This window comes from Myotis nattereri, assembly GCF_964212035.1.
Source record: "Myotis nattereri genome assembly, chromosome: 12".
Lineage (NCBI taxonomy): Eukaryota > Metazoa > Chordata > Mammalia > Chiroptera > Vespertilionidae > Myotis > Myotis nattereri.
Window position 1 is genome coordinate 41255454 of NC_138087.1, and position 144179 is coordinate 41399632.

The 144179-nt window shown below is 41.5% G+C and overlaps 1 protein-coding gene and 1 long non-coding RNA gene across 2 annotated transcripts; one reads left to right on the forward strand and one right to left on the reverse strand.

Moving 5' to 3' along the window:
• Positions 1 to 35891: 35891 nt before the first annotated feature.
• Positions 35892 to 107533, reverse strand: CEMIP2 (cell migration inducing hyaluronidase 2). Its single transcript, XM_081103885.1, has 25 exons — positions 107440 to 107533; positions 100415 to 100517; positions 90576 to 90918; positions 87591 to 87731; positions 86453 to 87014; positions 82127 to 82296; positions 78283 to 78471; positions 76644 to 76813; positions 75369 to 75581; positions 74833 to 75038; positions 74624 to 74693; positions 70640 to 70768; positions 68119 to 68207; positions 62462 to 62593; positions 61163 to 61198; positions 60299 to 60454; positions 57962 to 58139; positions 56237 to 56452; positions 52469 to 52677; positions 48653 to 48835; positions 46183 to 46402; positions 44549 to 44647; positions 41380 to 41534; positions 38290 to 38393; positions 35892 to 37955 (listed from the first exon to the last, which is right to left on the reverse strand). Exons 3-25 carry the CDS (start codon positions 90904 to 90906, stop codon positions 37759 to 37761), a joined length of 4155 nt encoding a protein of 1384 aa, XP_080960011.1. The 5' UTR covers positions 90907 to 90918; positions 100415 to 100517; positions 107440 to 107533; the 3' UTR covers positions 35892 to 37758.
• Positions 107534 to 107760: 227 nt separating this feature from the next.
• On the forward strand, positions 107761 to 109927 carry LOC308528307. The gene is made up of 3 exons (XR_013996687.1): positions 107761 to 107888; positions 108926 to 109022; positions 109813 to 109927. It is a non-coding gene; the product is annotated as an uncharacterized lncRNA (long non-coding RNA).
• The last annotated feature ends 34252 nt before the right edge of the window (positions 109928 to 144179 follow it).

The window sequence follows — 144179 nt, forward strand, 5'->3', positions numbered from 1 at the left end:
TCAAACTGAGCATTCGTGTATCTGGGAGTGGGGCCTGGGAATCCGGGTCTTAACAAGCTTGCCTAATTTTAAGAAGCACTATTCTACAATAATTTAATTTCAGATAATCTTTGGCAACTGTGGATTTAACAATTCTCTTGAAAAAGAGAAGGTTCATGACTTGGAGTTATCATTTCACTGAGCAAAATTGGAGCAGATTCCTGTGGAGGTCATTTACTGAAGAAGAATATATAACAGACTCTACAGCTCACAGAAATTGCTGCTCTCCACTCTTGATTACAGATATATTTTGAGGGAGGAATTACATGGCAAATTTGGAAAGCCACAGATACCTTTCTGGAGAATATCAAGGGTCAACATTTTTGCCCTTTTAACATTACCTTGAAATTATTCCTTTGCATGTTGGTCTCATATTAGCCATAAAGTCTAGATCCATCTCTTTCATTTAGGAATGGATGAGCACAGGCCCTGACACATACTGAGCATTTAAGCTATGTGGAGGTGGGCAAAGGGGGTGGGGAGGATGGCACATCTGTAATAGTGTCAACAATAAAAATAAAGTTCAAAAAATAAGACTAAACATTAGTCTTGGGTTTTTTTTTACAAGATAAAAAAAGATATTAACTGAAACAATGAATGAATGAATGAATGAATGAATGTCCATACAGAGGATTTCTTTCTGAAAGCTTACTGCCTATTTTAGATAGTACAGCCACCAAATTTAGCTGAGGTTTGGTCTCTGCAAATAGTTTCGGCTTATTCTGCTGTTTTTCAAAATGTGGTCCCTAGACAGACCAACTGCATTAGCATTATCTGGAATGTATATTCTGTACAGATTCCTAGACCCATCAAAATGTTGTATTTGAATCTCCAGTGTGTGATATCCAAAATTCCAGGTGATTTTTATGCAGACAAAGTTAGAGAACTTTGTGGTTTATGTGGTACCCCAATTTGCAGCACTCTAAAATTGGTCATTAACCATAGACTAGGGGGAGGGGAAATCCCCAACCAGGAAGCTCATTATTTAAATTCAGTGTAGGAGGAGTCTTGATGAGGTAGGAAAGAACGAAAAAAGCCCATGGAGAAATGTCATGCAAAGATCCAGAGAGTCCCATGAGCTGCACTGCATGTTTGGATTGAAGTCCATACCTGGGGCAATAGTTGCCTTGGGAAGCGGGGAAGAGTTTGAGTGTCTTTTGCTGAAGCCACCCCTTATGTAAGAAACCCACGGAGTATACTCCCAGGAATTCAAATCAACGAAAGGATAACAAAAAGAGAAAGCAGGGGGATTGTTTTTTTAAGAAAAGGAAAAGAGCCAAACATAGAGTAATATATTCTTCCCAAACTTCTCTCAAAAGAGAGATACAAAGGCCTAGCAGATACCAATTGACAGAGTCCCTGGAGATGGGTCCTGCTCCACAATTTGAGACAATACCTAAAATATGAATACCCTGAGGAAAAAAACACATTGGCTTAAATTCAAAATACAATATGGGAACATAGTGGCAAGACTGTGTACGGTAGTTTTTTAAATCTTTCTAAATCACCCCATAAAGACAGACAGAGCCAAACCAAAAGGCCACAGACAATAACTATAACATTAGAAAGTTATTCTCATGAACCTCAGAATAGCAGTAAGTGGGGACAAGTCACCAAGACCCATATAGCATCAGCATCTATACAGGAAGAAGCCAAGGAAAGTAAGGGGTCATCCAACAGATCTGAGAACAAGATAACTCCAAAATTGCCAACATATATTGACTGGCAAAAAAAAAAAAATGGGCAGCCTATTTGAGGACTGCAACTGAATTTGAAGGGTTATTTGCAAGTGATTACAATGGCATGGCACCAAGGTTTTAAAAGGCTGGATTAATCTGGGATTTACAAACTGTGGAAACTAATTTGCCCAAGTGCTCTCCCAGGACAAAGCTCCACACCGAGGAGAAACTGCTGGGAATAGAGCCTAAATGGAACAAGAGAAGGGGAAAAAGAGAAGGTCCAAAGAAAGCGGGGATGGAGAACAAAACCAGGAGATCTCTAAAACCATACTTTTGAACAAAAACAATAAAACAGAAAGACAAAATTCCACAGCAATGGAGCTAGAAAAATTTTTTAAAGCCACAGAAACCATTTTCTGAAACAAAAACGAAAAGAAAGACAAATCTATACAGCAATCTGATCCATCCATTTCTTTTTAAAGTTTAAAAAAATTAATCTCATGTAAAAATGGGTAACAAAAGAATCATAGTTGAATTCTATACAACAATTTTACAAGAAAATAGAAAGTTAGGCACAGGACAACATTTTTATAGATAATGAAAGCACTCCAGAAAAATGGCCAAAGAACAGATAAAAACTAATATTTTGCAAATGAACTAATGGAAATTTTTAAATGATAAATTATATGAAAGAACAACATAAATCAGAATTAGAAAAACTCAGAAGTGAGGTGAAAGGACTAAGGACAAAATAATAAATTTTTTTCAATTATTTCAAAATATGAAAATCCGAATCACATCACAAAAGAAGATATCCAAATGGCCAATAATACTGTGAACAAATGCCCAGTGTCACTAGTAATCAGAAATTCATATTTAAACCACAACAAGATATTAAACACCCATTAGAATGGCTAAAATTGAAAAGACTGATAACACCAAGTGCTTGCAAGGATGTGGAACTACCGCAATTCTTATACACTGCTGGTGGAAATATAAAATTGTACAGCTGTTTTAGAAACTGTCAGCTTTTAATACAGGTAAAAATACATCTGTGCTACTAGCCAACATTTTGGTTCCTAGATATTTCCCAAGACCAATAAATACATATGTCCTGACAAAGATTTATAAACAAATATTCATCACACCTATAATTCATAATAGCCAAAAGTCTAAAATCAACACGAATGTCCATCAACCAAAGAAAGAATAAAATGTGGTATTTACATAAACTACTGATATACAATATAATGGATATTATATTGGTATTTGAGATATAGTGGGTATTGTATCAGATACTTTTTTATGAATCTCAAAAAACATTATATTGACTGAAAGAAGTCAGACAGAAGAGTACATACTGTTATAATTCCATTGATTTGAAATTCAAGAACAGGCAAAAACAATCTATGGCAATAAAAGTCAGAATAATGACTACCTATTTTTAGAAGTGAGGGTTTTTACTGGAAAGAAGCATGAGGGAACTTTCTGGAATGATGGAAATGTTCGATATCTTGATCTGTTTGATAGTTACACAGATATATCCATATGTGAGCCAGGAGACCACAAGGCCACTTCCAAATTCAATGAGAAGGACACACAGAACTCAGCATATGGTCACCCTATAATTTATTACATTAAAAACCATGCAAAGTAAAATCAGCAAAGAGAAAAAGCTCATGGGGCAAAGTTTAGAGTCACCAGGAGCAAGCTTCCAAGAGACAAGTCCCAGTGAAGTCACATAAGACAATTCCTGCAGCAACAAATTGTGACATGTGTGAAGTGTTGTCTCCCAGAAATACCCATTAGAGACCCAGTGCCAGGAGTTTTATTGGCAGCAGTCACATAGGGAGCTTCTGCCCAGCATGTATGAAATTTCAGACTCTCAGAAGGAAAGCATATGTTTAGCATAAATCACAGTGTCTTCATAAACACATAATGAGCCATTCTTACCAGAAAAACAACACAAACCTTCCTGAAATTCAAGTTTCTAGATGCCAGCAAAGGGCCAACCTTACAAGTAGGTTTTTTAAAAGACAGTAATAAAGCCTGGTGTGTTAATTCTTCTCTGTAAAATATGTTAAAAAACAAAACAAAACAAAAAAACAATAACTTCGCCAAGTGTGCATTTAAGATTTTGCTGTTTAGCATGAATGGACCAAGAGAGCATTATGCTAAATGAAATAAGCCAGGCAGAGCAAGATAATAAGTACCATATGATTTCACTCATATGTGGAATCTAATGAACAAAATAAACTAACAAACAAAATTAAAACAGACTCATAGATACAGAGAAGAGACTGACAGCTGTCAGAGGGGAGGGGTTGGAGAGCTGGGTGTAAAAGGTGAATGAAATAAGCAAAAAACAAAAAATTAATAGACACAGAAAACAGCATGGTGATTACCAGAGGGGAAGCGGGGCTTGGGGCACAGGGGGCGGGGGGCGATGTGTGGGGATAAATGGTGATGGAAGGAGACTTGACTTGGGGTGGTGAACACACAATACCATATACATATGATCTGTTATAGAATTGTACCTGAAACCTATATAATTTTATTAACCAATGTCACTTCAATACATTCAATAAAGAAAACATAAAGCAAACAATAAATAAAAAATATTTTATTGCATGTAAATTATATATGCATTTTTGAAATTTAAAAATATAGATAATATGAGTGACAGGTCCACAGATTCTCTTCTGTGAGCAGGTTGTCCTGAGTCATCAAACAAGAAAACCATAATGAGTTTGGAGGCCTATAAACAGGGCAAAGTAAAGGGGCTCTACCTCCCCCAATTTGCTAAGGATCAACACTCTGAGGAGCCTATTGGAATATGACATAATATAAAGAACATGGACTTTGGCATTAGGCCAAACTGGCTTTAAAATCTGGCTCCATCATTTGCTAGCTGGGCGAGAACAGTCAAGAGGTTTCATTTATCTGAGCTTCAGTCTCTTCACCAGCAAGATGAGGATATACTATCTACAACTGAAAAGTTGTAAGGATTAAATGAAATAACATATGCAGTGGACACACAATAAATATCAAGTTCATTACTAAAGGAGCAAAAACTCTAGCAGAAAAGACAAATATACATATGAAAAATCATAAGACCGGGAGAGAACTTAGTAAGTGCCATGAGGCTTGTTCAAAGGTTGGACTTGTAGGAGGCCAGGCGGAGGGGTTCTTGGTGGCCTGGAACAGAATTTGATGAAAGAAGTAGCAGTTGAGGTGGTGATTGAATGTTTCATAGGATTTTGAGATTCAGAGATGAAGAGGGGGCGTATTTTAGGACCAGGGAAGGGTATATGCAAATTAGCAAGCTGGATTTGTGTTGGGCTTTTGCCAGCCCAAATTTCGCTGAGAGTACTAGCAGTTATTGACCTACATGATTTGCCATATCAGGCCTTTAAGGGCATCAAACATAAAGTCATGTGAATGGAGTGACACAGCGGACTCTTCCAGTCTGGATCGAAGGCAGATGCCATTTTTGCCTTTTGACATACAGCAATATGGAGCACGGCATGATCTCAACCAGCAACACTATTGAATCCACAGGGCAAAGTGGTGGCTTCTGGAGAAACGTCAAATACATGCACAGTCTTGCCTTTGTATGTTAGTCTGGTCAGACTCTGCCTCTTTTTCCCCCCATTTATTAAATAGATATTTATTGAGTGGGTAGTCTGTGCCAGGCATTGTGCTACACCCCGAGGATGAAATATATGAGCTCACAGACTCATCAGAAAGTCTACATGTAAATGCATGGATTACACAGAGAACAGTAGGGGCTTTAGGGCGGAGAACAACGAAGGACTTCCGCATCACACAGGTCAGGGTGCATCTGGTTTCTACTTTGACGTACGCTCACTACTGATTGTTAACCTGAAGGACGGATGTGATAAGCTAGCTACTTCCCCAAACCGGTCAAATGAAAGAACACTGGGCTCTCGGTAAGGTCGGAGTGCCCTCTACTGAAATAGGAAGCTGGAATTCGAAGACAAATTAGAAAGACAAGCACCATATGATTTCACTCATATGTGGAATCTAGTGAACAACATAAAATAACAAACAAAATAGAAGCAGGCTCATAGATATAAAACAGACAGAATAGCTGTCAGAGGGGAGAGGGCTTGCAGGGCTGGATGAAAAAGGTGAAGGGAGTCAGCAAAATAAATAAATAAATAAATAAACAAACAAACAAACAAATAAAACAACTCATAGACACAGACAGCAGTATGGTGATTACCAGAGGGAAAGAGGAGTGGGAGGAGGTAGCTGAGGGTAAAGGGGGAATAAATGGTGATGGAAGGAGACTTGATTTGGGATGGTGAACACACAATACAATATACAGATAATGTATTATAAAATTGTACACCTGAAACCTATATAATTTTATTAACCAATGCCACCCCAGTAAGTTTAATTAAAAAAAGAAGGAACTGTCAGAACCGGTTTGGCTCAGTGGATGGAGCGTCGGCCTGCGGACTGAAGGGTCCCAGGTTCGATTCCAGTCAAGGGCATGTACCTGGGTTACGGGCACATCCCCAGTAGGAGGTGTGCAGGAGGCAGCTGATCAATGTTTCTCTCTCATCAATGTTTCTAACTCTCTATCACTCTCCCTTCCTCTCTGTAAAAAATCAATAAAGTATATTTAAAAAAAAAAAAAACACAAGGAAGTAACAGCGATCAGACTATCAATCCCCAGAGGGAAAGTAGGGGAGGGCGGGGGTAAGGGGAAGAGATCAACCAAAGGACTTGTATGCATGCATATAAGCCAAACCAATGGACATGGACAACAGGGGGATGAGAACATGAGTGGGGGAGTAGGGGGTTGGCGGTTAATGGGGATGAGGACACATTTGTAATACCTTAACCAATAAAGAAATTTGTAAAAAAAGAAAAAAAGAAACAATGACTGACAGTGGCTCAAGTGATGTTACTCATCAAAATCAAAATCAAATCTGATGACACAGGAAACATAAAACATGTAAAGACATTACTCTGCTCCCATTAACCCTGATATCATGGTCTTGATTTCAGCAACAAATGGTCAGTCACATTAGTTTGATGTTGCTAATTTGGATTTTATTGGTTTTGTGGTTATGTTTGTATTAGAAGATGTGTTTGGGTATTATGGTTGGTTTATAGAGCTGTGACAGGACTTCATGCTTAATTTTAGGTTTATAACTATTTCAGTAACAATAAAATAAAAATAATTTAAGTAAAAAAAAAAAAAGAAGGAAGCAATTCTGTTTATCCAAATAAAAACACACTCTACATCCTTTTATTTGTAGACATTAATAAAGACTCTTCTTTTCCTAATAATACTCGATTTTTAGGAGGCTTGTTGAATTCTTATGTTCATTGGCAGGCAATAGGAGCACCAAAGAACATCAATCAAATAGATATGAACATCCTAATGGCAAAAGAGACTTAGGATAACAAGAATCTAAAAGCTTACCAGGTTGACTGGTGGGCCATCAAAATCCAAGGTGTATTATTAGCCTGGACCTTTTCATAGGATGACAATAACATTGGAGTCCCAACTTCTAACAATCTACCATGTATTTTTATTCTCCTCAACCCAACGTGGATAAAAAAAAAAATCTTTACATGGATAAAAAAGAAGTTCAGCCAAGAAAGATATAGAGGAGAGAGACCAGCTACTAACCCGGCAACAACGGCTCTCAAGCAGCGCGACTACGTGAACTCAGAGGAACTCTGCTTCTCCCCACAGAAAGCAGATCCAAGCAACAGCGGGCTCCTGATCTCCACACGCTCTGTCTGAGGAACAGCTGCTGTGGGTGAAGCCTCCCTCCACCAGCCAGAAGAGCCACAACAGCTGTGAACAGCACCCATCAGAAGACCCGCTAACAACAGAGGAGCAGCTGCTACCACAACCGCCCAAGGAGCAACCACAGCCCGAGGAGCCACTGCCACCTAGGGAGCAGCCACTGAACGACTCAATATCTATATACGTCAGTGAGATCAAACATGGGTAGACAAAGAAATCCCCAAAGGAAAGAAAAGGAGGACTCACCAGAAAAGCAGCTAAGTGATACAGAGGCATACAACATGACAGAAAAAGAATTCAGAATAAGGGTCCTAGAGTGCATACACCGGATGGAGGAAAAAATCGACAACTTATCCAAGAAGCAAGAAGAAACAGATGAAAAAATCGACAACTTAAGTAAGACCCAAGAAGAAATGAAGTGCGATATAGCTGCAATAAAGAACACCATTGAAAGTATCAATAGTAGACTAGGAGAAGCGGAAGACCGAATTAGTGAATTAGAAGACAGGGAAGCAAAACACACCCAAACTGTACTTCAGTTGGAGAAAAAAATTAAAAGACAGGAGGAGAGCCTAAGGGAGCTTTGGGACAACATGAAACGAAACAACATACGAATAATAGGGGTGCCAGAACAACAGAAAGAGGAACAAGGATTAGAAAACCTATTGGAAGAAATAATATCAGAAAACTTCCCTGAGGTGGGGAAGAAAAAAGTCACACAAGCCCAGAGAGTCCCAAACAAGGTGAACCCGAAAAGACCCACACCAAGACACATCATAATTACCATGGCAAATATTCAGGACAAAGAGAGAATCTTACAGGCTGCAAGAGAGAGACGGAAAGTTACATACAAGGGATCTCCCATTAGATTATCAAATGATTTCTCAACAGAAACACATCAGGCCAGAAAAGAATGGACGGAAATTTACAAAGTGATGCAAAGCAAAGGACTGAATCCAAGAATACTCTATCCAGCAAGGCTATCATTCAAAATTGAAGGGGAAATAAGAAGCTTCACAGACAAAAAAAGGCTAAGGGAGTTTATCTCCACCAAGCCAGCAATGCAAGAAATGCTAAAGGGACTGGTGTAAAAAGAAGAAATAAAAATCCCAGAAAGAAAACAGCCACACAAAAAAAAGAAATGGCTACAAACAAGTACCTTTCAATAATAACTTTAAATGTAAATGGGCTAAATGCTCCAACCAAAAGATATTGAGTGGCTGAATGGATAAAAAATCATGACCCATACATTTGCTGTCTACAAGAGACCCACCTCATTAGAAAGGACTCACACAGACTGAAAGTGAAGGGATGGAAAAATATCTTTCAGGCTAATGGAAAAGAAAAGAAAGCTGGGGTAGCAATACTTATATCGGACAAAATAGACCTCAAAGTGAAGGCCATAATAAGAGATACGGAAGGCCACTTCATAATACTAAAAGGATCAATACAACAAGAAGATATAACCCTGATAAACATATATGCACCCAGTGCAGGAGCACCCAAATACATAAAAAATCTTCTGGAAGATATCAAAGGAGAGATCGACAACAATACAATCATAGTAGGGGACTTTAATACACCACTGTCATCACTGGATAAGTCCTCTAGACAAACAATCAGCAAAGATACAGCAATACTAAATGACTCACTAGATCAGATGGACTTAATAGACATCTTCAGAACACTTCACCCCAGTGCCACGGAATATACATTCTACTCAAGTGCTCATGACACATATTCAAAAATAGACCATATATTGGGTCGCAAGCAAAGTATCCCCAAATTCAAGAAGATTGAAATCATAAAAAGCGTCTTCGCAGACCACGATGGCATAATATTAGAAATAAACTACAATAAAAACAACCCAAAATACTCAAACACCTGGAAGCTGAATAGCATGCTATTAAATATTGATTGGGTTACCAATGAAATCAAAGAAGAAATTCAAAACATCCTGGAAACTAATGACAATGAAAACACAACAATCCAAAACCTATGGGACACAATGAAAGCAGTCCTGAGAGGGAAGTTTATAGCTCTACAGGCCTATCTCAAAAAATAAGAAAAAATGGTAGTAAATCAGCTAACTCTACAACTCAAAGAATTAGAAAGAGAGCAACAAGAAAACCCCAGAGTGAGCAGAAGGAAGGAGATAATAAAGATTAGAGCAGAAATAAATAACATAGAGACCAAAAAAATAATACAGAAAATCAATGAAACCAAGAGCTGGTTCTTCGAAAGGATAAACAAGATTGACAAACCTCTAGCCAGACTCACCAAGAAGCAAAGAGAGAGGACCCAAATAAACAAAATCAGAAACGATAGAGGCGAAATAACAACAGACCCCACAGAAATACAAATGATTGTTAAAAAATACTATGGACAGCTCTACTCCAGCAAACTAGACAACCTGGAGGAAATGGACAAATTCCTAGAAAAATACAACATTCCAAAACTCAATCAGGAAGAATCTAAAAATCTCAACAGGCCAATAACTATGGAAGAAATTGAAGCAGTCATCAAAAAGCTTCCAGCAAACAAAAGCCCAGGACCAGACAGCTTCACAGGGGAGTTTTACCAAACATTCAAGGAAGAACTAAAACCTATCCTCCTCAGACTACTACAAAAAATTCAAGAGGAAGGAACACTTCCAAGCTCATTCTATGAAGCCAGCATCACCCTAATACCAAAACCAGGTAAAGACAACACAATGAAAGAGAATTACAGGCCAATATACCTCATGAACATAGATGCCAAAATCCTCAACAAAATCTCAGCAAATCGGATCCAGCAGTACATCAGAAAGATCATACACCATGACCAAGTAGGATTTATCCCAGGGATGCAAGGATGGTACAATATCCGCAAATCAATAAACGTGATACATCACATAAACAAATTGAAAGAAAAAAACCACATGGTCATATCAATTGATGCAGAAAAAGCATTTGACAAAATTCAACACCCATTTTTGATAAAAACTCTCAGCAAGGTGGGAGTAGAAGGATCATACCTCAACATAATAAAAGCCATATATGACAGGCCCACAGCCAACATCATACTCAGTGGACAAAAACTTACACCATTTCCCCTAAGAACAGGAACAAGACAGGGATACCCCCTATCACCACTCCTGTTCAACATAGTACTGGAAGTGTTAGCCATTGCAATTCGGCAAGAAGAAGAAATAAAAGGCATCCAAATTGGAAAAGAGGAAGTAAAACTGTCTTTATTTGCAGACGACATGATATTATACATACAAAACCCTAGAGACTCCATCAAAAAGCTACTAGACTTAATACATGAATTTGGCAATGTAGCAGGATACAAAATTAACCCGAAGAAATCTGAGGCATTTCTATACACCAATAGTGAACTTTCAGAAAGAGAGATTATAAAAACAATCCCGTTTACCATCGCACCAAAAAAACTAAGCTACCTAGGAATAATCTTAACTAAAGAGGTAAAAGACCTCTACTCAGAAAACTACAGGACGTTGAAAAAAGATATAGAGGAAGACATAAACAGATGGAAGAACATACCGTGTTCATGGATTGGTAGAATCAACATCATTAAAATGTCCATACTACCCAAAGCAATCTATAAATTCAACGCACTTCCCATTAAAATACCAATGGCATACTTCAGAGATCTAGAACGAACTCTCCAAAAATTCATCTGGAATAAAAAAAGACCCCGAATAGCTGCAGCAATCCTGAAAAAGAACAAAGTAGGTGGGATCTCAATACCAGATATCAAGTTGTATTACAAAGCCACTGTTCTCAAAACTGCCTGGTACTGGCACAAGAATAGGCATATAGATCAATGGAATAGAATACAGAGCCCAGAAATTGCCCCGAACCAATATGCTCAATTAATATTTGACAAAGGAGGCAAGAACATACAATGGAGCCAAGATAGTCTCTTCAATAAATGGTGTTGGGAAAATTGGACAGATATATGCAAGAAAATGAAACTAGACCACCAACTTACACCATACACAAAAATAAACTCAAGATGGATAAAGGACTTAAATGTACGACAGGAAACCATAAAAATTCTAGAAGAATCCAAAGGCAACAAAATCTCAGACATATGCCGAAGCAATTTCTTCACTAATACAGCTCCTAGGGCACTTGAAACTAAAGAGAAAATGAACAAATGGGACTACATCAAAATAAAAAGCTTCTGCACAGCAAAAGAAACCATCAACAAAACAACGAGAAAACCCACTGTGTGGGAAAACATATTTGCCAATGTCATATCTGATAAGGGCCTAATCTCCAAAATCTATAGGGAACTCATACAACTTAACAAAAGGAAGATAAACAATCCAATCAAAAAATGGGCAAAGGACCTAAATAGACACTTTTCAAAAGAGGACATTCAGAAAGCCAAGAGACATATGAAAACATGCTCAAAGTCACTAATCATCCGAGAGATGCAAATCAAAACAACAATGAGGTACCATCTCACACCTGTCAGAATGGCTATCATCAACAAATCAACAAACGACAAGTGCTGGAGAGGATGTGGAGAAAAAGGAACACTTGTGCACTGCTGGTGGGAATGCAGACTGGTGCAGCCACTATGGAAGACAGTATGGAGTTTCCTTAAAAAACTGAAAATGGAACTCCCATTTGACCCTGTGATCCCACTTCTAGGAATATATCCCAAGAAACCAGAAACACCAATCAGAAAAGATATATGCACCCCTATGTTCATAGCAGCACAATTCACCATAGCTAAGATCTGGAAACAGCCTAAGTGTCCATCAGTAGATGAATGGATTAGAAAACTGTGGTACATCTACACGATGGAATACTATGCTGCTCTAAAAAGGAAGGAACTCTTACCATTTGCAACAGCATGGATGGAACTGGAGAGCATTATGCTAAGTGAAATAAGCCAGTCAATGAAGGATACATACCACATGATCTCACTCATTCATGGATAATAGAGACCATTATAAACTTTTGAACAATAATAGATACAGAGGCAGAGCTGCCTCAAACAGATTGTCAAACTGCAGCGGGAAGGCCGGGGAGGGTTGGGGGGCAGGAGGTAGGGGGGTAAGAGATCAACTAAAGGACTTGTATGCATGCATATAAGCATAACCAATGGACATAAGACACTGGGGGATAGGGGAGGCTGGGGGACTGTCTAGGGCGGGGGGATAAAATGGACACATATGTAATACCCTTTGTAATACTTTAAGCAATAAAATAAAAAAGATATAGAGGAAACTTTACTTATTAAATTTAAAAAGCCAATCTGAGAAGGCTACATACTGTATGATTCCAACTGTATGTCATTTTTAAAAAGGTAAAAGCACAGAGACAGTAAAAGGCAAGTGGTCACCAGGGGTTGAATAGAACTCAGAGAATTTTTAGGCCAGTGAAGCTACTCTACATGATACTATAATGGTGGGTGCATGTCATTATACATTTTTCCAAGCCCATAGAACGTACACTGCCAGGATCTGACCCTAATGTACATTGTGGACATTGTGTGATAACAGTCTGTCAATGTAGGTGCATCGATTGTTAACAAATGTACCAGGGGGTGTTGATAGTCAGAGAGGAGGTTGCCTGGTGCGGGGACAGGGAATATATATGGGAACTCTGTACATTCTGCTCAATTTTGTAGTGAGCCTAATACTGGTCTCAAAAATAAAGTGTATTTAATAAGGGAAAAGTTAATTCAAACTAAATTTATCATAAGGGCAGGTCTCAGAAGACAAAAGCTCACTAAAAGGTCATTTGTCCTAACATCTACAAAGGCTATAGATAGGAAGAGAAGATGTGTGGGTGATGGGCCATGTGCTAGTGTGAGCTTCAAAGGAAGCCACCTTATTTCTTTCCTCTTTTCTAATCTCCCTACCAACCAGCAACCCTTAGAGACAGTGACCATCATTACACGTGGTTTAAATTCTGATTAGTAGAAATGGAAGCATTCACTCCAAAGTAGCAACAATTATAGTCTTAACTCTTATTTTTAATATACATCCTGAACTGTGGAACTCAAAGGACATTCATACTAAAGTATGACACCAAAAGGAGAAGTGACTTACTTAAGGACCCGCCTCCAATGTCCTGGGAGCACCTGGCCTGGGAGCGCCTGGCCCCGATGATTGGCAATGTGCTAAGGACATGATGTTTATCTCCACGAAATACAAGACAGAAGCAATTGTGTGGCTTGTAAAAGTGGAAGATCTACAATAAGTGACTCTTCAGCAAATGTGTTACCTTATAGCAGACATCAAGGCTGCTAAATGTCAATAACTTTCCTTTGGGTTGAATTATTTGATCTGAAGCTCTTCCACCCTAAATTAGCTTCCCAAAATGAATCCCCTCTTTTGAAACAGTGTGATAAAGAAGTCTTCAAAAACTGTCCCAGGAGGAACAATAGTCATTTACTTAACTGGCATTTAGAGTAACATAATTAATACTTTTAGAAAATTTTCTAGCCTCTTTAATTATGGAGTGAAGCTAAATATTTGATCACTCCTGCACAATTAACCTGCTAGTACACATGAAAGGTAAGGGGGAGGTCCCTCTGGACAGGTGCTGAATAACATCCCCAGCCACCACAAGTTGGGACATCTGGTAGAGATTTTTAGCAATGAACATCTGGGATTTAATTTGGTTCATGTAGTAGATACTCCTTTCATTTAAAAAAAAAAATCTATCTTCTTTATTCAAAGTAATTTGCAGTCTCTCATAATCTACTCTCACCCCTCACTCAGCCCCTTGGAAAAAAATCTTCACAATGCCTACTGTGAAGACCCTTGGAATTTCTTGGCTTTGCAAAATGCTAACTTAATGCCATTCAAGCAAGGTTATTTCCGTTTCTTCTTTCTCTGTTCAATCCATTGATGAGCTGGGGCTTTATAATTAAAGTAACCTCTCTGGGTACTTCAGCTTACTTAGTCAATGCTGTCATCTATCCCATGGCTTGTGGATTGAACAGTATGTGTGAGGGGTAGTATGAGGTCAGGAAGAAGAGGCAGAAGGAAGTTCACTTGTGTTCATTTTCCTGTGGAAATGGGTTTTTGTGACTGTTCTTTTCAGAGGTCAGTAGATTGCTTGTTCCCACTGCAAATAGCTGCTATCAATAACCACTCTTAGGCTCATTTGTGAGACCCAACCATCATTTCCTGGAGATAAAGATGGCTTAGATTTCAGCACAATGTAAAAAATAGTCCAAGACATTTCTTGAATGGAGAGTCAGCATATTTAAAGAAAACCCAACAGACAGACCTTAGATAAGATGGCTTTTGCTCTTATATATTTTGCCATCCTCAAATTCAGGTTCCACGGCCCTCCAGAGATCAAGAAGAAGCCATTAGATAATGTCAGCCCGCTTTTCAGGGTCAAGGGTGGCAGGTTGTCCCTCAAAATGTAAGGCTAGAAGCTGACATTTAGATCCTGAGCATCTTTCCCAATCCTTTCTAAACTTGGCCTATGGGCAGTTTCTTGTGCAATATAAGCCAAGAAGTACTTCTCAGAATGATTTCCTCTTCCATTAAATCAGATCTTAAAAGGAAACGTTGACTCCTACTCCTCCCTCAATTACTCATATTCAGCATTTCCTACCATCACTAACACCCATCTCATTAAATTAAGTGTCCTCAAACAGTTACGACTGTCACAAAAAAGTGTTCCTTTCTTTCATCTATTTCTCCACATAGCAACTTTTCCCTTTGGATCTAATATAGCCGATTCAGTCTTCTAAATACTTACTATTTTTCTAATAAGTAAAATGTGAATTTATTGCCTGTGAAAACCATGTTTGGTCCAGAAAACCACATCCCTGTTGTTGAGACCTTTTTTGAAATGGGAAAGTTACATGTGGGAAATATACAACAAGAAAACAGTTGAAGTGGGTTTCTCTGCGTCAGCACCAGATGATCTTTAGCTTTAAGATGAAATGAAACCTAAAGTTGGTTCAGCAAAGGAGAACTTGTGGTGACTTTGTGTGTGTCTATAAATTAGATTGGGGACATATGTTTTTTAAGGAAAAGAAGCTTGACACGGTTAAAACTTGTGACACAACAAAGGAAGGAAATTGATCTGAGTGTCTATCTGTCATGTGCCATTTGCTGTGATCGTCTCATCCAACCCTGATCTCTGGTGTCCCTGTTTATATTGGAGCCATTTCCTGCATGATAGTATGTTCCTGTTGGACGCGCCATGCCTGGGAAAAGGCAGTATCGTTTACCCCATCCGGCAGACACAGCTGTAGGACGTCATCAGAACCCGTTCTGTTTCCGTTGCTGGGTGTGGGCCATTCTGCAGGATTTGCATCTTTCTCTATTTACTTCCTGCTCAGTTAAGGGAAAACTATGGAAATGTCCAAAAGCTTGGTTTCAAGATGAATGGACAAAGTTCAGAAATGAAAGACAAGAAGGAAGTAGAAATATATTTCAAGGTCCAAGATCAGAATTTGAAACCTATAGAAGGTATCTGTTCCTGCTACTCAGAGTGTGATCCATGGACCGGTGGCCCTGGAACCACAGGGTTGCTTATGACAAATGTAAAACCTCAGACGCCACTCAGGACCTACTAAATCTGTATTTCAACAAGATACTCAGTGAATTTGTGTGCACTTTAGAGTTTGAGATATGTTGACTAGTTCAACCCTTCTATGTACAGATAAAGAAACTGATCCCAAGTAAGTAGCTGGTGCCAACCCACAAAGCTATGTACATCAAAGCCATATGAATGCTCCAGTCAGTCTACTTTCACTGTGTATGAAAGGAAGACCTACACCTCAAATGCCTCAGGAACACTTCTTCACGCTCGTCATCACTTTTCAACTCACAGGCCAAACCAGTTTCTTCTTACCCATCAGAGTGTCCTCACTTCTCACCCACCTTGGTTCCATGACAATTCTTCTGCAAATTCCTCAACCACCCATTTTCTCCACACCTGCATCCGAAGAGCTGACCAAAGCTGGAGAAAAATCACTCAACTGAATAAATTGCATCACTTTACATTTATAATCAGTAACCTCCACTGAGCCATTGACAGTGCCCATTAATCGTACTATTTTTCTTTAATAGAAACTTTTCCATTTTATACCTTTGCCAATTTCCTCAAACTTCCCACACCCATGCTCAACTAATGACTTGTCCCCAAATTCAGTGAGGTAATAAAAGTAATGAGTTATCAAACCCCTTTCCACTCCTGATTCTAAATAAACACACCCTTCTTCACCTACCTGTACCCATCTTCTCTCCCCTCCCCTTTTACAATAGATAAATCACCCCCTTCTAACAAAGGATAGTTCATAATGGGCTCAGTGAGACTCATTTACTCTCGTCTTCTCCAGAAAAGACCTTACTCTATAGCGCCATAGATCATCTTTCTTCTTTAAACATGCGACATACACACATCCTTGCACCTGAACCATTTAATCTGTATTCTAATATATTCTAGCACTTCCCTTCTTAAACAAGAAGCAAGCTAACAAAGTTTTAGATGAAACCCCGCTAGTCTGATCCCTATATCAAGTCTCTCCTTCACAGTTAGCTTCTTGGGAGAGTGTGTTCTCTACACATGCAGTCTTTACTTTTTCATCACCCATTTACTATTTTCCAGAATGACTTCATTAATGCATAATCTTTTTTCTAAATTTAGGTAATAGGAAAAGGATGAAAGAAAGCACAAAAAAATAAATACAAAATTACCAGAACTCCCACAACCCAAAAATAATCATCTCTTTTCTCTTTGCAACATTTCTTTTCTATTAATAGATACCAACAAGAGAATGGATAGGCAGGAGAGAAAAAATGTAAAATGGGATGATATTCTGTATGCTATCTTTTTAAAATAAGATTTAATTGTTCTTGAAGTTAACAGAAGAAACATTTAGAAAATGAAGTTAAAAGACTCCTTACTTTGAACAATTTCCTTCATATGCTTAGTTTTATGTTATATTATTATTTTAACTTTGTCAAGATATTTAATACTTAAATCCTGTTTTGTAATTTTAATCCTCCTAGTATTGAGCCCTAGTTCTCTATTTAAATCTATCTAATCCTGAACACCAATAATTTTTATTGTAGGTTTTATATGCCTGAGTATACTCAATAAATATATTTGGGGCATCTATGCACTGGGGAGATGAGAGTGAAAAACAGAAGTAAGATCCTTTCACTCAAGGAACTTACATCCTAATGGGGGAGAGAGAAAATATACCAAACAAAACAAGAACCTGTTCAAATTTTGTATAAGGGCTAGGTACATCAGGATACATAGTAAATAAATGGGGGAAAGGTTATTTTAGCCAAGAAAGATCTCTCTTTAGATGTGACATGCGCATTGAGTCCTGAATGATTCAAAAGAATCAATTAAGAAAAAGGTCTCAAAGGGAAAACATTCTACAAGGAGGGAACAAAAAATGCCCAAGACAAAAATAAGTGTGACTTGTCTGAGTACCAGAAAGAAGGCCAATGTAGCTAGAGCTTAGTAGGAGAGGCAAATTCGTGACTGAAGAGGTCGTCAGGAGTCTCCAGGTTGATGGAGACTCAGATACAGTGCCCCCTGCAAGTTCTGTGCAGGGAGGGCTCAACAAAGGAACAATGGCCTCTGCCAGCACTTTTGACTGAGAGAAAGCTGCTCCTCCAACCCTCATCCTGAAGCCAGACAATTCAGTTTCTCCCCCTAATGTCCCTGCTGCCTTTCCAGCTACTGCCCCAGCACTGGCGCTCAGAGGGAGGCAGCCCAAGTAAGTCCATGTGTGGGCCCTTGAAAAGGAGTGCCAGCAACTCCAGACGCCCTCTGCCTCACTCAGCCACAATCCCCACTGGTTTTTACAGCCAGAAGTTATGGGAACTTCTCTCAACCCTGGGCTGGGGGCCTGGTATGGGGATAGGCCTGCTCACTCCTCAAGGGGAAACTTTCATAGCTGAGATATTCATCCCAATTTTTATCCACACCAAAGGGGTGTGGGATCAACCCCTCTGTGTCTTCACCCCTTCTACCAGTCTCCATGTGACTTCCTCTTTATATCCTTGGTTATAAGACTTCTGTTCAGCTAGATTCCAGGCAGTTCTGAATGACGGTTGTTCTGTAGTTTGGTTTTAATTTTGATGTGATTGTGGGAGGATGCGAGTACCACATTGATCTATGCTGCCATCTTGACTGGAAGCCCAACGAATGTGTTTTGAAGTAAATCTGAGCTGGGTACAGAAGGCTTGAGGATAGAAGGCTTGATGATAATGCAAAGTGGTCAGATTAATGGACTGGGATCCCAGTGAAGTGGAAGAGTGATAGGGTGCGAACATGAGAGTGAGCCAGAGCACCAATGGTGGTGACACTCTTTGTTCTAAGTGCTTCCAACTCTTGCATTTTTTCCTCTTTGTTCACTATGATTATCTTCAGGGGTTTTTTTTCTGTGTAAATAATTTGATGTTCAGCTGTGTGTACTCTTTGTTGTTGCTGCTAATTTACGTAAAAGTTTTATAATGACGTTGTTTTGGTTCTTAATTTGTTCCCTTGGCCTTAAAGTTGCCTTATGCATTTCATGCTGTTGTTTACAATTCCATCCTTGCATTCTTATTTTTATGTTCCTGTTCTTAATAAGGAATTTCTGCTCATAATTATTTTATGACCCAAAGCATCCATGGAAATGTGGACTGAACTACTCATCTATGTTTTGCCCAGTATTTCCTTCTTTCTTCCCTCCTTCATTCTCAACTTTTCTGCCTTCCTTCCTTCTTCCCTCCCTCCCTTCCTTCCTTCCTTTCTCTTCTATCCTTAATCTATCTAGCACCACGCCTTTTCCCCCCCTTACACAAGCTTAAGGTGGACAAATCTAACAAAACTTCTTTTTGCTCTGATAAAATACAAGTCAGTGTTCACTGACACCCTTTGCAGCTCCTCTGAGACTGCAGCTCTGTAAACTGACTCTCAGCAGCTGGAGGGAGGGGAGCCCTGATGTGTCGGGCTTGCACATTACTGTGGTACACATACTTACACCACACCATTGCCAACTACTAAGATTTTAGAAACCAGCTTGAAAAGTCCTGAATATTTAACAATGGGCTCTTGTGAGCAATATCGAGATAGCAAAAGATAAGCCTTTCAGCCTATGACCATGCAGGTTTCTGCTCTGGAACCCACACTCCAGTCCTTATTTTTGGAGTGGCCTTGAAAAAATTATTTAACTTCTTGTAGTCTCCCTATTTTCATCTTTATAAGACACCTAATGCCATCTAACCGATGAAAATTTGTGAAGGTTAAATCAGATAATGATTAGTTGGTAAAATCTTCCTAATTCATGAAGAACACACACAGGGGGCGCCTATTGTGAGCTGAGCTCTGAACCAGAGACTTGGAGGGGCCTCCAAATACTGCAGCCAGGTTTCTGCCCTCGGTCTCTGTGTCACTCAGTTTTGAGGCTGCATTTCCTTCTCTTGAGGCCTCTTTCTCATACCCACACACATTCACTTTAAGCCGTCTGAATGTCCATGGTGACAACTCAGCCTCCTGCTGTCGTCCTGACTTCCTTGGGGACTTCTGACAAGTTATTCTGGCTCTCAGCCCTACCACTTCTTCATTTGGAAGAGGAAGCTTATAATCAGCACTCAAACCCACAGACCTCACAGGGAAACTGTGAGGGAGGTGGGATTAAGTAAAAATATTTACCTTCCTCCATAGCCTCTAGTCCTTAGATGTGACTTTGGGAAACTCTCTCCTTAAAGACTTGCAAATGGAGACATCTGCAAAAGGCAATAATGAGAACACAATGGAAATGTGTCTTGGCTGGGCTGGACCCTGCCTGTGCATTACCTGGAGAGCCAAGTTCTGCTTCCCGAGGAAAATCCCCCTTATGTGAAGGCAGGAAACACTAGGTTTGGAACCAGCTGGCGTAAGTCATACAGAGGCCTCGGTTATTGTGCACTCAGTAACCTGTGCACAGTAATCATGCCTACTTCATAGTGAGCGTGCATAGGTACTTCTTAATTACACATACTTCTTCACTGAGATCTCATGTGTAAAGTACTGAGTATAGTGCCTGGTACATAGACTATTCTCATAAATGTTAGCTAAAATTATTATTGAGTCTATCTGCTTATTAATTAAGAACATCTTTTTGGTCTTTGAGAAGTCTCACCTAAGACTTTCTTGAAACAGTGCCCTTAAGTCAAACTCACAAACAGTGACGTATTTCACTGTTTTGTGACTTCTTAATTTATTCAAAAGATCTTTTGTGATTCTCTATGCCAGTTTGCCTGATAGGAATGTTTTGTGGGTGTTTTTTCTTTACATGTCGGTTTGGATGGTTTTTAAAACCTTACTCAAGATTCATTTGTTCAACATGTATTTGCCTTTTGTGAGAAATTGTTTATCTTTTTCTATTCCCTTTCTTTCTTTATTTTTATGATGTGGGCTGAGAAGAAACCAGTGCCAGTGCGATGCCGTGGGGAGAGTTCTCAGGGCAGGCTAGATCCACTTGTTCACTCCGCACACATCTGCTGAACACATGATGTGGGCCGATGTGCCAGGCACTGTTCTAGGACCTGAGGTCCCAGGAAACAAAAACACAGCCCTGGCCTCAAGGACCTCAGAGAATAAATAGAAGATATAGACAGGTCAACTGAGAGTATTAGTTACAAAAGCACGGAATGACTAACAGCTTATTTCTTAAGTAAAAAACAATTCTCTATTACAAATATTTTACCAAATGTACTTTCTGAAAACAAACAGACATTGTCTCAAATTTGCAAATCAATAGTCTTTGGACAATAGCTATTAAACAAACTTTTGCATATTATAGGAAAGTTCTTTGTTCTTCTTAAGTAAATAGACTTGCATAGAGACAATTTTATGATAATAAAATCCAAACAAAGCATAGATTAATTTAAAAATTGTGGTTCCTGGAATGTAAATATTCTCCTATCTTCTGTGTTATCTTTCTAATCTAAACAAAGAATAATGGCTATCCCAGTGTTTTGGATTCTCAAAAGAACTTATGCCAATAACTTCACTGAAGTGTCTTATTTAACACGGAATCATGTGGTTTACAGTTTCAACTATACTTTTCACTGAGGTGGATTCAAAATTTAGTGTTAGTTATTTAGTGTTAATAATGTTGCGCATTATAGAATATTAAAGGATTTATAAGTAGAATCTAAATCCACATAGCATCAACGTATTTTTTTTCTTTGCAGTATTCCATTTTATGAAGATGCCACATATTTATCCACTCTCTAGTGAAAGAATTAGGTTTTTTCCAGTTTTTCATGATCACAAGCAATGCTGCAAGAACATACATGTACACACCTGCATTTACACATGCAAGAGTCTCTGTAGGTTCCTCATAAGCAGAACTGTCGGGTGGCAGAGAATGTGCCTCTTTTACATGACATAAGGATCAGCTCCTTGCCAGATATTGTCAAATTGTTGCCGAAGGAGTTATATCAGCGCATCCTCTCACCACCTGTGTGTGAGACATCTGTCTAGTTTCTCCACATCCTCACTCACAATTAGAATTGTCAGACTTTTAAGGTTTCACCAATCTGTTGGGTATGAATCCACGTCTCAATTTGCATTTCCCTGGTTACTGCTGAGACTAAACATTTTTCATATGCTTACTGGCCATGCCAGTTTCTCATTTTGTGAATTTGCCTAATTTTATCCTTTGCAAATTTTCTGAAGGTTTTGTCTGTTCTTTAAAGGTTGGTAAGGTTTTTAATATATTCTAGTTACAAATTTTTTTTAGTTTTATGTGTTGCAAAAACTATCTTTCAGTCTGTGGGGATTTAGTTCTACCGTCTTAATTTGTGTGTACCCTCCTCCTCCTCCTCCTCATTCTCTTGTTTTCTTCTTTCTTGCCTTCTATTGTACTAGTACTTATTATTATATACATTTCCTTTTTCCTCGGTGGTTTTAAAGCTATACATAGTGTCTATTATTTTAATGGTCACCCTAAATTTTTAACCTAGAAAGTTAGCTACAACATTTTTCCTTTTTTGAAAATATATTTTATTAATATCAGAGAAGAAGGGGGAGAGAAAGAAACATCAATGATAAGAGAGAATCATTGATCGGCTGCCTCCTGCATGCCCCCCATTGGGGATCAAGCCCGCAACCCGAGCATGTGCCCTTGACCGGAATTGAACCTGGGTCCCTTTAGTCTGTAGGCTGACGCTCTATCCACTGAGCAAACTGGCTAGGGCGACAACATTTTTCTTATACAGTCTGGAGCAGTGATTCTCAAAATATGGAACTGGGCCACCAGTAGCAGCAGCAGCAGCAGCAGCAGCCACTTGATAGTTTCCAGGTTCCACCACAGACCTAATGTCTACATGTGCATTTATTTCTATTTATCCTTTTCATTATTCTCTGCGCTCTGTAAAATGTGAGGATTTATGAATCTCTGTAACTCTGAACAGTCCTCAGTCACTCTCTTTGGATATTCATGTTCTCTTTCTATACTGCTTTATATTTACAGAAGCATATAGGGAGAAGGTAGAGAAGTTTGGGGGTAGAGTAGAGGGTGGCAAAAGTTCTCTGTAAAAAGCCAGATAGTAAACATTTGGGGTTTTGCAGGTCAAATGGGCTCTGTCCCAACTACTCACCTTTGCTGTGGTAGCCAAAAAAGAAACCATAGTCAACACTGGGTGTAGCTGTGTCCCAACAAAACGTTACTTAGGAAAAGAAGCCTGTGGGCTACAGGTTGCCAACCCCTGCTGTAGAGGCTAATGATTATGCTTTGCCACAAAACATTCTTTCTTTCAAAAAATACTAATTGAGTGCCTGCTAAGTGTGGGATGCATGAATAGGTAAATAAATGTTGGGGATGGCAGGGGGGGGCGGGGGGAGGAGAAGGGGGAGAAGACCATAGTGTTTAGGGAAGAGACACTCTACAAGGTTTTGGAATCTTCACAGTCTACATTTACAGAGTCTTTCACTTGACATTTTTTTTGAAATCGGTATCTTTACCATCACCTTTGCATAGCGGAGGCCACTGAGACTAGAACTTCCCTTGGTGGCCACGCAGAGACGGCAGCTAGGAATGGCAGACGCCTGGGCCCACGCTCAGTATGCATTTCTAAGTCACTATACTTCCCGTGTCAACTGGACATTGTCCCCAAATTACCGTGAGCCCTACAAATACTGAACCACAATAAAAAAAATAAAACAGGAAAAATTAATTAATTAGCTTTTGCTGAGGCAATGGAAATAAATCCAACCCTGGATTGGAAACAAATCCAATTGCATAACCACTTCTCTGAGTCGGAATAAAACAAAAGGCAAAGCCGGCCCATGTCAGAGGACGCATATGGCAACTTCAAGGAGCCTCTGTTTCCAGCCCCCGGACAAAGCTGCCCAGGCAGGTGCCCCTGTGCTCTCAAGAGCGGTTGTGACATGGTCTAGGATGGGAGAGACTCTTGAGTTGTTCAAACAAGCTGATTGCATCTTTTTCAACATCCAACTCTATAGGCTTCTCGCTGAACTCAAAACCTGGCCAGCAGCACGGAAAGTTCAAGGCCCCCTCTGTTTTGTTCAACGCTTTCTTTTGAAATCGCCACGGAAAAGCGTTATTTATCTCTGGCGAGCCAGCAAAACTTTCCAAACAAAAGATTCACAGCTTGGGATTTTTCCAGGTTCTGTTGATTCCTGTAAATCAAGTTAACCCCAGACACATTTGGGCTTTGTCCATATCACCCGCAGCCTGCACCTCCACGCCCATTTCCCATGGCCGTTGTTTACGGGGCAGCATTCAGCTGCGGCCCCAGTTACAGTATCCTTCCCGAGGAAAGGGCACCCCAAGAAGACTAACGCATTTAGCATCTGACTGCGGCAGAAGCAGGGAGGAGGAAGCAATTTCCACTGAAAGGGGAGACTGATGCCCACGATTACTTTCTGCAGCTCTGTCCCGCTACCCTTTCCAAGGGTAACCTTTTTTGAATAAGCACTAGGAGTTAGCCTGTTTCTGGCCAAAGACACCATTGAAATCCCCCTTTAATACAGTTCCTCATGTTGTGGTGACCCCCAATTTCATTGTTACAAATTGAACATAATTAAAGCATAGTGATTAATCACAAAAACAATATGTAATTATATATGTGTTTTCCGATGGTCTTAGGCGACCCCTGTGAAAGGGTCGCTTGACCCCCAAAGGGGTCGCAACCCACAGGTTGAGAACCACTGCCTTAGTACAATATACCACCAAGTTGCTGATGTGAAACAATTAGCATTGTGGCCAGGCACAGGGCTCCCATTTTTAAAAGTGCTTGTTCCTTGGAATTCCTTAGGCTTGGCCGCCCTGCTGACCACAGACCAGGCCACTGGAATGTTGCACAGCGCAAATGCTGCTCTCTGCCTAAGCCCCTTTTTTCTCTTTCTAGAATTCCAATGGAAATGTTCCTATGGAACAGATTCAAGAGTCAGGGTGAACAAAGAGCTTCCTTTGGAACAACTGTCTTCCACTCCCCCTACACTCAGCCACACCCGATGAAAGCCAGGTTCTCAGATTGCACGAGCAAACATGGGGCCTCATGAGGGCTTATAGGAGCTGGAAAGCGTGGGGGGCCATTCTTCAATGGGTTCAAAAGTCTGATCTACATACAAACAAATTCCTGGGATTCCCCATCAGCTGGCATCATTCAGTGCAACCAGTCCCCAAACAAAAGTCCTCCTACTTCATCTGCCAGCGGGGATTATCACCACGCACAAATGTCTGCAGATTTAACTCAGCCGAGAGCTTCAGAGAGTGTGAAACCCGGCATTTGTTCTTTCTGCAGAACAAACAACCCTTTCGACCCCATAAGGGACAAAAACAAAGCGAAGCAAAATCAAACCACAAGAGACAGGTGTGACTGGCCGAAGGCAGAATATAGAGACGGGAGGCCTGTGTGCTCTCGGGAATGTATGATAGCCGGTGAAGAACACCTGGCCCACATTTGGAACCACGCCTTCTGTTAACCTGAACAAGGAGGCCGTGAAACCGATGGGGCCCTCATTCTGTGGCGGCCTGCATAAGCAACCTAATAGCTAAGCTTATACCGCATGTGCCTCAAAGTTACAAAATCAAAGCACTAAAGTCAACCCATCCTAAGCAGCCACCGGGGCGTCAAGCTGTAGCCAATCCATGCTGTCCTGATTCAGGTTCTGCCTCCTCTCTATCGATCCCCGAGTGAACGTCTGCCCGTTTGGCGCTGTCTGGCTTGAATAGACTTTTGCTCAAATGAACTCTTAACATTTGTAATATGCCTCGGTTACCTTTTAGCAGCTCTGATGTCAGAAGAAGAAACTGATGGAGAGCCCCTCTCCCTCCCCTGAGGGTGTCCGGGAGCAACAAGCCAGGAGGCCACCGTCCATACCTGCTGAGCCGCTGCAGCTCGCTGCTTTCTCGCTGCCCCTGGTGGTGGTGGGCAAGTCCCTGCCCCGCCCTAGCTCCACAGTTTTTGCGTTATGAGCATTTCTTTCTCCAGGCTGGGTCTCAAACTGCCTAGAGTAGGACTGGGTCTAGGGACAGACCAAGCCGACTGAGACGCTGGGTCCATGGTGGAAGTGGGTCCAATTTAAATTGAACTGGCTCCACTGTGAGACCCCAGGTGAATAATATTACATAGGCAGGGCCAAAACCGGTTTGGCTCAGTGGATAGAGCGTCGGCCTGCGGACTGAGGGGTCCCAGGTTCGATTCCGGTCAAGGGCATGTACCTGGGTTGCGGGCACATCCCCAGTGGGAGATGTGCAGGAGGCGGCTGATCGATGTTTCTCTCCCATCGATGTTTCTAACTCTCTATCTCTCTCCCTTCCTCTCTGTAAAAAATCAATAAAATATATTTAAAAAAAATATATTACATAGGCAGGATAACCTTACCAAAGATCATCTTGAATTACAGTGGCCACAGTGGGGAACGTTTAAGCTAGGCAGCTTGTCCATTTACAAGGTGCTCTAGAAGAAAAAGGAGTCTCAGCCAAGCACTCGCCATCCAGGGGAGAGAGAAAATGACTTCTCCTCCAGTTTCTGGTGATGAGGAAGGCGTCTTCTGGGACTCCCACTTTCTCCAGAGCCTGCAGGCAGGGTCCTGGGAACACGAGAACAAGCCGGAGCTGTTTCCTCACTGTCTTTCTCAGTGGTACATACAACCTAATAGCACGTAAAATAGTGGTGAGCCTTGCAGTCAGTGGGATCTTAGAGCTGAGGAAATATCTCTTCTTCATCATGACTGAGGACCAAGTAAACCTTGAGAAGAGTCTGAGGTAATGTACTTCTGTTTATATGTCTTTAACGGAAATATCTCACCTACAGATTGAAATTTACATTCCTTAGGGTGGTATTCCAGACTTTCTATAGTAATCTCAATTTGATTTTCAGTGTCATTTCTCCCTCCTTCATTACCACCTATGCTCCTGCTACACTACGTTTGCCTGCTCCAAATCCCTGCCCTGCCAGGCTCTCACTGGCCTCAGGGAATGTGTTCACACTGTTCCCTTTACCTGGAGCAACCTTTGTCTTTTTTCATTTTCCAAGTGTTTTTCTCAAAGGTCCCCTCCTTTTTGAACCCATCTCCTTAAGTAAAATTAATCCCTCCATCTGTGACCTTATTTATTATTTATTTATTTATTTTTGTAGATCTCATTCCTTCACTGATTTAATTATTCAAGAAGCAAATCATGTGCCAGGCACAATGCTGCAGTAAAGAGCATAGCCCACGTCCTCGAATGCCTATGTGCACTGGGGGAGAAAGAAGTAACAGGCAATTTACAATACAGAAATACACCTGCCACTGTGGGAGCAGTATGAGGGGCTATGGGAGCCCCTGGCACAGTGGCAGTTTCCCAGAGGATATGACAGTTAAACTGGGGGAGGTGGGGGGAAGGCATGTATTCACCAAGAAAAGGAGTGGGGGGGGGGGAGTAGCCAGGTAGAGAGAAAAGCATGTGTGAAGCCCACAGATGAGAGAGCATGTGGTAAGTTTGGAGAACTGAAAATCTGTCTTAAGAAATACAGGGGAAATATGTGTCATCCATTGTAAAACAATGAAGGACTGAAATCTAGATCTTAAATTGGAGAACAAGAGTGCCTGTTTCCTACTTTCACAATCATCAGGGTAACTGATTCCTTAATTTGGCCTCCTTGATCTATCAATTTCTGAAGGGATATTCCTCTTTGTCTCTTAATGCTGCTTCCTGTCATTGCCTGTTGTCCCCTTTCCCAATGCATTTTCTTGCTTAATATTCTATTAGTATTCTATGGATCATATTCCATCAATAGTCAATATTAATATTGTTATATCAACTTAAGGGGTTAGTATATAAATTTCTCTCCTTTTCCTGGCATTTTTAATCATTCCATATTATTTTGTTAAGGTATATCTATAAATAACTTACAATTATGTTTTATAAATTGATGAATAATTGACCAATAAGACTAATTAACACCCATCACCAAACATACTTACAAAAATTTTTCTTGTCACAAGAACTTTTAAGATCTACTCTTATATATTTTATTTTTTAATCCAGACTGAGAGATTTTTGTATCCAATATTAAAAAAGTGAGTGTGGCTCTGGCCAGTGTCTCTCAGTTGGTTGAGTGTCATCCAGTGCACTGTAAGGTCACCAGTTGGATTCCTGGTCCAGCACATGCCCAGGTTGCAGGCACAATTAAGGTTGTAGTGATGATTCAATACATCACACTGGTTTCCTTTATGCCTCATATTAATCATTTGTCTGTTATAAGCAGATAAAATAAAGGACCAAAAAAAATTAAATCAAATGTTATCTCAATCAAATATGTAGCAGGAATATAGGAATTAAATTTATAATTCAGAAGTTGACTATCCAAAATATCTAATAATTATACTTGTCAATAATTTTTGAACCCTATTATTTTAAATATTAAATTAAAAATTTATAACTGAAATCAACAAATTAACTAATTTCAAGGAATTAGAAACAAGAGCCAGAAAATACAGGGTGGAGCAAAAGTAGGTTTACAGTTTTGAGTACTCAAAAAATGCAGTCTCTTCTTGTACTATTATTTATTAATTATTGTATGGTTTTCCATAGGAACAACTGTAAACCGACTTTTGCCCCACCCTGCATAGATCATCAATAAAATCACTCCTTCACACACACACACACACACACACACACACACGCATTAATTGTGTTTGTAATTGACCTTCTTCCTCTGGATAACACTGCACAGGAAGCCCCTAATCCTTGTGATTCCTAATCTTGTTTATATATCATCTATCCACTCGGATCCTTACTTAGCCTGGCTGGCATATGTTTTCAATATAAAGCTGCAACAAAGGAAAGCTATAATTACCAAATCTCTTCCTTTCAGCTATTAAAAAAGGTGATTTACAGAAATGCAAGACACTACAAACAAAGGGGATTCTCCAGTGCTCACAGAGCACAGCTTCAGGAAGACGTTGGAATAAGTGTGCTGTCTTGTGGCCAAGACCCTGGGTCTGGAATCCAAACGGATTATATGTTTCAGAGCCAAGTAGGGTTTTTTTTATCCAGTCTCGGTGTTCAGGAGGAAAATTGCAGTTTTATCGATAGCCTTTCTGAGGATGATCAGGAGGGACTCCATTCAAATACAAGTGCTCGCAACCTATGGTACTGACTCAATTACCCAGTGACTGCTTATCCGTTTGGTGGGTTTTCCAAATCTGTAACTTCCTCTGTGGATGGCATCAGCCTCATGTAGGTGGAGTATGCCGGAGGGCAAATTGCTTTAAAAACAAACCAACCAGTCCTAGCCGGATTGGCTCAGTGGATAGAGCGTCGGCCTGCAGACTGAAGGGTCCTGGTTTCCATTCTGGTCAAGGGCATGTACCTCGGTTGCGGGCTCGATCTCCAGTGGGGAGCATGCAGGAGGCAGCTGATCAATGTTTCTTTCTCATCAATGTTTCTAACTCTCTATCCCTCTCCCTTCCTCTCTGTAAAAATCAATAAAATATATCTAAATAAAGAAAAATAACAACAACCACCAAATTAGTTAAGTAAAACTTCCAGGAGCACGTTACTTTTAACATTATAGACCAGTGGTTCTCAACCTTCCTAATGCTGCGACCCTTTAATACAGTTCCTCATGTTGTGGTGACCCCCAACCATAAAATTATTTTCGTTGCTACTTCATAACTGTAATTTTGCTACTGTTATGAATCGTAATGTAGATATCTGATATGCAGGATGTATTTTCATTGTTACAAATTGAACATAATTAAAGCATAGTAATTAATCACAAAAACAATATGTAATTATATGTGTTTTCTGATGGTCTTAGGCAACCCCTGTGAAAGGGTCGTTCGGCCCCCAAATGGGTTGCGATCCACAGGCTGGGAACCGCTGTTATAGACACTGTGGGCAGATATTAAAATAGCATTGTTGCCTAAGAGGGAATTTGTTTCAGACACAAGGACCAACCTGATTTTGAATGAGTTTAGCAACAACTAAGGATCCTGAAGGCAGTGATGGGGAGTGAAAGGTACAGGTCTGAGAATGTGGTCTTCCCCAGTGAAATAAGGCTGTAGCAGTGGACCCTGGGCAGTAAAGAGGGGTGGAGGCGTGAGTAGGAAGAAATGGGGTGCAGAAACCTGGGAAGGCTTGCTGCCCAAGACGCTCCTTTTCCAAGTGCTCAGCTTCAGCTTGTCATATAAATCAGCTCGGAACCATTGCAGCATGTTAACATTTCCCTACTTGGTAGGAAAGAGTGAAAACGTACTAAGAGAGAGATCATTACGAATGAGATGTTTTCATTCTGTGTTGGTTTACGGTAAAAGCGATTAGAAGAGACAAACCATTAGCTGAACTGAGGTTTCTCCTCATGAGAAAAAAAGAGCAGGAAACCGCACACACCAGCGGCAGAAGAGGGTGCAGCAACATTTCCATTCTAGAGTGGTCTTTCCACGTTTCACAGCTCCAGTCCATACACAGCTGGTCTACTGAGGGCATAAAAGCAAACTTCATGGGGATGCTCAAACCAGTTCACTAAAACTAGGGCTGCCTGGCCTGAGGGCCTGCTGTCTAGATCAGTGATGGTGAACCTTTTGAGCTCGGCGTGTCAGCATTTTGAAAAACCCTAACTTAACTCTGGTGCCGTGTCACATATAGAAATTTTTTGATATTTGCAACCATAGTAAAACAAAGACATATTTTTGATATTTATTTTATATACAGTGGGGCCTTGACTTATGAGTGTCCCAACTAACAAGTTTTTTGAGATATGAGCCGTCTCTCGGCCGATTTTTTGCTTTGCGTTGCGAGCTAAAATTCGGGTTACGAGCCAGCTTCAGATACCCCACCGCTAGTTGGCGCAGCAAACATCACAGTGAACGCCACAACATCAGCCCAGCATCACGTGTCTCACTAGTTCACTTTAATGATTTGACATACGAGTAATTTGAGTTACGAGCTCTGTCACAGAACAAATTAAACTCATAAGTCAAGGCCCCACTGTATTTAAATGCCATTTAACAAAGAAAAATCAACCAAAAAGATGAGTGTCATAGGTTCGCCATCACTGGTCTAGATACACGCTGAGTAAGGGAAGTGCGTAAAAGTAGGGCAAGGGCTTTCATAGGGTGTTCTCAGCGGTTCCTAAATCTGGCATTATCTCAGAAGTTTGTTTTGAAAAATGCATATTTCCTAATCCTTAGCCCTTGAAAAACTACTAAATTAGAATTCATAGATGTCTGGAAATCTGATACATTTTTTTTAGGCAAACCACCTGTGTATTGTTGATGACAAGCTGTGTCTGTGAACCATGGCTATCCTATATAATAAAAGGCTATTATGCAAATCGATTGAACGGTGAAACAACCAGTTGCTATGATGTGCACTGACCCCAGGGGGCAGGTGCTCAACACAGGAGCTGTCCCCTGGTGGTCAGTGTGCTCCCACAGGGGGAGCACTGCTCAGCCGGAAGCCAGGCTCACAGCTGGTGAGCCCAGCAGTGGTTGTGGCAGCCTCTCCCACCTCCACAGCAGCACTAAGGATGTCTGACAGCCGGGGAGTGGGCCTAGGCCATCAGTCGGACATCCCCCAAGGGCTCCCAGACTGTGAGAGGGTGCAGGCTGGGCTGAGGGACCGCCCCCCCCCCCCCAGTGCACAAATTTTATGCACTGGGCCTCTAGTTCTCATATAATCCCCTTTGTAACTTTATAAAGTATTAGCAGCTCCATTTTATTGATGAGAAAGCTGAGGATCACCAGGAGGAAACCGCTCAAAGCAACACCACTGGTAAAGAGCCTTAGCTGGCATCAAACCAAGTTTGGTGACCAAAGAATCCACCATACATAACCCAGAGCAACAGACTGTGACAGGCACTTACCACACCATCTCAAGTCCACTAACTATTCATATGCACATTTTGGAAACAGGCGACAAGTTTTGGCGTGGTCTCTCCTCTGTCAGACTCCTGTCTACATGGAGAGCTTGTGATGCTCCTGGCCTCCTGAGATTTGTAAATCCTAGTCTCCCCCATCAGAAACCTATCTGACCTAAGCCTTCCTCCCTCGAGAACTGGGTGTTGGCTGGCTGGCGTGGCTCAGTGGTTGAGTGTTGACCCATGAACCAAGAGGTCACGGATTCCCAGTCAAGGCGCATGCTCGGGTTGTGGGCTCAATCCCCCCTAAGGGGTGTGCAGGAGGCAGCCGGTCAATGATTCTCTCTCATCATTGATGTTTCTATCTCTCCCTCTTGCTTCCTCTATGAAATCAATAAAAGGATATTCAAAAAAATGGGTGTTTATGACAAATATAAGCTGGTGGGAGAAAGTAAACTTGTTATGCCTTCCCAGATAGTGTTCCACCCTCTTTCTTGGCAAAGACCAATTTTATTATCCCCCAAGACCAGTGGTCGGCAAACCGCGGCTCACGAGCCACATGCGGCTCTTTGGCCCCTTGAGTGTGGCTCTTCCACAAAATACCACATGCAGGCGTGCACATACAGTGCGATTGAAACTTCGCGGCCCATGTGCAGAAGTTGGTTTTCAGAAAGGAGATAGAAGAAACAAGTATACAAGACGTGTGTGGATGGGAGAGTTGGAAGAGGTCGACCTCGGTGAACGTACCTCAATCAGATGGAGGACGTTTTTAGCAAAGGCCAGCTTAGGAGTACCCTAATTAAGTTAATAACAATGTACCTACCTATATAGTTTAAGTTTAAAAAATGTGGCTCTCAAAAGAAATTTCAATCATTGTACTGTTGATATTTGGCTCTGTTGACTCATGAGTTTGCCGACCACTGCCCAAGACCAACCAACAACCTCCCACCACTGCCATGAAATTCATGTATTCAAAGACTTTTGCTTTTAAAGCAAACTGCTTGTATGAAATAAATCATCCTACCTTAAAAAAAGATCTGTAATTACCAATCAGTGCTTTGATATATGGGAAATAATTAAAGTGGACACAAGTCCGTTCAAACGCAAAGAAACTTGTTTTTGTTAGTCTGCACAGCCCGATTGGGGCTATATGTACATTTCCCTTTAAACTCCTTAAAATATTAAAACGAACTTGCAGAAAACAAAGGATGTCTGGGATTTTATTGTAGGGATAACTGTAACTAATGGAATCATTCTAACAGTGACAATTTCACACTCAATGGAGAGAGGACTTTACTACGGGCTCCAAGCCTTTGCCCCAGCAACAGCCACATACTGTGCTGTGCACCAGACCTGCCCTGCATTAGTCACAAAGAGTTCTGGGGAAGATGGTGTAGAATGGAGCCATCGGGGTTAAAAACCCAACATTCAGATTTACTCAGGTGCACTCTCTATTTACAGAAAAGAGGGAAAGAAAGAACGGGGGCTCCCCTCTAGGGGTTCTCAAAATTTAGTGTTCCTGAGACCCACGTAAGGAGCTCGTTATAAAATCATATTGCCAGCGTCAGCTCCCAGAGATGCCAATTCTCCAGGGTTTGGGATTCTGCATTTTTAATAAACACCTCAGGAGATTCTGATGCAAGTTTTTTTCCTAAACTTTCTATTTAAAAAACTCTCAAACCTTAGGAAAGTCCCAAGAGCAGTACAATGAACACCAGTATATCCTTCAGGGAGATCAAGGGTCAGCCAACTTTTTCAGTAACGGAACACATAGGAAATATTTTTGGCTTTGCAGGCCATACATATAGTCTCTGTGGCAACGGCTCAAATCTGCCATTAAATATGTAAGTCGGTCAACATGTGAGCAAATGAGGGTGGCTCCCTTCCAATGCGACTTCATTCATGGACATAATTTTCACATCATAAATTACTCCTCTTTTGACTTTTTCCAACATGTTGTAGTTAAAGTTGTAAAAACTGTTCTTAGTTCAGAATTGGTACAAAACCAGTCAGGGGGACAGGTCTGGCCCACATGCGTAAGTTTGGCAAACCCTGAGAGTCAAGTGTTGTCATCAGGTCTGAACCTTCCTGAGGATGAACCTTAAATTTGTTAGTGTTTTTCATAGCCAGAGTAGTCACACTGTCCATGTGAGGAATAAAAAAAAAAAAAAGTAAATCTATGAAGTTGTTTTCTGACCTCTTTGTTGTACTTTCAGATATAACATTGTTATTGATTGCTTTGGCTGATGTTTTTGGATGCCCTGTGGGGCATCGGTCCTCATTTATAAATCTCCACAGTTTGGTCATTCTCTAATTTTATCACATTAAAAAAGTGTGGGTGCCCTTCCACACAACCCCAGGGCCTAATTAGCATCCTTTTTTCAGCTTCTCTCTCCTATTGAAGATAAATTAGGGTAAAAAACCTCTACCTTCCCATGGACTCCAGAGATCCAGCAAGATGTGAGCATTGTGTTATTTGTGAACAAGGGACTCGGGGTGCCTGTCCTTGATTTTTTCTTCTCCCTGACCTTATGTTGAAAATTTGTTCCAGCCCAGCGTGTCGGCTCACATTTCTAGCAGCCTGGGCTATTACCAAGTAAGACTAACAGTAATGATGCAAATCTGTTACCCAATTATCCCCACTCAGTCTTCACCTCTAGGGGAATTTTTCCTTATTAAACATGGCTCCGTAAGTATCTGAAACCCAAACAAGGATTCCGGAGGATAAACTCCCAACTCTGCATCATGAAAACTACAAACATTGTCTCGATGGAATCTAAGTACTTAACTACTTAGGATCAACCAGGGGGGAGAAAGAACACTTGCATTAACTAAGAGCATTCCTGCTTACTGAACAGCCTTTCAACTGGACTTATCCAAACATTACCTCATCTCTTAAGGAATAAACACCTAGTTATCTGAAACATTCAAGCCTCTATCCATCACCTCCTTGCCCACCCCTCCTCAAACAATCTAATCCATTTAATGGCTGGAGGATGTGTTCTCTCCTGATGGGGCTGGAGAACAGAAGAGTCAGAAATAACCCCTCCCCTCCCCTTCCTGTCTAAACATCAGCTTAGTGGTTGCTTTGGAGTCATCTTCTATGAGACTGCGTCTGCCTTTCATCTTCTCACAAGCACTCTTCCAGCCTCTGCCAGTAACAAGCAGCATGCTGGTTCCGGTGGCGGGGCAGGAACCTCACAGCAAAGATGTAAAACCTGAGTCGCTGACTTATGAGGAGGCCCTGTGTTTCCCATCAGCGGACTGATGGGTGCATGGCCACATTTCTGGAGCTCAACCAATTGCCTCACCTGATGGAAAATGCTTATGAATTTATAAATTACCTTTGAATATACTTTCTCAGTAGAAATAAAACAGATTGCTTAGCTCCCAATGGCCTAAATGTGTATATAACTTTAGATGACCAATTTAACCATTTGAGATAATTAAGGACTAAAAACTGCATTGAAAAGTTCTATTAAAAGAAGGTCAAGGGGGAAAAAAGGAGACAAATGTACTACTCGTTGTAAGCAATAAAAAAAAGTTAAAAAAAAAAGAGAACAGTAAAATGCTTTGTTTAGGACGATGAGTTCTGTAACATAGGAATTGCAAATAAAAATAATAGATAAATGGAATTTTGTTTTGTCACAAAAAAATTGCAGACTGGAGTTAAACAGTGGGCCTATTATATTAGTGCAGTGGTTCCTAAACCTGGCTGCATGCTAGAATCACCCCGGGAGCTTTAAAAAAATTCCAATGTCCAGGCTGCACCCCACACCGATCAAATCTAAATGTAGGGGTTGGGGAGCGGGGTGAGACACTGGGCTCCATATTTTTCAAAGCCCCCAAGTGATTCTAATGTGCAGCCAAGGTTGAGAACTTCTGCAATGGAGAATAACCCCTACCCTTCTGAAGCTTAGCCTTGCAATATCTACTTAGTGGACAGTTTCCCCTTTCTCATTTCTGCCAGTAACTTCTTTACAGCTGAAATATGGAATTTAAAAATGATAGACTGGTTGACTGGTTGCTAGATACATAGCCACACACACACACACAAAAGAAATTACATGCACACATATTTTTATTTATTTAACTTAGGGCTGATAATTAGCATATAAATCAGAAAAAAACTGAGTGCCTTAGAACTATATTACATATTCTCTCCAAATCTTTAAAGAGCCAAACTCTAAAAAACACACACACAAAAATATTTACGTCATAAAACACACAGACACACACACACACACACACACACACTCACACACTCAAACTAATCCCCTTCAGGAACCATGATCCAATAATATACTTAATAGGTAAGATCTCATTCATCACTGTACAAAACAAACAAAACAAACAAAACCCCCCCTACACTTTGATTAAGACATGTGCCCTCAGGAAGAGCACTTACAGTTAGAAAGGTTTATCGGTAGCACTTTGAGGTAGCATGTGTCATAAAGTAACAGAAGTCACAGAGCTGCTCTGCAGTCTCTCCTGGACACAAGGGATGGGCCATCAGCTGAGGCTCTTGGAAGAGGAACGTGAGTTTGTCTGTACTCGTGGCCAAAGTCAGCCTGCACACACTTCCTACTATCTCGCTGTGGCCATTCCTCCACTACGCGTCATGCATTGTGGGATTAGGAGAAGGTAAAGGCATTTTGATGCTTCTTTACTCTTGGTGTGGTGGTGTCCTGGGCCAGGAGCCCATCTCCTTTTGCCTCATGCAATCCTCATGGGCAGGAGATGCATGCAGCCAGCGGAAGGCAAAGAGGGCGCCCTGGAACCTTCTTAAAATTGGCTCTAACAACTTAATTAAGATGACTGACGATGATGACGTTCATTTCGGAATGTCCCCTCTGTGATCTGACCCTTAAAAGGCTCTCCCCTTTTTCTGCCCCCTGAGTACAATATTTTGGGGTATCATTAAGCTTTCTGCCGTTTTCTTGGCAGGATGGTGAGCAGAAAAGCTTTAAAAAAAATCTACACACAAAAACAACAAAAAAACCTGGGTGCAGGAGCAACTCTAAGAACAGACTTCCTTTGTGCAAGTTGAAATGACTTGAGTTTACAGTTCAGGAAAACAGCCTGCTTCTTCTTTTTCAAAAAAAAAAAAAAAGAGAAAGTAAATATTCAGCTCAGGTCTGCATTTTAAACACAAATATACAGTCCAAACAGTTAAAGGATTAAAGCTGCAAAAATGGTCCCAACAGACCTTGGTGTAGGTCAAAGTTTTGCCCAAAGGTCACAGATTAAAGGGATGTCTAATCCCTAAAAGCCCTTTGTCCCAATGTACTACTTCCTGTTGGAAAGGTGAACCCTTAGAAGGAATTGATATACAAATGAATAAAAATAGCACATGTCCAGGCAAAAAATGGGCATGAGCTGGGCCTGAGTCGCCACTTAAAATTCTATCATTCAGGATCATACAAATCCTCAAAGGCTGCCCAGAACCAGGGCCCAAGGCATCACTAAACATGCCAGCCACCCAAGTCAGCTGCTGACCCAAAGTCAATGACACAACTGAGCATTAGACTTCAAGTATCCAAGGTGCTACAAAAGCCGGTCCTCTCAGGGACTCAGGCTGATTCTCAGAAGCCCTCACCGCACCCCACCCCACCCCACGACATCCCATAGTACGAAAGGAGAAGCACTGCTTGTGGCCACTACAAAACACAGGGGTGGAAGGTGAGGAGTAAGAGAACTGCTCTCTAAATATACCAGCCTAACAGATACAAATAAATTCTTAACATTTTGTACAACTACAAGGTGCATGAGCTGGTATTCAAGCAATCACTTTAAACTCTTTCTTTTCTCCCCTCTCTGTATCAAACAGGAAAATGGTTCCGTTGGGTTAACAGTGTCATTTTAAAATGCCATAAATTAAATAAGTTAGTTCACATTTTTTCCCCCAGCACTTAAGTTACAGTTAGTCTCTAATGTGCTTTTGAAGTTTGCTTTAACAGCTCCAGGTCTCTCCTGCGGACAGCGCCGACTCTGGGACAACCATATTCCTCCAGCTGCAAAGGTATGAATTGTTCCAGCAGCCCAAGGCCCTGTCCAGCAGGACTGGTAAATAGCTTAGTCCATGATGGTTTAGAGTTTCCGCTGAATCCCAAAAATATGGTGCTCCCTAAAAAAAACAAAAAAAAACAGAAAAGTTCAATTTGTACAACTCCTAGTTCTAGGTAAGATAATGTCGGAGGTGAGCAAAACAAAGACGGCTATAAAACAAAGCAACTACACCTCCTTACACAGCAAATGAACTCTTACCACCCACCTCGTGTCCCAAATAACAAACCACATCCCAACACACTTCCTCCAACACAGTCTCCTCATTTAGAAAGCATCTTCGTGATACATGAGCAAAATAAGCTCCTGAAAACAGTCTGGTAGCTGCTTTTCACCATAAAAATGTGACTGTTGCTGGCCTCCTAGGAACTTTGTAGAAGAATACAAACACAAACCTTTGTTAGAAAGATGAGCTGGTTTGGCTAATCCCAGAGGTATTAATGAATCTGAAATGTTCAACTGCTTTATTTCTCCTCTTGTGCTCAACAGAACAACAGACCTGTATGTAAAAGTTAAGAAAATCAGAGCAAATTTCAATAATTTCACATGTATTTGCTGGGTTCCGTTATGAAGTATATACAGTAGAGCAGTGATTCCCAACCTTTTCACCTCATGGCACACATAAACTAATGACTGAAATTCTGTGAAACACCAAAAAACGTATCTTTTGCTGATCTGACAAAAAAAAAAAAAAAAGGTATAATTTTGATCATTCACACAGGACGGCTATTGTTCTGTTGGCTGCTGTCGTTTTTGCATTGGACAGGTCATGTCCCTGACTCAATAGTCAGGTAAAGCACGCTTTAAAAATTCTTGCAGCACCCCAGTTGAAAATCGGTGCAGTAGAGAATAGAAATACTAGATAAAAGCAGAACTCAAAACAAAACCAAACAGAAAGAACCCAGGTGTTTTTTTCATTCCTGCTATTACAAGTTCCCTGCCCCACCTAGGACCTATGTTGCTATTACAAGAGGTCTCTAAATGTAGGGAAAACAAGTTATTTTAGGTCAGCTGACCTAGTGGATGCTTGGGACACAGACCTTTTATGGAATAAACTATTGTAACAGGGGAAGTTAGTTTTGTTTGTTTCAGATGCTCTTTTTATCTATTTATTAAGTAAATAAATGAACACCAATTCTAAAAAGAAACAAAATAAAATCTGTTCCCCATGGTTTGGTTTAAATTTTTGTCTTTATTATGCAGTATATCAACACAAATATTCAAATGTGTTTGTGGATTCTCTCTTCTCCTGACCTCTCCTCTGCCAACACCGCACTAGCTTAATCACTATGACTTCATGGTTTATTTTAATATCAAATAAGCCCCTTGTATTAACATAATTTGTTTAAAATTTGTATTTTATTACTCTCCCACATTGATTCTTCCAGATGAACCGCACTGTCATATGTGAAATACAATGGAAAAGTGACCACCTGGGACCTAATGGAAATGTGTTAAATCTCTAATTTAGTTAGAATGAATCCATACAGTATTCCATCCAGAAAAAGGGAATGTTTCTCCTTCTATCCAACTCTTCCATATCCTTTAGTAAAGCATTTATTTTCTTAATGTGGGTCTTGACATTTCTTATTAAGATTCTTAAGTTTTACATTGGTGTGGGGTTTTGTGAAAGCCTTTCTAACAGCAGTAGTGACTAAACCCAGAATCAGACCAGGGCTCTGACCATAGCAACCCTGAGGCCTGACCTTCTTCAATGGTCATAGTGACTCAGGCTGGTCCCATGATATCACCTACAGGTCCCCTCACCCACCTGCACCCCATACATACCCAGTGTCTCTAGAAGTCACTGCCAGTTGCACCGTAACTTCCTAACATTTTGTTAAGATACAACATACACACAGAATAGTATTCCTAAGTGTGCAGCACATTCAACTTTTGCAAACTACACATACTTGTGTAACCAGCAGATCAAGAAACAGCACTACAAGTAGCTCAAAAGCCTTCCTAATAACAACCTAGTGCCATTTTAATGAGCTGGCTGTAACTCATAAATCTGTAGGGTGACTTACAGGACCTACTACTTTGTCCTAAGTATTTGTGGTGAGAGTTATGTACTAGATTGTTTTAGGTGGAATAAGTGCATGTCTTCTCAACATTAGGAAAAATCTTTAAATCCTTAAAGAAAACCAAGGCCTCGGAAAGGAATTGCCTACAAGTGTCTTAAACCAGACAGAGCTATACAGACACACTGCAAATGGCACTCAAATAATCCAGTGACTTATGGGACTTCCTGAGATCTGGTTCTGTGATGTGTGAAGAGCGCAGGTGATTAGATCAACTGAGGATGAGCCTAAGGTTGGATGGGCCTTTAATCCCTGGGAAGCGAATGTTCTCCCCTTTAGTGGCTTCACTAAATGAAGGCTCGTGAGTAAATCAACGTCTGCAGTGAAGCCAAGGGAGCAGGGAGGAGCCTGAACTCATCTCCCGGCTGCCAGGCAGCGTCTGACAAAACGCAGAAAGAGAAAGGTTTCTCTCCTGTGCACCTTTCTTCAGAAATTAAACGAAGAGAAACTAGGGCTCTTAAAAGAGAGACCACATACTCATCTACTTAAAAATCAAAGTGCTCTTTTCTAGTCACTTCCAAGTGATGAGTTCATCAGCCACAGTCATAGGACGTTGCTGCCTGAGGATCCATCAGAGGCACAGAGCAAAACTGTCTATAAAAATTGTTTTAAGCCCTGGCCAGGTGCTCAGTGATTAGAGCACTGGCCCTTGGACACAAGGGTCGAGGGTTTGTTTCCTGGTCAAGGGCACCTACCTTGGCTGCAGGTTCGATCCCTGGCCCCAGTTGGGGTGCGTAGGGGAGGCAACCAATCAATGTGTCCTTCTCACATCAATGCCTCTCTTTTTCTCTCTGCCTCCTCCCTCCCTTCCACCCTGTCTAAAAATCAATAGAAAAAATATCCCCGGGTGAGGATTAAAAAAAAAATGTTTTAAAGTGATAATGACTTTTCTGAATGAGTCGGATGCAATATAGATAAATTTATTACTAAAACATAGAGAGTAATGGTCTGAATATTGAGCTTTTCTCCTTATAAGAACCTTCCCACCATCTGCAAACTCTTCTAACATCCAAGTTCCCATTATATTTTGTTTTTTATTTCAGAGCGGAAGGAAGAAGAAGAGAGAGATAGAAACATCCATGATGAGAGATCCTCCCACTGGGGATTGAGCCTGCCACCCAGGCATGTGCCCTGACCAGGAATCGAGCCGTGACCTCCTGGGTCAACGCTCAACCACTGAGCCACCCCAGGCGGGCTAAGTCCCGCTATGGAGAAGTCGAGGTTTACAATGACAAGCAGCTCAGACCACACAGGCATCTGTCTGAGATGAAAAAGGAATAAAAACCTTTCAAGAGTCCCAAATGCCCACAGTTATAAGGGCAGGTAAACAAACCAAAGCTCAGGGTGAAGCAGGTGTCACCGAGCATGTGGCTGTCCCGCTGTGGAGCAAGTCTCACCTACCTTGGAGGGATGCCTGTTTTTAAATACTCTCCCACGAGGCTGACATCAGCAAGAGAGAAAAACTTTTTTTCCATCAACCGGAAGGGGACGCTGCAGGCATCCACGATGAGGAGAAAGACACCCGCACTTCGGAAGGCAAAGTCGGTGCCGTTGACCTGAGGATACAGAAACATCGTCTGCTGTCGTCACCATTTCAATATCTCTGGAAGGACTCCTCTCTCCAGCCCATCCCTCTGTCTTCTAAACCCGCAAATCAAATTACACCAGGATTCAGAAGGTAGGTGCCATTTACTCTTTCTCTGCTGATATTGGAAATGGTGCTGTGTGCTCACTGACTTTGCCTTGACTGGACTTTACAGACTGAATAAGAGGCTCTGAGCAGAGCGTGGCAGCCCGCACTCGGCTGAGCAGGGGGACTCTCTCTGCAGGTTCAAGGTCTTCATTCTTTTTTTTTTTTAATATATACTTATTGATTTCAGAGAGGAAGGGAGAGGGAGAGAGAGATAAAAACATCAACGATGAGGGAAAATCATTGATCAACTGCCTCCTACATACCCCCTACTGGGGATCAAGCCTGCAACCTGGGCATGTGTCCTGATCGGGCATGGGCCAACACCTTCATTCTTACACACATACTCTCCCATTGGGGTCACAGCTTTCTAACTCAGCAATCAGGTGGCAGCCTCTATACTGCAGCCCAGCTCACTTACTGTCACACTGATTCAGAAAAAAATCTACACTCCCCCGCCCCCCCCCCCGCACCCCCCCACCCCACCCCCGCCCACCACAATGGAGTTCAGGTTTAGAACATCAGAGGAGCTAGATTGCCTCATCTCCATCGTTTCATCTCCTTTGAAATCAAAGTGGAAATATGGTAATTTTACCAGTTTTTAAGCCACAAGTATATTACTATACTGTATAATTTCCAGTCGTCCCCTTTAAATGAATGGTTTGATACCTTTTCCAAAAAAAAAAAAAAAAAAAAAAATGAACAAACTCTAAACACATCCAAAGTCATTCATTCCTCAGCCAGAAAGGAATAAAAAGAAGATGTAGACTGAAAAATGATTCAATACTGAATTAAGCACACTGTTTCTGTTTAAAATTTATAAAATTATAAACTATGCTAAAAGCTAATAAAGGAGAAATACAGTCACCACTATCCTTTATCCTCGCTGGGAGAAATTATATTTAAATTTCACTTCTAATCACTATTGATCTGCCAGAAAGCAAAATGGCCTTGTAGCTGTGTTTAAATTTATCTAATCCAGAGGATGGTTCTGGAAATGCTTGAGGTAAATTAAGTACCACTTTAGATTTGGAAAGACTGGAAGTGATTCTCTTATTTTTAAAAATCTGACATGGACAACAGTGTGGTGATTGTGTGTGTGTGGTGGGAGGGGGAGGGGTGGAGGTAGCAGAGGGCATGGAGGGTATAAATGGTGATGGAAAATTTTAAATTAAATTTTAAAAAATGCAATAAGACGCATTTATTTATTTCATAAAAATAAAAATCTGAATACTTAAAATTGAAATAAATTTTGGGGAAAAATATAAAATGATCTTCAACACACTCAAACTGTCCCTCCCCTAAAACCTAATGCTTAAAGGAAATATAACATTTTCCATAAAAAAAACAAATACAGTAATGCCATGTCCTAGCAAAGGCTCTTCAGGAAACACATGTGGAAAGTACTACTGGTAAATATGACAAAAAACCATGTCCTGTGACTTTTCTAGGGTCCCAGGCACGTAATGTGTGCAGCAATAGAGTGAAACAGTGTCTTCAGAGCCTGTGGCATAGCCTGTATGAGGTTTTTTGGGAAAAACAATATATTCTTTAATTATCTAGTGAGTGTATAGCACAGGGAATATAGTCAATAATATATTGTTCAGTGACATGATTACTAGATATATCGTAGTGATCACATCATAAGGTATATAAATGTAGAATCACTATGCTGTATACCTGAAACTAACATAATGTTGTACATCAACTATACTGTAATTTCAAAATTTTTATCTAGTGATCTAGTATTGCACCCAGCTCTTGCTTCCTTTATACAACTGAGTCCCTCCAGACACCAAGCTGGAACTCGAGCGCTTAAACATCTTCCTCAACTGAAACTTTATTGTCTGTTGATTAAAAAATACTCCCCATTTCACCCTCCCCTTCGGTGGAAATATTCTTAACTCAGAGTTGTCAAAAAGTCAAATTTATGTTCTGGAGACAGAGAGGAGTGATGGTTGCACAATATGAATATATTTCATACCACTGGACTGCACACTTAACAAAGATGAAGATGGTGAATTTTATGTTACATGTATACATTAACACAATGAAAAACTGAGAACAAAATAAAGAGTAAGGTTGAATTTTTTCCACATTTATGTGGATTTGTGAATGTGTTGTCCACCACTTTAAAAAAAAAACAGAGCTCCTAAAAAGACCACGTGAGACCGGGCCCAGGCCCTGGCTGGAAATAGCTGGATGGCTAGATATCTGCTCCCCAAAGAGCTCTTTATATGGTGGCACTCAAGTCAGCCGGAATTTGGACAGGCCACCTGCCAAGAGCTGGTTAGCACTGGCTGGCCTGGCTCTTCGCCCAAATTCTAATGCTGACGCTGAGGCTCAGGCCTGTGCTCCTATTACCCCACTTAGGAAAGACAACCGACACTCTGCGTCTTCACGTTCCTCATCGGAAAACTGGGAGCCAGGGAACCTCAAACTAAAAGGCTGAGGAAAAATTTTAAAACTCATTGCTCACATTTTAAACAAGCAACTTGAAAGTTCCTTTTACGTTTCAAAAACCAAGGTTAATCACCGTTTTTCTACATTTTGATTGCCTGTGGCAATTATTTTTTAACCCAAGATGCCTTTTCGCTTCTGAAAATGAAATCTGGGTCGCCTGTAACACTATTAATGAATGAAGAGTAATGTGAACAGTTTAACATTTACCTAAAAGTTACCGATAAACAAAGTTTTTAAAAATATATTTACCTAGAAACATAAATGTTTAAGAGATATTTATAACTCTATTGTATGGCTTGCCACCAATAATCAAAATGTGGTCACAAACAAGTGATTGTTGCCAAAAATAACTGATGTCACCGGGGTGAAACATAAAAGTGAGGAGCTGAAGTAGTGGACACGCCAGATGGTACTTACAGAGATGACAGACGGGTCTCCGCGCTGAGTCTCCACTTTACTGGGTGACTGGAATTGCACGGGGAGGTAGCTTTTATGAGGATCACTAGTAAACACCACCTAAACAGGGAAAAAGTGCCATATTTTGTCAAGTGCATCTGCCTCCAAAAGGATGCTGCAAAACAAACTCAATTATAACGAATTAGTTGTTTAGCTTTAAATGATTTTTATTGATTTTTAGAGAGAGAAAAAGGGAGAAGGAGAGAAATATCGATGTGAGTGACAGTATCAATCAGCTGCCTCCTGTACACCCCGAGAATCGAGCCCACAACCCGGGCACATGCCCTGAGTGGAAATCCAACCAGCAACCTTTTGGGGTAGGGATGACACTCAAGCAACTGAGCCCACACCAGCCAGGGCAAACTAGTGTTTTCCTGAACTTTTATACCTTATTTCATAACCAAGAATTCTACCTTTTGATACATGCTTAATATGAGAAGATTTTGTTCCTCATTTTCTGGAACAACAACCGTTTCAAATAATTGTGATCTTGCTAATAAAGTCAATTCTACAAATGACTAAATTTTGTATTTACATCTTTGTAAACATTTGATGCAAACACAGTCACAAGTCTGTTTAAAGATCCTTTTCAGACCAGTATTCTGAACTGGGACTTCGTCCGCCCTGGACTGAGGAGAGTACAGATGAGAAGTTTGAAAACCCGTAGTGGCCTTGTGCATTATCAGGTCTAAGCGCAGTATGCATTTCTGTGGCAATTCTTGCTTTTAAAAACATTCTCTAGCCCAGTGAAATGTGGACACACATTAGAATCCCCTGCTGGGCTTGTTAACGCACAGACGGCCAGGTCCCACTCCCAGAATTTCTGGTTGAGTAGGGCTGGAATTGGGCTCAGGAATTCCAATTTCTCACAAGTCCCCTGGTGCTGCTGTTGCTGCTGGTTAGGGGTCCACACTTTGAGAATCATTTCCCTTAACCCACATTTGTTTATATAAAGATTAAGTATTCATGCTACACCTCTTTTGTACTTGGAATTGATCTGACTTCCTTTGGAAGGAACACTGTGCCTGATTTTTGGGTTTCCTTCCATTGCAATGCTTTTTCAAGATCCAAAAGAAGAACAGCTAATTACAAATATTTCAGGAGAAGTGTTTCATTTCTAACTAACTAAAGCCAGCTTATCCTTTTAGAGGCAAATAAATAGCATCTGCTTCAAAATGAAGTGGGGGGGGGGGGGGGTGTGGAGAGAGGAGCTCTCCACCTTCAAAAAAGAAAACCATTTCCAGGAGTTGCACTTTCAGAAGAGAAATTTCACACTGCCAATAAAACAAAATATTTTCTACATCACTGACATGTAAACCCAGAAACAACAGTGCAGCAGAATCACATCTGAGAAAGAGAAGATGACAGCCAATAAATCCAGTCACCCAGGGTAAACTGCTGTATCAGAGAAGGAAGGTATCTTTATTATAATTTGGACAAGGTTGCTTCTTATGAGCATCACATTCTACAGTGGGCCAAAGTTCAGGAGAAACCATGCAACACTGACAAATTGGCAATATAGATGTTTCCCCCCAAAATGCGCCTACTGCAAAGAACCTTCCGACCTTGTTTCAGGCCACAGCCCACTCGTTTACCTGGCGGGTCCCGCAGCCTTGACAGGGTTTCGTGAGCATGGCCGGCATCCGCTTGAGGGTCGACGGCTTCCTGTAATACTGGGGATATGCTTTGGCCATGCAGTTACTGGTCTCTTTTGAGTCTGTTGCCGCCTGGATCCTGACTCTTTCGCATCCCTGAGATGAACAGTAACTGTGGCCATCCCTGCGGCCTTGGGCTTTGAGATACAAGAACAGCAACCTGTACAAAACGGAACGCAACCCACTGGGTGTTAGACTGCCTCTCGAAAACTTACACAAACTCCTCAAATGAACTCATGGCCGAAAGGTATATTCCTCTAATAAGGTAGACAGTCCCTAAAAGAAATCTACATTATGAAACTAATAAAGTTGTTTCTCTTTCCTTTCTATCCTCCTAGGCCCCTAAGTCAAATTCAATACTCCTTCAGAAAATATTTTGATAGCCTGATTCCATCGTTGTAGAAGATATGAAAGTTGATTTCTGGTTTGAATTAAGTTCAACAGGTGATTTGGGAGGATGGAATTTGGCTTGGCTCAAGGATCCCTTGGAAAACTTTATACTTGCATTGAGTTTAGAATTTGGTAAATCAGCATGGTTTTTTTTCTTTTTCTTTTTTTTGGTTTATAAATCATTTTGGTTTATGGCACAAAATTTGAACAAGAACAGCAACTGTGTTTCGTTTGGCTTAAAATCAATTCAAAAAGCAATGGTTTCAAATCAATTCCTGCGACGTTTACTAAGAGCAGATGGGCCTGAGGTCCTTCTGTCTGTACTTTGGCCAAAATCAAATGAAATGAGCAGTCCACCGACTCTGAATTATCCTCCTACTGCCAAGATGAATGGAAAAGTAAGTTCTAGGCAGCAGTCCAACATCTGTCAGCAAACCTAGTCCTTCTAAAGCAAAGGAAGTCAATGTTCTAAAGGTTTGATCAAATGTAATCAATTACTGGAGTCAAAAATTCTCATTTAATATGAGGTCAAGTAGCAATTATGAGGTAAAAATCAGCCATTGTCCCAGTAATTTTAGCCTATATATGTAAGGAATGATACAAGCCTGGTTAGCCTGGACCTTTTGACAATTAAAATCATCAAAATAAATGTAATTAAAAAAAATTAAAACCCCAAAGGCCGAGGGATTCTAGGCCCAGATGATGACACATTTCCCACCTTTTTACACATGTAATCATTAATGTGTGATCACCAGAATGTCCTTACAAATTCGCTTGTTCTGTTCATTTTTGTGAAAAGTCAACTGGGAATGTGGAAGTTCTGTCATGTAGAGAGTAAAAGTCCAAGCAGGTTAAGTCTAATTAGAAACTGAAAATCAAAGATAACTATGATAATTAAAAAAAAAAAAAGATTTAAGCTGACCACACTGACTGCTGGAGGGCAAACAAGTTGCATCTCATTCAAAGGCTAACAAGGCACTTGCCTGAACCCCCCACCTTGTTCCCCCAAATCAAACTTGCCGCCCTCACCCCAGTTTGAACCTTTGTCTCCCCCCCCAAACATGCCATGCTACGTTCTTCCATGCCTCCATGCATCCATCCACACTGTCCTTCACCCATCTCTTTGTCCACCTCCTCCTGCTCAGTCAGGAGTCTGTCCCAGAGTCACGCTCTGGGGATGTCACTGGTTACCTTAGGCTGAACTTCTGGGTCACCTCAAAGGGCACACTGACTATCCCACCACAGGGCTTTTATCACTTAAATTCTTCACTCTCCAATGACCTGCTTTACATGTCCATATCTTCAATGGACTGTGCATTCACAGGAGAAATGCATCTTATTTACGCTAGTGTCTTTACTCAGGTGCCTCGACAATGGCATAGGAGGAATATCAGCCTAAGGAATGGCTAAGGAGCATGCCAGTTGCTGGAAGAGTACAGGAGATCGAGCCTACCATCGCCCAGAGGCTGAGAGACTGTAACTGGATAAGAGCGACAAAGCCAACAGGACCCCAGGTGAACAGGATTAGAATTAAAAAGTGGAAAGATGCAGCCTAGAGAAAGTTGAAAGCAAACACGCCACGGTTATACAGTGATTTTTAAAAACTCAAGGTCAACTTGAGAGAGAGCGAGAGCTTTAAGGAAAAGAAAAATGAGCTTTCACTGAAATATGAACTATATCATATGCAAATAATCATCTTAAAGAGTTGTTATAGAAAAGAAATTAGTTTAAGTTTCTATTGGGCCTACTGGTTCTTTATTGACAAGGATAATTTCTCTTTCTAAATTGCCTTAATAGGTATACAACAAACATCTTCACTCAGTTCCTACAACCAACTATAATTATGAGTCATTCTAGTTCTCTAAGCCTCTAATAGCGATGAGCAGAGAATTACCCACATCAGCTGCTTGTCTAAAGAGCCATCACATCACAGTCTATTCTTAGTTAGGCTGAAGAACCAGTAATTTCTCCATTAAAGAAAAACAGCAATAATTCTCATTTGCTGGACGCACTGAATTACCCCGTGCCGGAGTCAAAATAGAATTTCCTCTCAGACTGCTTCCTCTGCAATTCTTCCAGTGAGTTCACAGGCTCATAATCTTCCATTTTGGATAACGAGCCATTATGCCGCTGTAAAAAGCCAAAAGTAATCTGAAAAATTGTGTTTGATGGATAGCAGAGGCCAACTCGAATCCAGTCATTCCTACCAAGAAAAGAAAATTAAAACATGAATTCACATTTGAGCCAATATATTTGGGGCATTACAGCATATACTAGTATAAACACTAGCCATGATTTTCTCCTCCTGAAATGTTTGCTGTGCACTGAGCCACTAACGATAGAAGTCCTGAGCCCTGACATGCTAATAAATCATCCACCTTTAAATGTTTCCCCGGTTTCTCTTATCAATATTTTTACAACAATCACATGGCTTATAGAAACTTCTTGGTTTCAACAGGACTTCTAGGAATGTGAATAGAAGTTGGATAAGATAGACTTTGACACTGTGAGTGGATAATAATATTAAGTGAGATGGCTGGATATGTAGTAAGGTGGATGAAACACCATTAGCCTGACAGTAGAAGTACACACTAGTAAAATCTTTCCAAAGAATTTTTTGTCCATAAATACATTTTTATCTTTTATTACTACATTAGGTAGGATAAGTACTTAGTGATAAAATTTCTAAATATAAAAGTATGTGTATTTCTTTTCTTTTTTTAATCCTCGCCCGAGGATACGTTTTTATTGACTTTAGAGAGAGAGGAAGAGAGAGGGAGAGAGAAAAAACAATCAGCTGCCTCCCACATGCATCCCAACCAGGGACTGAACCACATGCATGTGCCCTGACTGGAAATCAAACCCACAACCCTTCGGCTCACAGGATAACATTCCAACCAACTGATCCACATCAGCCAGGGCAAAAGTATGTATATTTTTAAACCTTTGATGTAAACAACCAATTTGCCACCATGTTTTTTTCTTACTTAAAAATCCTTAGACATAAAATTAATATTGTTTATCATTTGCTTTGGGGGGGGAGGGCATTTTCTAATTGTGGTAAAATATGCACCATATAAAATTTTCCATTTTAGCTATTTTAAAAAATATATATTTTATTGATTTTTTACAGAGAGGAAGGGAGAGGGATAGAGAGTTAGAAACATCGATCAGCTGCCTCCTGCACAGTCCCTACTGGGGATGTGCCCACAACCAAGGTACATGCCCTTGACCAGAATCGAACCTGGGACCCTTGAGTCCGCAGGCCGACGCTCTATCCACTGAGCCAAACCGGTCAGGGCCATTTTAGCTATTTTTAACTCTACAGTTCAGAGGCATTAAGTATATTCAAAAGTTGTGCAACCATCACCACTACCCATTTCCAGAACTTTTCAATCATTTAAAAGAATTTTTAAACAATAAGTAACAGGGCCTTAAAATTGTCCACAAAAGTTTCACCCACTAAAACCACTAAAGAATAATTAGAAATGCAGACCAAAATGCATTAAAGCAACATGTTCTCTGTGGTATATCTATAATAGTAAAGGGGGAGTGGGCAAGAGAAAAACAGCCTAAATATCTATGGGGAAAGGGAGTAGTTAAATAAATTTTGATTATCTCTATATGCTCAGAAAATACTTGAGGGCGGAGAGAGAACACTATAAATGTTTATAATGCCTCACCCTGTTTAGGAAAATTATAGGTTATTTCAATTTTCTTTATGTTTATCTGTATTTTCCATATTTTGTTTAATGAATAAGTCCAGCTTTTATAACCTTTAAAGTGACAAAATCTATGACCTCTCTATAATTATACTAAATTTGGAAAATAAGATTGTCCATCTCTTCCTCTTGCCCATGATGTAATTTTTGCAAACTTTCAGCTAATTAAACAAGGAAAGTCTGACTGAACTCCAAGCCCATGTGGATTTTTGTAACTTCTGGGTTCAGTCTTTTTTTCACTTTATAATGTTTTTACTTGGTATTTATTTAAAAGTTACGCATGACACTGACCAGAACCCTGCATAGCATTTGACTATAGTATCTCGCCTACAATTCACAACCTGCCAGATAAAAGTTTTTTCTATTTCTTGTAAGTCCTCTCCAACCTCATTTGTTTCTTTGACTGCCCTGCAGCTCACTGATGGGAGTGATAACACCAGACCGGCTTTCAAAAACCTCACCCTGGACACAATGTGGACTAAGGATTGGAGGTGGGGAGACCCAGCAGGACCCAGACAAGAGATGATAATGGCCTAAACTCAACCACAAACAGTGGAGGTAGAAAAAAGTGGAGCGCTATCAACAGCATTACAGACAGAACTGACAGGGTTTGGTCACTGCTGAGATGAAGAAATAAGGGAAAAGGAAGAGATAAGGATGAGTCCTTGGTTGACTCAATAGGTAGAGGTGCAACTCTCCAGCAAGGCATAGAGAAGCAGCAACAAATGTTACAGGAAAACAGTAAGGGTTCCGTGTGGGACTTGTGCCAGAAACCTCACAGCTCAGAATAAGAGCATCCACCAGGTTCTCCAGTCCTTGGAAGTGACCTACTTAGAACTGCATGTTCTATGTCCACCTCTTCGTTTCAGTTGTGTGTTTTAAGAGTATTCAGAAAAGTTAGCACTTTATGACCAGTCAGGTGAATAAGCCATGTCAGTTTTCCAGGTATATATCTGCACAGTTTCATGGAGTCCCATTGGTTAACCACCACACATGTCTAGACTGATTTCACTCTGCCCTTCTAGGCCCATCACTCCTTCCTGGTTTCATCTCCTGTCACACCCTACACTCCCAGGGCATTGCATCCATCAGTCCCCAAACAGAGATAGCCCTTCCCCAATCTGTTGCTTGTGTAACAAGACAGATCATTTAGTATCGCTCTCTCAGCACAGCCTGGCCCAGCTCCTCAAGGCTAGAATGAGGTGCTCTATTATTTGCCCACTAAAAAACAGTAACAGTTTATTGATTTTCTTGAGTTTTTTTTCTACCTGTATACTGTGAGCTCCTGGAGGGCAAGTACTTTTCTCCCTCATCATTTTCTGGTACACAGTAAACGCTTGAATAAATTAATGTACAAATAGAGCCTTTGACTGCAAATAGTATTATTAGGACAGACAACTGGGAAACCAAGAAGCGATAGAAATCAGGCAGGAGTGGCAAATGCCTGGCATTCACGCCACTACTCTTCCACCTCTTACCCATGGCAGACATTGCTCATCAACCACACCTCTCTCTTCTGTCAAATCTAACCTTGGCCTCAAAAACCTTTTTCTTTCCTAGGTAACCCAGTGCTCAGTTGAAACAACACATAGACCTTAAAGTATTCAGCAGACAATATGAGAACCTATTGTCAAATGGCTTTCAGCACACAATACCCTGTCTGCAGAGAAACAGAAATGCTTTCAAAATTAAAGGATTCACCCTAGCCAGTTTGGCTCAGTGGATAAAGCGTTGGCTTGTGGACTAAAGGGTCCCAGGTTCGATTCTGGCCAAGGGCACATGCCCGGGTTGCGGGCTCGATCCCTCCCAGTAGGGGATGTGCAGGACGCAGCCAATCAATGATTCTCTCTCATCTTTGATGTTTCTATCTCTCTAGCTCTCTCCTTTCCTCTCTGAAATCAATAAAAAAAACTTTAAAAAAAGAAAAAAAAATGAAAGGATTCAATTTGTGTAATCTCCTGATTCCATCCACCTAAAATATACAGCCTCCCCACAAGAGAAATGTAGTACAAGAAATCGGCATCCTTACTTGCTACAAAGGTGGTGTGTTCCTATTTTTCTCCACTAGATTCCTACTTGCTCAGCTATGTGACGTAACAGTAATGGGAACATACCTGTTGAAATTTATGAGGTATAGAAACACAGTCTTCGGCGCTGGCCCGTTCCAGTGGATGGTGTAGCCCTTCTCCAGCATGATCACCGGCTGGTACTGGGGAAAGGCAGCCTTCTGGTTGATGCCCCGAAGCACCATCGGGTAGGATGGGTACTCATCTCGTGTGATGGTCATTGTCAGGTTCTGAGTGCTCCATGTCTGCACATAGACCTTCAAAAAATAAGTTAAGAATCATGGGGAAGAGCATGAACACTTAGAGAGCCAAACAAATATTTCCAGCACAAAGCCAAGTGTCTCTAGTTTCGAGAGAGAGATTCTGTGATCTATGCCAGACTAAATGAGGGGCAGCCAACTTCATCTTAAGCCACACATACAATGAAGTTTGCTTAGACTGAAATGGCAAAAACAGACCATGTGTTCCGCTAGCCAAGACCGTCATCATCTCTTCCACCACAACAGGCCAGCTTATTCATCAGAATATAAAACCTTTGTGGCTTATGCAGCCTGTCCAAAAAAATCCCTCAATCTGAAGAATGCACATATAAGAAATTAGTCAATTAATGTGAAAATGGATACTCTCTCCTCAAATCTGAGAGACTTTCCTCGAACGCAAGAGAGGGAAAATGTAAATACCTCAGAGTTTGGGCTTGCAATTTTCCATGACCTACATCAGCCCAAGAAGTCATTTTTCACCCCTTCAAAGGAAAAAGGGTTATAAAGCACTCTGCAAAAACTGGAAAAACATCTTAAACCGAGACAAATTTGAAAGTCCTGAATTTGTTCCAGTGGCATGAGCTCCTTGCCAAAACAAAGCCTTCCCTCAAAACAAATCTCCGAACAATTTCCTAAAACAAATGAGAATTGCTCTGGCCAGTGTGGCTCAGTTGATTGGGCATTGTCCTGTACACCAAGAGGTTGCCTGCTTAATCCCGGGTCAGGGCACAGGTCCGGGTTTTGGTGTCGATTCCCGGTAGGGGGCGTGCAGGAAGCAGCCGATAGATGTTCTACTTTCACATGACATATCTCTCTCTCTCTCTCTCTCTCTCTCTCTCTCTCTCTCTCTCTCTCTCTCTCTCTTCTCTCTCCCTCTCCCTTACTCTCACTCTTAAAAAAAGAAACCAAAAAAAAAAACAACCAAAAAACAAATAAACGAGTATCCTATAACAGATTTCCCCATAAGTATTATAACATCTGCAGAATATTGTATTTAATCCACAATACTGCTCTCTGTTTTTGTCTTTTGGTCATTTCTACAGTTTTGTCCATAACTGATTCCTCAATTATAAATCTTTTGAAGCAGAAAATCTTCTAAACTCTCATTCATGTTTGACTACTTCAATATATAGTCCTTTTCTCTACTAAAACCACTTAAAGGTTTAAATTATATATAACTAAAATGTTTATATTATATAGAATTAAATATAGTTTACATAGAATAGGTAGCGAAGAGCAGATATTCAATTAACATAAATTTACAAATAGCTAAATAAAGTTTGTTCTGCCTTGAGGTCCAGTTGCTTCTATCTTTTGCCTATAAACACAGAGTATTATCCATCAGCTCAGTAACAACAAATGCCTGCAGATCTGAGCTCCCAACCCCAATTCCAAATTCTCAGGAGAAAATTTCTAACCTGTAGTCCCATCATCCCAGAGCCCCCTGGGAAGTATTAGATGACTTGTTTCTTTCTTCATCTTCAAATAAAATAGAATTACTACCCTGGTTTGTAAGATAGAAGGATCAGGTTCAAGTCTCAACTACATCATAAATCAAAGAGTTTATAGACCCATTTATAGTAATTTTAAAATACAAAGTTTTCATTAGTGAGCACACCCCATTTTCAGACAGACACACAAATGCAACCTTACATACACATGGCTCACAAGAAATTTAACACTGAAGCTACAAAACGACTAAAATCTTTTTGTTTTATTTTAATTCTAGTATTTCTATTGCTTCCTGGTTATTGATGAGTCAACTTAATTTTAGGAGGTGATTATGATTAAAATGAATGGGAATAAGGAAGCCCACAACAATGAAGCTAATAGTATATTAAAATAAACCAGAAAAATCTCTCCAGTCTTTTTTATCCTTCTTAAATCCTTTGTCTTAGCTATAGATAAAAATCTTTGTAAAGTGTTTGTTTTTTAACTTAAGAACATAGCATTCTTCAGCAGTCATGATTCAAAATCAGAAGAGCAATGAAGAATTCTGCTCCAAGCAGCTCCCACTCTAGGTTTCAGTGGCAGGAACCACAGTAGCCTCAGAAGTTGAAATGCAGGAACCCATGAACACACCCTTGACAGGCAGAGTAGCCAGAGCTCAGGAAAGGCCTTCATCACAGGCTGGTCCTTCCCCGAGAAGAACCCTCCCTATAAATACGAGCATTTAGCAGCAAACCAACAAGACAGGCTTCTTTCCTGCTTTGAAACTATCAGAGCCCAATGCCCCCTGGAAGGTCCCTCGCTCTTCCCTAATTCTCCTGCCTATGCTCTTAATTCCCCTTCTCCTTTATCTTTTATCTCCCTCAACTGTCTAGTGTTAAATCTTACCACTTAATTATATAAAATATGGAAATAAAACTGCTTCCTTCAAAATTCTGGGCAACTGACACCCCCATCTGCAACCTCTCTATCTATCCAAATATCACTATTAAAATAATTGTTGCAACTTAGAGCTTCTCCTCAAATAATACTAATTGCAGCAAACACTATACCATGTGCGAAGCCATGGGCTAAATGCTTTACGTATATCCGTGCATTCTGTCTTCTCACCAGCCTCGTATGAGAGGAACCAGCATTATCCTCATCGTGCCCAGGAACAGAGTGGTTATTAACTTGCTCAACTCATATTTAAGGAAAAATGAAGCCAGGATTCAAATCCAGGCAGTCTGGCTCAAGTATCTGTGCTCTGAACGTACTACCTCTCAAATTAATCCATCCCCTTCTACTGGGCACCCACTTAATAAATGCACACTAGCTTAATGTTTCCAAAGAAGTGTTTCCTTTCATATTTTCATAAACATTATGTCATAATATAATTCAAAGAATTTCCTTGAATGTCTCCTTGTCCACTCATTTCCAATTCCTAGCTCTGTCTCTGGAAACATCTCACTTTCCATGCAATACTGATATTCTTGCCCCACAAGTTGGATTCCCATATTTAGTAGAGATAATAACCCTGAAAGGAAATAAAGCTCCCTCTCTGGGGCAGAGCGGTAGCATGGCAAAAAACCTGGCCTAAGACTCGGGAAAGATAGGTTCTCACCCCAGCTACATCCCACCCATATTTAACCAAGGGCAAATCCCCTCACCCCTCTTGGACTCACATTTCCACGTTGGCTTGAAGTGTGTGTGTGGGGGGGGGGGGGGGGGGCCTTGAAATAAAATTCTATTAGCCCATGGTTCCTACTGAATTTTTTTCTTTCACTTTTTTAAAAAATGTATTTTTATTGATTTCGGAGAGGAAGGGAGAGGGAGAGAGAGATAGAGACATACGATGAGAGAGAATCATTGATCCTGCCTCCTGCACGCCCCTTCTGGGGACGAGCTGGCAGCCTGGGCATGTGCCCTGACTGGGAATTGAACCATGACCTCCTGGTTCACAGGTTGACGCTCAACCACTGAGCAATACCAGCTAGCTCTTTCGCTGTTTTTTTCTAAAGAAAATCATGCTTTGGAGAGTGTCAATCACGCTGAAGAGCACTCCTCACAGAAGCGGTGATGTCAGGAGCTGGCAAGGACGCAGGCATCCTAACGCATCCTGGCCTACCTGGGCATAGCTCCCACTGCAGATCACCGCGTTCCATTTGGTAACGTTCACACAGCTAGGATGGCGGATCAGGTAGTTGTCAATTCTTCCCACGTAAGCGTCCTTGTATCCTGTCACAGAGCCATCAGTGTCGTGGAATATGGAGTTCTTGTCACCATCCAGCTCACAATCTTCAAACCAGGGGCCAGGCTTTCCAAAGAAGACATTCAGAGAGACCTGAGGGCAGTGAAAAACAAGAAATTCACCAAATGAGGACTCCTGTCGTCTTAGTCAGCACCCCCTGCAAGGATCCTCCTGCATATCCATTCCAACTGCTTGGAGATTAAAACATCCCTGACAATTCATAGTTGTCAATCAAGGCACCCAGTCAATCAAAGATGTCCATTAGTTATGACATGCCTGGGGGGAACATTTTTCCAAAGCCTTGTGGAGGTCAAGCAGCAAATGTGAAATTTCATCTTTGGTGGTTTCCCTTTCTTCCAGTTAAAACTATTACCTGCTCTCCAGACAAAACTAATCTGCAATAAGAGAAATTAGAACTGTGGGAAAGGGAATTAAGCAGTCATGCACATTTGTTAAAAATTATAAACTTTAGGGGATGGAAGAGATTAACCAAAGAACTTATATGCATATATACATTGCCCGTGAACACAGACAATAAAGTGGTAAGGGCCAGGGCTGGGGCAGGAAGCAGGTAGTGGGAGCAAAAGGGGGAGAGGGGGAGAGAAGGAATATCTGTAATACTGTCAGCAATAAATAAATATTTTTTTAATTTTTCAGTTTTTGTTTATTAAATGAGGCTTCAAAATTTAAATAAATATTTTTTTAAATTATCAATGTTACATTTATAATCTGTTCATTTTTCTGTATGTAAATTATATCTTAATTAAATAAAAATCTATTATAAGTTCTAACTTCAACTAGTTAATCATTTTCTTTTTCTTCAAGTGCTTTAGTTACTTGTTCATATGTCTTCTCCTACTTCCCAGTTAAAACACAGTCTAAGTATTTCCTTAGTGTGAATAATAAAGTATTTAGAACAGGGTCTGCTATGTCATAAGCATTTAATAAATGTCAGCTATTAAAATTCCATGAAGTGCCTTTCCCAGTAGCTTCCGTGGTCTTACAGGAGGTCTACACGGAGCCTAGCAGAGAATGACATTCAATATTTCCCAACAACAGGCACAGGGGAGAGGAGCCAAGCACAGGTCACCCTCTGCCAGAGGCTAGGAAAGCCTGTCAATAAAACAACTTGTAAAAAAAAAAAAAATAAAAAAAAATAAAACAACTTGTTTCACACCACCCAGTATTCCTCTTCTTCTCCTGAAGTTCCCCAGAGTAGACCTAGACAAGTACAATTCCAGGCAGATCGCAAACCTCTTCTTGGATCATTACACTGAATTTCCCCAAACCTTGTCCTCTTGTTCTTAAGAGATGCTACAATCCCTGCCACCAATTTAGGTTATTTTCCTTTCCAAGGTATCACTTGAATGTTAAAAAATACCCCAGGTCACCTGGGACTTCTATTCTCACCTTGAACTCAACGGGACAGAAAGAATAATAAATTTTAAGACTTTCTTTTGCTTATATCCCCCCTCTCCCCCCCCCCCCCCCAGTCATAAAGACTTGGTACGAATCCTTTGTTTCTGTCTTTGTCTTTGGGGATGTGCTACCCCTCCTCCTCCCACCGCAGTAACTATATAGGAACCAAAAGGACAGACTTACATGTGGACCAAACTTCACAAGGGAGAGGTTATTTCTGGGGGTTATCTGCCAGGGATTCTTCATGAGGAAGCCAATAGCACTGGTATACCTATCTGGAGTTGGCACATATTTTTTGAAAGTGCACCTGGTGAGATGAATGGGCCCATCGTAAATCTGAAAGCCTCTAATTGGGAATGTCCTGTTGGAAAACAAGAGTTTGTTTAATGCACTTCACTGACATACTTGTTTTATAAAGACAGGTGACTATTCTGTACACACAAAACACAAGTCTAGAAACCGTGGTAACCAAGACAAGGTGCCTGATCAAATGAAATGAACACTGTAGTGGGAAGGGCAAAAGGGAAACAAAGGATAATCGCAGATAAGTGCTGTGGAGACACACACGGCAACACATTCGGCAGGTGGGAGAGAAGCCATCTTAGAGGGAATGGAGGCTGCTCTGAAGAGGCGACTTTTGCTTCCTTGAGTCCACCAGTTCAGACCTTTTATCTGGTAACTTACATACTTTAGTTTTGGGTCCAAAATCTCTAATGTGAGAACAAAAATGAATCTGTGCTTCAACAGAGAGAACCTCCTCTCAAGCCTCTAAATGACAGTAGTAAGGTGAAATGATATGCTTAAAAGTATGAAAGTATAATTCCTCAAGGCTTTTGATGTCAAAAAGGCTAGCTAGATTGAGAAATCGGTTTTATTCGTTGTCCTCCTTTCTGTTCAAACACAGACTCCTTAATCATATATTATTAACCATAATTAACGTACAAAACCCATAACATTCTGTATCCCTTAGTTTTCTCCACTTTTAAATTCTCTGATGGCACTGCAGAGGACTTCTACAGCAACGAATTAGATTACAACTCGGCAGTGTTTTACAATATATGCTAGCAACAAAATCCACGGGCCTTACTAAAGTCTATGCATCTGCATGTGTCTCTAAGGATATGTCCCAAAATGGCTCTCTTCCCTAGAAAAGGTTGTGCACACACAGTCAAATAAAAACTGGATCCCTTGACCAATGAGGAATCTGTTCTGGACAATCTTCCTTAGCAAGGAAGCAACAAGCATTTTGAAAGAAAACTGGAGGCCAATGTAAAATAAAAAGAATGAAATTGACTTGGCTGCCATCATGCTGCAGCCCACACCCCAACTACTACGGCTCTTCTTTCATCTACCCTTAAAAGAGGCAGCTAGAGCCTAAGTGTGACAAGCACAGCACTGAAGCCCAAGTAACAGGGCTGAAACCCCACCTCAGCTACTTTTCTTAAGTTATTTATAAAGCGGGATGATCACAATACCTATCCCATTGGGCTCTGTGAGGATTAAGTGAATAATAAAGTACCCAGAAGGGGGCCTGATACATCATACGCATTTAATAAATGTTTGCTATTAAAATTCCATGAAGTTCCTTTCCTAGTAGCTTCCATGGTCTTACTCACAGGAGTTCTACACAGAGCATGGCATTAACTGAAGTATTTCTCCAACAGCAAGCACACGGAGAGAGGGGCCGAGCACAGGTTACCCTCTGCTGGTAAAGCCCTTCCACCAGCCCCCACTTCCCCCCATGCCCCTGACCCACCCCAGCCCAATGTCCACATAGAATGTGTAACTAAGGGAATGGAGGCTTCCCGAAGTCTGACCCTAGTTTTTCTCCAGCTCATTTTCTCACCAGTAAGATGAGGACAACTATAAACTGTGTCTCAGAACGGAGGATGGATTAATTAGTTAATAGTTCCCTAAAAGCCCTGAAGAATCTTTCTAGTGCTGAGTGCTTTTTTAATGACTCAGATTATTTTGACAGAAAGCATGCCAAAAGTCTACCCCCGCCTACCCTTCGACATCTGAAACACTTAATTATGCAGCCGTGGTGAGGTTTGGAGTCAGCTTTGGCATCTATCAACCCTTATTTCCTAGGACTCTTTTCAATAGGTAATTTCCTTTTTCCAGTGGCTATTTCTAAAAACCAACATCACAATTTGAGGGAAAACTGACCTAATGTCATAGTTTACAGTTTGGCAACTTTCTGTGGCTCAAGAAAGAAAGGGGGGAAAAAATCACCAGCTTATATAAAGCCTTAACTAAGAAATGAGAAAAAAAAAAAGATAGGTTTCTTCATCATAAAATTATTAATGAAATCCAGAATTATTATTAATGCTCCAGAATTTTAGAGTATAATACACAAGTACTAAATGATAACAATAACAGTTATAATAATAAAAAAATAAGGTGGGAAAAATATCAGAGTGGGAACCAATCATGTGGAATTATTACAGAAACTTCCATAAGGATTAGGTTTTCACTTATTATTTCAATTTAACTCTCCACTGCCAAAGCAATACTTACCTATTCCTGGGTAATGTCCGAGACTTCTGGTCTATTCCTCCCATGCCTACATACTTGTTCTGACCACCCTGAAAGCCGTAATTCCTGCTTTCTCCAACAAAGAGAGATTCAGATACCTCCTGGCTAGAACCTTCATCACTTGGAAAGCTTCCATCACTGTTAAAATGAAAATAACCGTCAACCACACAGTCCTAGAAAATGTATATTGACACTCAAATAAAGGCAAGGTATAACTCAAATAGCTAAAAATTCATACTGAGTCACCAGAAAGTACCTCTAAACTGTGAACATACCTCTTACAAATTGATACAAATTAACTGTATTGTAAATGAGTGGTTTTCAAATTAGGTTGAAATAAGTGAAATTTAATTTAGCAGCAACAACTGATTATTTTATTCTTAAGCAACAGTACTGTGAACAGAGAGAATAAACTTGCCCTGAACGCAACAATTAGAATCTAATGTTTAAGATTTAAGATGGCAGTGAGAGTAACTGACCTGGAGAATAATATTTAACACAAAAAGTCCAGTTCTTAAAGACCACTGAGAAATTTGACCAACTTCGAAGAAAGAAAATATTTAATGTGCTCCCAACTTTTACTCCCTTCCTTTTTATTCCCATAATTTTTAAGATCTTTAATCTAATGCTCAAGTGTTTTTCTTCCAAGCAAAAAAACCGTAAGTCTACCCTTCTGTGGCATTCCAGCATTAAAAATGTATTTTTGTTATCCAAAAAAATTAAATAAGTTTTAAAAATCCAGGGTTACTTTACCTACAGCTTTAAAATAATCAGAAGTAATAAGTAAATGAATAAGTAAATAATAAATAAAATAATCAGAGAAGTATTTTTAAAGTAATTACAAACCTGGCAAAGGTTAATCCTATTCCATTATCTGCAAATCTGTAAGAAAAAAAGAGATGACGTAAGACTTTAACTTACCACATCAGGTAAGAATAGATTCCAATGTTTACTCTTCAAGACCACAAAAATAAGTTTCACTTCCCAATAACTAAAAGCACAGGCTCCACAGTGAAGGCACCTGGTTCAAATCTCAGCTTTGCCAATGACTAACTGTGTGACCTTGGGCATATTACTCAACTGGACTCTCCCTCAGTTTTCTCAACTATATCTTAAAATAATAAGTTAGCAACCTGCCTCATAGGACACTTAAGAGAATTACACATACTAATTAATTTCAACCATTTAGGTATAGGGGTAGGAAACCTTTTTTCTCCCAAGGGCCATATGGATATTTATAACATCGTTCACGGGCCATACAAAATTATCAACTTAAAAATGAGCCTGCTATATTTGGTCAAACATTTAATTAACTCACCCCTAATGCGTTGGCAGGGCCAAACCAAATGACTTCATGAGCCATCCCCCACCCCTGATAGAACAATGGCTGGCACATAGCAAGGAGCATATAAGTGTTAGCTGGAACTTGTTATTTTTATAATTTTACTTTTAAAAACAATTAGATCATGGTAGTCTCTTCTAAACTTTTCAACGTTAATACTCAAGCTATTTCTACAGATTTAATATAATATCATTTTTTGCACGAAAAAAGGCAAGATGATAAAATGCCAAGAAGCTAATGTCACTGCCAGCCAGAAAACAATGTTTTTCTAGACTCTTGAACACCAAATCTTAGCTCAATATACATCAGACTTCCAAAATTATACAGATGGAAAAAAACGAGATGCTTACTGCCTCAAGTCATGTTAAGACATGTCAACACACTTACTACGGTGAAATTTACAACTTTTGTTTTGAATGGCAGTAAGAGCATCAAAAAAACCTGGAGTGTCCAAGAGGAAGGGAAAAAAAATCCAGCTGGTTTCAAAATCTTTATTTAGCTCTCTGACATAGACCCTGTTTGTTACATAAAGTTAAATTCCCGGTTTCTGTTCAATCTCATCAGAAAACGTTCATGTCACCAGACAAGTTCAGGTCCAATAAAAGCAGCCGAATGAGACGATTCCAAACATTTGCAGTCTGTTAATGCTAGCAAACTTTCTCGGAGCTTGTCCTGTCTATTAGTAACAATAATATGAATCCACAAACTATCACTGTATTTTCAGTCTGCTGGGTTTTTCAAAATAGCCTTAAAAAATAAATACACCAGTGCCACCAGATAATAACTTTGTAGAGAATACCCACGCTGAATTCTGGACGACAATGTCTCCCCCTCGGACCCAGGCTCCATGGTCATTATTTTTAAAAGCAATGAGCCTGTCAATTAAAGCAGCAACGCGTGGCTTTTCAGGGTCACCATCCTGATGAGGCCGAAACCTTGGGATTGAAAAAAAAGGACTTTTTAAAAAAGTAGTAAAAAGGTAATAGCTATCAACTATTTACAAATGCACACTTAAGTGTCAAAAAAGGTTTAAATTTGACCAAAACCAAAGAAGTAAAAAACAAACAAACAAAAAAAAAAAACCCAAAAATCTCTTAAGATACAACTTAAATACTTGTATATTAAATATTGGGAAAAATAATTACATTTATTTATATAAGTTTATGTAAATAAGAATTGCTTTCATATCTTCTTACTTTTTTAAATCAACATATTATGGACTGGCTATTGCAGAACATTGTAAACACTAACAAACCTCCGACCAGGAAAACTGGCAAGTTTTCATGAATTCTTAAGATCTGTAATACTAATATAAACTTACTGAATAAATTATTCATATATTTTAACACACATACGTTTGAACTGAAAACTATTATTTTAGTTGTATGTTGGTGATATGTCTTAGATATAAAGATAAAACTGGGTTTACTATCTTAAGAAGGCCTAAATTTAAAATACATTGTATTTAATTGACTTATTAATTATAAAAACTAAATTGTACCTTTGCTTTTTCTCCCTTCTAAAATACCTATCAGGACCTTAATGAAAAGGTCAAAAAAAATGGTGTCAAAACTATCCTATATAATAAAAGCCTAATATGCGAAGTGTCCAGTCGTCCAGTCATCTGTTCAACCAATCAAAGCATAATATACTAATGATATGCTAAGGATGCTCAACCACTCGCTATGACCTGCACTGACCACCAGGGGGCAGATGCTAAGACCAGTAGGTTAGCTTGCTGCTGGGGTCTGGCCTATCGGGAATGAGCGAGATGGGCCAGACACGCCCTGGAGCCCTCCCGCTGTCCCTCCTCGCTGGCCAACCTCCTGTGTCCCTCCCAGGCCCCAATCATGCACTGGTGGGGTCCCTCGGCCTGGCCTGCACCCTCTCACAATCTGGGACCCCTCAGGAGATGTTGGAGAGCCAGTTTCAGCCCAATCCCGCAGGCCCGGCCAAGAGACCCCACTGGTACACAAATTCGTGCATCGGGCCTCTAGTCCTCCATAACAACTCAAATAAATAATACCATAAGGCCACCTATTTTTTAGAAAATCATTTCTAAGTTTTACAAAGCTGCAAGGAGAGGGGTGGGAGGGCAGACAGCAGAGCACTAAACAGCTTTTCAAAACCAATTTAGCAAGTTGAGCTTTTCATACAATCAAGAATCATCATCTGTACAAACGCTACTACCAGTTGCTGGCACACAGTAGGTGCTCACTAAATGTGTATGATGGGAGAAGAGCTATGCACAGAGAAGAGCAAGTACAAAGGCCCTTAGGCACGAGTGAGCTTGGCATGCTTAGGGAACTATCACTTTGGCTAGAGAGTAAGAAGCAAAGCGGGAGAGGACATAAAGGTGGGCATGCACCAGGCAAGGATGCAGTTCTTTATTCTAAATGCAACTGGAAAAGCTGAGAGTAGAATGGTGGTTGCCAGAGCCTGGGTAAGGAGGAAATAGGGAGGAGATGGTCAAAGGGTACAAAGTTTTAATTATGCAAAATAAATAAACTCTAGAGATTTACCAAACAGAATAGTGCTTATAGCTAAAAATACTATATTGTATCCCATAAAATTTGCTAAGAAAGTATACTAGTATCTTATGATAAGTATTGTGATTAGAAAAACTATTTTTAAATTAAAGAAATAATAATAACAGCCCTAGTTGGTTTGGCTCAATGGATAGAGTGTTGGCCTGAGGTCTGAAAGGTTCCTGTCAAGGGCACATGCCCGGTTTGCAGGCTTGACCCCCAGTAGGAGGCGTGCAGGAGACAGCTGATCAATGATTCTCTCTCATCATTGATGTTTCTATCTCTCTCTCCCTCTCCCTTCCTCTCTGAAATCAACAAAAATACATTTTTTTTAAAAAGGAAGTAATAATAATAAAGGAGTTAGGAAGAAATTTGGGGAGATAATAGAGAGGTTTATGGCCTTGATGGTGGTAATGATTTCATGGGAGTGTACTTATACCCAAACTCAGCAAGTTACATACATTAAATATGCACAACTTTGTCCATGTTAACCACACCTCAATAAAGTGAATGGATAGAAACATATATAGGTAGATGTGATGAAAAGTGTCATCAGAAACATGGAATCAGGAAGGTGATATGACCAGATTTCTTTCTTTTTTTTTAACTGGTCACTAGCTGCTACTTGGTGCAAGGATTGTAGAGAATGGACTATAGGAAGACCAGTCTGGAAAGCATTATATCCACCCTTAGATTGTGTATATGACCCCTTACACTAAACAACTCTAATCTAAGGGGTAAAATATCTGATTCGGAGCCATCACCCACTCTTCTGGCATTGTAGTTGCTGCCAAACAGCTTTGTAGTCATTATATAATGTCAAGCAGATGGGAAAATTCTGGAAAGAAAACTACGCAATGTTCTAAAAAGAAAGCCAAAAAAAAAAAAGTACCAATAAAACATCTGATTCTCTGCTGTAGCCATCTCATTTTTTCTGAAATTCCTATCTATATAAATCAATTGTTGACCATTTCCTTGGAAACCCTTTCTTTTCATCCTCTACACAACTTGGTGTGCAAAAATGTCAACGTTCCCAATTTCTCATTATCCTCATTTATGAACTTTCAGCACCCTTCTCAACCTTCTCCCTTAATTGTCCTCTGCTTTAAATGTACTTATTGGCTCTCATGCTATTTCACTTTTCAATGAAATTTCCCAATCTCAAAACCGAGAATTTTCTTGAGTTAAAATTTCCCGTCTTTGGATTCCTGTAATTTCACATTTTGAAAACATACGGAAAGGCTCATCTGATTAACTATTGAGTCAACTTCCCCTGTGATGAACAGACTGAATATTTTCTGGATTCCATGGGCCCAACGTCTAATTCACTGGCTGGCCTATTACTCACTTGTATTAGAGTTTTATCATTTTTACTCATGTCTGGACTTCATGAATGCATTTGGACATATTCTTTACATTAGCTTAACCAAAATTAAATGTATACACCAGTTGCCAAATGCCTTGTTACACTCTTTTATAATCAATTCTTTTCAATAACAACTTTCAAATGGAGTCTAATTCCTTACCAAGATGTATGCAAACCAATAGACACAGACAACAGTGTGGTAATAGCCAGAGGGAAGTGGGGACAGGGGTTGGGTGGAGGTGGGCAAAGGGACGGGGAGGAATGGGGACATCTGTAATAGTGTCAACAATAAAGGAAAAAAATGTATGCATTTAAAAACTGGTAAGAGAGCTAACAGACAACAGAGGAAAAAGTACCATTATCATAACGTCATATACATATACCCTATAAAAAACTTCTTGGACTATTAAGAATAGATTGTTTTATTGTCAAGTTGAATTAAAATATCAATGGATTCTAAAATATATTTCCACATCCATCCATTCATCCCCATACACACATCTTCTAAGGCAGGGAAAGGAGTCAATTTTGTTGTGTTTAGGATTTTTCTATTAATACTAACTTAGCAATGAACACATACCAGTTATAATAAACTCTTTCAAACTAAAAAAGTAGCAGTGACCACCTAGCAAAGATTTCTTTGTTTTGTCAAATAGTATTCCCTTCTTTTTTAAATATATTTTTATTTATTTCAGAGAGGGAGAGAGAGATAGGAACATTGATCGGCTACCTCCTACACACCCCCTACTGGGGATCAAGCCCACAACCCAGGCCTGTGCTCTGATCAGGAATCAAACCTTGACCTCCTGGTTCATAGGTCAACACTCAACCACTGAGTCACACCAGCCAAGCAATATTCCCTTCTTGTTTCATAATTTGTCATCATCTCTTTGCTCCTTTTTCTTTTTTTAATATATGTTTATTGATTTCAGAGAGGGAGGGAGAGGGAGAGAAAGACAGTAACATCTATGATGAGAGAGAATCATTGATCGGCTGCTTCCTGCACACCCCACACTGGGGATCGAGCCTACAACCCAGGCATGTGCCCCAACTGGGAATGGAACCGGGAATCAAACAGTGACCTCCCAGTTCATAGGTGGACAGTCAACCACCCAGCTACACCAGCAGGGCTCCTTTTTCATCTTTAGTTTATTTCTTCTCGTTTTCACTTTCACATCCTGTTCAGCTATAAGGTATCAATCAGTACCTTATGTTTAATTTAATAATGCCCTCAGTTTTGCAGCTTCTCAAATACTGTCTAATCATTGCTTTAAAATATGTCAGGCTCAACTTGACCTTTAAGAAATCCTGATGAGTAATTTTTCTAAGTATACTTTCCCCAGGCTTCTCCCGACCTCACTCATGCCTTACCACTGTGTCACAAGCATCCTGCCTCACACCTAAATTGCCTCATTGACCTCCGCCTCCCCTCTGACCTACAGTGTGGCTTCTAATAATAAGCCTGATGCCCTTTTGCTTAAATGTCTAGCAACAGACCCTAGCACCCTTTCAACATCTTAAGTTGGTCAATCACCTTGAAGTATAAAAAATAACATCGACACAGTTCCTACTGAATATGACTTTATGTTGCCATCTTTTCCAGAAAGATGGAAAGGGTATTTTTTATTTTTATGTTGACACTATTACAGATGTCCCTCCTTCTCCCCCCACATGGTCCACCTCCACCCACCCCTGACACCCCTCCCCTGGCCTTCACCACTCTGCCAGGTGTGTCCAGGGGCTATGCATACATGTTCTTTGGCTACTCTCTTCCCTTTCTGTTATCCAGTCCCCTCTCACTCTCCCCTCTCACCTGTCGGTCTGCTCCATGTATCCATGCCTCTGGTTCTATTTTATTCATCAGTTTATTTTGTTCATTCAATTCCACATATAAATGAGATCATATGGTATTTGTCTTTCTCTGACAGGCTTATTTTGCTTAGCATAATAATCTCCAGGTCAGAAAACCGTATTTCTATTGGAGACATTTTATTTATTTTGGCTCTCATATACAGCATGTAAAAGAACTTGGTTGAAAGGCTGATCCATATCCCAACCACGTTCTGTGGTTATAAAGGAGAATAACATAGAGCCCAGCTATGAGGTGAATCTGAGACTACAAATGACTAAACCAGAACTAGCTTGATCATCACGTTTAAGACCTTTCCCTTTGAAACAGATTCAATCAATGTTCCATTTTGACCACTGGCCATAAATTCTGTATGCCTTGATTTTCAGGGATTACACTAAAATATTTAAGCTTAACTTGTATTTCAATGAATCATGTTCTACTTTAGGCCAAATTTGGACTCTTTTTCAACATCCCTCTCTTTTTCTTGCTCTTTCTGCAACTCTAACATCAACTTATAACTGTGAAAAGGGATAACATTAAAAAGCCCTGCCACAGGACTTAGGACAACAGAATAAATATTTTTCCAAAACCCTCCTACAAATCTTGAGAACTTTAATTTCAATGTGTTACTGGAGAAAAGAACACAATAGCTTAACTCAGAAAGTTTTGCTTTGGCAAAATAAGCTTGAGTGTGATTTAAAGTGACCACTCTACCTTGCATTGTTATCCAAACAGAGGTATTCCCGGGGGTCAGCAGCACTAGCAATGGTTGTTTTGACACCTTTGTCAATAAATAAGCCAGCCTGGAAAATATAATAATAGACCGAAATAAATATAAATCCCAAGTTATAGCTATGTATATAATGATTCATAAAAATAAGGTTTAGATTACTGCATCAATGACAAAAAGGAGCAGGAAGGAATAAACAGCAAAGCACAGGTTATCATGAAAACAGCTACTTTCATGGATATTTTAATAATTGAACTCATTCGGTCATTTGCAAATATTTATGTAGTGCCTACCTTGTGGCAGGCACCAAGCATTATATTACACATTAACTACAAAACTACCGACACAAACTAGCAGCAAGACAAGCAGTTAAGAACAATTACAACCCAATATGAGGAGCACATGATAACGGAAATGTTTGGCAGCACATACGAAAGGAAGTGGTGTCCTACAGCTGAACTTGAAGGATGGGGAGGAATTAACCACGCCAAAGGATAGGTTGAGGATGAAGAGCAGGGAGTGGGTGGGAAGCAGCTAAAGAACCCAGAGGAAAGTATCCAAGGGAGTAGTTTATACAAAAAGTCTGAAGATGAGAGAGGGCATAGAACATCCGAGAGCAACAACAACCAACAACAAAATCTTAGATGGGCTGACAGGAAATGTATGGAGGGAGGAAAGGTAAGGAAGAAGGAGAAAGACACAAATGCCAGATGATGCAGAGTTGATACACCAAAGAGTCAAGACAATGGGGCTTTTAATAAAAGCAATATAATCAACTGCATTTTAAGAAAGAATACCCCAACTGCAAGACGGGTAAGATTGGAAAGAGCCAGAAAGGAGGTAAGAGATAAGGTAGAAGACGATGGCAGTAACCCAGTGACCCACAAGAGAAACAAAGATGACCTAGACTCGCAATAGTAACAGGGAACAATGGATAGAGTGAAAATTCTTTATGAAGTAGTATCGACACCATTTAGTAATGAATAAAATGTCTAAGAGGGAGGGGGAGGGATTAATTAAGGTTCATGTGTTTTTAGTCTGGGCAGTTAGGTGGCTAGTGGTTTCATTCACAGAAACACAAATGGGAATGGGTCTGCTGATAAAAGTAAGGACTTTAGTTTTGAACACATTTTATTTATATGTCCCTGAAACACCCAAATCATACTCAGTAGGCAGTCACACAGATGTGACTGACCTGGACTAGATTTGGGATAGTCAGTCCCAAATTTAACAAATTAAAACCTAATCATACACTCATTATTTAGATCTAATTATTTAGACCTAATTAATAAACTAGAAAACTATATGGCCTCATGATACATGATGTTAAAAAATTAATTGGAATGAGGTGTTTTTTTTATACCACCTATAATCAGAAAATTTTCGCAGACTTCCACCTTGAAATGCTACTTTCACCAAAAATTATCGGTCATCGAGTCAGCTCACAAAAATCATAATTCCGTGTAAAGTTTTTTTCCTCTCTCAAGTCTTCATCAAGTGATTCTAAGCTCTTCAAATTATAACACACTCAGGTTTTCAAAGGAACCTCTGTGGGTGGGAAGAGAGCAACCAATGAACTTGTGTGTGTGTGTGTATGTGTGTGTGTGTGTGTGTGTATGCATAACCCATGGACACAGACAACAGGGTGGTGAAGGCCTAGGGTGGAGGGTAGGAGTGGGCTAGAAGAGGTCAAGGGGGAAAAAAGGGAACATATGTAATACTTTCAACAATACAGATTAAAAAAAATAAAAAAGGATCCTCTGAGTACCATAAAGGGAAAGTATCCACTGAACTGTGATGTGGGCCGCATTAGGATAAAGAATCTGGGCACCATATCATACAACGAAAATATCAAAGTGCCTGTGAGCACCAAATGAGCCAGATGTACTTATCAGCTGGTGATGAGGGATGAGTGCCAAATACCATGGAAACTGGAGCTCCTAAATGGCCTTTACTTGACCTGTATCATTTTAAATTAGGTCAAACATTCTTCAACAGTACTTCACTATTTACATAATTTGCATTAAATACCCACAGCACACTTCATCAGCACTGAGAGAGAAAATATGTTTTTTAATCCTCAGAAGCACATTATCTAAGCAGCAGTTGCCAACCTTTCGGACCACCGGTTGGCGACCGCTGAATATGTGCATCCCTAGACACATATAATGACATTAAAGCCTGGAAAGAAGGAGGAAGGAGGAGGACGAGGACTCATGAATCAAGTTCATTATTATAACTTCCGACTGCATGAGCATGTGTGTGTTAGCATATATTCCTGTGAGTTATTCAGACTGCATATGCATGTATATGTTAGGGTATATTCCTGTGTGTATAAACAGAAAACTGTATAGACAGCCTTCATATGCAAGAGCTAGGAGTCTGCTTTTTTAATCTCTGATGACAAGGTCTATCTAAAAACGGACATTTCTCAGTTGTAACCACAGTAGTCTATCCTTTACCCTGGAAATCATATGTACTAACTGTTAAAACTCGGGAACCTACCTTAAAGCTTGAATGGACCCTGTTGTTATAAAATACACCCAACGGAGTAAGTTCTGGTTTCGTTAACAGCTGCAATCCACTGGACTCCCCAGTAGGTTCCTTGTGAAATAAATACCATATTCCAGCATCCTATAATTAAAAGGGTAAGATCATTAAACGCTCCTTTTATAAAGCCACTCTGTGAAAACCCTCATAAACTAAGCACTTCACAGGCAAGTTTAATCTTTTTTAACACTAACGATTCATTGTTTCAGGTTAGGAATTGACTATAAAAAAGGTGTATACTCACTCACCTAGCACCTTCAAAGCAGTGCTATCATGCTTTGAGAAAAAAAGCAAATTTAATTTTGCTTGCAGGTCTGGACAAAAGATAGAAATAATTGGCTGACAGCAAAATTTCTTTTCAAAATAAGTTTCCCACTATTATCTACTTTAAAAAGTTGTGCAGAATTAGAAGCGAACAAGCTTTCCTTCCTTCCATGTGACCAGGACAGCACAGCCTTTTAGAAATACGGGTTTTTCTGTTTACCTTCAAACCTGATCAATAGCTGAGTCATACCTATTAACAACTATCCGCCAACATGCAGGCTCACTGGCTTCTTTCAAACAACTCCAATGTCCTTCCTGTCCCGAGGCAAATTTTTGCCAAGAAAAAAAAAAACCCACACCACACGCATGAATCAGGATGCTGTCTCAGCCTGGAGCCTGTCCATTCAATTTCAGCATTACTGACCTTACCGGGAGCAGAACAGTTTGAAATATTCTGACACTCAAAATGAAATATAAAAACTGAAATGAAAAGTTCCTAATTCCTGTGACAACTGAAAACCAGCCCAATGTGAAAGACATCTTCATATGATGGAACTTTGATTAAACAGGTTGTGGAAATTTAAACTTACAGCCCAAAAAGTATGGCACTGATTCAAATATAGCAAACATTTATTTAGTGCCCACTATATGCCAGGTGTACAATAAGACTATTCACAAAGAATTCACAGTTTAATGGGAAATACAGATGGAACTAAAATATATGTAATAAGTACTCTATTAGCTGTAATAAAAAGTCCTTTGGGAACATAGAGGAGAGATGAATTGTGAAAAGCCTATGTACCTATGCACCAAAATGAATGCAATAGTTAACATTTTCCCCCAAGTTTACAGATGGGTCCTAAAGCAAACTGTTCTACCCTAGCCGGGTGGCTGAGTTGATTGGAGCATTGTCCCGTATACCAAACGTTGCGGGTTCAATCCCTGGGCAGGTGCATGCACAGGAGATAGAAGAGGCAATAGATCCATCAATGTTTCTCTTTCTTTCTCTCTCTCTCTCTCTCTCTCTCTCTCTCTCTCTCTCTCTCTCTCTCTCTCTCTCCCTCCCTCCCTCCCTCTCTCTCTCTCTCTCTTCTCCTTCCTAAACCACACACATATCCTCAGGTGAGGATTTTTTAAAAAAGGAAGAACTGTTTTTGGAAAATGTATTTACCACCTCTACTCCTTGGGGCACAAAACAGACACTGAAGAAGACATGCGGGGTTGTCTTCTTCAGACCAAAACCCTATAAACTGAGGCACAGCAAACCCTCTAGGGCGCAATGGCGTTTGGGGGTTGTGGGTGGAGGAAAGAACAAGGAGGTAGTAGCTGTTTCCTGTTCAACACTGTGGTGTCAAAACAGGTAAAGGGAGCTTTGTAAAAGGCAGTGGAAGGACAGGTAGAAAGGGTTTGATTGACTTTGGGAGGAAAACACTTGCCAAGACATGAGCTTCGCTGGAACAGATTTTCTAGAGGGAAAAGAAAGAACTCCCAAAATGAAAAGGAAGAAGAACAAACCTACGTGAAATGGGCCTTTGTTACTTTCTCAACATGAGCCTCAGGGAAGGTTTCTGGCAACCTCACCGGACACCTTTCATAGACTATCGGCAATGTTTTAATCTTCAACCCACAACTTCTGAGAACAGCTGGAAGGAATCTCTGCTCTGGCTATTCATTTGTAAAGATCCTGGGGTGAGACTGCTTATCAACAGATTGGTCATCTTTACCCAAAATCTCATCTTCCAATGAGAAACTTTCCACGCAAACCCCATGTGGGACTTGACAAATATTTGATATAAAATGAATGAATGAAAGCCTGAAATGATTACATGTCCAGGCCTCTGGCCTGTCAAATAAGAATTTTCTGTTTTATGTTTTTAGGGAAAATCACTGATGTGAATTCTACCATCACATAAAGATGCCTGCATTCTATTCATCTCAAAGAAATACTCCCTGAAAAGCAATGCTAGGCATTTCTTTCCTTTTAAAATCTCAATAGCCAATAAATATATGAATATTTAGATACTGCTGTAAAGCCCAGTTTTTTTGTACTATAGGTTTCAGCTCAGCTATAATTGTAATAGTATAATGTCCTAAAGATTCATTTTTATATTAGAAGTTAGCAGTTTTAATTCAGACTCAATTATAAATGTAAATTTCTCCAACCTTCCCCAGGAGACATTTCTGCCATCCAAAAATAGTTCATTTGTTCTTTTAAGTTATTCTTATGTTTGTGAAACAATTCAAGGCACACAGTTCATTTCAGGCACACAGCTGAGTTTAGCTGCTTTACCAAGGAGGTGAAATCCCCAAGTGCATACAATTAACAAAAGGATGAGCCCCTTGACCAGAGAGACCACTGCCAGCCTTCTACAGAATAATCCTTTCCCATGGAGAAAAACTAAAGCTTTCTTTCTGCATCAACACTTTTTTAAAAACTGAAGTGATCAGGGCCACACCTAACTTAAATATAACCCAGAGCGACTATGTATCACATACTAAAATTATACTCTGGAGATGACATGATAACCCTGGGGATTAGCCGACTGCTTCTCCTCCATTTGGCATCTGTTTTACTCAGAGATACTAACTGATTTCTTTTTTCCCTTGACAAGATCATTTTATTGGGAGAGTTGCAAAACTCTTTATTTAATTTTTATTATGGCCATGTCTTTTTTCACTTAACATTGACATATCGTTTCTGTCTATTATTCATTTGGTGGGCACCAGTTAAACAAGGTGAAAACCCAAAAATGGTAAGTTGAGCTAAATTTACATGACATGACTTGATAAAATTCATGATGTAGAAATTATCAAGCATTTCCAACTAACTTCAATTTTTTTATTACAAATATTCCAGTGAAATATAAAGTCTCTTTTAAATGCTTGATTGCTTCACTGATAAAAAATAAAATGAAGTCTGGCCAGTTTGGCTAAATGGTTGAGCGTCAACCCATGAACTAGGAAGTCACAGTTCACTTCCTGGTTGGGGCACATGCCTGGGTTGTGGGCTCGATCCCCAGTGTGGTGTGCAGCAGGCAGATGACCAATGGTTCTTGTCATCAATGATGTTTCTCTCTCTCTCTCTCTCTCTCTCTCTCTCTCTCTCTCTCTCTCTCCCTCCCTCCCTCCCTCCCTCCCTCCCTCCCTCCCTCCCTCCCTTCCTCTCTGAAATCAATAAAAATATTTTTTTAAAAATATGTACTTTATTATGTATACTTTTAATTATGACTAGTAGCTTGTGGGGGAGGAACAAACTTTTCTCTACCCTCAAGGTAAACATGAGACAGATTAGCAAGAAAAAATAACCAAATTTAATACATACGTATGGGAACCTGCATACAGGAGTGAGTCAAAAACCCCACGTGGAGGGGAGGCTCAAGGATGTTAAAGGAACTGAGGAATATAAGGCATCCTGAGCTAGTAGGGATGAGCTGAGATAATGTAGGGGCTTCAACGGCTCACTGCAGGATGATACAAGCTGGCATAATTGATTTAGAAGAAATGGAAGAAGCAGCTCCGTCACATCTGCTCTCAACTAGACAAGTAGTACCAGGAACCAATAAGATGCAGGAGAGACACTGCCACACATGGAGTTATATCCATAACGTCACATCCATATATAAGAATTTTGTAAACATGAACAGAAAAACCTGAAAGCACTTAGGTCTTATTTACCTGTGAGCCTGCAGCTGCGTTATTAATCAGATTGTTGTTGGGATGAGCAATCCAGAAAGTTGAAACAGCCCTGCAAGGCATTTTTTAAGGTGATGTAAATATTCATCATGAAATACTCTGCCCACTAAAAACTTCCCCCAAAGCTTCTTCCCCAACAGCCAAAGACCTTGACCATCACACATGAGTTCTTCTCTCTGCCAGTTACTCACATACAGTCAGTGGCGGGCACAGGGATGTAATTGCCAAACACTTTTTGTCGCATTGTGATGCACATGGAGTTATTCCTGTCAGTGGGAAGGAGGGTGCCCGGCTTGGTGAGGAGTCCCAGATTGTGGAACAAAATATTTCTCTGTTCAACTCCATCTTCCAAGAAGAAACAATGACCCAGTGTGTCAAACCCAATGGTGTCCTTTATCTGCAGAAACATAAGTGCATAATGTCATGGGTTGCAAGATTGATTGTGGTTTAAGTAACAAGTGCTATTCAGTGTAGCCTGCTGGGTACAAATGCAGAAAAGAACTTTTCATCTTATCTGAAGGGGCAAAGTCAAATGTCAGGTTTTATTATCTCTTAAGGGAATAATCTGGGTAGCTAAAAAGGGAGGCCTCCTTCACACAGAAAAACAGAATTCTCTGTAAAAGCAAGATAGAGTAAGGCATGTGGTGCAGAGCTCACTTCCATAAAATTGAGAAGTCATGAGATTTAAGGAGAGGTACTACTTCAATAATATGCACCCCCTGCTCACCAGCAAGCCATCTGTCCCATGCACAGTGATGCACCGGGAGAAGCTGTGATGAATAGACAGTCCGTCCACAGATGTTCTGTGTCTGTAACCTCCCCTGTGATCCACGTCCCCACACAGGTGAAAATGAACGGGGTACCGTCCCAGCTGCTGCTGCTGGCCCATGTGTTTCAATTCCACATAAGAAAGATGGACTGAAGTAAAATTCTTCCTTATCTGGAAGACACAGTAACCAAAATCAGATGATACATGTCATTACAGGAAAGTAGCAAAATATATTGTTTCATAGGAAATGTCAGAAGGAGATTACATACATATTAAAACATTTACTGTCTTTCGCACACTATTTTACCGGGTCCCCAGTTAATAACTTAGCAAATGCTCCTCCTCTGCATAAGTGATTGCTTTACTAGTAAAGGGCTATGGACTAATAGCATCTTATATTAACAATAAAAGGAAATGTAACTAGGAAAGCTGCAGAAATGATTTCTGTATGTGGTTTGATTTGTTCAACTATTTTGGTCAGTTCCAGTCTCATCTTGTTATTTTATTTCCATAACTTCCACAATAGTTTGAAAAAGATATTTCTAAATTGGCCCTCAATATTTTTGTTGGCATATAATATTGTTTACTTCCGTTCTTTTAAAAAATTCCTGTGATCCACAATTAAGGCATTCCATATTTTTAAACACTGGATTTTCAACCATACTACTGAAAACAAAGAAATAACATTGACCAACATTTCAGAAGTTGGTGTAACAGAAATGCTGCTATGAAGTGTAGCCCACTGACTGCACAAACACTGATTTTAAAACACAGGCGGCCAAAATGCAGCCCAGAAGTCCAATAGTTAGGATATAGAGCAATTTTACCACATAGAAAGCGCTCAATACTTTTACAGAAAATCTGCATGTAAAAAATAGCTTTTCAGAAACAGAGTTTGTCTGTGTATATTGCTTAATCATGTTTTATAAAAAACCAATTGATCCTTTCATACCAAGATTTATTTTTTGCCTCTGTATAATTCATTCTTCCCAATGTATTGATTTAATTCTTCATAAGGCAATTCTTAGACAGCTTAACCTCAGGTCCAGGTCAACTACATGAAGATATAAACTTTCTTTTAATTACCTAAAATCTGCTCTTTGTCATTCAATAGAGAAATAAAATATGATTTCTTCTTAATATCCTTATAGATCTCATTCCAAAACTTGAAAGTTTTTTCAAATATATTTAGCAACCAAGGTTTCAAAGAATGCATCAAATCCTTCTGCCTACCGTGACATGTCCCCCAAAGGTATCATAATCAAAGAACTGGCACTGGTTTTCACCATAGCACGAATCTTCCATTTCTCCTTGGATTACAACATTCCGGGTGAGAATTCCAACCTCAGCTCTCATGTCTACACCATCTATGATCTCACCCATGTGCAGGAACTGCGGGGTTTCTGGTTGATGTGGGCAAGGGAAAAATAATATTAGAACAAAGAAAACATGGAACTTATGTCAAAAAGACAGTCGCGTTATTCTGTAACCCCAAGACATTATCAAACATTACTGTCCACTTCCATCCAAGTTTAATACCTCAGAACCACAGAATTCCAGGAAGTAAGGGTATTAGTGATTATCTGGTTGAATCACCCACCCAATTTGACCAACTGTCAAATCCACACAGAGCTTGCTCCTCCCTGAAGTAGCTCAATCCTCCCTTAATCTGGAAACAATAATCTGGAATCTACTGAAGAATCCAGATTCTCTCTCCCTATCCATATGCTTTTGTCCCCCACCCCCCACCCCCCACCCCCCCCAGGACACATGAAAAACCAAATGTATGGTGAGTCCAGAAAAACTAATGGTTTTATTGATGTTGATAACAGGGTGTGAGTTGTTTTTGTTTCTACTTCAAAGTTGAAGTAGTCTGCATTTGCACATTAATAGCACAAAAACTACCATCTTTTATTTCCTACGTCTTCCTATTTTAATATTATGCATTCTTTTAAGTTCCCACTTTGACTGGAAATTTAGAAACTCTTTAATAATGAGCTCCTCTCTGATGTTTTTATTATATAAACTCAAGGGAGAAAATAAAAGTAAATCGAGGAGTTGAGATCATGGAGATTCATTATCATGTAGACTTGTTAACAGCAGTGGGAATTTCCAAACAAAATCAATGCCAGATGGTATCGTAGTTTTCTGCGTTTTTCTGTTTTCTGCTTATGCCCTGTGTTATCAAGAAGGAAAAGTACAACACTGAAACACAGAGGAAAAGTGCCAAGCGAGCCAATCATCCTGCTTTATTTTAAAGCAAAAAAGTTTCCCTTAAACTCCAAAGCTCTAAATCACTCACTGAGTGAGTACTTATCCAATAGTTACTGTAAGCTCTTGAGTACAGAAGCAAGGAAAGCAATATAACGAGTGACATACACAATGAAGTCCATAACTGAGGCAATGCATGAAGAAGCTTTGCCCATTCTTTCTAAACGGTTTACAGTGACAATATCATTGGGCACTGCTCTCCCTCAGAAGATGTACAAGTGAAGATTCTGATAGAAAATGTAGTCTTCTTAAAATACCTTTTTGGTTCCATTTTAAATATTAATAAGATCTACTTTTTGCGAAGGAAGTAGGCACTCAAAAACCACAGATTTCTTTTTTATTATTAAGAAGATAAATTTCCATTAAAAATGAATCTAGTCGAATGGTTGGGTTTACTATTACTTGACAGTTTAAAAAGAAGTTGGAAAGGACCTTAGAAAGCAATCAATCCACCATGTCTTCATCTTTTATTAAACAATGGAACAGGCATGAAACATGGTGATGGTGGTGATGATGGTGATTGGGGGGGAACATATAACTCCAGGAATCAAATCCCAAGAAAAGGGTGTTTCCCAAAAAAGCATTCTGCGCAGCCGGATACCTTTGACTTTGACCTGGAAACGGCTGCACTCGGGACAGGGGAGCAGCGTGAACTCCTCGGCTTGGTACATGGAGTAGTCTGTGCTTGCAACCACGATCTGGTCTCCGGGTTTCCAGCTACTGACGTCATCAAGCAGGTGAAGCTTCACGCCATCCACGACTTCCACCCGGAAACCTGAAAGAGAAACACCTAAACCAGAAAGAAAGCGATGCATTAGCAGAAGTTTTTTTTCTCCTAATGTGGACCCTCTCACTGATGAACAAATCGACAGTCATGATAAACACAAGTCAGCATATTTTTACTAATGGTCACCATGTGGATGTCACTCTGTAGATATTAATGAGTGAAAGATGCAAACACAGATCCCTGCCATGAGGAGAGAGCCCATCCACCCCTGACCAGAATGTAACATGCTGATCGGGTGCTCCTTTAAGACAGTGACTCTAACGCAGCGGTCGCCAACCTTTCGGACCTCACGGACCACCAGTGGTCCAGACCACCGGTTGGCGACCGCTGCTCTAAAGGACCATGATGGGAGTGAAAAAACACCTCTACTAAGTCGGGGGAATCAAAAGGATGGAAATTCAGACATGGCACGAGGAATAATCCAGTTCTCCTTATAGTCTTGAGCCATCGATCCTGATAAAACCTAATCTGAGCAAGTCTCAGATTCTGTTCCGTTAGACTGTGATCTACTCTGCTTTTCAGTGTCTACCAAGCACCAAAAAATAGATACCTTAGAAATGTAAAGTGCATTTTTAATGTTTATTGAGTCCAGATACTAAAGCCCATCATGGAATGTTGTCCAAATAATAACTAACAATAACAATAGCTAAAATGTTGGGGACTTCACAAACATAATAACCTTTTGTGAAAGCAACTATGAGAGAGAGGCACTGTTATATGTATGAGATGAAGAAACCAAAGGTCAGGGAGTTTGAATAACAGCCAAAAAACGGTACAGCCAATTTCTTAACCTCTATATGATTCTGCCTTCCCAAGAATCTAAATAGACAGGTAAAGAACAAAGGTAATAAAAAACTTCATGGCAGCAACAATCCTTACCCAAAATTCCATATTCTTACCCAAAAAAAATTATCTAAAAAAAGGCAACTAAATATTACTTTTTCATAAAAATTTTACGTATTTCAATAATGCTTTTAAAAGATGACAAGGATGATTTTAAGCAAAAATGCTTTTAAGAAAACTAGATTATCCTGGCCAGTGTGGCTCAGTTGGTTTGAGCGTCGTCCTGTATACCAAAAGGCAACAGGTTTAATTCCCAGTCAGGGCACACACCCAACTTGTGGGGTTCGACGCCCCCCCGGGGGGGGGGGCGGGGGGGGCATGCACGGGAGGCATCGATTGATGTTTCTCTCTCACATCAATGTTTCTCTCTCTCTCTCTCTCTCTCTCTCTCTCTCTCTCTCTCTCTCTCCTTCTAAAAAAACACCAAATCAATAAATTTTTTTAAAAACTAGGTAAATAAGTTTTGACTTAAATGATCATTAGAATTTGTTTCCGTGTTTCTGTTTTTGTTTTTGAACCCAGAAGGTGGGTGGGGAAGATCTATATTATTCCTCACTTTTTTTTCTGGCTTTAGGATAAAAGCCTGTCTAAGATTATCTCCTATCAGCACTATGGAACTGGAGGCTGAAAGGAAGTAAGTGCCTCCCCCCTGCTTCCTGACGAGAACTGGCCCCTCTTCCAGAAAGCAGGAGTCATTGAGAACGTGGGACACAAACAACAACCTGCGACAGAAAGCTAGCACGTACCCTCCTCCAGAAGTGAGCAGTCATCCGTAATGTGAAAATGAAAACAATATTTCCCACAGAGGAAGTGTTGACCGAGGTTTGTCAGTAATTATCTTCTGCCTGGAATCTTACTGGAAGCAGTTGTACTGAACTTTTCACACAAATTCCGACTAAGAAATGCTTCTCAGCCACCCATGCTTCTGCTTTTTCTTGGAGGCAGAAAGCTGAGCTTGATTCCAGCTTCCTCGTCCATAATCATACCATCTCCTCACCCCAAACCCAGAAGGTTGCTTTGAGGCAATGAGTAAAAGCCCCTGCTTCATAACGCAAACTCTGTCTTAAAGCAAAAGGCTCTCTTTAATGACCATACAAAATACACCATTATAACCCAGGTCACATTTGCATCATCATTAAAATAGGTAACACTGCCCTGGCTGGTGTGGCTCGGTTGGTTGGGTATTGTCCTGTGCACCAAAAGTTGCCAGTTCAATTGGCAGTCAGGGCACATGCCCAGATTTCGGGTTAGAGCCCTGATCAGAGTGCGTGAAGGAGGCAGTCAACCGGTGTTTTTCTCTCGCATAGATGTTTCTCTTTTTCTCCCCATCTCCCTCCCCCTCTCTTTCTCTTCCTCTCTCTAAAACCAATTTAAAAAACATTTAGAAAATGTTTAGGCATAAGGCCACCAAGGATGAAATATTTCATAGAAAAAAAATAGGTAACTTTTATTGAGTGCTTATTATACACGCTATGCTAAAGATAACGTCATATTCTTCACATTTGATACTCATAACAGCCCTATATGGCAGTCTCTATTATTATCCCCATTTTTCAGATGAGGAAACTGAGGGTTAGAAAGTCACATGCCCACCATCACAGAGTACGTGCAAGGGCTGGGATATGAATCCGGGCATTCTGTCTCCAGAAAGTCATTTTAGTAAAAACGTTTGTTACGCTACTTCTAAAAACAGAGAATGAGCCCAGTCTAAACTAAGCCTTTCTGGATAATTAGAGGTATAATGAAACACCTTACTCACTCATTTCACATTCGTTTGGGTATAATATTTGGTTGGGGGAAAAAGGTGATGGGCAAGCCCAGAGCTGCCAATGTATACCTAAAGCCAAAAATCTGGCAGCAACGTGGATAGTAAAAAAGTATATATACAGTGAACGTCACTAAGAGAAAAAAGTCAGAAGCACCCTGATTGTCAGTACTAGGTATTATTCAAATAAATTATAGCTCTTCTGAAAGATGGATTATCATTAAAAGTATATTGAAGAAAATATAAAGACATGAGGTACTTTTGCAGTATGTTATTTAAAGAGAGGAAAACAGGTTAAAACAAAATGAACACCAAGGGAGGGAACATACGTAAGATAAAAAATACTAGATTATTTGCACCAAAATAATTATCTCTGAATCATGTGGCTAAAGATTAGTTTTTACTTTTATAACATGTATTCAAAGGTAATTTTGCTGACATATGTACAGAAAGAGAAGACTCAAGGTACAAGATCATGTTCACTGTCACCGAGCATAAACTAAGACAGCTCACCATATCACATCCAGGAAACAAATCTATTTTCTTTTCTTTTTTTAAATATATTTTATTGATTTTTTCAGAGAGGAAGGGAGAGGGATAGAGAGTTAGAAACATCGATGAGAGAGAAACACCAATCAGCTGCTTCCTGCACACTCCCTACTGGGTATGTGCCCGCAACCAGCAACCAAGGTACATGCCCTTGACCGGAATCGAACCTGGGACCCTTGAGTCCGCAGGCCGACGCTCTATCCACTAAGCCAAACCGGTTAGGGCAAGAAATCTATTTTCACTAGTTAGCCACACTAAACCGGCTCGAGAACCACGCACAAAGCCCAGTGGGTGGTGCCCAATCTAGAACAGATCGTTGTCTAGTCCAGAAAGAACCCTGGAGTCTAAAAGATCAAGTACAGTAGGGGAACTGTTGGTTTTACTCTCAACCAGTTGAGAAATCTAACTGGAATGTCATTTGAATACACTATCACTTTAAAAAATAAAATGTGTCACAATACTTACCCATGTCTTACAAAAGTATACACCGTGCTTGCCTACCTTCAATCCATTCACTATAAGCTGTCACCGCAAACTTCTGACCATCCACAGTATAAAATTCTCTCTGGGCAAGAGCCTTTCCTCCACTACTATGATTTTCATAGTTTCTCACAGATTCATTGCAAGACGTACTTCCACCGTTGATGACACCAACCAAAGCCCAAGCTTGCCTGGAAGGAACAAGAGCGCGTGCATTTGATTATTTGTCGCGGGACTGACCCAAATCCCTGGCACAGATGTTAGATCAGGTGTCGTCTGAGTCTCCTGGTTCATTCTTTCCAGTCCCTCCACCTTTTTCTCTACATGAGGTTGCAAGTCCAAACGCTGACTGTGAAGTAAATGGCGTCTCAGAAGGAAATGCACCTGAATTTTGAAACCTTGTTTGTCCAGCTCTGTAACAGGTGCAACACCGGTGACTGTGACTTGAATTAATGACTGACTTCCATCTTCAATACACACCCATTTCATTCACCACCCTTCTGGCCAAGAATCCATTTATTTTTCCTTCTTTTAAAACCTGCTCTTTTCGCCCTAGCCGGGTGCTCAGTGGGTAGAGCATTAGCCTGTGGACGGAAGGGTCCCAGGTTTGATTTCAGTCAAGGACACATGCCCAGGTTGCAGGCTCGATCCCCAGTTAAGGAGAGTGCAGGAGGCAGCCAATGGATGATTCTCTCTCATCATTAATGTTTCTCTCTCTCCCTCTCTCTTCCTCTCTGAAATAAATAAAAATAAATACATAAATAAATAAAACCTGCTCTTTTCGACTCTCCTCTCTGCAATGTTCTCCAATCTAGCTGCATAATAGAATCACATGGGGAGCTTTATTTATCAGAACACATCTCTGCTCAGACCCAGCACAGACCCATGCAGTCAGCCTCTCTACAGATGGGGCCGACATTAGTAAATTGTCAAAGTTTCCCAGGTGATTTGAAAGTGCAGAACACACTGGAGAACCACCGAGTTACAGCGCTGGTCCGCTGGCATCAGCAGACCCCAAAATCACTTGGAAGGCTTGTTAAATCAGATTGCTCGGGTACACCCCCTGTTTGAAATGGAGCCTGAGAACTTGCATTTCTAACAAGTTCCCGGGTGACGCTGAGGCCTCTGGTCCAGAGACCACACTGAGAACCCATGAGCTGGAGGTCAGAGCACAGAGCAGTAGTTATCAACCCCGACTGCACATCAGTTGCCTGGAGTCCTAACCTCTGCAGATCCTGAAGTAAGTGACCAAGGGTGGGCCCTGGGCATCGGGAATATTTAAATCTCAGGCGTACAAGTAAGGCGGAGAACCACTGGGCTAAATGTTTCTTAGCTTTCTTAAAGCTGTGGAATTACTATCCAACAGACTGTACATCCTACGTGTCTATTTGTTAAAAGCAATGTGTTCTTGAAAACACCATTTTATTTCTGTGATATTGGGATAAACTTACTCCCAGGGACTTGCTTAAGCTTGTTGCCAAAAATCAATCAAAAAAAAAAAAAATACAGACTAAAAAATTTGCCTTAAGTCTCCTGGTTTAAAACATGAAAAGAAAAATGTCAACTTCCTTCTCTAGGAAAAACAAAATACACCAAATGTAATCTATGCCAGACAGATGGCCGGATAGTCACAGATAAAAGTTAACCGAAGTATGCCTACATCCTTATAAATTCCACACCCACCCCTGCCTGGATTTAGCTCCTCTTTGGCTGACAACGCTTTATAGCTCTATTTATATTCCTTGACACAGCAGAAAGAATCAAATGAAGGCTGTCTCAATGTATTATCACCTGTGTGAGAGGGGAGGAGAGGAAAAATAGCAGAGGCTTCCTTTATTTACCAGGACTGCCTCAGCAACTATAAAACAATGTTGGATTCTATTGACACTATCTCCAAAACACTCCTACTTCCCGCCTCCACTTGAGGAAAATGTCAGTGCACCAGAACATTATCTTCAAAGGGGCATGTTTATGTACACTGGAGATAATGTCAGAGCAGGGAACACTGGCAAAGGATCACAACACTGATTCCTCCGCCAAATCAGCAGCTATATTTTAAAGGGAATTTAGAAACCAGTAGAGAGAATAAATAAATAAATAACGTCAAACAAAATATTCATGGCTAATGATCACACTGATCTAGAACAATAATGGCATGAAGAAACAAAGGTTGTAGCCCCTGGCATTCCTGGATCAGGAAACAAAGGAGGGGGTCTAACTGAAAAAGTGCTCCTCTCCTAGGTCTAGGAACTACACAAATAGGTGCACAGGTGCATCCAGAGGTGGGTAAAGACCATTCAGTGAAGCGCCTGTGGTAACAGAGATCCAAACTGCAAAGCCACCCAGAGAGCCAGCCGTGAACACCTCGTGGCATAAACATACCACAGAAAATAAACAGCCGTGACAATGAGCCAGCATTACATGCAACAACACAGATGACCCTCAATAACAGAGCTGAGCAAAGCAGCCAGACACAAAGTATGATATATTATTTGCCCTCATTTACATGAAGTTCAAACACTTTAGTGTTCTCCACAAAAGCAGGGCGGTTGGTTCCCTTTGGCGAGTGGAGGGAGTGCTCAGTGAACTGGATGGGCCACTGGCAGTGTTCTATTTCTCGAACGGGGTGGTAGCGACCCAGATATCACATTGTGCCAAGTCATTACACTCTACATTCTTATTTTGAGCACTTTTCTGTATGTATATTATATTTAATAAAAGCTTTTTAAAAACACTTCTGATGTTTTGCACATTGTTCTCCCTGCCTGGAAAGACCTCCATTCCACCGCGTAGACAGCACACTCCTAAACGTCCTCGCCTTGGAGAGCCTCCACCGACTAACCCAGGCCAATTTTGGATTCCTTCTTCTACACTCCCATTGCAGCCTGTAGATGCAGCAAGTGTCTTACTGTTCGATCCTCACCCACTCAGGTCTCTGTCTACCCACTAGATCAGTGGTCGGCAAACTGTGGCTCGCGAGCCACATGCGGCTCTCTGGCCCCTTGAGTGTGGCCACGAAGCTTCAATTGCACCGGAAGTGCGCGCCCGCACGTGATATTTTGTGGAAGAGCCACACTTGAGGGGCCGCAGTTTGCCGACCACTGCACTAGATTAAACAAAGGCTCTGAGAGGGTGTCGTTTCATCAAAGATCTACGGGTAGCCAGCTCTTAGCAACTTTTACATATTCCCTGGGTGAACAAAAAGCACTTTTAAAACATTACAGACCCCTTTTCTTTACTCACTTTGTCTTAACTTTCTCCAGAATTTCTGTAGATTGTATTTCATTCCAACAACCAGATTTCCAAGGAAAAAATAACTAGATCAACCAACCATCAACAAAATAACTAGATTGTTTTAATATGTGAGTTTTGAAATCCTCTTACTTTTCACTGCAGATATTCCTTGACGTTACTAAGAAGAGTAAGCAGAATTGAAACTTCTGTTTTTTGAATGAAATGTTGAGCCAGCTCAGGGATGCGTTAGGAAATCACGGTCAACGAGAATATGGCACAAGAACCACAAATAGTACAAATGATCCCTACTCTCTGGATGAACTTCCTGGCCCTCCAGCTTGTTCCTTCCTCACGTGTGTGCCAGGCCTCCCCGGACCTGCGTCAAGCCAATCAGTAGATCCAAATGACCACCAAAGGTTCCAAAAGAGAAAACTGTGCATGTTCCACCCCACTCAGACTTTTAAGACAACTTTTACTTAGCACGAAACTGGGCCCTAACCTTTCAACTCCTAAGGTGCCTTAATTAGCCTGAGTCTAATAGGACACACTTCAGAAGATAATGAAAGAGAAGAGTAAATTGTCCTTACACTGCATGATTTTTTCTTTTTCTTTTTTAGTACCATATTGCTGATATATATATATATATATATATATTTTAAATTGGTTTCAGAGAGGAAAGGAGAGGGAGAGAGATAGAAACACGAATGATGAGAGAGAACCACTGATTGGCTGCCTCCTGCATGCCCCACACTAGCCCACAACCCAGGCATGTGCCCTGACCGGGAATCAAACCCTGACCTCTAGGTTCATAGGTTAACGCTCAATCACTGAGCCATGATGGGCAGGCCACATTTCTCTTATTTTCGCAAGCCTGATGCTACAGTACACAAAGTGCTTCATAAGCCAAAGCCAAGAAGAGAGCATTTGTAACCAGTATCCTGTCCTCCAGGCCCATGTTTCAAAGCAAGAGGCAACCAGTCCTGCAGATGGCAGTGGCCATTCTGACCTGGAGCAGGCCCTGGTGTGCTGTGTATCTGTGCACCCTTGCTCTCCTGTCACATAGATGTAGACTCTCACACGGACCTGGAGAGGAAAGCACAAAGGTATGCCCACCTGTAGCCCAGCCCTTGGATCAGCTTGCTTCCCAACCGGTCCTGGATCATTTGTATGGTTCCCTGTAAGAGGCTCTTGGCTGCTGAATCTCCAACAGCTATAGCAACAATCCGTCCCGGATCCTGGACCCTCAGAAACTCCTGAAGTCGCCTGCTCTCGTTGTGGTATTCGTGGGTGTCAAACCTCTCGCTTTCCAAAATCTTGGCTGTGTCTTGGTCAATGACCCTCACATTGAGGCCCCTGGAAAAGTTCTTCTCAAAGGCGTAGGCGCCATAGGTCAGGCCTGAGGCGTGCAGAGTTCTCGCCAGCAACGTCCACGACGCCTTCTGTGCCCCGTGTAACTCCAGTGTCCCGCCGGCTTCCACACCAATAAATTTTTTGCCAAATGTTGGCATACTTTCACCTTCATCGGACTTGCCATACAAGGCAATTGTCGCTTTGGATGCATAGCGGCATTTTTCTGCTCCAATATGAAGCGCCCCACCATCCTTGATCAGGATGTAACGAGTCCTCAAAGTAATATTTCTGGATCCATCTTTATGGTCCCCAAATACAAGCAGCCCTGCAGAGAACAACACTGGTGTCAGCCCACTTTGAAAACATCTTTCTGACATACAGAGAAATAGATTTCACTTTTGGGTGTGTGTGTATGTGGGGCGGGGGGGGGGGGGGAGGACTCTTCCATAATTAAGTTGAGTTTAAAAAGAATACACTAAGTCTCATCAGAAATGAAGAGCTCATATCTCAGCACACTAAAAATGAATTTCACTCCACTCCCTTTAGAGGTAAATCTTTTCCAGAATAGTAGTATCGAAGAGCCTTCAAATCTGAATCTCATTTTTCCACGTGAACCCATGTTAATTTTCTCATCACGCTCCACAGCTGTAACAAAGATTTGGCTATGAGAATTCACCTTCTGGAGCTGTTTCGGTTTCTATAAATCAAGGGTGTTGACGAGTGATTTCTAAGGCCCTTCGAGCTCTTGAGTTCTATGGTTCTACCTCAGGAACTTTGCATGTCTCCGTGGTGAGGGTAACACCACATCCTAATGGCTACAAACAGTTTTCTATGGAAAGAACATCAAGTGTGCCCCGTAGTAAACAGCAAGCTGTTTCCACAGACAGGAACCATTACTCACCTCCATCCTGAATGACTATAGAATTCACTGTGGCATCTGAGGTCAGACGGAACATATCTCCCTGCTTGATAACAACTTGCTTTGCAGAATCTTGTCCTGGATCCCAGTTCCTGAGACGAGGGTTTTGATCTGGGCAATTCTCTGTAAGACAATGCAACATCAATATCCCATCAACCCAACAAAATGGAAGGATACCTTTAGCCAAACCCAAGCACTACCATCATGTATTGCAATCTGAAATTAATGGGCACTGCTAAGCAATATGTATATTAGGTCTTCCCAAGTTCTTTCCTGTGCACAGTGAGTCATTAGTAGGTGATAATAGCACCTCTTCCACTCCCAAGGCAGTAGCTGAAAAGTATCCCTATCTTTAGAGTGTACCACCCTTTCCCAACAAAGCTGCAAGAGGCAAATGGCCAAAGGCATGACTTCTCATTTTCAGAGGGGAGAAAACCACAGATTAGAGAAGTCAAACCCAAGATTACTCAGCACGTTGAGTGATAGGAAAGTTCCCCTTTAAGAAATGAGGTTTACTTTACTTCCTGTAACCCTTTACTAAATGAGAACTTGCCTCTTGAATAGGTGATTATGAAAACATAAAAGTATTCTGTAATGCCGCAGGTATTTAATGCATGAGACCTTTATTTTCTGCTATAATTTGAAAGAAGGGGCGGGGAGGACAACACGCCAGTTTGGATTAACTAATGACTGTATTTATTGAGGATCCATTTGTCCACTCTATACTAGACACTGTAAAATTTATATGTAGACACACACACACACACACACACACACACACACACACACACACAGCAATGAGCCTACAGCCCTCCAAGCTATTATTTGTCCCACTAGTTAAGACCTTGAAAATTATTTCATGGAATTAATTTTTCTCAAAGCAGTTTCATAATCACTGATATTTAATTCTGGTAAATCAGTGATCATCACTACTATACTAAGAATAATCCTTAAACTTTCCTTCCCATGGAGGAAACAAGAAATTTCTTGAATGTGTTCTAACTTAATATTGAAGATCCCTTAAACTTTTCTTCTACCTCCCTCTCTTGCCACAAAACATCTAGCTGGAATTCTCCAAAATGTCATATCAGAAGCGAATGTATGTCCCATGTGACAACACTGTACCCAGCTATGGAGAAGGAAATCCAGTCTTTTGATATCTAGAGGCTACTACAATAGTTACATAATTCTCCTTAGTTGTTTATAATTATTCCCCAGGAGAGCACGCTTCATTGGAACCATCAACAAAAACTCCAGGCTGTTTCCTTCCAGTAACATTTATTTAATGAGAAAGTGTGTGGTCTGCAGAAAGCCCTGAAAAATAGCTTGGCCTGCCCTATCTTCCCGGCTACCCACTTGTTGAGCAGTGGGTGCATTATCAAACTTACGTAAGAGCAATAACCACCGTGAGCCTGACCCTGAAATACTTCAGCATACCAGATCTTTCCACTGATATTCTGCCAAAATATGAAACTCAAGAATGTTGATTCAAGGAACCACATCAGCAATTCACTGTTTGAAATGGAATATGAAAACATCAGTGAAAGCCACAGGTTTCGGCTCTGATTTTCCACTAACCTAGCATCCCTTTATTGCAAATCACTTGGAAAGAATAAGTCAACAGCAGTGAGCTTGGTTATTCTGCTGGAGAAAAGGGAAGGAAAGTCAATGCTATGTGCAATGAAAAGCAACATTACAAGTTCATAATGTGGTCAGTCTAAGGGTGTGGTCAACAAAGATGTTGATATGAACATCTCTTACTCAGGTCTACTTAGAAGTATTGACATACCTCTCCCAGGACCTTAAAGTCTATAAACCTCTAAATCATCCATGGAAACTAAATAAAATAATATTTGTAAGTCTTTTAAATGGTAAAATGCTTCTCAAATGTTATATACATTTAAGGAGACATCTAATGTGACAAAAATATGTTGTAGACTAAAAAATGCAGATAACTACGGTGCCCAGCCCAGGCTGCTACGTCTGCTTCTTCTCTGATTTTCACACGGATGGATGGGATTCTGTTATGAAGCTGTTCTTCGTTGGTATAGTATTTAGGCTGACTGACAATGAACTTTTTCAAAATCACCCAAAATATTCATATATTACCAACTTGGAAAGCAAAGGCCTTTAAGAAATTAAAACCTTCCTACATGATCTTTAACTATGAAGTAATGAGTGATTTTTTAGACAAATATTTCAGAAATCACGCCTCCTAATGGATGTTTTCCTTTTAGGACAGACATTGTTCCTCAAAAATGTTTAAGGCTTCTCTTTTGGAATAGTCCCCCAGCCAGCTGCAAACCGCAGAACACAAACTTAATTATTTTCACATATATGTATGTATATTTTTAATTTTTACTTATTCATTTTAGAAAACAAGAGAGAGGAAGGAAGAGAAAGAGAGAGAAACATTGATTTGCTGTTCCACTTATTTATGTGTTCAATGGTTGATTCTTGTATGCACCCTGATCAGGGATCAAACTCTCAACCTTGGCCCATCGAGATGATGCTCCAACCCATTGAGTTACCCGGCCAGGGCCTTCACTTATATTTAAAAAAAAAAAAAATCAAAGGTAGTTTATCACTCCAGTTAGTGATTTTCATCACTAAAAACTTTTGGCAAATGAAAGGCCTATCTCCCACAAAGGATGAAATTCCCACAAGAATTCGGTAAAGACTCTTAAAATTAGCATTTCAAAAAGAAATACTCAAGAATGTCTTGAGCACTGGGACAAAGTCACAAAATGGAAGGCAAAGCCATCCTTTAATTTTATCATTTCCCATGGATTCCTTTGACAATTGCTCTCATTCAGGTTACACCTTGTATTAACTAATTACATATTAGTTAGCTAGAGCCAACTTAAGATAACAGAGAATTTTAATCTTATTCCCCTGTTTTCTTCTTCTAGGATATGTTCTATAAGCACACATGCACACACACACACACGCACACCTCGCACTTACCGTCTGGAGCGTATTTTGAGGATATTCCTAAAATGACTGCAAGTGCAACAAAAAATGAGAAGCTAGTGATAGCAAAGCAAATGAAAGTATTTTTGTGCCTCTTCTGCTTCTGGCTTCCTCCCTGGGCTTGCTGCTCTTCAGGTGAGAAAGCAAAGCTGGCCCGGGCTTCCTGTCTGATGGGGGGACATTTGGCTGAAGCTTGGCTCTTTGGAGGAGGAGGGGGACGCAGTGGGACAACCTTCCCTGGAACATAGCCGGACGAGCGATGGCCATTTCCATTCTGAGGTTGCAGGAAAGCAGGGGAGCGTCCCCTGGAATTAGTGGCATGCATGATACGCTGTCACTGCAAAAAGAAAGGGAAAAGGAATAAGAAATGTGAGAATTAGAAGGGCTTTTATTAAAAGTATATTTTATTGCAGTAAAATCTACACATCATTAAACTTACCATTTATACCATTTTAAAGTGTATAGTTCGGTTGCATCAAGGACATTCAGAATGTGCACAACCATCATAACCATCCATTTCCAGAACTCTGTCCAAACACACTCTATAGCCTTTAAGCAACAATTCCCCATTCCTACCTTCTCCCCGGGCCCTGGTAAACACTGGAATGACTGAAAACACCGAGTCCACTTACATCCCTGTGTGGCGGAAAAAGGGGTTCTATGAAAAGTAACCTTACAGGGTGACCTGGTCATAAATTCCTAACCAGGCAGGTCGGCATATAAACCTCTTTAAGCCATCCCTGTCCATTGTTTCTGTGCATCTAGGTTAACACCCCTTTGAAACAGCCCTTTTCAGACCCTTCAGGCAAAACCACCCTCAAGTGAGCACATAATCTTTAACTATCCTGTACTCTAATCCCTGCCTTTCGTCCTCCCACCTTCTTGTAATCTTCTTTAAATTCCCTGCATAAAAGCTGCTGCAAACTACTATAATAGGAAGCATTTTTAATATTTTTGTCTGTGGTGATCTTGCTTCCAGGTGTATCCTGTTTGGTTCAAATATATTTTTATAAAAATTCTCTACAGGTTTGGACATTCTTATGCCAACACCTACCATATGTGGACAATCACCTTCACGAATCACCTTCTAATATCACTGCTTCTCAATCTGGCTGCACAATATAACCACCCCCTAATATCAATGTCCAACCACTGTTATCTCTTAAATGTGCCCCTCCCCGTGTTTCTAATGAGCATCTAGGTTGAGAGTGACTGTGCTATGGCAAATGTTCTCAATTTTCATTGTGTGCTTAAGAATCGCCAGGGAAGCTTGTTAAAAATGAAGATTCCTAGACTCTCCACCCCAGTGATTCTGGCTCAGTTGGTGCAAAGAGAGCCCTGGATTTTACATTTTTATAACAATACCCTGGTGACACAGAAGCAGGTGGTCATACTTTGAGTATCATTATTCTAAGTCCTTCAAACTGAACTTTGAAGTTCATGTCATGAGGGCCACATGGAGGCCCTTACAAGTTCCCAACAGACAAGCACTGGTGTTTAGTGTTCCATTTCCCCCACTATATTCACCTTATGGTGAAGCAACTTACGTATTTTTACTTGCATTACCTCTTTTTTAAAAAAATATAATTTTAGGCAGGGAGAGGAAAAGAGAGATAGAAACATCAATGATGAGAGAGAATCATTGATCAGCTGCCTCCTGCACGCCCCACACTGGAGATCAAGCCAGCAACCTGGGCATGTGCCTTGACTGGGAATGGAACTGTGACCTGCTGGTTCATAGGTGGATGCTCAACCACTGAGCCATGCTGGCTGGGCTACTTGTATTATCTCTTAACTAGACACTGTGAATTCATTTAGGAAAGAAGTCTAAAGTCTATATTATCTCTTTAAATCCTCAAATTTTGGTTTAAAGTAGTAGGCATTCAAATATTGTGGTTAATTAAGATATATATATATATACATATATATATATATATACATATATATACATATATATACATATATATACATATATATATATATACATATAATATATATATATTAAGATGATTTAAAAAATAGCTAACGCTCATAGGGCACTTACTGCCAGGTCTTGTTCCAAACACCTTCTGTGTATTGACTCATCTAATCTAATACATGTAATACAATGTATAGGTGGGTGCCATTATCCCCATGTTACACACGAGAAACTGAGACCTAGAATGTTTATTAGCGAGCGTTTCGTAAGGATGTAGCTAGAACTGTGCTGAAAGGGCATAGTACTCTTTCAGAAATTCTTCACGCAAAAGTTCAATAGACTATACGTGTATCTTTCCTATCTAAGAGACGCTGGCATGCAAAAGACAGTCCTTTTCATCTTTTATAGTCTTTATTGTAATACGTTTTTGAATGAAAGAGAACGTTTTAAATAAAACTTTACTGTTTCTTTGCTGAGAGAGAGGGGAAGGGAGAGAGGGGGAGGGAGAGAGAAGAGGGAAGGAAAGAAAGAGGTGCTATGCCACATACTGTTCTTATTGCAATGGCTGTAGATAATTAAAACATGCTCAATGGCTTCAGAAACATGACATTCAACCTCTTCCATTACTTCCCTTCCTCAACAACTAGAGTGTCTCAGAGTCACCTGACTTCATTCAATTCCCTTATAATTAATCCTCCTCCATTTCTGCCAAAACAATGAATAAGATCCTAGTCCTGAGGGTACCTCCAAATGGCTCTAAACTACAGTGAATCCATTAACACAAAATGTGGTCATTAGAGAAGCCACAAACAAGCGTTCCCAGGACCCAAATGACCTGGAAATGAATGGGGACAGAAAGGAAATCTAATCAGGAATTGCTGCTGATTTTACACCGGGCAAAGGGCATTCTCAGTGTCAGTGTGCCTGTCAAAAACACTCGGTGTGTGCGGCGTGATTTCTGAACAAAAGCAATTATTTATGAAGCTTAAGCTCCACGACAAAGGGAAAGCAATGGGATTTAAGGTGCTATTGAAGAAACGACTGCTTGTGCCAAGGAACAGAATGAACTAAAGGATACATCCTGCTGGAACAAATGAGGATGAAAAAGTCCCCTTTTATGATGGTCTATTGACGAAGAAAAGACTAAACCAGAAATTCTAGAGGACCAGCCTAGCCAGGGTGGGAGGGAATCAGGGCTGTAATGTGCTCTAAAGCGAGTGGAAATCTTTTGTTTGAGGCTGCAATCATCTGATACTTCATTGTTTCAGGGTGAGAAAGGGTGCTACTTAAAAGGCTGGAGTGGCCTTTTGTGGGAGATAATGTGTCACCAGATGTACCCGAAATTCAATAAAAGGCAGAGAGGCAAAATGAAGCCACCTTCCTTCTGGGAATAATTTCTGTCTTCACACAAACAAAAGGGTATCTTACCATGAAAATTCAGATGGTGTCCACCCCCAAATTAAAATGGTCAAGAAATCAAAAATAATCACGGTTGTGTTTTCCCCATAACCCTTCTGGAAAACTATGTTTTCCTACACGTGTTCTAAACCCATTAGCTCTATTTTACTGAAAACCATAAAAATGCGTAAGCAGCAAAGTCATTCTTTTTCTAAGAATACATATCTTATTATCAAAAAAATCATACGTATGCTAATTTACTCAATTTATTATGATTTCTAAAGATATAAAATACACATACAGTGCTTTAGAATTTCACTTTACATTTATGAGTTTACAATAGGAATAGTATGAATCGATTACTTTAAAATATATTGATTGCTAGTTACAAATTTTAATTATTCATGGTGGGGGGGGATGACATTTCCCTCATTCAATAAGCAACATGAGATTTTGTGGTCATTAGAGGATTGCGGTAGAAACTGGGGAGGATAAATAAAAGATTTACAGCATCCCCAAGAAGTGCAATTCCTAAATGCAATTTGAAATCACTTGATTCAAGGCAGAGTGAAACTGACCAAGGAAATACTGTGAAAACGGTGTGGTCGGGATCCCAGGCTTTCTCAACAAGGACTGTCCAATCCATAAGGCTCTTAATACTTGCGGCACTTGCTTGAGTTTGAGAACAAAGCAAGAACCTAATAGAGGAAAGAGGATGAAGTGTTTCCTCTGGCTTTCAAGACTTCACAGAGAGTACTATTAGGTGTCATTTTAAAATTTTTGTTACAGGCCAATGTTTTTACTTAACACACTGTAAATGTGTTTACGTTGCCCATCATTTCTAGTGGAAAGCACATACCATATTGAAGGAACACATCCATATTTAATGACATATTTTAGGAGCTACTACAGCCGGTGCTAAATCCCTAAACCCAATCCAAAATGGGAGATAACCCAAGTCATTCATATTGAATTTGGAAAGAAATTCCACACAGGTTTTAAAGCATAACTTTGGTATTTAGATGTTCCTTGAAAGAGATATCTTGTACTTATTTACCCTGGATGGTAAAAAGTGGTAGCCCAAAAGGCTTGGTAATACAGTAATTAATTTAAAAAATTAAATCATGGAATTAAAACTTTTCATGGGGAATTTAGGCAAAAAATTAAAGTAGATAATGAAAGAACTAAGAGTATGAAAGCATCATACCAACTTACAAGGTATAAATGCAAATGCTGAAAAAAGGGAAGCATTCAAAACCTAGTACTTTTGTCTAATTCTCAGTTTCCCTCACAAAAAAACACCTTAAAAACTTGCTGTCATTTTAAATAAAATTATTCTCTTAGATAAAGAGTGTATAACCTTAAATAGTAACTCAGGGTGAGAGGGACTTGGACTTATACAGTTGCCAGGAGCATTCAATTAATTTATTTGGTAGTACATTACAATAAGTAATCACTGAAAGTATTTTTAAATTTCAAAAACAGTAAAGGAGATCATGATTGATTGGGCGGGGGTGAACTATAAAAAGGAAGTGATTTTAAGAAAATTCAGATATTCTCATTTAAAATTTTCAAACAAGGTGCTATCTCATCCATGAAGCCTTCTCAGGATTTCACAAATTCCCTGCTTGTATTTCCCTGTCCTCTGTTTAAAACTTATTAGATCATCTTGCTTTCTGCCTTATGTTTCAATTATGCATGTACCTGTCAATCTCCTACATTGGACTGTAAGCTTCTTAAGAGCAGGAATGTCTTACTTATCTTAGTCTTCTCACAGGGCCTTACACACAGTAGGTACTCAATAAATGCTTGTTGACCTTAGATCTCTATCTCTCTTACACACACACACTCTCTCTCTCATTGGAATTTCCCATCTAATCCTTCTTCAACATTTCTTAGAAGCTCTAAGAAATATGTCTAACCTCTCTGTATCAGTTGCTCCGATTTGGGAAAAATTTACTACTTCAAGCAAAAAGTCAACGGATTAATTTTTACAAAATCCAATCCTAGTTTACAATCTAGTGGGTAAAAGGTATTAACAACCCCAGATAGGATTTCTAAAGATAAAGAGCAGCAAGCTATCAAGACAAGCTCAACCTTTCACAATATTTTGTAATAATTTAACACCATGAAATGCAGTAGGCACACAGGCAGAAGAAAGTGTTCCATTCCACTTTATCGTTACGCTGACATCCAATAAATGCTATCATCAAAGGGAAAGTCTGGAAAGTCTTCTCGATAAGAGATAGCAGCAATAACTCAACACTAATAAAGGTGCTTTAAAGAGCTAAGTTTTCATGTTCTTTCTAACTGCTGAGCTGCTAAAATAGAAGACAAATTCACTTCCATGCATGCTTAGCACTTACACACAGTGGGCGAGGGCATCTGCCCTGTAGGCAATGATACGCTCCGTCCCCCAAATCATCCAGCTCCTCCAACCCAACACACAGAGGGTCCCACTGCTCAGTGCTGTGCCAAGCATACTGGCCCCACCATACTGAACACCTGATGAAAAGGCAATGATTTTGACAGTAACCTATAGAATTACAGTTTGGATACTGTTTTAAGAATTATGTCCTTAAACAACAAGAAAGCCCACTGCATGGGAGAACATATTTGCCAATGATATTTCAGATAAGGGTTTAATCTCCAAAATTTACAGAGAATTCATACAACTTAACAAAAGGAAGATAAACAATCCAATCAAAAAATGGGCAAAGGACCTCAATAGACACTTTTCAAAAGAGGACATACAGAAGGCCAAGAGACATATAAAAACATGCTCAAAGTCACTAATCATCCTAGAGATGCAAATCAAAACGACAATGAGGTACCACCTCACACCTGTCAGAATGGCTGTCATCAACAAATCAGCAAACAACAAGTGCTGGCGAGGATGCAGAGAAAAAGGAACCCTGGTGCACTGCTGGTGGGAATGCAGACTGGTGCAGCCACTGTGGAAGAGAGGCGTTTCCTCAAAAAGGTAAAACTGGAACTGCCATTTGACTCAGTAATCCCACTTCGAGGACTATATCCCAAGAAACCAGAAACACCAGTCAGAAAGGATATATGCACCCCTATGTTCATAGCAGCACAATTCACCATAGCTAAGATTTGGAAACAGCCTAAGTGCCATCAGCAGATGAGTGGATTAAAAAACTGTGGTACATCTACACAATGGAATACTACACCGCTATAAAAAAAAATTTAAAAAAAGGAACTTTTTACCATTTGCAACAGCATGGATGGAACTGGAGAACATTATGCTAAGCGAAATAAGCCAGTCGGAGAAAGATAAATACCACATGATCTCACTCATATGTGGGATATAATGATCAACATAATTTGATGAACAAGAATAGATTCAGAGACAAATGGCGGGGGGGGTGGAGGAGTTAGACAGCAACCAAAGGACTTGTATGCATGCATATTAGCATAACCAATGGACACAGACGCTGGGACGGTGGGGGCTTGCCAGGGGTGGGAATAGCTGGGGGGAGGGGGGTCAATCAGGGGAAAAGGAGATATATTTAAAACTTTAGACAATAAATAATTCAATTTTTTTAAAAAGGGGAAAAAATAATAATGTCCTTGATCAAAGAAGAAGAAAAAAACTTGAGAGTATCAGCATCCTGACTATTATTACCAGCCTGGCTATTTTCATTCAAAAATATGTTCTCATAACAAGTGTAGGCAAGATTTAAAAAGAGCTTACATCAGTCAAATCATTGCCTGCACAGGAATTCAGCATAAATTGCAGGTCTAAACCTATAGCTATTTGTGAGAAAATAGACAGATGGGGGGTGGGGGGAGATTAAGTTTACTTTCATTCAGAGATGTGCTTGGTTTTGTGTAAGCACAGTCCCAAATCTCTAGATAGGACAGTGCCTTCACACTGTTGCACAAGACACATTCTCCATTATTACCATGCATTCGTATTTATCTTAGCCCTGTTGTCTTTTTCTTTCAACTCTTAAAAATCAAGATGAGTCACTATCACCTGCAGCTAACTATCTGGCATGTCCCCAAGAAATAAGACACTCTGCACAGTTAGTTTACTTACTTTGATCCTGGCTCACTGTTACTAAGCTGGTCATACCCAGGCCAGTGTTTAGAGCTAGAAGAAGAATGCACCAACCTTTCATGATAAGCCTCTCTCAATGAAGTGAAAGGATAAGGGACTGAGAAATTTTTAATTCCATTCCCCTACCTTCTTTCTCCACTTGGGGAATTTAGACATTTTTGATAAATGATATTCCCCAAAATTAAGCTACTATTATATACAAACACCAATATACTCCAGACTTCTAGCTTGGCACCATGTATTGTTTACGTTATCTCCTCCTTCAAAAGGAAATTTTCCTAATATATACTAACTCTATTAGAATGTAATAGAGAGAGATCATGAGGAATATTTCAAACATAGAGTCCTAAAAACCCTACACTTACTAAAAAAATAAAAATAAAAATCGGGGGCCATTAAGCCTTTGAGCTGGAATAAGTATGTGAGTTGGACTAAGTATTATTTAAAATCAGAAGATATTAGTTTTCTCCTGCTTAGAAATTCACTTTTCAGTTAAGCTATATTGTACTCTTTGCTAGAAAACTATTGTCAAGATACAGTAAATCCCTGGAAAACAAAAATTAACTAAAAATACTAAGAGTTTGCTTATGTTGAAAACAACAAATGCTAATGGATCTGTATTTAAGGAATTCAGATTAGCAAATGAGTTAATCACAAAAGTAAATATATCCTCAGCAAATTATATTGAAATCTGTTAAAATATGGATACCTCAAAACAAAGTGTTTATTTATAATATCTAATACCCAAAGTAAACCAAGCAAATACTTTCCTGATTTTAAAGTTAAATACTTTAAGTGAACTTAAAGAAATACTTTTAATTCATTTATTTCTCATTTATCCAAGGTACATGAGGCAGATGTCTGATTTTTCTGCCACCAAATAACTCATTAATCCTGTCTCTTTTTTTCAGATCTGCTAAGTATGTCCATGCAAAGTATGATCCTAAAGCCAAAATGGCTGATAGAGCAAAAAGGCAGGAGAACATTATCATGGGCAACAAAAGAGAAGCAGGAGGGGAAAATACAGATCGACAGACCAACAGGGTGACAATGTACACAGAGGATGACCATGCAGAATATCTAACATTCTTTGCCCATCCAAAAAAAAAAAAAATTAAGTTAAAGTATGTAGGCGTCTGGGTAAAATAATTAAAGGATTAACAAACCTGGAGGAAGACTGTTTGTCAACTTGAAAAACTGGAGAAAGAAAAGGGTCCTGTTACCTACCTGTCTTTGTTTTTCACTTGGTTTACATTTTTCCCATGATTATTCCTCAGATTCCTTTTTCTCCCTAATTCTTTCCCTTGGAAAGCTGTTGTTTCCTCTTCTCCCTCCCAATGCTCCTTAGACCATCCCCCCATGGGCCTTGCCCCCCACCGGCGGGCGGGGAGGAACTGCTGACAGTGACGGATGGCTGTGCAGAGGCACACACACAATGGCAGGCGCGGGCAAGCCAGCAGCCTTGCAGCTGGTCTTCCAAAGAAAGAACCCAAACCCAAGTCTGACCTGAGGGAGGCTGATTTAATTAAGGTCACAGCAAAGGGCAGAGCTGCCTGAGTGCTGAATTCTCTGCCAAGCGCCAGGGACAAAGCTTTAAAATACTTCTCAAGGAGAAAGATCCAAGACAAGTTATGTTGGTAGAATGTTAAAAGGTAAGGAGGCGGGGTGGGGGGGAGGAGGACAGAGATGTGTCTGATAATTAGGTACAGACGTACCAAAAGTTCATGATCCACTGAGACACAAACATTAAAATGCAGTGACAATCGGAAACTTTAATGAGTATGTTCTGACATGCCTTCCAGACTAAGAAATATTCCAGATGAATAACGAGATGTGCAGACTGAAGGGATCCAGAGCTACTCAATCCAGGATCAAAGCAAAGTTTCTATTCGTGGCAGGGCCAGGATCAGAACTCGAGGGTACTATTTCTCATATCTACGACACACCGCCTATTTTAAATATAACATTAACCACCAACGGTAAAGTCTTGCCAAAGGGAGAACACATTCAGGCTTGAGCACCTCCTATGAGACAAGGACTCTGCTAGATGATGGGGAGGCCCTAATGGTGCAAAAAAATGTGCATGATCTCTCCCTTCAAGGAGCTGGAAGGCCAGTGTTGATGGGGCAGGAGATGACCGGAGCAAATAATTGCTATGCATGTTGGGGCAAAGGCACTGGGCTACTGAGTCTAGAGGTAATCACCAGCGTTTATTAAATCCCTACGAATGGAAGAGAGTTTAAAGTTTTAAGAGCCCTGGCAAACTTACCCAAATGTATATAATCAGACTGCTGCTGCTAATAGCTTCCTTACTTTGTGCGTGTGAACTGAAATCTACCACTGAACCCTGCCACTAAAATGACACCAGACTGTCCAGCGATGACCAATGTGGGGGAAAACAACAGCCTCATGAAGGCTGGCAGGCAGACTCACCTGCAAATGAGCTCCAGGCCAAAATACAAAACAGTCCGTCAGAGTCCCTGTCCTTCTAAGGAATGTGATTCTCACACGAAAGTGGTGGCTGGACTTTCCATGGCTGAACAGGAAGAGAATATGGTCAGCAGAACAGGCGAAGAGGGGCTGCGTGATGAGCTGAAATGCCACAAGCACAAACAGGGAGCAAGAAGTGCTTTAAGGTTAAAGCCACGCTCAGACATGGGAACGAGGCAGATGGAAAAAGTTACCCATCAGCTAACCATACATTGTGAAGCCAGCCACATGGTAAGAGCAGGGGTGTCTAAATCAGTGCAGGCACTTGGAAAAGCAGCAACGACATTAATCAGAAGAGGTCATTAACCAGGCTGAGAAGACGATTCTCATTCGACCTTTTCAGCTAGCCCTTCATACACACCCAACTTCCTACCAGATTCTGTCTGTGAGCATGCCACGGATGGCTGGGGAATGGCTATCATGAAACACCTATTAAACAATTAAAGCATCCTGTCCAGTTTTGCTCAGTGATTAAGCATCAGCCTGCAGACCAAGGGGTCACGGGTTCGATTCCTGGTCAAGGGCACATTCCTCGGTTGCAGGTTCCCCAGCGCCGATTGGAGCATGTGCGGGAGGTAACCAATCGATGTATCTTTCTCACGTTGAGGTTCCTCTCTCTCTCTCTCTCTCTCCCCTCCCTTCCTCTCTCCCCCCACCTACTCCTTTCCTTCCACTCTCTCTAGAAATCAATGGAAAAAATATCCTCAGGTGAGGATTTTTTAAAAACACAATTAAAGCCACATCTTTTACATTAACGAAGTGCAGTATTTTTTAAATCCTCATAAAATTTATTTTTTATGGTGGTGGCACTGATGGTATTAAAAAACAATGTCCTGTGGTTGTGTTTTTTTAACCACAATAAGAAAACCAAACAATGACTCATTTTTCTCATTCCTTCTGAAACAGAAATCAGGCATTTATCTTTGTGCTAAACTTAATCTTCACAATCCCTAAAAGGTTAATGATTCATTCCCAACCTCATTGAACATAAAGAAACTGGCTATTCACTCTTCAGGAGAGTAAGTCACTATTAGTAGAGTCCATTGTGACAACAGAAAGTCTATAGTCTCCAAGTACAACCCAATAATTAGGCAAGAGCCCCCAAATCAATAGCAATTTCACTCTTTGGAGAAACTTGGTAATCGAACATGACCAGGACATCTCGTTTGTGGTGGATGTTCATATGTTTTAAGATACACATCAAACTCAGTCAACAAGGCCAATTTTTTTCTCAGTGGATCAATATGGATTGTCTTAAATTGCAACCCTTTCAGAAAACAATGTTCCAATTGCAGCATTAAAGCCATTTATTAAAAACATATTAAAGCTAAGACCATCACAGCTCTCCGAGGCAAACTTTTCATAATATAAAATTCCATCAAGTGTTGCCCAATTTTTACTTCTTATCCAAACTAAGAGAGAGCCCCAATAAAATAAATGTAAAATGTTTATCCACTTGTTTTTATGTTTTAAAAACAAATGTCTTGTTAAAAATCTGGTTAAAAGGCTAGTCTAATAATAACAATTTCGAAGCAGACTTGCCTATTAGATCAAAGAACTGATTCATTGGGAGGCAGCAATTCTATGTTTTAAGTCTTTCCATAGCTTCCGAGACTGTTTCACATTTTTTAAAGAGACGTTTTAATAAAGATCCTATGCCTCGTTCATCTTTGTATTGCTCACAGCAACCAGTACACTGCCTTGCACGTCTTAGGAATGCAATAAAATATTTGCTAAATATAGTTCGTGACAACCAACATTAAAGGCTTCCCAAAGCAAATATAAGGAAAAAAGAAAAGCACATGCAAACATATTGTTTATGCTTTTACACTATGATTCATAACACAACCTGAATAAAAGTTCATGATCCACTGAGACACAGTTTCCGGGAACTTGTTTCTTTAAAAAAAAAAAAGAGCACTTCTACAATATTTGAAATGTCTTTACCATTTAGAGAATATGCAAGTAAAGCTAACATTATTTTTATGCTTAGTTTCTTGTTTGACAGAAATGTATTACAAGTAACAACACCCCATTACATGCACCATATCATCTGTAAACTCTCCCGAACGAAAAAGAAGTTATAGTATCTGCCTTAAACTTGGGTGCAATGGGTTTCTAAGCTCAAATGCAAATTATTTCGCCATTAAAATCACTAAACTGCTAACAAAACCTAACAGTAACAAGTTAGAGTATACTGGGGGGGGGGGGGGGGATGCTGACTAGAAATAGGGACAAAGGGGTTCTTGTCCCTGCTCAGCCATTAATTTACTATGTGACCTTACCTAATTAGTGAGCCTCTCTGGGTCTCAACTTCCTCGTTTTAGTATGACTTTTAGGGCCCTTTAAAACTACATGCTAAGATTCAGCATGTGTAGCACTGATCTGAAAACTGATTTACATTCATACTGCCCTCCCCGCACCCCCCCAAAAAAGTCACATTTCACAGGACAGTTTTAAATGTCTGAGCATGGGTTTCTCTCACTGGCCATTTATTAAAATGTCAGATGAGCTTCAGTTCACGTCAAGGCAAGAATCAAGGCAAGTATACTAACGCAAGTAGTGCTGAAATATTCAAGTTTCACCGACAGCAGCTGCTGCTGAGAACAGCCTTTCTTTAACTGTGTAGTTGAAAATTATATCTCTTTACAAATAGAAAAAACTAGGGTGATTTTTAAAACTTATGTTTCAATTACAGTTGACATGCAATATCATATTGATTTCAGGTGTACAGCACAGCGAGTAGATATTTACATACCTTATGAAGCGATCACCCCGGTAAGTCTACTACCCAGCTGGTAGGGGTGATTTTTATGGTCTCAACCATGCAAATGCATAGCTTTCTCTTCCTTTTATTCATTCACTTAGGATAGAGGAGAGCAGAAGGGCTAGCTTGCTTTGGGAGGCGGGGTGAAGACAGAACAGACCCAGACAAGACCCTCTCAATCGATGTACTATGCTAGACAGCCCATCCTTCCAATCAGTGCTCACAACCCAAACGCCATGAAAAGATCTCCAGTGTCTGGGATGTCTGAACAAGTGAGGAATGCCATGGAACAATAGCTAACCTCAAGTCTGAAGAATTGCACTATTCAGAACAAAACAGAAATCAGTGACTGAGATCCATTAGACTAAATTACAACTTTTTATACGTATAGCTTTAAAAAGAACATATATTGAAAGTACCTTTTAATACCAAAAGACACTAGCTTGCATACACAGCATATTAAATCTAAGTTAAACCTCGAAGAATTCCACCGAGTATTTTAAACTCATTTTACAGATGAAGAAGCAAAGTGTGAAGAATTAGGGGATTTGCCCAATAGCAAAGGGTTAGCAATTGTCAGAGTCTTGTTTTAAACTCAGTTCTGGTTTTAAGTCCTCCAATCTTTACATTTCAAAATGGTACTTTTGACAGAGTTTTCAGTCTCTACTATTTTGTCTGATTTAGGACATGTTATATTTCACTAAATTGCTATGCCCTCCCCCCCAAAAAAACCTCTGGTCCTCCTTTGGGTTCTTACAGCATCCTGTGCATAAACACACGCTTACTGGGCCTTCTCACTGTTCATTTCCTTTTCTCCTTGGCTAGACTCATTTCTTCAACAGCAGAGACTGTCTTATCTTCCTTTGTAGATAAGCCACTATGGTCGCTCCCTGTGACCTCCCACGCTTCAACCACTCCATCTAACGCCCCCTCCCAAACAACAAGAACACTCCACAGAGCTGGTGGGCATTCAGTTTGCTTCCACAGGGCCTGACACACAATAGGTGATGAATAATTGTTAGTTAAATGGATGGTGGGTGAGAGGGTGGATGATGCACTACTCTATGTCGCAGCACTTTACAAGGTACACATTTACATACAGCATCCCAGGTGAGTCTTACACTGTGAATTTCATAGTGATCATTTAAAAATCCTCTTTAGTGTAGGTCATCACATCATCATTCTCAATTTCAGAAACTTGCCCAGAGGTGCACAGCTAGTAAGTAACAGCCTTTCCATTTCAGCCTGGCCCACAACTACTTTACCCCCTTGCTTCTGTCTTCTATTTCCAAAGCAGCTGTTAGAGAACAGGCTGGACTTGGTCAGTTGCAACAAGAAAGAGAAGTTGTCCCATTCTGGTTTCCAGTTGTGAAACCTGAGACTCCTGAAAATCTGTGGGTTACAGGCTAGATCAAGAAGGGAGAGTCACTCAATCAGTTGTCACAAAGGAAATCATGTAAGAAGTCACTGATTCCACTTCCTGTCCACACACACAGTGACCCATCCTCAGCTTGCTGCTCAAGCACAGGCTGTTCCAGTAGAGCAGGTGATGACTCAGAATTCACTTCTCACCTCAATTTTCTGAGGCTATAAACACACATTCATCAGATAAAAAAAATTGGGGGGGGGGGGGGGCTGACTTGAAAGCCAGAAGACAGACTTCCTGGTTCCACTCCCACACACTCTGACCTATCCTTTTGTGCAGATTCACAGAAAGCAGAGGGGGCTGATTTTCACATCAAGCCCCAAAAGGTGCTACCCAATGTTTGCCAAGCAGAGGAAGTGCTGCACTTTCTTCAGTTTGCCCAGAAATGCAAACTCGAAAGAGCCCTTTGAATAGCCAATCAAAGGCACCCAACCGGAGTGCGATGCCCAGAACAACTTGGAAAACTGCAAGCTCCCTTCAAGGGTCAAGCAAACAGTAACAGCTCCTTTCTAGCCAACCAAAGAACCTTAGGGCTCAGTATCTTAAATGTGTTTCTAACACAGCCATTTCCAACAGGCATGCCTGGCTGCCCTAAGGATTCAGGCCTCCCTCAGCTCAGGTGAAACCTTCCTCTATCCCTTCCTCACATTATCTTCACTTTGTTCTCTGGGAAAAGCTCAGGAAGACAACGTCCCCACAAGCTCAGCACGTGCAATGATCAAAATGCATTGTCACAATGAAGCAAGGAGAGTGAACACGGGCGGTGAGTGGCTCCTATTCGGAATGAAAGTTCTTCAAGTTTTAGGCATTCTATTTCTTAAACCCTACTGCTCATGAAAGAGACATACAGCAAAGTCTGTTTTCCTAACCTCACGTGGAGAATTTAAGTGAAGGGTTTCTGCTCCACAGCGAAGTCTAGTGACACACTTCAACCCCCAGCAGAGAGCATCCAGGGATGTCGGGGCCCTACGCTGTACTGCAAGGGATGCAGCAACCAGCATTAACTGCAGCATTTTGGGGTCCTCACGATTCCCCCTCATTTGCCAAGACCTCACAACTCGCCGTTGGAAAGCCAGGATTGGAGTCCTGCGCTGAGCTGCACGGATTTTAAAACCGCGCCTTACTTTCACTAACAGAAAGCGAGGAGGGGGCGGGGGCCCACCAACCGCGGGGAATAGTAAAGAGACAAAGATCACCCCAAAGGCAGACGCGCGCGCCCTGAAGCCGAGACTCTGCAACACGCATTCCATCCACCTTTCACTGTGGGGTTTCCTGTGGGGTTTATTCCCCCGGCCCAGACCTCTCCAGAAAGTTTGAGGCTGTTCACGCAGACTTTCAAAGGTCCATTGTTTCCTTCCCCGTGAGACGTAATGAAAAGAGAAAGGCAGCGAACGAAATCACAGACCAAAGGTTCCCAAAGACCCTTTCTTACGGGGAGGATTTACTCCGGGGTATCTTGTTCCTCCCCATCCATAGAGGCGGAAAGGAGGCGCGCGGGGACAGTGAGGAAAGGGTGCTGGGGGAAGGGGGAGGGGGGTGTTTTCCATCTCAGCAGAAATGCCCACATGCCAAACCGCCGGGAGCAGGGAAGGTGCGGGGGACCGCAGTCCGCGCTCTCACAGTGGCCCCCAGGGGGCAGCAAGGGAGGCGGGGCGGGGGACCCCCTCTCCTCTTACCTTTCCCTCCCCCGCTTAGCGTCGGCTAATTCAGGTGCCTACACGGAGATCCAAAGAGACGGGGCCGAGTTCTGGGCGTCCCCGGGTCCGGCTCTCCTCTCCATGGCCAGGGAGCCCCCGAGCCCCAGCGCCTTCCGCCGCCGCTGCCGCCGCCGCGTTTGGGCAACTGGCAGCCACGGCCTCAGCGGAGGTGCAACTGTCCTCCCGGGAGTGACGCGCACTCCCTCCGCCTCCGCCGCCGCCGCCTCCAGCCCCGAGCCGCGGGCAGGGGGCCTCGGCTCGCTCTCCCGGAGCAGGCGTCCGACTTTCCGGGAGGAAGAGGAGGAGAATCGCGGCCGGGGCGGCGCGGGCCGGAGCGTCCCCGCGACAATGGAGAGGAGGCGGCCGCCGGGGGCAGAGCGGGTTCCCGGGAGTCGCGCTTGTCCCTGGTCGGCGGGCGCCGCGGCTCGCTAGGGTCGCGCTCTGCCTCCGCCGGCCAGACAAGCGACCCGGCTCTCCAGGGCCCAGGCTGCGGATTGGGCGGGCGGGCGGGCGGGCAGCGAGACAAGGGAGGTGGGGGGAGAGGAGGAGCCTGCGGCCGGAGGAGGCGGTGGCTGCGCAGGGCTCCTCCCGCCACACCGGCTCCGCGCGAGCCGGGGACGCGGGCACTTGGAGCCCGTCTCTGCGGCGCCGCGAACCGCTCCCCCGGGCACGGCCGCGGGGGAAGGCTCCCCAACCCGCGCCCCGGCTGCAGCTGCGAGCTCCTACCCGGCCGCGCCGCGCGCACTCGCCGGGCTGAATCTGACCCTACGCCCCCTTCACCTCTCGGCTGAGCCTGGCTCTGCACCCCATCACCTGCAGCCGCGCCTGGCTCTGCACCCCATCACCTGCAGCCGCGCCTGGCTCTGCACCCCATCACCTGCAGCCGAGCCTGGCTCTGCACCCCATCACCTGCAGCCGAGGCTGACACTGCGTCCCCATCACCCCATGGCTGAGCTGGACACCGCACCTTCACCGCTCCCGGCTGAACCGAACTCTGCGCCCCATCATCCCCAAAGGGACTCCCACAATCCCCGCAAATGTTCTGTTCGTCCTGCCACCGCACCCCTGCCGCCCCCACCTGGCCAACCACCGACGCTGGGTTCTTAGTCCTTTTCCGAAGACCCAGCCAGCTCTCGGGTCAGGACAGCCTTCTGGCAGCTCTGAATGGCCCCAGCTCCCCGTCCTAAAGGCAGGATAAATACACCTCCGGCTCCCCACGCCCCCTGCCCGCGCCTCTCTGGAATGGCTGCCGCTCGCAGGGGTGGCGCTGAAAGCCACTCCCCGGCCCACCCCAGTGTCTGAGTGCCCCTGTATGGCCGCCCCCACCCGGACTGGGGTAGCCCAGCCACCACCACCACGCCCCTCGCTGGAGCTGCTGTCACGGAGGAAAAGCCTTGGGCGCGGCCGGGGCTGGATGTCAGACCCACGAGGTTCCGAGCAAGTGACAGCAGCAGAATTGCCAAATCCGGACCATCGTCATTCCCTGTTTAATTCGGAATTGGAAGCTTTCCCGTTAGGGAACTCTCAGTGAGTATAGTCCAAATAGGATTGTTCAGTTTTCTGTTCTGTGTTGTTGGTTTTTCTTTCTTTCTTTCTTTTACTAAAAACTCAGTCATGTAACCATGACACACCCAGCAGGCGGGAAGGAGAATTTCCTATTTCAAACATTTTGGTTCAGGACTTTGTAGGACTGAATGTTTCTAAATCTTAGCTGACGATAAGATTTCCCTGGGGCATTGGAAAATTTTGGATTCCCAGACCTCACACCTACTGAATCAGAGGGGCCTGGAATATGTAAGTTTGAGAAACAGAGCTAGAGAGCATTCTTGAATTAATTAAAGCCTTGCCAAATGGCAGTGCGGTTCAGTGCTGAGACCTTTCAGTGGTTCCCAACCTTCCTAATGCGGCGACCCTTTAATACAGTTCCTCATGTTGTGGTGACCCCCACATAAAATTATTTTCGTTGCTACTTAATTACTGTAATTTTGCTATTGTTATGAATCGTGATGTAAATAGCTGATATGCAGGATGTATTTTCACTGTTTGCGACCCACGGGTTGAGAACCGCTTTAAGTTAAAAGCTTAAAGAGACACCCAACTTTGGGAGCCACTGCCCCTTCTGGAAGAGGGAGGAAAGTTCTCAGAAAACAATACAGATGGGCCCTGGAGGTGTGGCTCAGTTGGTTGGAATGTCTTGAACATCAAAAGGTGGTGGGTTCCCGCCCTAGCTGGTTTGGCTCAATGGATAGAGCGTTGGCCTGCGGACTGAAGAGTCCCAGGTTTGATTCTGGCCAACGGCACATGCCTGGGTTGCAGGTTCAATCCCCCGTAGGGGACCTGCTGGAGGTAGCCAATCAATGATTCTCATCATTGATGTTTCTTTCTCTCTCCCCTTCTCCCCTTCTCTCTGAAATCAATAAAGAAATATATTTAAAAAAAAAAAAAAAAAGGTGGCGGGTTCCCAATAAAGGCACATACCTAGGTTGTGGACCTAGGATTAGATCCTGAGCAGAGGCAACCAATCCATGTTTCTCTCTCACATTGATGTTTTTCTCTCACTGTAGATGATTTCCTGTGCTGCACTCTCAGGTCAGTCTGGGCGTCCCCTCAGCTCCGATGGCCATGTCCTGTATACACATCTGCTACAACTGTTCCACAACTGTAAATAACTCTCTCCCTTTCCCTCTTCCTAAAATCAATAAACATATCATATGGTGGAGATTAAAAATAGTAATAATTTACTTTAAAAATAAGGCAGATGGTTTTGAATGACAAACTGGAAGGATTCTAGTGGTTCAGAGGTGAAATGTTTCAGACCAGGCCTTATAAAGACAGGCCAGGAATGGTGTCACCGTGGATGGTGGCTGAAAAATAGCCCCCACAGATACCAGATCCTAATCCTAGAACCTGGCAATATCCCCTTGTATGGAAACAGAGTCTGCAGATGGGATTTAATTAAGAATCTTCCTTTGGGGAGATTACCCTAGGTTATCAAAGTGGGCCCTAGCTGCAATCACACGTACCCTTATAAAAGGAAGGCAGAGAGGAGATGTGACACACACAGGTGAGAAGATAATGTGACCATGGAGGCAGAGATTGGGGTGATACCGCCCCAAGTCAAGGAATGCCAGCAGCCACCAGAAGCTGGAAGAGAGGCAAGGCAGGGTTCTCCCCTAGAGCCTCCAGAGGGGGAAAGGCCTGGTGACACCTTGATTTCAGCCTAGTGAAACGGAACCCGGACTTCTGGCATGAGAGAGCGAATGCCTACTGTTTTAAGCCACCGAGTCTGTGGTAACGTGTTCCAGCAGCCACCGGAAACAAATACACCTGTGGCCTGTGCAGTGCCAAATTTACAGAAAAAACAATGCCCATTTTATGAATCTTTATTAAGTGCCAGGCACTTTGCTTGGCTGTTATCTAATCCTCCCAATAATTATTATTCCAATTTTAGAGACGAGGACACCAGGACTGGAAAAGTTTAAGGAGCTGGCCTAAGGTCACACACAGCAAGAGCCTATTGGAATCAAGCCTGTCAATCCCTCAAACATTGAAAATAACAATTAAGCTCACATACATTATTTTAGTGAAAGTTTTTGGTTTTAAAGAGGTCTTACTTCCTTATTCTACATCTATTGCCAAAAACAAAGGAAATGGATGCATTAATGGGGAAGGGTGGCAAGGGATAGAGGGAAATCTCTGTACCTTCTGCTCAATTTTGTTGTGAACCTAAAACTGCTCTAAATAAAGTATATTAAACCAAAAAAAAAAAAAAAGCGGGTTAATCTTTTGTAGCCTACCTTTGATAATTTATAAACTCTTGTTCTTATATATTTATCAGGAACATGAAAAAAAAATCAAAGGAAATTAATGTGAAAGGAAGTTGCAGAGGAGGCAGAACAAAGTGAGTGGCCAGAGATCTCTCTGGTCAATGGCATTAATGTCGTCACCAATTGGGTTCCCAGGGAAGCAGGCCGTGAGATCCAGGGCCAGTATGTTCATTAAAGAATACTCTAGTGGTAGGCACCTGTGGAAGCAGGATGGGACAGAGGGGGAAGTTGAGCTGCAGGGTGGGCCCTACAACAGGCTCACCCGACCCCCTGAAGACCCTGAAGCTAGCATGGCCCTTCAGAAGTATTGGGCCCACATGGCTAAACCTTCCTATGCCCTCCTGCATCAGTCACTGCGGAGTGGCATGACCTTGGGCAAGGGGACTCAGCTGCTGAAGTAGTCCCTCAGAGGGCCAGCTGCCAGCAGCACTCAGAGCTGGGCCGCATGCCCTCCCTTGAAGACAGATCTGGTCAACATGTCATCCATTTACACAACATGGGACACCCTCACTGTTGTGCTGTCCTCTCCGTTGGAGGGGAGCAGCCCCAGGATGAGTGGGATGCGCATACTTTGTTTTGTTTTGCTTTGTTTTCCAGTGGTGGCGGTACTCATTCTTGAAGCAGAACACACTGGCGCAGAGTTGACACCCTTCGGTCGGATAGCCTAGGTTAGAAGTAGGATCCATACCTCACTAGCTAGAGGACTTCAGACAAGATGCCTAGCCTCTCTCTGCTTCAGTTCCTTCATTTTAATATGGGAACCATGAGAGTAGTTAGCACATGGAGTCATTATGAGAATTAAATCTGGTAATTCGGTAAGGGGCTTAGCTACACAGCCCACAAGTGCTCAGCAACTTGTGTTATGGGTGCCTCTGGTCAACTCCACGATTGGCTAAATTGGAATCGTACTCTCACAATCATTTTTTTTTTTATTTTTTTTTTTGTGGTGATAGGGAACCGAGGGCTCCAGGGATCCAGTTGGAGGGAAAGGCCATGAGAAACATGTAGTGAGCATCACCTCAAGGACTGAAACTTTTTCACAGTGGGAAACAGCAGCCTCGCTCCAAACATGTCTTATTCTTTCAAACTTCCCTGGCTCTATAGGCGCCTCCCTTTCCTCATCTCTCTAAAATGCAGTTCTCCCATCCTTCACCCTGGCTGGCCCAACCCTGTACCATACTTGCCAATGTCCTCTTCATCTCCTGAGAACTATATTAAATCTCACCCCCTCCATAAACACTCTAGGGTCAGTCTGGGCCTCCCCTCAGCTCCAATGGTCCTGTATACACATCTGCCACAACTGTTCCACATTGTGCTATGATTATTAAACAGATCTTACCCCGGACATTCCTGTCCTGCCCGCTTCCTCACAACCGGTAGACTGGCCACCTGAAGATTCAAAGATTCACTCTGCACGGTGACACTCCTTGCGGAGTAGATGACAAAGGAGTTCACAGAGCCCTCAGGAAAGCGGAAAGGGGAGAGTCTGCGCACCTCTGCGTTTAGCACTCAGTGCCTCTGCTTGCTTACGTTTCCCAGCTCAAATCCTTTGAAGACAAAACCTCGCTTGACTGTCACCCACTCCTCCCCTTCGTTTTCTCTCAGGCTGTAGAACTTAGTAATTCCAACAAGCAGTGTTTCATTCCATGAGGGTCTGAGCAGATTGCTTTTAAATCATGGTTTCCTGTTCATACTTGTTCCCTGTTACACTGAGTGTGTGGGCATGGAAATGATCCTCCAGGTGACTAATGTTTTACTAGGAAGGCGTTGATATGCTGTTTGCCACCCTCACCTTTATTAAAAGACTTAGAAGAATTTCCCTCCCCCCATTGACCTGGTGCAGTAACATTACAGAATGTTAGTGTGACCTTTCTCTGCTCGGGCTCAGCTGAGTAGCTACAGAACCATCTCTTCGTTCTGTATGTCCTTCCATCCAACTAACTCATTTTCACACTTCATCAGCTTGTTAGGAAGACCACAAATTTCCAGTTAAACTTTCTGGAGACTTGCTTTAGAGTGTGATGTAAGCAACCCTACCACAGCTAAAACTCTGGCACGGTCTCTTCAGAGGGAAATGTTATTTATTTATTTTAGGCCTCTAAGTTCTGTTAGGTAAGTAGGAATTAAGCCTCCTTCGTTTTTTCTCATTCAAACACGTGACCTGAAAAAGGTGATTCCTGATTCCATCCTGGTTCCCATCTGACATCTTCAAAACTTGCACAAATACCCTTAGTATTTGTTAAGTATCCTTAGTATTTTTCTATTGTAAGAGCCTAAACAGGCATCTTTACGTAAGTGGTTTTGCTTTGCTGCTGGCACCCAGACCCAAGAACTGGAAGGGACATTTCCCCAATTGCCTCCTCTCACAGTTGAGGACACTGTCCTTGAGAAGGGAAATGAGTAGCCTGGGGTCACTCAACTAGAACAAAGTTGCTACTATTTTTATTAAGATTTGCTTTTACGATGCCTAAGGTATATGCAATATTGCCACCACTATCTCATGTTTGCTGTATGAGGACTACCTGATATATGTAAACTGAAGAAATACACTGAGAAATGTAACTTCTTTTCATCATGTTCACATATAGATGTGTACTGAACAATTTTAAAGAGTGAATTTGTATAAAAATTGAGAAAGCTGGGTATGTATATAGACTTTAATTTAAAATGATAGCAATATCCTGAAATCATCCATTATCTCTGAGGTTTTATCCCTTCCTTACTACTCCTCCCTTCTGGACAACCAGCAAAGAAGCATAAATCCACTTTACCTTGAAGGATTAAGGATCCTATGTGCTCTTCAAAGGAGAATAATTAGGAAGGAAATGCAAGAGTGGTACCTTATTTGCATAAATTCATAGCTGTCAAATTTCCCCAAAATATATTGTATAAAAACTTTCTGCATTTTCCATAGTTATTTTTAAAAACTAAAAAATAAGAAAAAATAATAATATATCCCTGCAACAAAATATCAGGGCAACAAAAGAAGTCTCCAGGGAACTTGAGATCACCATTGATTCAAAAATCCACAGTTAATTTCTCAGAAGTTATCAGCAGTCCATCTGAATTCCACAAATCCTTTTCTACATCTCTCGCCCCCCCCCCAAAAAGAACATGAAAGATCATCAAGATTACTTAAAATATTATAACTAACAAAAGTCATCACATATTTCCCAAGTTTCTAGAAGTACAATGAAAAAATGTTATAAAATGGCAAAAGTAGGAAAATCTGATTTTATGCTCCATTTGGATGTAAGAATTTTCCACACCTTTAAACTGAAGGGTGTTTTTTTTTCTTCTTCTTCTTCTTCAGAAAAAAACCACTGTCAAAATGTACAAGGTGCTTAAACACCAAGGGAGGAATTTCAGCCCTCTCCATGGTCACATGGTCTTCTGTGAATGAGCTGAACACAGCTTAGAAAACTCCGAGCTCAGTTATTTATTCAACAAACACTTAGTGTTGCCCTGCGTGCCAAACACTGACAGATTCTGGAGGTGAATAGGGCAGCACATGCCAATGTACTTCAGCAGGGATTCCTCTCTCTAATAGAAGGGAAGTGACAAGTGAACCAATTAGCAAGGGAAATGACAAGTAAACCAATTAGCAAGTGGTAATACAGATTGTGATAAATTCTGTAAAGGAGATAATGAAAATTAGGAATAATAGGAGGGGTAGAAGTTACACTGATGACCCTCAGTGAATCACATGTCTCAGTCTTGGTGTTCTTGTGAGGTCTCCACCCATATTCAATCAGGATTTGGCCGAATGACTTGCTTTGGCCAAGGCAACAATGGCAGTGATGTAAGCAGAGGCTTCCAAGTATTTGCACAGGTGGTTCTGGCCACTTGTCGGAGCTGGGGTGGGGAAGGGGTGTTCCGGATAACGTCAGAGAATACAGGTTAAGTGATAGTTAAGCTAAGATCTAAAGGATGTTAATCCCAAGAACAGAAATTTGAGAAGATGGTGAAAAGGGAAGGGCCAGGGCAGGTTAAGTCCTGAGGACCAGGGAATCCAGGCTTGGAATACTGTGGACCCAGCAGAGGCCAATGGCAAACGTTTTGCATAATTTCTACTTGAAGTAGTCTTATCCAGATACCAAATAAATCAATAAGATAAAGTCACAAAGGTGACTTTCTGGACAGATTCCTCACTTTGCATAGAAATGTAGAAAAATTGCTTAGCTGAAAATAAGCCACAATTTTAGGAAGGCCAGTTAGCTCTCACTTCCGTGTCCTTGGAAGCCCTGAGTTGCATGTAAAAAATCTGGTTACCCTGCTGGCAAACCACATGAAGAGAGTGTCATGCCCTCACTTTCTTCTCATACTGAGAGACCGTGTGTGGGGAAAGAGGACGGGATTCATTGTAGAGAGAGAGAACCCCCAGCCATCTCAGTCCCCTCGCTGAGTTCAGCCAGTGCCACCAAATAAATGAAGCCACATGAGTGACCACTGGCAAGAGTGGCAGAGGAACTGCCCAGCTAGGTCCAATCTGAATTTTAGAATCATGAATAAATGAAATCGTTGTTATTTCAAGCCAATAAGACTGGGGTAGATGTTACGCAGCAATAAAAAAAACCTCAATCCGTGGTTCTTGGCTAGAGACAACGTTTTGCTCCGAGGGGATATTTGGCAATGTCTAGAAGCCACTGCAGTTGTCCTAGTGGGTATGGGTATTGCCGGCATCAGGCGTGCTGCTAAACATCCTGCAATGCACTGGACAAAAAAGTATCTGACCCAAAATGTTGCTAGTGCTCAGGTTGAGAAACTGACCTAAACAAAGGGTGTACACATTCATGATTTTGACTTTCATAGAGGCTATGCGAATATATTTTACCAAGAGCAACATATGAGAATACCTATTTTCCTACGGTCTCACCAGCAGAACTTATGATCGTAGACATAAACACAGATAAAGAGCTATGTACCTATCTTTGCCTTAGGGAAAAACATCATAACTTGAACATATATTTCTCTAATAATAATTGAGGATGAGTGTCTTTTCATGTATTTCTCTCCGAAGCTGTTGTTCTTATTCTCATTGATGTGTAAAAGCTCTGGATGTATTAAGGCAATTATCCCCTTGTTTGTGATTTGAGTTGAAACTGTGATTTCCCAGGTTAGCAGACTGATTTGGAGAAGCAAATGGCTAGAAACCAAATTACACCAAGAAAGCCACACTTAAGTGAAAAAATATGATTGTAAGTTGAATCAATCTAAGAAACTAACAAATGATGAAAACAGATATTTGCTGCCAAGAACCATACAACGAGATATACAGAGAACCGGCACGTGTGAGTAGGGGCTGAATGGGATGGAAGCTGCAATCAGGGAAGAAGGAAGCCCCTTCTGAGGCCAGACTGTGAACCAGAGAGACTAAATTTCAAACTGAAGACAATTATTTAAAACAGTAGATGAGCCCTAGCCCGTTTGGCTCAGTGGATAGAGTGTAGGCCTGCGAACTGAAGGGTCCCAGGTTTGATTTCCGGTCAAGGGCACATGCCCAGGTTGTAGGTTCCATCCCCAGTAGGGGGCTTGCAGAAGGCAGCCGATCAATGATTCTCTCTCATCATTGATGTTTCTATCTCTCCCTCTCACTTCTGCTCTGAAATCAATAAAAATATATTTAAAAAATAAAATAAAACAGGATCAAATCAGGCTCTAAGTTCAATCTCTAAGTTCCCCTTTACCTTCTACACATTTGACTCTTCTCCCTCTCTCATCTCTCCCAATATAAAAATGGCTACCAACCAGAGACACATAAGCAAGGGTTCTAGAGCCACACTGCTTCAGATCAAGTCCCAGCTCTACCACTTACTGGCTGTGTGACTTTGGACAAGTTACTTGAGCTCTCTGTGCCTCTGCTTCCTTATCTGTAAAATGGGAATAATCATAGTGCCCACCCCACAGAGTTACTATGACAGTTGAGTTAAATGTGAAGCGTATAGAAGAGTACCTGGTACACATATGCATACAGTTCAAGATACTTAATGTTATTAACACGCACTGATACGTGTACCTATTTATTCTAGTTCACACAAGTAACACAATAACTCAATTTTTCAGTTACCGATTGGATATAATTATCCTTATTTCAAAGATAAGAAAACTGAGACTCAGAGAAAATAAATAAGACGCACTTTCTTTATCACCTTTAGGTCATCTGCCAATATTAGCTAAAGTACTATCTTTACAAGGAAAACCTGGAAGGAAAATGTTAGTCGCACAGGCAACTAGAAAACCATCCTCAAGTATAAGAAGGTTATTGTGAGGACCAGGAGTTGACCTTGTTCTGTTTCTCCAGAGGACAAAAGTGATATCAATAGGAAGAAAATCAAGGATGCAGAATCTGGTTGTCTTATGAAGAACGTGATGTCTTTACCTTCCACTGTATCCCTCAGTGGAAAGTAAAGACAGGCGATTGTTTGGCAATAGCTCTCAGCTCCCAATAAATGAATAAATAAATAAAGTAAATAATAAGAGCTTCCAAAATGGAACAAGCTGCCCCCAGAGCATGCCATCCCGGCTGTGTGTTTGCAGAGGCTACCGCTAAGCATCTGATGGAGGGTTAGAATAAATGTCTATTGACATTTAATTATCCTGAGTCTTCAGGAAGAAAAAGGATTCGAGCAAAAAAAAAAAAACAAAAAACCAGTAAGAGCAGTTCCTCTCAGAACCACTAAGGGACTGAATTCTGACCAAAAGTTCCTACGCTACAAGAGAAAGTAACTTTTGTCAAATGGTTCTGTACCCATTCTGTTATTATTTCTGTGGGACACAGCTGTCCAGAGGCAAGATTCCTCTACTGATATTTCATACAGGTAAAATCAAGTAAAGCCTGCTTCAGCAAGGAGAAAAAAAATTAAAAAGAGAAAAAAGGTGATTTGAAAGGGCATTGAGCCCTGGCCTGGTAGCTCAGTTGGTTAGAGCATCGTCCTGATAAGCCAAAGTTGTGGGTTCAGTCTCCAGTCAGGGCACATACAAGAATCAACCAATGAATGCATAAACAAGCGGAACAATAAACTCTCTCTCTCCTTCCTCTCTCTCTCTAAAAATCAATCAATAAAAAATTCTTTAAAAAGAAAGAGCATTGGCTATATATAAAGTATTAATAGAAATTAATGCTAGCCCCACTGCAGTGGCTCAGTGGTTGAGCACTGACCTATGAACCAGAAGGTCATGGTTCGATTCCCAGTCAGGGTACATGCCTGGGTTTTGGGCTGGATCCCCAGTGCGGGGTGTGCAGGAGGCAGCCGATCAATAATTCTCTTTCATCATTGATGTTTCTATCTCTTTCTCACTCTCCTTTCTTCTCTGAAATTAATATATATATTTATATACCCCTAAGGAAAAATTGACAATAATAATTGCTATCATTTGAGAATTTATGTGCCAACCACTGTGAAAACCAAAGTCTCAATGGGAAAAATTAGTTATTTTCCAATTCTTGAAGATATTAGAGCTTAAGAGGCCCAAGCTCAAGTTCTTACTTAACCATTTAATTGTTGTTCCGGCAAGTTTCTCAAAGCCTCTGTGCCTCAGCTTTGCAGATGTAGATAGAGATACATAGATAAAGTCTGCTGGTCCCCACACAACCCTGTAACCCACATGTTACAGATGAGGGAACTAAGACAGAGCCGCTAAGTAATGTGTGTGAGAATACACAGCTAGGAGGTGCAATGTGAACCCAGGAAGTCTCGCTCTTAACCACTTCACTAACTGCGCATAAGCAATAGTGTGAAGGGCATATTTGACTATTATTGGCGTCAATAACCTTGACCTTTCTTCCAGCATGAAGGTCCCAGGGGCCCATAATCTCATTATACTGTAAACAGCTAAAGCAGTGGTTCTCAACCTTGGCTGCACATTAGAATCACCTGGGAATCTTTTTAAAATCCTGATTTCTGGGCCTCATCCTCCGGAAATTCTTTGTTACTAATGTTGTGGCCCCACCCCATAACAAAGAAACAGAATTTCCGGAGGATGAGGCCCAGAAATCAGGATTTTAAAAAGATTCCCAGGTGATTTTAATGGGCAGCCAAGGTTGAGAACCACTGCTAAAACGTAAAGCAGGGGACGCCCACACGGGCTGCAGCCAAAGGCGCAGCATCTCCCTCGCTGGGGGGAAGCAGCTCTCAGAGAAGACCTGCCATCACAAGGCAGGCGGCGAACCAGAGGCGTTTCCTAAAGCCAGACCCTAGGTGTCACCAGTGTGACAGGACGACCAGTCACCCATTCATCCTTTTGCACTTTCATTCGCACAGGAAATCACACTGTCTGCAGCGCCGAGGCTCGGTGTGCGCTGCGGGGCGCTGACGCACGCAGGGCGGAAAGGAGTGGGTGGGAGGACAGGGCTGTTTATGCCAACAGGTTGCAGCTGGTCCTGCAGCTCTACCGGCTGCCTCTCTCTTCCTTGCCCCCGGGCCACGCCTGGCAGCTGCTTATACTAGGCTCAGGCTGTTTGGAGGGAAGTTGCATATTTGAAACTTTGGTTTTAAAAGTTACTACGGTAGGGGTTGGGGGTGGGGTGGGGTGGGGTAATAAAGGGTAAAGGGGTCAAATATATGGTGACAGAAGATTTGAGTTTGGGTGGTAGGCACACCATGCAATATACAGATGATGTCATGGAATTGTACCCTTGAAACCGATATAATTTGATTAACCAATGCCACCTGAATAAAGTTAATTTAAAGAAAAGTTACTACCATGGATGTAGGTTGGGGGTTTGGATTTTGAGGGGAAAGAGAAACAAGCAGATGAATAGGTTATAAGAAGACTTTTCTTCCTTTGTTCCCCTCTGCTTCCAGCAGCATTTAGATCTTATGCTAATTCTCAGGTGCAAGGTCATTCTGCTGGAGGAAATAATAAAAAGAATGCTGACTTACAGGTGCATACGAGTGAGCAAGGTGCTTTCACAAACCGTCTTGTTTGACCCTCATGACACACCTATGCAATAGACAGCACAAGGATTAAAATTCTCCCTATGTAGAGGAGAAGAGTGAGGTTCAAGAAAATGGTATATACTATTCAAAACAGTATTCAGTTTGTCTTTGAGAAATAAAAAACATCCCCAGTATTTAAATTAAATACTTTTGTATGATTAGCCCATGTTATATATGAAGACTCAGCCTTAGTCACCTCCCCCCGCCCAAGCCCAATACACACACACAAGCACACACATGCACAGGAGCACATACACACAGAGATTGTATTTGCTGATCACAAGAGGAAAAAAGTTATACAGAGCAAGGAGGGAGAGCATTCCAGATCTAAACAGGCTTAAAATACACAGTAACCTAGAACAATGTGTGATCCTTGACTGAACTCTGATTTGAATGAATCAGTGAAAGACACATTTGGGATCAAATGGGAAATTTGGAATATAGACTATGAATTAGGTGACATTAAGGAATTATTGTTAATCTTGTTAAGTGTGATAATGGGGTGTTGTACATATAAAGAAAAATTTTCTTATTTTTGGAGCTTCTCACTGAAGGATTAGGAGTGAAATGTCATTACATCTTTAAAATACATTTGCAAATAATAATAATAATAAAACATGTGACAATATATTGACAATTGTTAACTCTAGGTTAGGATATGTAGCTATTTGTCTTACTATTCTATTTGTCTATAGGCTTAAATTTTTCATAACGAGTTAAAAAAAAGAGTGATTCATTCTTCCTTTTACTCTTGAATATCTTTGTGTGTGTTTTTTAGGGCTGGGACTATCTTTTTTATTTTTTATTTATTTATTTATATATGTTTTGATAGAGAGACAGACACATTGATGAGAGAGAAACATTGATAGGCTGCCTCCTGCATGCCCCCCACTGGGTACTGAGCCCTCAATCCGTACATGTGCCGTGACCTCTTGGTTCATGGGTGAACACTCAACCACTGAGCCACACTGGCCAGGTTAAAGACATTATTCTTTTTTTTTTTTTTAAAGAGAGTAGAAGGGAGGGGAAGAGACAGAGAGAGAAACATCCATATGAGAGTCAGACACATCAACTGATTGCTTCATGCATGCACCCTGACCAGGGCCAGGGATCGAGCCTGCAACCAGGCACATGCCCTTGACCAGAAACGAACCTGGGACTCTTCAGTCCACAGGCTGATGCTCCATCCACTGAACCAAACTGGCTAGGGCGAGACATTATTCTTTTTTAAAAATATATTTTATTGATTTTTTACAGAGAGGAAGTGAGAGGGATAGAGAGTAAGAAACATCAATGAGAGAGAAACATCGATTCAGCTGCTTCCTGCACACTCCCTACTGGGGATGTGCCCACAACCAAGGTACATGCCCTTGACCAGAATCGAACCTGGGACCCTTTAGTCTGCAGGCCGATGCTCTATCCACTGAGCCAAACTGGTTAGGGCGAGACATTATTCTTAATGTCCAAGATCAGAAAAGTATTAAACATATCAGGGAAGAAAGCCGTGCCAACATTGTATGTTAAATTGAAATTATGTTCCTGGGGATAGAATCTGAAGAGAAAACAGAATGTTTTTCACTCATTTGAGAACAACATACTGTGGGGAATTTTTTGGATGGATGGGTAAGACTAAGGATACGTGGATGGCAGCTGGATGGAGTTAAATACGTTATGAGTGTGCTTGGCATATCACTACATAACGGAGCTGGAGGTGACTGGGAGGAGAGATGGACTGCTAGATTAATCCTAGGTTTTCCTCCTTTAGTATTTCACAGTTAACTTTCACAACGAACAAATCTTTTTAATGTTACTCCCTCTTAAGGAAGAGAAGGGAAAGCTTCAGACTTCGACTATGCATGGAACCTCTGCCTGATCAATAGTCCTATATTAACAACAAAGTGGAAGAAGGCATGGTGAATGGTGATAATTCTCCTATTTGAGGAGTTCTTAATCTTCGGAGGAGGTACTGGGTCTTCTTTAAAATCCAGAAAAATGCACACACAATTCTGGCTCAAGTTCAAGAGCTTCTTGAGCCCCCAGAATTCCAACCATTAATTTCATGTAGGTTCACCAAGTCCATGCTAAGAACTCCTAAGCTAAGCTGTAGCAGGAGATGACTGGACCTGGAAATAACAGGCAGAACTGATCATAAAAGCTGTGGAGGTCAGGCCCAGATATGTCTACCTGACAAAGGGAATCTCAGCTACCTTGAATGTAGCTGAAGCAATCAGGCACTTAGAAAGGAAGAGAATCGAAGTTAATACATTTTTTCTGGTTAATACTTCGAGCTATAACAACGCCTTTTACAATAAACAATTCACCATAGTCCCAAGCGGTGAATTAAGGACAAGAGTCCACGATTCCTTACAAAGAAAAAGAAGGAAACCTGAGGATGCATTTACTTATTCAACAAATCCATACTGAGGTCCCACTGCGCACTGGGCCTGGTTCCAGGAGCCGGAGACACACAAAGAACAAAATAGACGAACTGCCTGCCACATGGGACTTGCTTTCTCGTTGAGGTGGAGGGAGGGAAACAATAAACAAGTAAACAAACAATTATAAGGCATAACGTCACATGGTAATAAGCACCAGAAAGAAAAATACAGCAGGAGAAAGAGGAGAGCGCGCAAAGGGGAGGGTGTATGACAGAGGGCAGTTAGGGTAGGCCTGGCTGAGAAAGAGACCCTTGAGCAGATGCCAGAAGGGAGTGAAGAAGTGAGCCACACAAGCGTCTGGGGAAAGAATTTTCCAGGAAAACAGAAGAGGAAATGTACTCCATGTGTTTGAGAAACGGCTAGGAGGCCACTGTGGCTGGAGGGAGGTGAACAAGGGAGAAAGTGATGGGAAGTCTGGGAAGTATCCTGGAATCAAACCATGTAAAGGCGTGGGGGCCCTGGGGGGGGAGGGGGGACTTTGGATTGTGTTCGCAGAGTTGTGGGAAGCCGCTGGAAGGTTTCCAGGAGGGCAGTATTGTGATCTGGCTTATATTTTATGACAGGTCACTCCAGCTGCTGTGTGGAAAAGAGACAGTAGAGGGTGAGTGTGAAGGCAGAGAAGAGGAAAGAGAAGGGTTATTTTCCATTTCCACATGGTAACCAGAGATTTTTTTTTTTATTTTTTTTTTTGGTTGGCCCTGGGGGGATAAACTTAGATACAAAGCTTACCAGGATCAAAATGCATCCTTTAGACCAGTTCATTCTGCCCAGTATGTCACCAACATCCAGCCGGTGGGTCCTAGAAACAAGACGGCAATCACCCACCTAATGTTCACTGCAATGCCATGATTTATAATAAGAAATATATATTTGGTCTTTGTCACTGTTCCTGGCACAGAGCTTCTAAAACCCTTGGAATTTCCTAAGCGATGAGAGTGACAACAGTATCTTTTGTTGTATTAATGAGGCGACTTTCGGACTGCACCTAAGGATGGGGGCTGGTTGCCAGGAGACCCAACCATGTGATTACAGGATTGGAACTTTCAGTCCCACACCTTGGCCTCCTGGGAGAAGAAAGGGCCTGGAGGTTGAAATAATCACCAATGGCCAATGGTTTAATCAGTCATGTCTATGTAATGAAGATTCCATAAAAACCCCAAAGGACAGCCCTGGCTGGTTTGCTCATTGGAGAGCATCGGCCTGAGGACTGAAGGGTCCCAGGTTTGATTCCAGTCAAGGGCACATACCTGGATTGCAGGCTCAATCCCCAGTAGGAGGCGTGCAGGAGGCAGGCGATCAATGATTCTCTCTCATCATTGATGTATCTCTCTCTCTCTCCCTCTCTCTCTTCCTCTCTGAAATTAATAAAAATATATTTTAAAAAAATAAAAAACATAAGGACAGGGTTCAGAGAGCTTCCAGGTTGGTGAACACGTGGAGATTTGGAGGCGTGGCAAGCTCTGGGGAGAACTTGGAAGCTTCCCACCCTTTCCCCATACCTTTCCCTATGCATCAGCTCCATCTGGCTGTTCCCGAGTTATATCCTTTTACAATAAACTGTTAACCTAGTAAGTATAATGTTTCTTTGAATTCATTGAGCCCCTGTTGCAAATAAATTTAACCTAAGGAGGAGGTCATGGGAACCTCCGATCTATAGCTGGTCTATCAAAAGCCCAGGTGACAAATTGGACTTGTGATTGTCACCTGAAGTGGGAGGGGCAGGGTACAATCTAGTAAGATTGAGCCCTTACCCTGTGGAATATGACACTGTCTCCAGGTAGATAGTGTCAGAATTGAGTTGAGTTGTAGGACACCCAGCTGGTGTCTGAAAATTGCTTGGTGGTATATGGGATACTGCTCCCTCCCATTGGTTTCCAGAATTGGTACCAGAATATTATTAGCTTTTATCTTCTTTAATGCAAATACTTGCTTGTCTTGCCCTCAATCTTCCCATTACAAGGTAGGCATAGTTGCTGGGACACAGCAGTCTTGGACTTGGGATCAGAAGGCCTGGGTCAAGTCCTGGGTCTGCCACTTTACAGGATCTGAATAGATTGGGGAAGTCACATAACCTCTCTAGACCTCTGATTCTTCATCTGTAAGATGAGCAATGACCTCAGCTTCCTCACAGAGCAGTTACGAGAAGTAAAATTCAAAAAGGTATTTGAAAGGGCTTTGTGAACCTTATGTAAAAACATGTCAATCCAGCTCAGAGCTGACAGCCACTAAAAGAAGTGAGATGACAAAACAAAGAAATGGTTCTCCCATTATTGTCTTCACTCAGCCCTGGAGATGGTTGGCTGGAGGGCAGGCTAGGATTTTGTGTAGGTTAGGGATAAACAGGAGAAAAGAGAAAAAGTGAACGGGAGAGAAACAGAAAAGGAGCCTGAATGCTTGAGGGGTTGTGGGGGAGGGGCATGAAAAAAGGTGTTTGTGTAGCAGACAGAGAAGCACTGTCCAGAGCCTTCTGCAAGGCTTGCAATCAGCAGACAGCCTCCAACCATCAGTCCCTTCAGGGGCTGCCTTAGTTGCAGAGAGCCACCTCATCCAGCAGAGAGCCACCTCATCCAGCAGAGAGCCACCTCATCCAGCAGAGACCCACCTCATCCAGCAGAGAGCCACCTCATCCAGCAGAGAGCCACCTCATCCAGCAGAGACCCACCTCATCCAGCAGAGACCCACCTCATCCAGCAGAGAGCCACCTCATCCAGCAGAGACCCACCTCATCCAGCAGAGACCCACCTCATCCAGCAGAGAGCCACCTCATCCAGCAGAGAGCCGCCTCATCCAGCAGAGACCCGCCTCATCCAGCAGAGACCCGCCTCATCCAGCAGAGACCCGCCTCATCCAGCAGAGACCCGCCTCATCCAGCAGAGACCCACCTCATCCAGCAGAGACCCACCTCATCCAGCAGAGACCCACCTCATCCAGCAGAGAGCCACCTCATCCAGCAGAGACCCACCTCATCCAGCAGAGACCCACCTCATCCAGCAGAGACCCACCTCATCCCAGGTGGCTCCCAGGGCAGCTTGCAGCTAGTGACTGACAGGAGAGGGATACAAAGGCCTAGCTATTTTGGCCCCCAAAATGCACAACTCTAACAGGCAAATTCAGAGTTACCGGAAACTGTCAGTCCTACATCACACTTCTTCCTCTGCTTTCTCTTCCTTAAAAAAGTGTTGACCCCCCAACAAATATCTTGCAACCCAACCTCTGTCTCACATCTACTTCCAGAGAAACTGGGCTGTCCCAGCAGAGGGCTGGAAGAGCAGGTGGTAAGATGGGGTTTGGAGCTGGATCACTCGCTGCCTAGACTGGTACCTTCACTGGAGGCATAGACAGTCTCTGTCATAAACTTTCACTGGTGGTGAATTGAGAAAGGGAATGCACTAGCGGGCATAACGAATCAAACATTTGAGACACATAAAAGAAATAGTAGCTGTAAGGATAACAGCATTGGATAGTTGCTAAGCAGATCTATATAACTTCAAGGGGCCTGATAGTTAGTGAGGTGTGACAGGTCTCCAATGTAGAAGGTTAACTATTGCATCTTGCGTCTCCTACCGTGAAGAAGGAAGCACAACGCCTGCTGGGCCTCTTTGGGTTCTGACAACACATTTCCCACCTCAAAGTATTGCTTTTGCTTCTATACTTGAGTGCGGCCAGAGCAGAAAGAAGCTTTGCATCAAATCCAAGTGATGGTGCTGGCAGCCCTGCCACTGAGCTGTGTGATCCGTCAGGCCCTGTGGCGTCAGAGCTGTGCTGCGGAGTTCACAGCAATCCCCGGTGGAGAACCCCAGCACAGGCTGCCCTCTCAGGGGACTGCCTCTGAGCTGGTCCTTCAGCAGGCTGTTCCAACACTCCCTCAGCATGGAGCGTCTGGCTGGCGCAGTCTGTGATGGGACGAGGGTCAGAGACCCACTCCCTCATCTCCTTCGCTGTAGAGTCCCTGGTCTGGCACAAAGTTACAAGGGCATTAAACACTATGTAAGCCCCTCAGAGTGGTCTGGCTGAGTCCCGGAATGCAGGAAAAGGCAAACCCATACCCAGAATATGGGGCTATTCCTGAGAAAGAACTGTTGGCCTTTCCAGGAAAAAGGGACCCAATAGAGTCAACCTCTTCCCTCGTTTCTGCTGCTGGCAGTTGGACATTCATCGGCAGCAGTCATGGTAAGTGGGACTCAATAATGCTTGTTCCTGGCATAGTCTACATCGCCACTGCTATGGCCACTTGATTCATGTGTCTATCATGCCAGCACTTGGGTTTGCTGATGACAGGGGCTGGCTGTCAGTTAACTGTCCAGGTAATTTTTTCTATCTGGTTGTTTAGTGTCTCTTTAGTAGCGATTCTCTGGTAGATGTTGACATTTGATGCAGCTCATGCTCACTCCTGCATGAATATCCACATGACCCTACCCAGACCTCCGTGTATATTACCTTGCATTCATTTTTTCCTTCTAGGCCCCTGGCCAACTGGCCAGGCTATGTGCCACTACCCATGAGTTTGTATATATTCTAACCTCAGGCTACTTCTCTTTCTATACAAAATGGATGACCAAAGGCACCATTCAAAGCTCTACCCACTGGGAACACTTTGCCTTGCCACTGGCTTTCTTTAAAAGAGAAAAATGTATTGATTTCAGAGAGGAAGGGAGAGGAAGAGAGAGATAGAAACATCAGTGATGAGAGAGAATCATTAATTGGCTGCCTCATGCACGCCCCCTGCTGGGGATTGAGCCTGAAACCCAGGCTGACTGGGAATCAAACCATGACTTCCTGGTTCATAGGTCAATGCTCAACCACTGAACCACACTGGCCGGGCATGCCTTGCCATTGTCTTTCAAAGCTGCTGCTGAGGGGACTGTAGAAGCTACCACCCATTTCCCGCTTGCATTCACACGTAGAGTGCACCCGCCTGCAAAGCAAACTCAAACTCTTTCCTCCTCTTTCAGTGGCTCATGCACAGTCCCCCATGCAGCCATGGATGTAAGCTGAGGAGGGGCACTGGGCAACAGTGATAGGTACCACAGGGGTTCTGGGATGCTGACCGTGCATCTTGTTTGTATCTTCTGGTCCTGCTCATGCTCAATCTGGGAGGTAGCCCCTTCATTTTATGCTGAGTTGCTGCTGGGACCCCTTGTCTTATGACTTGGTTAATCTGCCCCAGTTCGTGATGAGAAACTTCACTGCATGGCCATTTGGTGACCACTGATGGGCTTTCTGTCTCTACAGGGCCTCACAGCAGGGCAGAAGTAGTTTTTTAAAGACATATGATTCTCTATGGGAGATAGCATGAGCTTCCTCACAATTCCCAAGGCCCTGAATTGTGATCCTCCCAATGGGGCTTGCTACAAAATCCATCCGGCATCTTCTCCCGCCATTCATACTTCTAACACCAGAGGCAGTATCCTATGGCCCAAATGACAGGGCTACTCATACCTCAGCCCGGACCTCTGTGGAGTGCTTACCTGTACAAGGCCCCACACAAACCTGGCAGCCCTTCATGTCACTGAGTATATGAGCTGAAGCAGCAAGAAAACATCCATACTCCTTCAAGCTTTTATCTATCTTTATAAACATGACAGTGAAGATGGCTGAAAGCTGGAGGACCAAGCAGAAGTATTTCAATTTACATTGAAGTAGGGACCCAGCCAGAGTAAGTAAAATCTGGAACACAACCCCCCAAGTCTTTACTTCTGGAGGCATGCAAAAACCAAGCTTTCTAGTTGATCAGCCAGGCATGAGAACCCTACCTTGACAAGAAAAACAGTGCATCCTGTTGTCCTCATGTCTTGATCGTAAATGGGCTTTCATCAGATATTAATACATTGCAATTCTTTAAACACAGGAAGTGGCTAGGGCAAATTGTTTTCTCAATAGCTCAGAATGGTACAATGCTTCCCCACTACACACACACACACACACACACACACACACACAATATCTGAGAATATATCTGGCTGGTATGTGTAAAGTTTCCATTGACTCAAGTCTACCAGAAGGGGCCAAGCAGTAAGATAATATCCTAATTGTTCTACTATAAATAAAAACCCAGTACTTATTCATGATTATCTTAAGAAAATCCACATTGGAAAATGTTCAAAAAAGTGCAAGCTTGGCTAGTGCCTCTCTGAAAGATGACATTAGGAAGTATGGGTAAGGTGGCTACATATCAAGCTGATTTTTTAACCTATTAAAAGGTTTGACAGGCCATCCCTCAGTTTCCATACAGTAGGTATTCTACAACTGTTGTTACCAGCCAAAGTTCAAGAATTCTGTACTTGGGGTTACAATTTTTAATAACTCACTTTGTATGTATTTCACAGTAAAACTATAAATTTCATAAATGAAATATTTCCCCCATCCTCTAGCTTTGAAGAGATTGCTTTAAATGAGAAAATTAAGACAGAGGGCCTTTCATTTTTCTTACCATTATTCATTTTTAATCTTTGAATATTTTTTCTACATGTGTGGGATATATGAATGTTGTGAGAGCTTTAATTTGCCTGAGCCCTTTAGCAAAGACAGAGCAAGCCAAATTCCAGCATATGTAATAGTTATAATTGCCTCAGATCATTTTTTAACATTTGCTTTTATTTTTTATCTGTTCTATTTTCAAAGAAGTCACATTTTTGTAAAGAGCATGAATAAAATCTACAATGTGGCATACTTCCATCTCTGTGAATATTTTTCACTTTATTAAAACGTAGAACATAGATTTCACATAGAATAATCTAAACCTGTGCCTACTATTAACATTGAATCATGTGCTTTTCTTTTCATTAAAAAAACTAATTTTTTTCATAATGTGTTGTATCTTACAAAGTTTGCAACAACATTTTAAAGAGAATTTTCCTTTAAGCACAGTCTTTTTCCTTCTTAATTACGCAATAAATGGAACTATGCAAAAGGAGCTGCTGGTGTAAAAATACATGGCAACATAAATGGGCTTTGGCTTTCCCTTGCTTTGAGGAAATTCAATATCGTGTTTTAGCACGGTTGGCAGGGGTGCCAATAGAGAGAAAAGGAGGCTCCCCTTGCCCCAGTTTCAAGTGTTTGAAACTGAGCTTGCATTCTAGGCCATCTTCGATGTGCGGCAGTTAGGCCCTTGACTTAGAATATTTTACATAGACATAGAGTGCCTTTTCAAAAAATAGTCTTTTAATTTCTTTTTAAAAGGAGTGTTTCATAATATGTATGGGAAATAAAAATAAAATGGAAGCAACTCATACCACAATGTGACGTCGGCTGCTTGTGCCAAATTCTTCATGTCCCCACACACAGCAGTCCTCAGCAGTTGGCTGTCAGGTGATCATTTCAGACCTGTCATTGGCAACGGCACCGTGAAAGGAAAATACAAAGTGAGTATCGTCATTTTGCTGCATTCTCCATTAATAAATGGCATGCCAATTGCCTCTCCAATGCTAGTTCATTGTCAAATAACTCATCATGTGTGACTTTATACTAATACATGTCTATACAGCACAAAAGAGCTAGGAAGTCATGATGATTCAAAAGAGCAAATAGTTTACATTTTTTTGTATAGATAATTTTTATTATAAACAGTAAAATGTATGTTATGTCTCAATTACAAACCTTCCATGTTGAAAGGGCATCTAACATGAATTGCTTTAATATTAATTATGAAGCTTTAATAATAATTATTTAATATTAATTATTAAGACCCTCACAGTGGAAACAATCCAATACCAACAAATTCTAGTGATCAAAAACAGTCTCTTTTAAAAGAATTTTTATTGATTGATTTTTAGAGAGAGGAAAGCAGAGAGAGAAAGAGAGAGAGAGAGAGGTCAATGTGCCCTGCCTGGGAATTGAACTCACAATCTTGGTGTTCCAGATCAACACTAACCAACTGAGCTACCTAGCCAGGGCGATATTCTCTATCTTTTTTAAAATCTTCACCTGAGGATATGTTCTTATTGACCTGAGAGAGAGAGAAACAGAGAAACATTGAGCGGTTGCCTCCTACATGTGCCCCAAGTGGGTACGGAACCGAAACCTAGGTATGTGCCCTGACTGGGAATTGAACCTGCAACCTTTTGGTGTATTAATGATGCTCCAACCCACTAGCCACCAGCTAGGGCTTCTGTTTATTACTTTAAATGGCAATAACATAAAATAAATACTATACAGTATGGACGACAAATAGGGCAACATTTCTACAAAAAAAGGGGGGGCGGCTTGAAGAGCATGGCACTGTACATGCTTGCATGACCAGTTTCACTGAGCATGCTCAGGGGTAAAATTTCAGCACCAATTGTTTTGATCTTCTTAATCTTTAGAAATTAAACACAACTTTTAACATAGAACACTTGAACAGTAAAGGAGTATAGCAATACTGTTATATAAATTGAAGGTGGGTGGTTTCGTCCTGAGCTGACCACCCTGACATCAATCCATGGCACCTAAAAGTAACTGTCGTCACATCTGGGACAAGACATGTATTATTCTCAGCAGCAGGAAATCATGAAACAATCCCGTTATCTTCCATAGCTTTTTGCACGCACTCGGCAAGGGAAAAGTGGCAGGAAGTGAGAATGCAGCCAGCCCAGCCTGGGCATCCTGATGTCGGCTCATTTCCCCTGCACATCCTCACAAACAGAGGCTGATACCAAGAACATCTGCCCACCTTTATTCATCTCTTCCAGGAAACGAGACGGCAATGCCTATAGTAGTCTAAGAAATGACACATGCTATGTCCCTAGTTCCCCACCCCCACCCCAAATTTCCAGCAGGAGAGAACTCATTCTGGAAAGCCACACCATCGCCACATAAACTTTAACAAATAAATCAAAACATGGTGCCCACCAGGTTGACCTCCAACCCACTTCAGAAGTTCCCTAAGCCTGCTTTTGAAGGCCGGTGTATTCACCTTAGGGTCTTTTCTTCCAACTGACCACTCTTCCTGTGAATACTTTCAGCAGAGCCTCTGTGACAATGTTCCCAAAGCATCTTCCAAGTCCTCAACTCCTATGAACTTTGCCACCAAATGAGTGAAGAACAGGAAAGAGGGAAGAGAAACTTGCTGACAGCTCTTTAGAGTCAGCAACACTGGGAAAGGGAAATACACCACATGAAAACCTGAATGACCTTGAATAAAATGAGCTATTTGGAACCCTGCCCCGATGGGGTGAAGATTCCCAACATATTAGACAAGATAATAACTCACCATGTTTAATTACACAGCTTTGTTGTTTTTTTTTAATATGTTTTATTGATTTTTTACAGAAAGGAAGGGAGAGAGATACTTAGAAACATCGATGAGAGAGAAACATCGATCAGCTGCCTCCTGCACATCTCCTACTGGGGATGTGCCCTTGACCGGAATCGAACCTGGGACCTTTCAGTCCGCAGGCCGGCGACGCTCTATCCACTGAACCAAACCGGTTTTGGCCACAGCTTTGTTCTTTAAAAAAAAAAAAAAAATGTTTTCTATTGATTTTTTAGACCCCCCTGATCTTTTCCTCCCTAAATATAGCATCTAGGCTTCAGCTGTATTTCAGCTCCAGGCCAAGAAAAATCAGCAAAATCAGACAAGTGACACTGTGGCTGCCTCAGGACAAGCTGCATTGACTGATGACCTCCTGCCCTGGCACCAATCCGTGGGGCCCAGACCCTGAGAGAGCACCTGGAAAGCTGGTGCATATTCCACTGAGACCCTCCCGGCGACTTCCCCTAAGATTTCCACCTGCAAGAGAGACATAAGTACACTCAGGGTTAAGGGCCCGCATGCCTCTCCCGCAGGGATGCTCACCAGCACCATTTCCTTCCCCTTCTCCCTTCAAAGGAGTCGCCGGCTGCGCGCTGTTTCACCTGCCCAGCAGCAGCCGGAACTGTTTTTGTACAGAATGAAGGTGTTACTGGTACTTTAGGACTAAGAGTTAAAACTGTGAACTACTTAAAGATTTCGTGCATACGCACCGTAAACTTGTGGCTCCACTGTACAGGATGATGGGAAGAAATGGAAGGAGATTGGAGCAAAATTTTGCTTGAGTGAACAGAAACTTTTCATAAGAAGTAGATGAATTTTAGGCACGCAGTATGATGACACATGGCGAATTTTATTTTAAGAGTGCCATTTTTTTAAAGGACCAATATCTATAGGTGAAACATTCCTTATTTAGAATGTGTCTATTTTACTCTAGGGGTTAGTAGTCGTTGGCTCTCACAACTGATCACCTGGTTATTATAAATAAACATCTAATGTATAAATAGACTTCTATCCATAGCCAGCCTATAAAACAGCACAGAAATGAGGGGCAGGTGGGAGTAGGTGGAGATGGGCAAAGGAGGGGGGAGAGATGGGGACACTTGCAATAATGTCAACAATAAAAAATGTTTAATAATAAATAAATCAATAAAATAAAGCTAATTCTAACTTTAAAAACAACAAACAGCGCAGAAATGAAATATGCCTGCGTAGAAATTTTAAAAAGTCATTAAGGGTGGAGATTCTGAATATCAAGTACCATTCAAGACCTGACTCCAGTGGCATGATACTTGGAGCCTTCCAGGATCAATCAGGTGTGTGTTATGGAATGATTTAGTTGAATTTCCAAAGCAATCAGAAACCATTCCCCATCCCTTTCTGGAAATGCTCCACTCTGCCAGTAGAGGGCACCATGTGCACACTGGGCAGAGAGAGCCAAAGGTTTATTGTTAAGCAGCCTGCCTCTCGCTCTAGGTTTCTTAGCCAGTGGGAGTGGGAGTGGAGAGCAGAGCTGGAGGTTAGTTGCCACAGGACTTCTGTGGAACGTCAAGCTTTTTTGTGATGCCCCTTATGTCAGCGCCCAGAAGAGCCTGAGTTCAGCCTCAGCCCAGTTGGGAACACAGAGTGTATTGTGATGGAAGGATTGTTTTTGGAGACAAAATGGACAGAGTGAAAGTTGAAGAGAGTCTTTTGTGTTTGAGGCAGCCGATGTAACAAAAGTCAACCGAAGCCTGGGGGTCAGGAGACAATAGCGAGAGCTAAAAACGTATTAATACCTTTCCTCCCACCTTCTGAGCTCTTCTAGGCTGGGCTAATCGTCAAATCAACAGAGGCAGATTAACAGAGAAATCAAAGTTTTAATACATGCGCATGGGGAATTCTCATAGGCATGAAGATTCCAAAGACAGTGAAGCAACAGCGGGTATATAAGACATTTTTGGGCAAAGGAGTGAGGGGGAGAGGGGCTGGGGGCTTCGATTTCAGAAGTGAGAATGGGAGATTAACAAATAACTGAGGGAGAGGGGAATGTATGAAGCAGTAAATTCTTGCTAGGCAACTCAGGCACAATGGGACAGGGGCTATCTAACTAACAGGCTTGGAGTCTTGCCCGAAGCCCTGTTTACCAAACTTAATTTAAATTTGGCTAAGCCAACAATCCTAAAATCTTTCTGAAGCGGGTTCTCTCTCTGAATCTGTTGGGCAGGAAAGGCAGGAGGGTCAAAGGTCCTTTCTGAGTCTTTCGTATTTTCTAAACAGCTTAAAATCAATATGCTAAAGAGCAGCTGCAGGGTGGCCACACTTGGGTTCCCTTCACCTGGTTCTGTTCTCAGCTATACCAATTCCTGAGTAACTTCGTACAGACAAAGAGGGGGAACCAAGTTCCATATACATTTCCACGCTTTGCTTTGGCTTTTGTTATGCATGTTCAATTTAAGAATGATTCCTATTTCTTTCACTTTGCTGTGTAATTATGAAAAATTATACTTTATTATTTAATATTCATTAAGTATTTGGTTGGAAGAATACATTCATACTTTTTATTTATTTATCTTTAAATATATTTTTATTTATTTCAGAGAGGAAGTGAGAGATAGATAGAAACATCAATGATGAGAGAGAATTATTGATCGGCTGCCTCCTGCACGCTCCCCACTGGGGATTGAGCCCCCAACCCAGGCATGTGCCCTGACCAGGAATTGAACCATTAATTCCTTGTTCATAGGTCAACCCTCAACCACTGAGCCACACAGCCGAGCTACATTTATACTTTTTACACACAGTATGTGTAAAGATTTAAGTCATTAGTATTTAACAATGCAATGTTAACATAATTCAGATATATCCAATTTTAGTCTAGCAAATTACAGCAATGGCTAAGCTTATTGTAGAAATTTGCAAAATTTTGCACATTTGATTAAATATTTCTTTCAGGTTTTTTTTTTTTAAAGCAGGTCTATAATGTCTCACGTTAAAAATGCCAACCTTACCAGAGGCAGAATTTTATATGGGGGGTGCAGAGAAATCTACATTGCTGAATTTTTCAAAATACCAGGGAAAATATATGTGAATGGGCAGATACATACTAAATGGCCCATTTTTTAATAACATTATCTTATAAATGATGGCTGCAGTTGAAGTAGCTCTCCCTAGCTCCTAAGCCTAAGCTGAAAACAACAGGGCCATCTCATGTCCAGGTTCATTACACTGTCATGTCTCTAAAGAAGATAAATCCTGCTCCAAAAAGCAGCAAAGAGTTGCAAGGATCTTAACTCTGAATCTACTGAGGAGGCAGCAAAAAAGGAATTGCACCACATGACAGCGCAAACCTTCATAAGCATCTTCCTTAGTGAACATCCACCTTTCCTTTCCTTTTCTCCAAGTCAGCTGCTCCTCTATAGTCATTTCCTTAAAGCATTCATCTTTCCAGCCTTCCTTCTCATTTCTTCTGCTCCTCATATTCTTACCTCGGGTAGTTCCTTAAGGACACTGAAATGTGCTAATACGTCACTGGTGGGAATGTCAATTGGCCTCAACTTGCTGGAAGGCAATTTAGCAGTGGATGTCAAAGCTTCAAAACTAGAGGCGAGTCATGACTTGGACACAACAATTTGCTTTGAAGAACCTGATTATGAAAATAATCAGAGTTAGGCAAAAAGGAGGTTTCTCATCCCATTACTGAAAATAAAAAAAAATGCTGAAGAGCATGTAAATATTCAACAAGAGGGCTATAAACAAGAGTGTGTGTAAGAATAGAATGGAATACTATGCAGCTGCTTAAAATAATGTTAAGATTTAACAATATATAAAATGTTTATGATGTATTTTAAGAAAAATGCAGTATAATTCATATGCATATGTTTTAAAATGCTGTAAAGAGCCCAGCCGGTGTTGATCAGTGGTTAGACCGTCAACCCAAGCACCAAGGGGTCACCGGTTCAGTTCCCAGTAAGAGCACATGCTTGGGTTGCAGACTCGATCCCCAGTGAGGGGCATGCAGGAGGCAGCCAATCGATGTTCTCTCTCATCAATGTTTCTATCTCTCTCTTCCTTTCCCTTCTCTCTCTTTAAAAAAAAAAATCTGTAAAGACTATATAAAAAAACTTCTTGATGATTTCCCCAGAATGGTAGTCTAATTGAATGGCATTTATTTTCTTCTCTGTATTTTTCTGCACTTTCTAAATTTTCTACAATAAACATGTAGTACTTTTGTAAATTGAAAAAAAAAAGTTAATTTTTTTTTGAAGCCAGGCATTTCTCAGGTCACTGTCCAAATGTGATAATGACAAGTGTTTAGGAGAAAGTTTGCTGCATAATGAAATTATTTTAGGAGAAAAATTGCAACAGCATTGCACTTGTGCTCAGATCACACTTGCTGCTGCAGATGTGAGCGAGCCATTTGTCATCCTTGGCTCTGGGGCTCAGTAGAGTCTCCTTTCCTTCAGCAGCTTGCAATCCAAGGAGGAGCTCCTCAGTGGGCTGGCCCGGAGCCACCCTGCTGTCTAAAACCCTGTTAGAGGAGCAGAAAGGGCAATTCCTCACTGACAGGCAGATGGTGAAACATCCTCTTGGCTCTTGTAAATCAAAGCATATTGGTGCAGACACAACTGAAAAAAGGCAAGCGAGTTCTGCAAAGTCAGGCAAAATGAGTCCTCTTTCATGGGAGTGTTTGCCCTGCCAGCTGGCATTTCCTGCAATGCCCTCCACTTGTCTCAAGGGCAGATAATGGCCAAAAGAGAAGAGGCCGTAAACTGGAGACCCGGAGATGGGCTTTGAGCCCTGTGCATACGGTGTCTGGAAGCAAAGAATTCCATGTGACAGAAAAGTAGAAAGAGATCTGGCTTGTGAGTTAGCAGCCCTGGGTGCTAGTTATGTCTCTCCCATCTTTGAATTTCAGTTCCTTCTTCTGTAAAATAGCGGGTGGGAGGTAGATAGATTCAATGAGCTATAAAGTTGCTTCTAGCCTCCAAAACCTTTATGATGATGTATAATGAAGTCATAGAATATACATTTCATTAAAAAAAATTTATTCAATTCCTATTGTACCTGTCAAGCAGGAGCCAAGGTAAAAACAAAAAACAAAACACCATTTGCCCACCCATAGGATTCACAGTCCAAAGCATTACTAGAGGCCTGGTGCATGACATTTATGCACTGTGGGGGCCCCTCAGCCCAGCCTGTGCCCTCTTGTAGTCAGGGATCCCTTGGGGGATGTCCACCTGCTGGCTTAGGCTCGGGGTAGTGGGCCTAAGCCAGCAGGTACACATCCCCCGAGGAGTCCTTAGCACTGCTGCCACCACCGCTGCACTCACCAGCCATGAGCCTGGCTTCTGGCTGAGCGGCGCTTCCCCTGTGGGAGTGCACTGACCACCAGGGGGCAGCTCCTGCATTGAGCATCTGCCCTCTGGTGATCAGTGCGCATCATAGCGACCAGTCGTTCTGCCGTCCGGTCGATTTGCATTTTAGCCTTTTATTATATAGGATTTTATACATTATTCCATTTATTTAAGAGAATGTTTCTCACTAAGATTGAGTTTTCTTCTGTTGCCAACTGGATGACCTCAGAAAAAAGTACTTAAATTCTCTCAGCTTCAGTTTTCTCATCTATAAAATGGGACTCAAAATAATTGCCCCTACTTCCTGGAGCAATTACAAGGAATAAATGACAGAAACATGCCAAGTAAGTTCTCAGTAACTCATTGTTATTTGTTTTTACTATAGAAAACATTAAAATAGTCTTAATATCAGTTTAAACAAAGCTCAAAATCTTAGAATTTTAGATTAAAGAGGACCTTACAGATAATTTTGTTTCCATCCTCTCATTTAACATAAGGAAACTCTGAGTCAAAAAGGCTCAACAGGGCCCTGGTACTGCCTAAGAGCTATTTTATTCTCGTTATGCATCCTAGAAATTAATTAGAAAATATAATGTACATTCCTGAGAAACTAAAATATAACCTTCCTAATTCATGTAGAAATTATTTCTATGGTTTCTATTATTTGAAATCTTCTATTTGCTGCTTTCTGAAATTTGACTGCTACTTCAGAAAGTCTTCAAAAAGAATCTGACATTTGGCAAAATAGGCCGCTTGATCTTGCCTCAGCTCCTTCACAAAATCCATGATGACTGCTCCAAGTAGACTTCAAATCGCCTTCACTGTGTGTACTAGTATATGCCATGCAGCCTGCTTTCTCTCGTAGTTTTTCTAGCCACTCTGGCTAGTTAGAAAAAATAATTTCAAGTTGAGGCAAGCCAAATGTGTTTCATTGACTCCTATCAGACAAAATACCTTCCCTGGATATGCAACAGTGTCTTCAGAGCAATAAGACCAAAAGAAAGGGAACTCACAGAGGATGAAGAGTAACCAAGCAACCCTGGCCTGTGTGGCTCACTTGGTTGAGCACTGTCCCATGCACAGAAAGGTCGCTGGTCCGATCCCTGGTCAGGCCGCATGTGTGAGGCAACCGATGGATGCTTCTCTCTCTCCCCCTCTCCCTCTCTAAAATCAATAAAAACATAAACATTTTTAAAAAACACTAACCAAGCAAACTCACATTTATCCTATGCTTTTCACGTGCCCAGGGACTCACTCAAGCCTCACAACAACCCTATAAATTAAATATTACTGTCCCCATTATAAGTGAAAAACCTGAGGGTCAGGAGCAACTTGCCTGAAGTCACACAGCCAGGAAATGATGGAGTTGGAATTTGAATCCAGATCAGTATGTTTCCAAACTATCAATCATCCATGTTCTCTCTCAGCCATGGTTTCATGACATTCAATGGATAGCATACCTCCTCAGGCAAAAATAAATAAATAAATAAATAAATAAATAAATAAATAAATAAAGTAAAAATAAATGATTTCTACAAAATGGTGTAGTTGTTTACCAGAGAATCAAACTTCACCATCACTCATCAGAGCTAGGTTCTTGTTATATCCTAGAAAATGAATTTTCTAAGGTTCACACAGGAGAATGCAATGTGGAAAAAGGCTTTATTTGTGTAAAGTTACAATTCTCGGGATGCAAAGCCCCTGCTCCTTAAGCCAGTCTTGGAAAAGGAGCTGCTGGGGTTCCAGCAGAGCCAAAAGCAAGGCCAGTGACCAGAGCTCCCATTCCATGTTGGAGCTGGGTGGGGCTCAGCATCCAAACTAATTAAAGTCCATTAGTCCACTGTGGGGTCCCACGTGGCCTTCAGCCATGTGGACGCAGGAAAGCCCAGGCTCCTGCAACAGGAGTCCCAGGACCCTGATGCTTTGGAGCCAAGAGCACGCTTCTTTGTCTGGAAGTTTAAATATTCAGGCTTTGCTGCTTGCAGTGGCCATGCCTACTCTGGCCGCTGACTTGCTCCCAGGTGTGACTGACAGGTAAGCACCTTCCCAGGCCACCCAGACTTTACTGGGCATCTGTCTAAACTGCCTTTGTCCAGTCCCTTCCCCCGGCGAACAGAATGTTAAATGCAGGTTTTGAGCAAAGCTGTATAAATGGCAAAGCTATATTATCTAGCCTTCCCTTTCCTCTTTTCCTGTTAAGTAATAACCAGGGTATTACAATGCCATCATTGTCACATGTTTTGGGAAAAGAAATCCATTATGCAATTCATTGAAAGTGTGTTGGATGTCTAGAAGTTGCTATCAAGGTATTGCATTTCAATCATGAAGACTCATCCCAAATACAGTACGTGATACTGCAGTCCATCCTAACAAGATTTCCCTGTTTTGTGTATTATGATTCTTGTATCCTAAGAAAAGAGAGAGAAACTTAATGGATTAAGACAAAGAAAATTCATATTTTGATGATTTGTAGAGTACATCTTTAAGGCCTTTCTCGCCCACTGCCCCAACATACATTTTATTCTAAAAAAAACTTTTACCTAAAGCCAATCTCCTTATAATTGATCCAGTCATTTTTGTGGCCTTTTTGAAGGTTCTTTTTTTTTCAAAGCGTTTTTCCAGTCCACTTACAGTTTAGCACAGATGTAGATGCTGGCCTGCTCCCAGAATCTTGTTGCTAAATCATGACTCCTCTACTCCTCCTGGACTGACTAATGCCAAAGTGGAAAATGACTTCAACCCTCAGCAGAATCTGTGCTGCTGCCAGTCCAAGTTAAGCCCAGAGGAACCCATTCTATTTGCAGTACTTCTTTTTCATTTTCAGTTCATGCCACGGAGGTAGGGTACATCACATTTTGACGACGTCTAGCGTACATCTGAAGGCCTCTCTCTCGCCTACTGCCCAAACATTGTTATTTGTCAATTCCCCTGACTGGAGGAGCAGCCGAAAGAACAAAGTCTTCAGAAAATCTGAAGCAAGCAGATCCACAGGAACGCAATGAGAAAATAAAATGGTTCTTTAAGAAAATAACTGCAAGTCATGTAAAACGTGAAGCAGTGGTTCTCAACCTTCTGGCCCTTTCAATACAGCTCCTCATGTTGTGACCCAACCATAAACTTATTTTCATTGCTACTTCATCACTGTAACGTTGCTACTGTTCTGAATCGTAATGTAAATATCTGATAGTCAGGATGGTCTTAGGCGACCCCTGTGAAAGGGTCGTTCGACCGCCAGAGGGTTCGCGACCCACAGGTTGAGAACTGCTGATGTGACCTGGAAGATCAGCACAATGTAACTCTGGGTTAGTCGCTGTTCTGATGTCCGCTGAATCATTTTCCCATCACTGATAAATACAGGAAACTGTACTGTGCTGATGAAGAGCAGATGAGCAAGGGAAGGGCTGTCAGTAACTCAGTCCTTTCTTACGGCATCACTATTCCAGAAAACCCAGGCTCAGCAACCTGTATCATGCAACAAACAGTAGGAACTCAAAGGAACCAAAAAATATTGCTACCACCTTCAATTCCAGAAACATCTGGAAGACATCCACCACGGAAAGGCCGGGCAAGGTGCAGCGATATCTCTACGGATCTAGCAGAGGCACCAAGTAGCCTCCTGATGGCAAACGCGTGGCATCAAGGAGCCTGTCTCTTCAGGGTCCTCTTTCTTACTTGCTTCGATATATTTAGACACGAGCTCCCCCCACCCCCAAAAAAGGGCTTGTGGACCTCATTCATTTAATTATTCACCAAATATTTGCTGAGCTTCTACGAGGAACAGGCACTGGAATCGATATTGAATAAGAAAGACGAGATCCCTGCTCATCTGAAGCGTTCATTCCAGAGTGTCCCCAACAGGCATAATTTTAAACATGCGATCTATTTCGTCAGTGAAGAAAATACTCAGCCCTTGCAAATGGTATTTCAAAGCAAATGTATATCACTGCCAACACCAAGATGTTTCTCTTCCAAGGGATACTTTTTTTTTTTTTTTAGCCACAAAATGTATTGTTTTGGATGGTAGTAAAAACAAGCAATGAGCCCTAGCTGGTTTGGCTTAGTGGCTAGAGCGTCGGCCTGCAGACTGAAGGGTCCCAGGTTCGATTCCGGTCAAGGGCACATGCCCAGGTGGCAGGCTCAATCCCCAATAGAGGGCGTGGAGGAGACAGCCAATCAATGATTCTCTCTCATCATTGTTGTTTCTACCTCTCTCTCCCTATCCCTTCCTCTCTGAAATCAATAAAAACATATATTTTTTTTAAAAAGGCAATGAAAACTTGGAGCTTTTAGAAGGATCATGTACTGCTCTCAGCTGTGCTAAGCTTGCCCTGCCCTAAAAATCCGAATAGAGTGAAAACATAAGAACTCAGAGGGGACACACATTCACTAGTGGGGCACATTGGTCTTTGACTTACATGCCTCTCAAAAAATAACTTGTTTGTTTCTACTAACATTTGATGAATTTTGAGAAATAAACATGGAGAATTAAATGAAATGAACAGTCTTAACAGGAAACCTAAGCAAGTGGAACAGAAAATAAAATGTAACTCAAGGGGAACGGAATTTGCCCTCCCAAAACAGGCCTCTTTGGCACCAGGATTATCTTGGTCTGATTCTGTCTCGGAAGTTGCCGACACAGGAGAAGTCTGAAAACAGATTAAACGCTCCTTTTTTGAGGGAGTTTACAGGGGAAATCGCCGTATGCAGAGGCGTCTCCCTCTCTCCGGCAGGTCCCCCCAGAAACCATCCCTTTGGAGAAGGTCAGACTAAATCTGCATCACAACCTCACCCTTCTTTACCCTGCTTTTCCCGATAACCTCCCATAACTGCACCCACCCCCATTATGTTTTCTTTCTTCTTTCTTCCTTTCTTTCTTTCTTTCTTTCTTTCTTTCTTTCTTTCTTTCTTTCTTTCTTTCTTTGTTTTTGTTTTTGTCATTAGCTAAAGATGGTATTTAAGGTGACAGCTGAGCCATTTCAGGGAGTTCTTGGTTTTCCTGTGTGTCTACGCCATGTATATAGGAGGTATACATGCTATTCAACTTCTGGGTTGTTGTTTTTTTCTTGTTAATCTGTTTTTTATTACAGGTGGGTGTAGGGGAAGAAAAGTAATTTTACTTTTTCCATTCTAGGTTCTTAGCTGAAACCCCCATCTTAAGTACCATCTTTAAGCTAATGACAAAAAAAAATGGGGTGGGGGCAGTTATGGAAGGTTACCAGGAAAAGCATGGCAAACAAGGGTAAGGTGGCCATTCCAACTTAAATCAGACTTTCTCCAATGATAGAGTTTCAGGAGATTTAGTCTCATCCTTCTCTCCCTGCTAGAGAGATGCCCTTAAAAATGGAAATTTCCGGTTCATTTACACAATGGAATACTACATTGCTGTAAAAAAGAAGCAATTCTTACCATATGCAACAGCATGGATGGAAATGGAGAGCATTATGCTAAGGGAAATAAGCCAGTCAGAGAAAGATAAATATCATGATCTCACTCATTTGTGGAATATAATGAACAACATGAACTGATGAACAAAAATAGAACCAGAGTCATATAAGCATCATACAGGCTGTCAACCCTATGAGGGAAGGCAGCAGGTGAGGGAGTAAGAGATCAACCAAAGGACTTGTATGCATGCATATGAGCATAACTAATGGACACAGACGGGGTGGGGGGGGGATGGGGGGATGGGTCGGGGCAGGGGAGGTGAGGGCATGTGCTGGGGGGTGGGGTGGCCAGGGAGAGGTCAATGGGGGGAGGGGGGGTGGAAATAAGACTTTAAACAATGAAGAATTTAAAAAAAATTTTAAATGGAGATTTCCCTTATAGATGTAAATGCCTCTTAAAAAAATAGTAACTTCTCTTTTCAGAGTTTTTCCTGTGTCTGCTGTTTCTTAAAAATAAGCAGCTCAAGATAATCCTTATTCCAAAGGCATATTTTGGGGTGGCAAATTCTGCTTCAGGCGTCTCAGCCAAAAGCATAGAAGAGCAGAGGGAAAATTATTTTTCCTCCTCTACTTAACTATCTTACAAGGGATGTTGGACTAAAGTGTACCCTTTTGATAGGCGAGGCAATGGAGACTTCCGAGAGGATAAGTGACTGGCTTTACAACACAGACTTAGAGCAAAGAAAGGAGGTCACTGGGTTGGAGGGAACTCGATAAGTAACAATGGTGACCACCAGATTCCAGTCCCTCCCCCATCAGGAAAGGCTCACTTCCTCCTCATGGGGAAATAGCTTTTAACAACAAATTAGGAAGAGTGGCCAGGAGCCAAGCTTCAGCTGGGAGCAACAGGAAGCAGCAGCAAAGAAAGAGTCACTGTGGCCACTTCAAATGGCAAAAGGTGACAGACTGGCATGGCCTGGCAAATAAAGATGGCTATGGCAGAAGAGGACACAAATCGGGGTCTCAGGCTCCGGGCTGCACTAACGAATAAGAAATGGGGCACTGTTCTCGAAGAACTCCAAGTTTATTAGAGAAAACTGACTAATTGTACGACATGAGAAAAGGGCACAGGAGTCAAAATGAGAAACACAGTCAGCCCAGGGGAGTCTGGTGATTAATTCTGTCAAATAGCACAGGCATTGCACAGGAGGGATTATAGCCTGGGTACCCTATATAATAAAAGCCTAATATGCAAATCGACCGAACGGCGGAAAGACTGGTCCGCTATGATGCACACTGACCACCAGGGGGCAGATGCTCAGTGCAGGAGCTGCCCCCAGCCTACAGGCACCAGGCCAGCCAAGGTGGGTGCCAGCGGGGGCCCCCTCTCGATCACCCCACCAGTCACCCGCAGAGGGAGGCGACTGGGTGGGGGGGGGCAGGGTCAGCAAGTGGGAGGCACCAGGCCGGCCAAGGCAGGTGCCATTGGGGGCCCCCCAATCATCCCACCGGTCACCCCACAGATTGGCCGTGATCGCTGGCCAGGCCTAGGGACCCTACCTGTGCATGAATTTCGTGCACCAGGCCTCTAGTTGAAGTATAAATAGGAGTTTTCCAGGTCGACCAGTGGGTGGAGACCATAGCATTCCAACTTAGAGAGCAGCAGGTGCAAACATACTGAACTAAGATCACATATTACGGCTGAAGCTTAAACACCGAGGGGGAAAAACAGCAGGAGATGAGTCTGAAGAAGTAGGCAAGGGTTTTGGACATTCCACTGAAGGAGTCAGTGAAGTATTTTTGTAACTATGCAGAAGCTCCATGTCTTTAACATGACCCTTTCTCCTTTCTGTCTGTCCACTTCCTTTTTTAATCACTAAGCCCTTAGGACATCAGATTCTGGTCAGTATCAAACTGTCTTAAGAACAAAGCCTCAGCCCCGGCCAGGTGGTGCAGTCGGTTGGAACGTCTGTGCACCAAAGGGTCAAGGGTTCATTCAATTCATGCTGGGGGAATATACCTAGATTGCTGGTTCTATCAATAGTCATCTCTCTCTCTCTCTCTCTCTCTCTCTCTCTCTCTCTCTCTTTCAAAGTCAATGTGGGCAGCGGGAGGGGGGAAGGGAGTCAATGAAGTGGCCTTAGCGGGTTTGGCTCAGTGGATAGAGCAGTGATGGCGAACCTTTTGAGCTCGGCGTGTTAGCATTTTGAAAAACCCTAACTTAACTCTGATGCCATGTCACATAGAGAAATTTTTTGATATTTGCAGCCATAGTAAAACAAAGACTTATATTTTTGATATTTATTTTATATATTTAAATGCCATTTAACAAAGAAAAATCAACCAAAAAAATGAGTTCGTGTGTCACCTCTGACACATGTGTCATAGGTTCACCATCACTGGGATAGAGTGTCGGCCTGTGGACTGAAAGGTTCCAGGTTCGATTCTGGTCAAGGACATGAGCCCAAATTGCGGGCTTGATCCCCAGTAGGGGGCATACAGGAGTCAGCAGATCAATGATTCTCTCATTAATGTTTCTACCTCTCTCTCCCTCTCTCTTCCTCTCTTAAAAAAAAAAAAAAAGAAAAGAAAAAGGGTGTCCTCCGATGAGGATTTTTTAAAAAAGAGCAAAAGATAACATCTTAACTTCAGTTGTGTCACAGCC

What these genes read in the sequence shown, in the direction of transcription:
- CEMIP2 (XM_081103885.1), bottom strand. Translation starts at nt 90,906, where the DNA reads ATGCATGCCACTAATTCCAGGGGACGCTCCCCTGCTTTCCTGCAACCT. An exon ending in CTCAAAATACGCTCCAGACG is followed by an intron (nt 87,732 to 90,575) that starts GTAAGTGCGAGG and finishes ATTGTCTTACAG; the next exon opens with AGAATTGCCCAGATCAAAAC. An exon ending in GGGTCCATTCAAGCTTTAAG is followed by an intron (nt 68,208 to 70,639) that starts GTAGGTTCCCGA and finishes TATATTTTCCAG; the next exon opens with GCTGGCTTATTTATTGACAA.